This window comes from Periplaneta americana, chromosome 5, assembly GCF_040183065.1.
Source record: "Periplaneta americana isolate PAMFEO1 chromosome 5, P.americana_PAMFEO1_priV1, whole genome shotgun sequence".
NCBI classification, from domain to species: domain Eukaryota; kingdom Metazoa; phylum Arthropoda; class Insecta; order Blattodea; family Blattidae; genus Periplaneta; species Periplaneta americana.
The window spans coordinates 127,399,533-127,533,397 of record NC_091121.1 but is presented as its reverse complement, the minus strand read 5'-3'; the positions used below and the strand labels follow the sequence as shown (position 1 = coordinate 127,533,397).

Sequence of the window (133,865 nt, the reverse complement as noted above, 5' to 3'; positions counted from 1 at the left end):
GATCAACATCAATACCGGTAGTATAAAATCACATATAGGCCTAGGCTATATTATTTCATTACTTTATGGTATTAATTAGAAGGATTAATTTTGAAGAATTTACAAATATGCTAAAATAATTTATGACACCTCTTATAGAAATGTAAAAATATGTATGTACATTTTGAAACAATGGGTATAGCACCACTTGAAAATGTTGAGCATTTTAACAGTAACTTGTAAATTGTTCCATCACGTTGTCTATAGTGTTCATTTATTGTAGCACTTTTAGAACGAACGTGGTTCACATACATAAGAAGAAATGACGATGGAATGAGTCGAACACATACAGTTTTCTTTAATTTTTAGCAAATGATGAAGTTGAATATATACTGTTACTTCATATTCTAACATAAGTAGAGTTGCCACCATAGATGTAACACTTGAAATGAATATAAAATAAATTAAGGTATTAGTAATGATACAAGAATAAAAAGAAATTAGGCTAGACATAACCTCACAAAATTACAAACACATGCTAAAACAAAACAAAAAAAAAAAACTTTACGTATCCGTATATAATAAAACTAGATATTCCAGATATAATTTGTTTCACACGATAACCACCTCAGCCTATTTCGGTAGCAGCCATTATTAGTTACAGTTTGAGGTGCATTACCTAATCTCATACTAACCTTGTTAAGTTCTCTAACCTAATTCACTGATAACTACGTAACAATACACAGGTCTAAAATACAGACAAATACACATTAATTACCTAATAAGTACAGCATGAAGATAATTAATTACTTTTGTCGGTATTTTCTAAAAGAGAAAGGGAAAACAGTAACAACATTATCTTCAATGTTTACATCACGTCATTCACATTTTCATTAGGCCTATATCAGTAATGCTTGGTAAGTGAAACAATGCATGAAATTATTTTACATTTCGGGTCACATCATTCGAGAGTCGGAAAATGCAATTCGCCACTTTTAACATAGCATTGCTTGTTATATGAGAGAACTTTGACATTTACCTTAACCTATAAAGATACGACCTGTTGATACCGAGTTCTTCACATAGCAAAACACAGACAGTTTTCGAATATAACTTAGCTGAATAAACTTCAAATAACACTGTAATATGCTTGGCATATTTATAATATTCGTACTCAATCAGTAACGCACAATTAATCGAACTATTTTCACGACGCACAATGCTTTGTAATGGTACTATTCATCATTTCATAGGGCAGAGACGCGAACCTAGCGGCAGAAATTGTCATGACTCACAGAGACCTACTCTCGATCGTGCTATGCGCCAGCTTGTGTAATCCCGTAAGCAACGGTGTAGATGCAGCTTTAGTTCCGTTACTACAGCGAGAATGCGTTTGTCGAGCTATAAAAAATGCTTTCGTGTAGTACTCATTGTAACGGTCGAAACAAGGCACAGCTGACATTGGTCCTGCTTCCGCAGGTAGGCCTAACGTAACCTATGAAATTGTAGCCTATAACATTTGTATTGAAATTAAACAATTAATAGACGTTCAAATTTATGTAACATCATCGCATATCAATCTCAAAGACCTTGCATAGTAATAATGTCTTTGATCAAACTGACTTTCGTATTGCGTAATAGAATTCGTGTTTTAATTAGGCCTATCTATACAGAGATGGCTTCACTGTGTAGCAACATGTCTCGCTGTGAATACATAAGCATTGGTATATAGCTGTCCCCACTGTTACTGTTAAATTTAATTATGATTTCAGCAGATAATGAAAATGTATTTGTTATAATAAGAAGAGAAAAGTGCAGTACATGTAATTAACAATGTTAAACCTGTATTTCGATTTTCGCAATTGGCATTACTGAAAAATAACATCGAATTTCTTTATTGCAATAATCGATATTCATCTACGAGTATTTCAACTTCACAATAACTGAATACACTGCCATCGTAATCTAAACCAGGCCGTAATGCAGGATGTGTGACGTCACTCGATGGGTCGGGCTTTTCTATTTGAGTATACGGAGCTGAGTGAAATATATTACTTTAATGCTTGTCGGTGCTCAATTTTATTTAGTGTAATGTGTGTATAAGATACGTTCACTTCTTACTGTATAATATGTTGCAGAAATAATTACAAAACTGTGTTATTTTAATGTGAACGGAGTTTTACATGTTAACATAACCTGTTTGCATCAACATTTTAAGTTTGGAATGGAAGCTATTTTGAGATTTAATAAAGAAGAATTATTTATATTGTGATTTTAATTTAGCACATCTATCTTCCTTACTTGTAGGTAGAAAATTTACCACAGTCCCTCCTATGAAATAAGTGTAGGTATGTACGGTTGTGCGTTACTTCATCTGGTAGGTTAGATAAATATAATTAAATATGACCCAGTATAGTAGGGAACAAATAAATAATACAATTAAATTGTTATTCAATGCAATGTGCGCATAAGTTCCGGCTAGTTCTATTTATTTGTTGCATAATGTGGCAGAAATAATTATAAAACTGTGTTATTTTTATGTGAAGAGAATTCACCATGTTAACATAACCTATTTGCGCCAACATTTTAAGTTGAGAACGAAAGCTATTTTGAGATTTAATAAAGAAGAATATATTTAGGATAAACTTCAGAACACGGTTATCTTCCTTACTTATAGGTAGAAAATTCACCACAGTCCCTCCTATGAAATGTACATACGGTTATATTACTTAACTAGGGTTAAACGAGCTCTGAGGTATAATTCCGGTAACTTCTGAACTGAAAACAGTTTAATTTATTCTTTGTGGAGATGCATTTCATCCTCTAAGCAAGGCATAATAAAAGCCTGTACTAACCGAACTAATTAGTATATGCAAGGTGTATGAATACGAAGGGAACTACCTCAGCGCTAGTTTAGTCCTGGTAACATATTAAACTATTCAGACTGGAGTACCGTATGAAACGAATAAATACAATTGAAGTGTAAACAAATTGCATTTACAAGCTATACGTAGCGTTATACTTAATTATTGTGCATAATTGCGAATATAGAAATAAGGACAGTAATGATAGAGTAAACATAACCTATAATGTCAACACATCAAAATATGCGTGCGATGCAACTGAAAATTGTTGAAACGTGCTTAAATGAATGTGCAAGAATTTCGTAATGAAGCGAGCCTTCTTTATTTCAATTAATTACAATACTAGATACTGTAAAAGTAATGAAAACTATAAGGTATAATTTTTCATAATATACTATATGTATCTCGCTTTTAGTTCAAATTGTGTATATTATCAAACGTATTATTTATAATGTAGATTATTCACACATAAGAAGGACGCAATAATTTAAATTTAATAAGACAAATACGGTAAACTAACAAAAATGGATTAGACAAGAGTAACATCAGTAACGCTGCACTTAGGCCTAATCATAATTTAGTTTACATCCCAGTCAATGTTTCACTTTCACGTGTATATTATTACAAATATTTACTGTTTATAACACCAAAAATTCACCTAACCACATAAGGGCGCAATATTTAATCGAAATAAAGGCAGGTATTACACATAGGAACTTTGCCTGCAACAAAGTAATTTTCACACCAAAAATAATATTATACATTACGTTGCAAGTGAATTGTGTCTCAAGTGTCTCACAGTCACTGTTTAAAATTTTACTGACGCCATTACACTGCATTTCAGAGAGATATATGTTGTTTTTCATGTACTGCAACTAATTGATATGGTTGAAAGACCGCCCTTCGCGATCAGCTGTTAAGCGAGTCACGTGGTCTGCCTTACGGCCTGTATTAGATCACGACGGCAGTGTCTGAATAGGTTAAGTATTCGTTAATATACAATTATTAACATTTTGTGATCGAATTTTAGGGATATATTATTTAAATTTTTATTTTATTCACGAAATAGTCCTCATAAATGTCACTCGAGGTCTGAGATTTCCCAGATAAATCCACTCGCCTCGCTCGTGGATTTATCGGCAGATCTCAGACCTCTCGTGACATTACTACAGATAGTACAAAGGTAAATAAATGAATAAGATATTCCTTGCACCGAAAATAATAAAATCAACAATGCAATAAAGACGTATGCAGTATTCATAAGTTCCATTCAATTAACAAATTTGTGGCTAGCAAATTGACAATGTTTTGTGACTTTATTGTGTTTCACCTGTAACGTGGAAGATCTAGGATACATTTTAATATTATCTTATGCAATTATCTATCGTGCTTTTCTGTAAATACCGTATTTCAGATGCCCAGGAAACCAGTTTTAGTTTGAATCTGGCCAGTCACGATAACTGTTATCCTAAATTATTAGTTATAAACTTTTTAAGATATAATTTTACATAAATATAACTACAGGAAACAAGCTAGGAATGTAAATTATGCAAATAAAATAAAAATGTAAATAGAGGAAACTATTGACATTTTATAATAAAATATGAGGATGTAAATACAGTTAGGTCAAATATAAAGAGATATGAAAAAAGAAGAAACATACCTTCAACAATACGTAACCAAACACATATTAAGTATGTGCCAATTAGCGTAAACTCAGTGACCTTTAAATCCTCTAAATACGAAGTGAAAAGAAACATGTTTATAACTAATTTGTTCCAATAATCGCTATACTGGAGAATTACCATGGTCGCTTTGAACCGTGCCGTTACGTTTACCACCAAATTGAACTAAATACACAATGTCACCAACATAAGAACATGACGTTGGTATGTGGCGTAGTTGGTGGGAGAATTTTCTCTCTCTCTCTCTCTCTCTCTCTCTCTCTCTCTGCTTCCTTCGTTCTGAACCTTTCTGAGAGATAGCACCAGTGTTAGCTACAATGTGTATTTGCGTAAATATTGCGAGTAAATTATGACGAGTGCCTTAGATGAGAGGCTCGGGACAGAAACAGTTTTGCTGTAGCGCATGCGCGGACCTCTCGTGCAGTGGGAGCGTGATCCTTGCTTGAATTTATTTTCGCGTTTACATTGCAGATTAAATTATTGAGATCCCTTCTTGCTCCGGTTACAGACCTTGCATTTATAAAGGTTAGGTTAGGTTACGTTACGTTAGGTTAGCTTTGGTTAGCTTAGGTTAGCTTTGGTTAGGTTAGCTTAGCTTTGGTTAGGTTAGGTTAGCTTTGGTTAGGTTAGGTTAGGTTAGCTTTGGTTAGGTTATTTTAGCTTAGGTTAGCTTTGGTTAGGTAGGTTAGCTTTGGTTAGGTTAGGTTAGCTTAGCTTAGCTTTGGTGAGGTTAGCTTAGGTTACCTTTGGTTAGCTTAGGTTAGCTTTGGTTAGGTTAGGTTAGCTTAGCTTAGCTTAGCTTTGGTTAGGTTAGCTTAGGGATAGGAAAGTGACAGGAGATTTTAACATGAAGTTGATTTATATATTATGTAATATAAATGTTATTATTTTCATGTATTTGACGAAACTTTTTAATTGTAACATAAAATTTGATTTCATTCGTCCATGTAGTAGTTAAAATTATATAATATGAAAGTTCTTGATTCGTAATATTGATAAAAGAATAATAGGCCTATAATGAAAGCGGTGAATAATATCATGGTCCCTAAAATTTTTTTTCGTAAAAGGCTAGGCGTTTTTCTCTAAGCCAGAAATAAAACAGCAACGCCATCATAATTACGTACTTTACGCTTTGGCGAAGAACTTGAAAATCAACGGCGTAACTTTATTGATACAGCAGGTGAGACCCAACAATTTGGCTAGAATTCTGATACACCACAAATAAGACTATAAAAATGTAGTTTATACAATATTTAATATTTAGAAGAATTGTCAATCGTTTTGTCATTATTAATAACCGTAAAAATTACCGAAGACTGCAGCCATATTTTCATTTGTTGTCTTGTTTTATCGCCAACACGCACTTAGTTTATAATACATCAACAATTAACGTTTGGTACGACCGCGAACATAATTCCATCGATACACACTTATATTGTAACATCAATTTGCATTGAAAATCGACATTAGCACAAACACGTGTTCTGGATAGTAGGCCTTTATTAATGTGGTGACAGTCTAAGACATACAGTCACGCAACTCATACGTATAAAATATGCCAACATTTGACAGCTGGCGCGACAGTAGCCCTCTAGCGGCAGGCAAGTTAAAAGTGTGCACACGACATATAATAACATATCAGAAAATGGGTTTTGCGTAATTTGTTTTATATTTTTATGCTATACAGTAAGTGTATATGATTCTTATTAATTTTAATTTAGAATCCTAGAAGAATTTCACACGCAGTTAATCTACAAGTTTCAGAAGCTGAGAATAAACGTAATTCTTTCTGCTCCTTACAACTGAATCATGGAACTGTTCACGTATCATGGTTTGAAATAATATAATTGTTCGTACGTGGATGGATAATTAAATTCATTCCTGAATATATTTATGAATCATTAGAACTCTATATTTCCTGTGAGAAGAGTCAAAATTAGTAGCTTCAAAATTGTAGGTTACATTGCGTGGTGAACTCCTCTCCCTATTTCTGAGAAATTAACTATTTTCCATACCGCAAATGGGGGTAAACTCGGCCGCTGAGGTAAACTTGAAAATAAAAAAAAGGGGAAGATTTAAACCTTAATATGACAGATATTGATTTATGAAGTTCATTATTTTTCATTTCTTAAGAATCTTTATTTCCTTTATTATTTTGAGTGACAAATAGTGCTGATATTATGGTTTAAATGTTTATGGCAAGTTTACCGCATTTTACATTACATTTCCAGTTTTCACACATAATGCCTAATTTTAACTTATCCTACCTATATAATAAGTAATTTACATGCCCTTACTGTTAATATGACGTAGGTGAAAACAAATAAATGAACACACAATTTTGTTGAAAAAATTGTGACTTCAATTAACTCAGAAAATGTAGGCCTAATTTTATTTTCAGAGCAGAAGTGGTCTAAGTCAAAATGGGTAATGAGGGTTAAAGTAAACATTCTTTAAAATACAGCGCAAAGTAGCAGTTAATATTGAATTTATTTAAACTATTAGTAGTCAGTGAATAGCACGAAGGATATATTAATTGCTACTTTGCGCTGTATTTTACAGAATATTTGCTTTAAATCTCATTACCTAATTTTGACTTACACCACTTCTGCTCTGAACAGCTCAAATAATCACTGGGAATGTAAAATCAACACCAATAGCAGTCATACAAATTATTACAGAAAAGATTGCTTTTTATATTAAATTTAAAAAGGCTCTTGAGAACTTAATACGTCTGCCACATGAATCTACACCAACACATCAGAAATCTATCGACACAGTCTGGATTTATTCAAGAAGTGAATATTTTGCAAAAGGATTACAATACTCCATGAATTCTTGAAAAATTAACATCATGATCCCTACTTGAATGCAATATAACGTTCAACTTTTGAAAAATATATAGAAAAAAAAACACGAATACAAAAAGTATGGAATTACTTGCATTAAAAACTGTAGATACATTATCCAAAATCGGAATGGTTACACATTTACACATATGATTTCTACAAAAAAATAATATATTGTAACAGGTATTTACTTTGTTTTTATTTAAACTCTCCTTCCTGACATACAAATAGGTAACTGATAAGTAATAATAATGTTTTATAGAACACAATACGTAGGCTACCTACAACGTGGATTATTGGTTATTCCTGAGTTATGATTTTCTCATGGTCTTTAGGGAATCTGAAGAACGACAAATTCGGAGATTTAAACTTGTTGTTACTGCAATTTTCGTCATTGCACACATTGCCTTTATTCCGATGCATGATTAAAACGTTATTATAACATCTCGCATCCCTTTAAAGCACGTGCTGGCTGAACGAGACTATGGCCAGTGCCTTGCCTGCCTCTTGGGCGCTAGTGTCGCGAATGTTGGCAGAAAAAGTGTTGAAGTTTCGTGACTGTATGTCTTAGACTGTGGTGGTGATATAGTGCTTTGCTCCTATAGTATCGGCTAGCTTTTGTATCATTTTTCCACGGTCCAGTAGGTCGAAGGCTTTAGTGAAATCCACGAAGCTCTATACGAAGTAAATATGCATCCATAGATAGTTGCTAACCACTAGGATCGCTAATATCGTCTCATTACAGACAATGCGAAATAGTACCGGCACAGACAAAGACGTTTTATAGTAGACTCACTACGAGCGCTGTTCCTCGACCAAAAATTGAACACTTTCGCGCATATCAGTCTTGAGGGTGAGTGCCATGTGACTACAATATGTTTACATCACGATTCCGCCTAATTTGAAATAATATAGATGGTTATTCAGTATTATTGAATGTGTTATGAGTAAGTGCGTATTAATTTAATCAATAGTGTGTGTATATAGTATTTATATAGTTTAAATGAATCGTTCTCCTGTGATATACGTGAAATCACAGTGTAGGCCTACTACTGTGCTACATATGAGGCCTATACAAATAGGGCACATTCTATTGTTTCTAGCACCCTCACAACTCAAGCTTCGTGACTGTATATACTAGACTGTGTTAATACTAACTCTATGGATGGGACATGCATTTTTAAAGCGCTTCAGTAAAGAGCTTCATGCCTTTGTTACAGCAAAATGAGGGCCGAAAAAAAACGCAATTATACTTGTTTTTTTGAAAGATGGGACATGACAGTTAAGCGGCCGAGCTTGGAACTACAGTGCATTGTTGCCAATATGGACTACCACGCTGCCAGATGATGGAAGCTAGCAATTATCGTTAAGATGGCTGACGTTAAAAGATTCATTGACAATTGACACGAAGGTAAGAAAACAATACAAAAATCGACAGAAAATCAAAGACGAATCATCCTACATCATATATATATATATATATATATATATATATATATATATATATAACAGATAACTCATCGCTATGTTAAAATCGGCAGCACTTTGCAGGGAACAACGGCCAGGATCACCACCCGTACGCCGTAAACAAACACGAGATGGCAGTACAGTCGCTAATGCAATTCAAATGGGAATTATGACGTGACTCCTTATGTAATAACTAGATGGCAGCGTAGTAAACATGACAAAAGTTGTTAACGTCAAAGGCTATAAGTCCGGCCTATCTGATCTTACATATTTATGATCTAGGGCAGACGTCTCACCTTCTCGGAGCACTTCCTCCTCTCTCTCTTTTTTAATGTAAGAGTGGAACAAGATGTGGGACCAGTTCGTCAATCTCCGGATGACGTCATTGACCGCGACGTTTGAATAGACATCTGCAACCGCTACGATTTTGTGTTCATCTCCGAGGAAAGTATGTCGTTATTACCCCAAATGTAAGAAGAAATAAAAGCTTTCATTGGGAAAGCGAAATTGTGGGAGTTGCAAGTTTCAGTGGGTAGATGTTACCACTTTATTAATCTAAAATAGTTACCTAATTTGAATCAAGACCAGTGTAACAAATATAATGAAATACTGAAGGACTTGGGGAAAGAATTTGAGACCAGATTTAAGATTTGAATAGTTCTGATTTAAAATAATTATTGTTTGTGAATTTCCAAGATGTTTTGGTTATTTTTAATTATTGAAAACACCAGGAAACATATTATTTAACTGTTATTGTTAATATTGAAGTATCATAAGAATACGTACCTTAACAACCAACAAGTTTAATTGTAATTTTATTATTATTATTTAATTGAACTTTACTTTATTAAATATAGCATAAACTTAAAGAAATAGGGATACCAAAAACCATTTACTAGAAATGAAGTATTGTTGTCGTTTAGTTAACTGTCCGAAGACAGGTCTGAACCTCACAAATGATACCAAAAGGGCACCACTTATGCGGCAACTAGGCCAGGAGATAATGGGTAGGGTGGCCAGTTCCTTGTGCTTAAATAATTACGTAACATGTATGGTTCTTCATGCTTCAAATATCTTCTTTTATCTCATTGATATATCATTACAAAATAAATGTATAATATTATTATTATTATTATTATTATTATTATTATTATTATTATTATTATTATTATTATTATTACTGCAAACTACTTAAGAAATTCCTTCCGAAAACAACCGTCTATTGTGACAGTACAGCTCAAAAGTGAGCTTTGTGGCATTTCTCCCGCGACAGTTACAATTTAGCTTGCTCATGCTTGTAACATGAATCAACGATCGGCTATCTTTGGGTATTGCACTTATCCTTCAGCTGACTACATGCTATCTACACTTGCTCTCTGTAACAATTTTTATGCGTTGGCCTTGAGACGCCTCATCTAGGATGACATTCAATTGTTTTTCCGACCACAACGCTCCTGTCATGTCCCATCTTGAAAACAAGTATAGGTCAGCTGACTGCAAAATGGTGGACAATTAATATTGGCTTCTATTACTGCAGTAATAAATTTAACCTTAAAAGAACCGAACATGTTAAATAGTTTCGATTTCCATGATGATGACATTAAATTATTAATACTAGACAATTTTAACAATAATAAACGTTGCAAACGACCAAAACACGCATTCCGCCATGATGGATCGTGCAGCAAATCGTAAAGCGGTGTTTTGATTTGCTGCACGGTTGCTGCAGCGACGGCGAAGCAAATGCAACGAGTTAGAAAGAGAAAGATATAGAGTGGCCATTCCGCCGCCATGTTTGAAGAATATTGAACGACCGTCCGCCACAAGTCCCCACAGTGCCAGCTGCGCAGAATATGTGACTGGACTCAAATAGAAGCGAACGCTCGCCGCTTTCTTGAGGTCTTCTGGAAGCTATTAATAAAAAATTACAAGTAGGAGGGATATTCTGTGATCTCTCCAAAGCTTTTGATTGTATTAACAATAAAATTCTACTACAAAAATTAGAATGCTATGGTATTAAAGGCAGAGCATATCAGTGGTTTGAGTCATATCTCTTAAACAAAAAACAAAAAGTTGAAATCAACGCATTTAATAACTCCTTTAAATCTACTTCAACATGGGGAAATGTTCATACAGGGGTCCCACAAGGATCTATATTAGGGCCTCTTCTTTTTATAATTTTTATAAATGACCTTGGCCCTATAATAAAAGGAATAGGTTATCCTATACTATTTGCAGATGACACAAGTAACATAATTACAGGCAAGAACTTTGCCACATTCAAATATAAAACAGAAATAATTCTCGTTAAAATTTATGACTGGTTTACAACCAATAAACTAGCATTAAACATTAATAAAACTAACATAATTCAATTTAAAGCCACTTCAAATTTAATCTCTGAAACACTGGACACAATTATCAACAATATACCTCCATTAGAAACATCAACAACCAAATTTCTTGATTTGCATATTAATAATACAATAAATTGGAAAAAATCATATCAAAGAAATAACCCCCAAACTTAGCTCAGCATGCTTCGCAATTAGGTCGTTACAGCAGTATCTTAAAGACAATATATTTTGCCTATTTTCATTCCATTATGCCCTACGGAATAATATTTTGGGGAAATTCTGCAGATAGTAAAAATATATTCTTATTACAAAAAAAAAAAGAGCCATTAGACTAATAGTTGGAACAAAGGCTAGAGAATCATGTAGATTATTTTTTTAAAAATTAGAGGTTCTAACCTTAATAAATCAATACATATACTCTACAATAAATTTCCTCTTATGTAATAAAGAAAATTTTCCAACTAGCTCAGCCATACATAGTATAAATACCCGTACAAGGAATGATTTTCATACGCCATCATCAAATTTATCGTGCTTTCAAAGGGGAGTACGTAACATCGCGATAAAAATGTTCAATAGTCTTTCTGAAGACACGAATCCTAGCCAAAACCCTGCATTATTTAAGGTAAAACTAAAAAATTACTTAATATCTCACACTTTCTATTCTGTAGATGAATTCTTGACATTTCACAGTACTGTGTAAATATTATAATACTATTAAATAGTAAACATATTGCATTGTATAAAATATTGTTATTATGGTATTAATTCTGTACATATTTTATATTTGCATTTTATATGTATTGCATTTTATTGTTAAACGTAAGAATTGGAGATGTTCTTTATTCTATGCTATAAAGCAAATGTAACAATATTATGGAACGAATCTATCTATCTATCTATCTATCTATCTATCTATCTATCTATCTATCTATCTATCTATCTATCTATCTATCTATCTATCTATCTATCTATCTATCTATCTATCTATCTATCTATCTATCTATCTATCTATCTATCTATCTATCTATCTATCTATCTATCAATCTATCAATCTATCTATCTATCAATCTATCAATCTATCTATCTATCAATCTATCAATCTATCTATCAATCTATCTATCAATCTATCTATCAATCTATCAATCTATCTATCAATCTATCTATCTATCTATCTATCAATCTATCTATCTATCTATCTATCTATCTATCTATCTATCTATCTATCTATCTATCTATCTATCTATCTATCTATCTATCTATCTATCTATCTATCTATCTATCTATCTATCTATCTATCTATCTATCTATCTATCTATCTATCTATCTATCTATCTATCTATCTATCTATCTATCTATCTATCTATCTATCTATCTATCTATCTATCTATCTATCTATCTATCTATCTATCTATCTATCTATCTATCTATCTATCTATCTATCTATCTATCTATCTATCTATCTATCTATCTATCTATCTATCTATCTATCTATCTATCTATCTATCTATCTATCAATCTATCTATCTATCTATCTATCTATCTATCTATCTATCTATCTATCTATCTATCTATCTATCTATCTATCTATCTATCTATCTATCTATCTATCTATCTATCTATCTATCTATCTATCTATCTATCTATCTATCTATCTATCTATCTATCTATCTATCTATCTATCTATCTATCTATCTATCTATCTATCTATCTATCTATCTATCTATCTATCTATCTATCTATCTATCTATCTATCTATCTATCTATCTATCTATCTATCTATCTATCTATCTATCTATCTATCTATCTATCTATCTATCTATCTATCTATCTATCTATCTATCTATCTATCTATCTATCTATCTATCTATCTATCTATCTATCTATCTATCTATCTATCTATCTATCTATCTATCTATCTATCTATCTATCTATCTATCTATCTATCTATCTATCTATCTATCTATCTATCTATCTATCTATCTATCTATCTATCTATCTATCTATCTATCTATCTATCTATCTATCTATCTATCTATCTATCTATCTATCTATCTATCTATCTATCTATCTATCTATCTATCTATCTATCTATCTATCTATCTATCTATCTATCTATCTATCTATCTATCTATCTATCTATCTATCTATCTATCTATCTATCTATCTATCTATCTATCTATCTATCTATCTATCTATCTATCTACCTACCTACCTACCTACCTACCTACCTACCTACCTACCTACCTACCTACCTACCTACCTACCTATCTACCTATCTATCTACCTATCTACCTATCTACCTATCTACCTACCTACCCACCTACCCACCTACCCACTCACCCACCCACCCACCCACCCACCCACCCACCTATCTATCTATCTATCTATCTATCTATCTATCTATCTATCTATCTATCTATCTATCTATCTATCTATCTATCTATCTATCTATCTATCTATCTATCTATCTATCTACCTACCTACCTACCTACCTACCTACCTACCTACCTACCTACCTACCTACCTACCTACCTACCTACCTACCTACCTACCTACCTACCTACCTACCTACCTACCTACCTACCTACCTACCTACCTACCTACCTATCTATCTATCTATCTATCTATCTATCTATCTATCTATCTATCTATCTATCTATCTATCTATCTATCTATCTATCTATCTATCTATCTATCTATCCATCCATCCATCATCCATCCATCCATCCATCTATCTAAACGATAGCGGACGAAAAACAGTGCTTATGGAACGCAATCGTAAAACACACCAGGATTTATTACTGTGTATCATAGCATAAACTAAAGAATGATGAGAAAAACAAATAGACCTATAAATATACTTGTTTTTTTTTTAAGATGGGACATGACGGGAGCGTTGCGATCGGAAAAACAACTGAATGTCACATAGCGTAGTAGGCCTGTTGCTATGGTAACAACGGTTGAGTTGCCAAACATACAGTTACCACGTGGCGAGTGCTTAATAGCTCTCTTGGCGACATTTATTGTGCATACAATGTTAGCATTGGTAGTCCATATTGGCAACATGGCACTGTAGTGTTTTAAGCCCGGTTCAGACGGTGCGTGTTTCTGTCATGGATTCCAAAGTGACTGCGCGGATGGGTAGCCTGCGTGGTCACTTGCCGGAAGTAATGCGCACTGGTGGCTCCGTGGATGGTTTTATTTAATGTTTCTACTTTTGCTCTCCTAAAAATGGATTTTGGACCACTGTGCGCCGCATTGATTGATACTGAAGCCCGGTGTTTCTGTGATGGGTTCCAAGGTGGCTGCGCGGATGGGTCGCCTGCGTGGTCACTCACCGGAAGCAATGCGCTGTGGTGGCTCCGTGGATGGCTAGCTTGCTGGATTTCGAGGGTAGGTTCCTTGCTATTTTTCGTGATGGTTTGCAGGCTGGAAACCAAAGACGATCATATGATATCACCACTGAAACCATGTCGCCATGTTCGTTGTTTTCCAACTAAACCTGTTTTTTCTATATTCTCCAGTTTCTAAGAAACAACAATTTAATATCGGATTTTAGCTGTTTTGCACTTATGGCTTAATTACTTTATTACGACATTTACTACTGTTAATGTAGGACTTTAGTTTCCACTCACGGTTTAGTTTCTTTCTGACCATGAGTAACAAATGTAGCAGCAGATGATTTTGCAATTTGAACTGTGAAAAGAGCCAGCTCCGTGTGAACAACTATCATCACCGTAGGCAACACGGGAGCCAGCCAGTCAGCACGCAGGCTACCCATCCGCGTAGCCACCTTGGAATCCAACACAGAAACACGCACCGTCTGAACCAGGCTTTATATATATTAGCCTCAAAGAGAGTTCGCATCGAGTGCTGATCAGAGAAGCATCGTATCGAACAGTGCTCCGACTTGTCTTGTGTTTACGAAATTGCGTAGTGTTTTCAAGTTTATATTTAGTGGAATTATATTATAATTTAACAGTTTAACGACATTGTGTGGTGTTTGTTTAAGATATATCTTTATTTCTTCATTATTTTTGTGTTACGTGCGCGATCATAATCGAGTGATTGTGTAGTAATTACCTTAGCTTGGCTCTCGGAGCCAAGCGTAGTGACTGTTAAAATGACTCAAAATACTGAAGACTGGTGTCTAATCGAAAACCAACCTGGCATTTACAACATAGTGACTTCACATACGACCTCAACCACAACATCTGTAACAACTAGTAGTACCCCTACATCTACAATGACTATATGTGATCCTACTCGCGTACCCAATTCAACTAGCAAACAAATTAATCCCGCGGAAAACGCAACTTCAAGTAAAAGTAAGTAAGAGATCATGTCATTAAGAAACAGAAACTAAATACGGACAAAGCCAAACCAAATTCAACAGTTTCCGATACACAAGCAACTTTATCTCATTAAACATTAATTCATCCGGATATCAAACTACAAAATGTTTTTGATCCTCTTGTCCACGAAATGGATACAGACATATCACCACCAAACCAAAAAAATCCTCAAGTACGGAACCAAGAAGATAACACCAACACAGATTTTTCTGGACCCAAATCAGCTCGAATGCCGCCAATAATTGTGAAGAATATCCCAGCCGGAAATTTCTTTGCAAACAATAAAAAATTGCAGTCACTACTCAGCCAGCCACTGAAAATTACATACTCTACTGAAGGAATTAAATATTTAACTAGTTGTCGTGCTGATTATGACAAGTTATATAATATCTTGCAAACTGAAAACCTTCAGTTTTATTCTCACGAACCTCGGGAAACTAAATTACTACAAGCAGTACTGAAAGGACTTCCAGCGTTTGTAGAATCTGCTACACTCAAAACAGAACTTGAACTCTTAGATTTTCAAATAGAACACATTCGTCAATTTACTCTTCCTTGCTACGACACTGATGGCATACCGACACGACGTCCCATCCCCATATGGATACTTACACTTCCAAATAATGAACACTCCCGAATCATATACCAATTGCAAGATATTAACAATCATATCATAAAAATTGAGTCATATAGACCTCGTCCACATATTACACAATGTCATAAGTGTCAGGGTTTTGGACACACTTCACGTCGATGTAATTTGCCTACTCGATGTGTTAAATGTGGAAATAATCACTTATTCGCCGAATGTCCTCTGAAAGGTCCTGTCCATATCCCAAAATGTGCAAATTGTGATGGCTCACATACTGCCAGCTACAGTCAGTGTCCCATTCAACTAAAGAAGAAAGCGGAACTTCAAGAGAAGATGAGGAACAGGAGAATTCTTTCCGAAGAACGTTCTACTCCACCAACATGGAAACAGAGCGACTTTCCTTTACCTGCTAATCCTGGCAACACCAAAGCTTTCCAGTCAACATTCAATACTCCAAGTGCAACATCAACATCATCAGAATCAATATCAGACTCCTTCAAAGATATTGTTAACATCTTACGCTCACTGAACATTCAACATACAATTCAGCTTATCCGCACAACTTTTCATAAAATCCAAAATGCAAATCACTCAATATCCAAGGTAATAATATTCATTGAAGGTTTCATTAATCTTTTTAATTACAACAATCCATAAAAGACCTCTAAATGATTTCCAAACACAGAGGTTTAAACATCTTAAATTTCAATGCAAACGGAATAATTCACCAGACTTACGAACTACAAGCATTGCTCCTTAATTATGATATTGACCTCGCATGTATCAGTGAAACTCATCTAAAACCCACCATGAAATTTCGTATACGCAACTATACTGTTATCCGTACAGACAGAATCAACCGACCTGGTGGAGGAACTGCTATACTCATTAAAAACTCCATGCCATATCGAACAGCCATATTTCCAAATTTTCAGACTCTCGAAGCCACTGGTATATTCATCCAGCTTGAAGGAACAGAAATACTAATAGCATCTGTTTATTATCCGCCATATGCTCAACTCAATAAAAATGACCTGACCCTGCTTATCACACATCACAAACATTTCATTTTCTGTGGTGACCTCAATGCTAAACACAGATCATGGAATTCCAGACTAAATACTTCGAAAGGTGAAACCTTACTATTACATTCAAATCAATATCATTATTCAATTACAGGACCTAAAGAACCAACAAGAATTCCCTGGATAACCACTCATCATCCAGATGTACTTGATATTTGTTTATATAACACAAAATACTCTTCAATACAACAAATCTGCTTAAACGCTCTCGACTCTGACCATATTCCAGTTCTTCTGACTTTCAAGGCCCCCTTTCATATGATCTCAAGTCAACCTTCTACAGAGAAAGTTACAGATGGGAATTTCTTCACGAAACGCTTGCACCAAATCATCCCGGGTAATCTACCGACTTTGAAATCTTCTGAAATAGACACCGCTATACAAATATTTTCTGACACTATCATAGAAACATTCGATGAATCGTCCTCTACACTGACTATTGAGACATCAGATAACATCTACGGTAGTACTGAACTAAAACATCTTCTTAAAGCCAAAAATCAAGCTCGAAAACGGTGGCAGCTTTATGCGGATCCTCAAGCAAAAAGAGCTTTTTATCGGTATCAACGTGCTATCCGAAGAAAATATGAGACTTACAAAATCAATAAGTTTGCCGACACAGTGGAAAACATTAAGCCTACAGGAAAAACCTTCTGGACTTTTACAAAACGAATGCTAGGAAAAACTACCACAAAAAAATCGACACCTATTAAAGACTCAAGTGGTACATTTAATTATGATCCTATTGATAGGCTTGAAGCTCTTGCAAACTCCTTCCAAAATCGATTCTCCTCCCATCATCATTCCTCACTACAAGACTTTTCAACAACAATATCACAACATGTACAGTTCATATTTCATCGCCCTGAACCTGGAAATACACCTCACGTACGACCACAAGAAATAAAGACCATAATTCGAAACTTAGCACCGAAGAAGACACCTGGCCCGGATAAAATCATACCAGCCATATTGAAGAAATTACCAAAAAGAGCCATAACACATTTAACAAAGATATTCAACTCATGTCTACAACATAATTATTTTCCAACAGTATGGAAAACAGCACATATTATACCAATAGTTAAGCCGGGAAAAGATCCAACATTACCCCAAAGTTATAGACCAATCAGCCTAACCAACGTCCTTGGAAAAATTTTTGAACGTATCATTCTGGCACGACTAAAGCCATATTTAACTGCACCAAATGCCATCCACCATGAACAGTTTGGATTTAAACCTCAACATAGTCCCAGAGAAGCACTTCACAGAATAACAAGATGCATCCAAACAGGATTTCAACTTGGACAGCATACAGTAGCTACATTTATTGACATCCAGCAAGCTTTTGATACTGTCTGGCACACTGGTTTGTTATATAAACTTCACAATCTTAACATTCCTGTAAATTATATTCAACTTATCGCCAGTTATCTTACAGATAGAACCTTTCGTGTTCAAGACGGACGCTATCTCTCTAACGCTCACACAATAACTGCAGGAGTTCCTCAAGGATCGGTTTTAAGTCCAACACTGTACTGTGCATATGTCTGTGATATACCAATTCAATCCAAATGTAAACTTATGCTATACGCTGATGATACTGTTATTTATACTAAGCACATAAACATTCAGTTTGCTTGTCTACAAATGCAGGAAGCCTTAAATATCATAACCCAATGGTCCACAAAATGGCGTCTCAAGATAAATGGCTCCAAGTCGCAAGCAGTTGTTTTTACACGAAGATTTCCGAGGCACTTTCAGCCCTTCACCATCCAAAATGAAAATATACCTTTCAAAACTACCGTCAAGTATTTTGGAGTTCTTCTTGATAAGAGACTTACTTTTAAACATCACGTCACACATTTTCGTGAGAAGGCCTTCCAAAGATATATGCTTCTCTACTCATTTTTCAAGAGTTATACGTCTTTAAATATCAAAACAATGCTTTACAAAGTATTAATTCGATCCTACATGACATACTGCTGTGAAATATGGGCTCAAGTACATACACGACATCTTAAACGACTAGACGGACTTCAACGAGCCATCTGTAGAACCATCACTGGAGCGGACTATCTCATCCGAAATAGCCAATTGTATGATGATCTTGGGATACTATACTTTTCAGATTATATCAAAACTCTTCGTACAAAATTTCTAGCATCCCTCCACAACCATCCAAATCCACTAATAAGTAAAAATTCCCTCCACAACCATCCAAATCCACTAATAAGTAAAAATATACCGGTTTCTCATACATGACCGTATCAATTTGCTCACTCTACCATTGGTAGATAACGTTGCCTTGAAATATTTTAGGTTATAACTTATCATATGATCTCCTACAATTCTTTCAAAAGGAAAGGGTCAAATTCGACCTGGTACTTATGAAAAAAGAGTCATTGGAAAAAAAAAAAAAAGAAAAAAAAAAGCCTCAAGGAGTTTGTAATATATAACTAGAGACACCAACGGCGCTAGTTTCGCGTACAAAATTGAACCGCTGTGTGGCCGCCATTAAAGGGAGTTGATGCGTCGCCAGGAGTGCAAGCAGTTCATGGTTATTGAGGAGTACGAATAAATATAAGTACACTTGAAGGGAAATAATAAGAAAATGGTGAAATACTGCGCCGCAAATAATTGTTCGAACATAGCTACTATTGTAGGATCCCCAGGAAAGCATGCATATCTTTATATTTGGAAGAATGTTCCAAATGCAGTTCCTCCTTTGAATGTGTTTACAGAATGTCGGAATATTTCTTGGATAAAGTTTTCCAGAAACACATTAATCAGGTTTATAAGGTTGATTTCAACAATGCATGTAAGGTTTAGGTGCCATCACATTACATTACATTAGAGTGCATAAGAAAATCCTCAGAATATTATCTGTCTAAAACTATTTTGTTTCACAATAAATGAATTAATCATGTAATTTTCGTTTTGTACAGTATGTACTCCCAGTTTTTGGTTGTATTAAATACAAAGAAATTAGTGAAAATATAGCTGATGGCCTAGCTAGGCCTATTGTTACCACTACTACTAGGTCTACTATGACCACTACTACTAGGCCTACTATTGCCACTACTGCTAGGTCTATTATTACCACTACTACTAACTAGGTCTCACTACTACTAGCCTTACTAATACCACCAAAACTAGGTCTACTATTACCACTACTATTAGGCCTATTATTACCACTACTACTAGGCCTACCACAAAAACTAGTACTATGCTTCTACCACTAATACTAGGCCTATTATTACCACTACTATTAGACCTATTATTACCACTACTACTATTAGGCCTATTATTAACACTACTACTAGTAGGTCTATTACTACTACTACTAGGCCTACTATTACCACTACTACTAGATCTATTATTATTACTACTATTACTAGGCCTACTATTACCACTACTACTAGGCCTACTATTACCGCTACTACTAGGCCTACTATTACCATGACTACTAGGCCTACTATTACCATGACTACTAGGCCTATTATTACCACTATTACTAGGCCTACTATTACCACTACTACTAGGCCTACCAATACTACCAAAACTAGGCCTCCTATTACCATTACTATTAGGCCTATTACCACTACTAATAGACCTATCATTACCACTACTACTAGGCCTATTATTACCACTGCTACTAGGCCTACTATTACCACTACTACTAGGCCTACTATTACCACTACTTCTAGGCCTACTATTACCGCTACTAATTGTATTAAAAAGTCTGTACTGACCTCTAACTTATTGGTCATCAACTACACAATGAATAGATTGTTCTGTGATAAAATTTATTCTCATTATATTTTAAATCAGTTTCCAGAATTTTTATGATCTCATATTTCACCAGTAAATATTTTCTAAGCCCCATATACCTTCCTCTTCCTTTGCATGAAAGGACTGAAATATAGATCATTTTAAATATTACAGTAAATATCCATTATTATGTCCTTAAAACAATACTAGTAATACTGAAAATTAATGTTGACATTGCCATTATTCAATATTTCACATACTTATGCCGAGTGTATATGGGTGATTTAATTTATTTTTTATAATATTGCCAAAGATGAATCATTATAATACTTTAATAAATATAGCGCTCCTCTGCCTTTCATGTTTATTTCATCACGACTCATCCTTTGTAAAAAGGTGTTTAAAACAGTGTCTATCACCAGACTACATCAATGTATTGTGGTACTGTTTTCGAATTTTGCGCCGCAAACACTCTCTTTAAAGGCGGATGCTAGCCGATTCAATTTGTGACATTTTTCATCTTGCCACTCACGGGTAATGTGTCTCTAGTAAGTATTATTGTTAGGTAAATTTCATTATGTTAAGTAAAGTTCATTTTTATTATTGTTAGTATTAACTTTTCATTATGTATTTTATATTGGCAACGTTGAATTTATGTAATTCTATATTGGCAACATTTGTTAATAAACACGAGAAGAAGATGGCAGACAACCTACCGACTCCTTCTTCATGGTCCTCGTAGCCCGGATGGATTTGCTACATCAAACTCCAAGAAACTGGCTTCCTAATTACAAGGTAATCTACATACAGTTTGCATTACAGTCATCTATATAAAATCTACAAATTAATTAATTACATTAATAATTAGACTAATATCAAATGATTCAACAATGGCAGCAAGCCAAACGCACGCCATCTCTATTTCGACTTCTCAACAGACGCCATTTTAAGTCTAAGGATTGTTTCAACCTTCGCAACACAAACTCATCAATTTCTCAACGCCATTTGTTAATGAAATACTACTAATTTACGAGGTCTCGAAGCCAACCCCATCTACCACGGAAGTTCTAAACTGAATGAAGAATAATAATTTCAATTAACATCACAGAAGGTACTTAATTAAATAACTACATAACATTCTCTCATTGTTGCCACGACAATAGAACAGACATGGATAACGCCGAAAAACGATTGTTGACAAAAAAAGCGAGGCATCTTAAAAACTCCTGTAAATCGCATTCAGCAATTTGTAAATTATAAAATAAATACTGAAGATGTCAACCTCATTCAAGTTAAACTAAATAGACTAATTTCCATTAACGAAGAATTCAAGCAAATCCAAGGCGAACTAGAATTACACTATGATGAAAACGGAGAAGTTCATGCTACCTATAGAATAGAATTCGAAGACATTATCGATCTGCTCGAGGCTAAACTGAGAAAGGCTCACAATAGTCAAAACACACAGGTGGAAGATGAGGTACCAACTGAGTTATCGCATGACATGTCTAGAAACATAAAGCTTCCTAAAATCAATCTTCCTATCTTTAGCGGAATTTTAACTACCTGGTTACATTTTAAGAATACCTTCGAAAGTGGTAAACAACAATGATTTATCCAACATAGAGAAATTTCACTATCTGCCTTCTTCATTGAAAGGCGAAGCTAAGGACAGTATCAGATATATCAGCATCTCTGACGCCAACTTTCCAGTAGCATACAACATTGTAGTGACACGTTATCATTCACCGAAGTTAATCGCAGCTGAATATATTAGGCAATTTATGGAATCTTCGAGTAAACTCAGCTAAACCGAGAGTGAAATACGTCAGCTAATCAACACGTTCCAAGGCAGCATAGACGCTCTGAACGCCCTAAACGCCCAACCAAGTATATTAGACCTACTTCTTAATGAACTCATGCTCTCTCGCTTAGACAAAAAATTAAGATTAGAGTTTGAAACAGAACACGCTCACCTCGAAGCTGTAGGATTCAAGAAGCTCATTAGTTTCCTAGAAAGACGCTGTCAGACATTACTACTTTGTCCCGCTACACAACCTCTTACCACAAGTGTGAACCGTCACCCCAAGCCTAGACCAAGGATTGCATCACAACAACAATCATACATTTCAACTGCAGAGAGATGTTACATTTGCTCAAAACAGCACAGACTGTACAAATGCCCAGACTTTCTCAAATTGATACATAATGAAAAACTCAATTTAGTCAAGAACAGTAAACTCTGCACCAACTGTCTAAGTCCATTACATATGTGGAAGTCGTGCAATTCCAAAAATGCATGTAAAATATGCAAGAAGTATCACACGTTACTTCACCGAGAAGAAGAGAAACGGGTAACTACCAACCCAAGACAAACAAACGACACCATGACACAAAACCTACACACTGACAATTCTCAACAATTATCGTATCACTCGCTTAGACGTGCTCCAAGAACTCGGGTACTTTTGAGTACGGTCTCAGTTATAATCAAAGACTCTAATGGAGGATTTCATCACTTACGCGCTGTATTAGATAGTGGCTATCAAACAAACTTCATTTCCGAGCAAGCGGTTCAACAGCTAAAGCTCAAGAAGAAAAGAACGACTGCTGTATCACTACAAGCATTTGGTGACCTGACTTCTGAAGCTGACTCATCGGTAAATGTACAAGTGCACTCGACAGTCAGTGACTTCAACTTCAATATGAATTGTATAGTACTACCCAGGATAACTGGCAAAATTCCTGCATCATACATTGACTACAAGGAGTGGAATATCCCGAACGATATCATCCTTGCTGATTCAGACTTCCACCTGCCATAGAGTACTCACTTGCTCATCGGAGCTCAGTTTTTCTTGTATCTACTGAAGGAGGAAATGAAAACGCGACCAGGATATCCAACTCTACAGAACACTAACCTAGGATGGATTTTATCTGGAGAATATCCACAATTGAATGAAGACAGAGACAAGAGACAAGAACCTAAATCATTATTCGTTACATCTGACCACAGCCTAGGACATCAGATGCAGAGATTTTGGACCCTAGAGGAAATAAATCACATAACGTATTCGCCGGAACACAGGAAATGTGAAAAACACTTCAAGGATACTACTGTACGAGATGATGACGGAAGATATATTGTAGAACTACCCTTGAAGAACGAAATTAATCTTGGAAATTCAAAGGAGATTGCTCTTCAACGCTTTCATTTCCTAGAGAAGAAACTGCAAGCGTGCCCACGCCTTTGTACAGAATATGTTGGGTTCATGAGAGAATGTGAGAAACTAGGACATATGTTCGAAGTTCATTCAAATTCTACACTACGAGAGCCGGAGTACTACATACCTCATCATGCTGTTCACAAACATTCAAGCAGCACAACCAAGACAAGAGTGGTTTTTTATGCATCTGCAAAAACAGACAACGGCGTTTCACTAAACAACATCGGACCAACTGTACAAGACGACTTATGCTCATTAATCATGCGATTCCGCACACATAAAATAGCCTTCACAGCCTACGTAGAGAAAATGTATCGACAAATAAAAATACACTCAAAACATCAAAAACCCTCAGGATGAACTGAAGACTTACGCTCTTACAACAGTCACCTATGGAATATCATCAGCAGCCTATTTGGCCACGCGATGTCTCCAACAGCTGGCAATAGATGAAGCAACGAGATTCCCTCGAGCCGCTTCAGTCCTACAACATGACTTTTATGTGGATGACTGCATTTCAGGAGCTGATACTCTAGAAGAAGCTCTAAAATTACGAATCGAACTCCAAAATCTTCTTCAGCTTGGAGGATTCCCGCTAAGAAAGTGGTGCACGAATAGCCTAGAATTACTTGAGTCCATCCCGAAGAACTTAAGAGAGTACAAACACGCACTAACTGGTAGTGACAGTAATATAGTCAAGACATTGAGTTCGAATTGGCTTCCTTCAACTGATCAATTCAGAATCAACTGTGATTTAAATTCAAATGCAAGAGAATCAACTACACAAAACGTATGATTTTGTCCATTATATCATCGATATTTGACCCACTAGGACTGATAATTCCCGTTATTGTTCTCCTGAAGATATTCACGCAGCGCTTATGGCAAGAAGGTTCTGGATGGGATGATCAACTATCGGGGAACTTACTCGATACCTGGAATGAGCTTTATCAGCAAATACCAGCTCTTAATCATCTGCAAATTCCACGATTGGTCCTCAGTGAAGGAACAGTGAAGAATATTGAGAGACATGGCTTCAGCGACGCATCACAGACTGCTTACGGGGCTTCTGTGTACGTAAGATCCGTGAACCGAGAAGGCAAGACCCTCACGAGGCTCCTTTGCGCAAAATCAAGAGTTGCGCCTTTAAAGCAATTCTCGATTCAGCGTCTCGAACTGTGCGGTGCCCTAACATTGGCTAGTCTAATCAAGAAGATACTTAGCGCAATACGCATAACACCTGACTGTATAAGACTTTGGACTGACTCAGAGATAGTACTGCCATGGCTACACGCATGTCGCAAACAGGGTAGCAGAGTTTCAAGACATTGTACCAGCTTCACATTGGTACCATGTAAAGTCACAGGACAATCCCGCTGATACAACCAAAGCTTCTACAAGACTGCGAACTATGGTAGGAAGGTCCCAACTTTTTTTTTCAAAGTGTCTCATTTTTTAATGACCCCCAACCCCGCCCATTTCAGTCTCAGACAGACCACAATATTACCGAGTTCTTATTTTATTTAGCGTTGTAAAGCTGTCTGTTTTTTATTATCGATATTTTATTTGTTGACTTATTGTTTATTAGTCTGCAACTTTCTATGATTATTAATTCATTTAATTTATTTATGTATCTATTTATGAATTTGTTTATTTAATTATTTATTTCCTTATTTTTAATTAATTAATTAATTTATCTGTTTACTTATCTATTTATACGTGGTACAGTCATTAAGTTCTAAGACTTGACGCCTGGAGGGTAGGCTCCCACAAGAATCTGGATGTATCACAAGATGCCGCATAACACGGCGTACATTCAAACAGAGCCACATCCTCCCTCAAAATTCACTCCGTTGGCCGTTATGCACGTTTGCCAACGTTGGTATAGCTGCTGGAAGCACCGTTGAAAGATGTTGGCAGGAAGGTCCCGTATGGCTTCTCTTGTGGCAGTCATGACCTCTTTGGAAGAATGAAATGAAATCTATGCCCACGTAGGGTTGCTTTCATGCGAGGAAAGAGGAAAGAGGAAAAAATCGCATGGTGCGAGATCAGGTGAGTACGTAGGGTGTGGAAGAACTGTCACCTGTTGTCTTGCAAGTTCCTCTTGGACAAGGACAGAGCGATGTGCAGGGGCTTGTCATGTAGCAACAGCCAATTCTTTGTACGCCATAGCTCAGGTCGCTTACTGCGAATTGAATCTCGTAAACAGCCAAGGATCTCTTTGTAGCGGGTTTTGATCACAGTTGAACCTTCTGGGATGAATTCCATGTGAACAATTCCATTTGAATAAAAAAACAGTTCAAGCATCACCTTGCCTTTTGACCTTTCTTGTCGCGGTTTTTTCTGTCCTGGTCATAACGGCGTTTTCCAGGTGGCGGATTGTCGTTTCAGTTGCGGATCATAAAGGAAACACCAAGTTTCGTCTCCACTTCGGTTGAGAAACGTCGGATCATCGTCAGCACAACTGATGAGGTCACCACAAATCGTCATGCGATCATCACGTTGGTCTTGCGACAGGATTCGTGGTACACTGTGCTGAGTAACACGAGACATGTTCAGGTCATCAGACACAATTTTGCAGCAAGTACCATGGCTGACCCCTACTGTTGCTGCGATATCGTCTACCGATTGGGAGCGGTTAGCACGCACCAACGTTGCAACTTCTTGGATCTTGCGTTCAGTTCGAATTGTTTGTGGCCGACCAGTACGCACATCATCTTCCAAACTGTCTCTTCCTTGCAAAAAACGTCGGTGCCACCTAAACACAACACTGCGACTCACTGCGTCCTCACCGTAAACTTGCAGCATCATTTGAAACGTTTCGGCAGCAGTTTTGCCTAATTTCTGGCAGAACTTGATGTTTGCCTGTTGCTCAAACTGTGACATCTCAGGTTCCGACGTGCGCATTCAAATCACCGTCACAACAAAGACCGTAGTTCTGCTTACAGTGCATGCACTCAACTGTATCTTGTTGGGTCGAGAGACTAACTGACAAGGTATCATACCATGGTGCCACCTATGCGCTATAGTGCACCACAACGCCACTATGCGCTCAGTATTATAACTTAATGACTGTACCACGTACATTATGCGCTACATTATGCCACCTATGCGCTATAGTGCACCACAACGCCACTATGCGCTCAGTATTAGAACTTAATGACTGTACCACGTACATTATTTATTTAATCATTTACTTATTTATTTATTAATATAGTTATCAATTTATTTATTTATCATGTGGCACTGAACCACAATAATGATCGTAGCCTTGATGCAACATTTTTTTTAAATAACCCCCTCACTAATGATTAGGCTTTTAAACAGCATTTTCAACCATGAAATCAGAAAATTCTTAATGTAACCCTTACAACAAACTAAAAGGGTTTTCTGACAGGCTTTAACGTATAACTATATCTTATCTCAGGCATCATGATGCCTGCATGCCATCTATAAGACACGTGATTTCTAAACTTCACAGGTGCACTGAGAATTAACACGTGACAAAGAACACACTCACATAATGAAAGGAGTAACTATTCTTCCGTAAGAAAGTCTAACGTTTGAAGTTTTTCCTAACATGTACATCAGTTTGTAGATATATCCTTCTGAGTTCTGTAATGAAGTTGGGTAAAGTTTTTGTTTTGTTTTGCAACATATAATAAATAAAACCCATGGCAAGCCACACTATACTAAAGTAATGAGGAGTTTGTGGTACGTCCAGGTCGAAAACGATCCGCAGATTCGTGTTCGGGTTCTTTGCCTTATGCACATTATTTAGCTGTTGCTGAACCCATAGACAAATACACCTTGAAAGATTTGAACATCTTGTTAGTCTGTGGTTAATTGTATCAATAGTCCCACATGTATTGCACTGTGGAGTTGGGACAATATGGTACATGTATTTTCTCTCTTCCGTCATAATTATCCCATTAATTAGCGCATATGTCTCCCATTTCCAACTTGATGGTATGTGTGGTATTTTAAAATATGACCAAATCTTCCAGTTTTTATTAGGAAATTTACATTGTACAATCGGTAAACACCTCACTTGGTCTTGTAAGTAGCTGTAGATCAGTTTAGTTGTTAATTGTTCTGCTGTAATATTAGTGTCTTCCAAAAATTTGTTGGCGTCAGTGGTGAGTTTTTTCAAAGACCTAGTTATACTGGATGCATGTACTGAAGCAACATAGTTCGATATGCCCACTAGAGTATCTAAATTGTGATCAGCGCGTAATATTTCTTTTATGAATGAAGCATCACATTTAGTTTTTACATTAATTAACTGTAAACCACCTTCCTTGGTCGACAATCTGCATTGAGGTCGTGCGATACGAAATACGAAACCTTTCCACAAATAGAATCCTACAACCTTTTCAATTTGTTGAGCTGTATGAATGGGTATCGGAAGAACTTGGGCAAGGTACCATATTTTGGATAAAATAAACGTATTTATATGCCACACTTTTTGAATAACATTCAAATTTCGACTGAGGTGTCTTTGGATTCCATATCTGATTTTGTTAACAATATATTTCCAATTTATTTCAATCACATCCATGATATTGGGCGTAAATATGATCCCTAAAATTTTCATTTTATTAACATTAGTAAATCGAGTTGATATCGTTTGTCCTCTTGGAGTTAGGGTCATGAACGTACTTTTCGTAAAATTAATGACAGAGTTTGACGCATTCCCGAATACTTGTAGAACTTCTTGAATACGAGGCGTATCGGTTGTTTCTTTGCATAAAATAATCACATCGTCGGCATAGGAATAAACCGGGGGTATGGTCACCATCTGTCTGTTATTGCACAAGGAAAAGGTCAGCATCCTCAGCAGTGGTTCTAATGCACATGTAAATAATACCATTGACATTGGACAGCCCTGACGAACGGATCTTTGTATAGCGATTGGTTTAGTAAAATTCCCGTTTATTTGTACACGTGAATGTGCATTCTGATATAATTGTTTGAAGATATTGATAAGTTTTATAGGGATATTCAATTTATGTAACACTGCAAACAAATAGGAATGATTGATATTATCAAAGGCTTGCTCAAGATCTATGCTAAGTAATCCATCTGGACCTGGAGCTGATTTGGAACTTGCAGAAAATATCGCTCTTCTAATTTCCTCTTCAGTAATGGGTTGTTCTAATAGTAGTTGATCATCAAGTGATATGGCTCGTTGCAAATATTGAAGTACGTTATGTTGATTTTGCTCAGAGTGTCCTCTATGACGATTTTTTTTATTTTATTAGGTTATTTTACGACGCTTTATCAACATCTTTGGTTATTTAGCGTCTGAATGAGATATTAAGGGGGTACCTGTGATATTTTGGTTATCTGATGTTTTTTTGAAATGATGAATAAACTTTGTTTGACCTTTATTTTTTCTGCAGCAATATGAAAAAGCGCGGCTTTTTCTTCAGCAATGATAGAGCTATTTGTGCTTCGTGTTAAGGAACCTTGCAATACACGCTCTTGAAGTAAGTTGAGTCTCCTCTTAGCAGCTTGCATGTGTTTGAAAACATCTTTACCGTCACATTGTTGTTGATAGATGTTCTGCAAGAGTAGGTAATGATAGCGCAACTTGTTACGTGCAGTACGCGCGCTTTGTATGCCTTGGGATTTAAAAAACTGCTGAATAGCTGGTTTGACAATGTAGATCCATTTATTAAGAATGTTAGATGAAGACCGTCTCACTCTATCAGTCACTGCCTCCCAAAAACATTTAAAATCTTCGGTAATTTTGTCATCACGTAATAACTGAGAGTTCAATTTCCAATAACTTTTCCCGATCTGTGGTACATGATGTAGTTTTTCCACTTTCAACATTACGCAATCATGGTTAGTAAAGGCAACTGGAATCGTACTGACCGTTTTAAGTTTATCTGTTGAAGCTGCGTTCACGTAAATTCTGTCGATACGAGAAGCTGCATTCAGGTGATGATACGTGAACCGAATGTTGTTGCGATGCAGTTTTTCCCACACATCATATAAACCGAGTTGAAGGGTCATGCGGTCTAAGGCTATCGATGGGTTATATTCTCCAGTTTGGTCCTTTGCATGGAGCACAAATTAAAATCTCCACCAAAAATTAGATGATCAAAATTATGTCTTACATAATAAGGTAATTCATGTGTAATAAAGTGTTCTCTTTCTGCTCTTTTATTCGAACCAGACGGGAGGTAAACATTTACGTATAGCGTATTATCATTTGTTAGCAGCGTTGTTATTCTGCCGCTTGGATGGATTTCGAATTGCTGAATTTCAATACTGGAACGATACACAATGGCAGTACCTCTTTGATTTTCTCCAGGGTTGCATATCGCATGAAACCGTGGACCCAGAAAATGCATATTATCTACATTTATTTCTTGTAACAAAAAAATATCGTTATCATTGTCATTAATAAATCTTGTTAATTGCTGTTGTTTAGATCTACTGCGAAGAAGATTAACATTGAGAGTTGCCACTACATTTAAAGGGAGTAACATCAAAAATAAAATGCACAGGCAAAAATGCATTTTATAATAATACAACTAATTATGATATTATTACCCTTCGACTTTGGCAGGTACGGTTTGTTTCTTTTTAGCAAGACGAGGATCTCTTGAATTAACCTGCCTCTTTAAATACGGTCGAATTATTAAATCAGTCGTTTCACTCTCCATCAGTGTATCCGGAAACATTGCATCATAAGATTCATCTGTTCCGTGTTCTTGATTCACCGTAGAAATAGGGAGGTCATTCACACGATCGCCAGGCATACTTTCTTTCTTGTCTTGTTGTGAGGCAGTTTGTGTACTGACCTTGGCTTTGACATCGTGCGTAGAAGGATTATTCTGCGCTGAAGCGGTGTTTAGATGTGGGGGAGTGCCATCCTCGAGTATCTTGTCTGGCGTTGTCTCTGTTATTATGGTTGAACTGTTAACTGATAAATTCATAACTTCAGATACGTCTTCTTTGTTTACTGATGACGTCGAAGCGGTAGCTTTATTTTCCGTCGTATTGCTGGATATATTATTTTTGCTAACATCCACTTCCAGTTGTTGAGAAATATTATGCTCTCTTTCTGCAGGGTCGTGGTTATTTACATCCATCTGAATCACAGATCGTCTCGCCGGCAGCGTCCCAGCTACCAACTTAGACCAAGCAGGTTGATCACTTTTATTACGAGAAACCGTATTCGCAAGATCTTTTTTGTTAGGACAATTGTTTCGCAAATGGCCAGTTTGATGACAGTATGAACAAGTAGTAGGTTGATTTTCATAACTTACTAAGGCTTTAAATCCACAAACATCAATATATGAAGGGATATGCGTTTTCAGACCCATTTTAACTGTGCGCACTCCATTCTTGATCTTATATCTAAAAGCCTGTCCCCATGAATCATCAGTAACTGAATAAACCGTGCCGTACTTTTCTAGAACAGTCCTTATATTAGTATTAGAAAGTTCTGGAGGAAGGTTATAAATTTTGACAGATTTAATGCCGGGTCCTGCTTTCTCTATTTTCACTTTGGTTCTCTGTCCATTAGAAATTGTGAACGACAACTCACCTTTGGTTCTTTCTAATATTTCTTCTACAATGTTAGTGGAAGTACATTTAATGAAGAGTTGCCGTGTCACTCCATTCAGTTGAATCATCTCTAGTTGCTCTTCCATTAGTCGGTGATCTTCATAAATCCATTCGTGAAGTAAATATGGTTCTGGTCAAGGAATATCTTGCTCGGTGAAGGATATCACAAGCGTTTGTTTCCTTTCTATCATCATAATTCTTATCAAATAAATATCAGAAGACTTAGTCAAAAGGATATGCACGCAAACTTGTGCAGGAACGCTTAACAAAATTAATCACAGCTTATAACTCTAACAAAAGTCACTGTAATATAATATGTCACTTATGAAACTGAAACACACACTACTCAGACAGTACAATCGCGTGCGTACGCTACCAAAGCTTGCTCGCATCTGACAACTGGCTACATCTAGATCTTACAAAATGGCCCTCACAAACAAGGTGTGATCTCTCTAAGATTCCCGACGAGAGAACCATAACAACACTTATTGCTATGCAACATGATGATTCATTCTTGAGTCACTTCTCAACCTCAAACCGACTTTTTAAAACTGTTGGTTATTGTCTAAGATTCATTTCTAACTGCAGGAACACCCGCGATGAGAGAAATACATCTCCATTGAAACCACAAGAGATAAGTAATGTCTTCAATGCTTGTCTTAAAATTGTGCAATCGATTTCTTATCAACAAGAAATACAACGCCTCCCACAAAGCAAATCAATCGATACGACCAGCAAACTGAAGATTTTGAGCCCTATTTTGGACCAAAATGGCTACCTTCGAATTGGAGGAAGACTATAGAACTCATCAATTCCCTATGAAACCAAGCATCAACTTATGCTTCCACCTCAACACCACCTCACGAAACTTTTATTTCTGAGTGAACATTTACGCTTGCTACACGCAGGACTTCAACTACTCATCTCATCATTACGACAGAAATACTGGATACCCAGGATTCGTCAAGTTGTGAAGAAATGCATTCATTCTTGCATCACATGCTTCAAACTGAGATCAACAGCTCAACAGAAAATGGCAAATCTCCCCAAACCTAGAGTCACGCCCTCTAGACCTTTCTTGAACGTGGGAATAGATTATACCGGTCCATTCGTAATACGAATAGGCAATCATCGAAGCAAGAAGACAGGAAAAGCATATGTTGGAGTCTTCACATGTCTTGCAATCAGAGCTGTACACCTGGAAGTCATATCTCACCTTTCTACAAATGCATTCATGGCGGAACTTCGGCGATTCACATCACGTCGACGTTGTCCTTCTGACATCTATAGCGACAACGGTACCAATTTCATCGGTGCGTCCAGGGAACTGAAAGAACTTCAGGAGTTCCTAAAGGACAAGGAGCAGGAAGGAGAGATTGAAGAAGGCGCAAGAAGTTTAGGTATTACCCGGCACTTTATCCCTCCATCTGCACCTCATTTTGGAGGTGCCTGGGAATCCATGGTGAAAGCATTCAAATATCATCTTCATAGAACTATGGGAATAACAGTACTCAGCTTTGAGGAATTAACAACACTCTCCTCACAAATCGAGGCATCTATGAACAGTCGTCCGTTATCGAAACTTAGCGACGATCCTAACGATACATTCTATCTCACTCCAGCCCATTTTTTAATTGGTGAACCTCTCACAGCTCTTCCCGACTATAACCTTGAACATTGTTCCATCAATAGTTTTCCAGATGGAAAATATCCAAAAGATGATCTAAGACTTCTGGCGGATATGGCACAAGGACTACCTACACACACTACAACAGCGTCACAAGTGGACACAAGAACATCCCAACCTACGTCCTGGCGATCTTGTGCTCATAAAGGATGACAACCTGCCCCAGCTTCGATGGAGAAGAGGCTTGGTAGAAACGTCCATCTTGGCGATGACGGTCTTGCCAGGGTGGCTATTGTCAAAACCGGTTCCAGTGTCATCACACGTCCTATCAAGAAATTGTGTTTGTTACCGAAACCTGCTAGTAGTGATTGTGAAAACATAGTCAGAACATTATATCAGACTTTCAATTTCATTTAACTTCTACATTCATTCCTGTAATTAATCCTTTGCAAAAGGACACTGCCTTTTGGTGTGGCGGTATGTTAGGTAAATTTCATTATGTTAGGTAAAGTTCATTTTTATTATTGTTAGTATTAACTTTTCATTATGTTAGTCACAGAATATCATCCACTAACAGCAACAGATATTGACAATGATGTTCACCACTTTACGGACACAATATGCTCATGTGTAAATTATTCTACAATGTGCTCCAAGCGGCCATTAACGCGCTACTACTTACCATCTTCCATACTCCAATTAATTAAGGAAAAACATCGTATTCGTAGACAATGGCAACGAGAGAGGCAACCATGGTAGCGGAAGAAGCTGAATTATCTCATACGATTAGTCAAGACAAATCTTGAACAACATCGCCTGCAGTCGTATCAGTCTTATCATCTCTATCTGCAGCTGATAATACTCTTTGGTACGCTACAAAGCGTATTCTACGCGAGCCAACAGTCATCCTGACACTACGTCTAGACTCCCAAATAGCCGCTGACACAGAGTCGAAATGTAATTTGCTTGCATCTCATTATCAACATGTATTCGCCCCAAACGAGAATAAAAATTAACAGACTACCTCTGAATTTGAAGAAGAACTTATAGAAAATATTAATAAACCGACTCTCCCAGAGAAAATTTCCACAAGAATTGTCTCACTTCATTCAAAGGCTTCCAAATAAAAAATCTCCAGGCAATGATCTTATACCCAACATTGTACTAAAGAAGCTCACCAAAAAAGCTCTTACTTACTTGACGATAATTTTCAATACTGCCCTTTTAATTGGGTACTTTCCTAGAGCCTGGAAGCTTGCTGAAATAATTGTTTTTCATAAGCCTAACAAACCTAAGCACTTGCCATCAAGTTATCGATCTATTAGCTTACTGCCCACGCTATCGAAATTGTTTGAGAAGGTCATTTATCATCGCATTTGTAAATTTACGTTCCAAAACAAGATAATTCCAGAATTACAGTTTGGCTTTCGTCCAAAACATTCTACAACACACCAATTGCAAAGAGTCACTGAATCCATTATAAAAGGCTTTGAAGAAAAACAGTATACTGCCACTGTGTTTCTGGATATTGCCCAAGCATTTGATACTGTTTGGCATGATGGTTTAATGCTAAAATTATATAGAATTGGTTTTCCTGACTATCTCGCACGCATCGTGAAAAGTTTTTTATCTGAGCGTCAGTTCTCAGTATGTATAGATGGCATTAAATCAACGCTTCGTCCAGTTTTAGCCGGAGTACCACAAGGATCTATACTGTCACCACTTCTCTTCAACATCTTCACATATGACATTCCATGTTTACAACCGTCACGCATAGCTATGTATGCTGATGATACAGTTCTCTTTTATTCTCATAGTAACCTAAATACTGCAATCAGCACTCTTCAGACATCCTTACAGGAGCTGTCTAAATGGTTCTCTGACTGGAGATTACTACTCAGCATTACCAAGACAGAAGCTAAAATCTTCTCTTTAAGGGCTATTCATAATCCACCACCTTTCGTTCTTCTAAATGAACAAGTTACATGGCTCTCTAGTCAAGAAGCTGTCAAATATTTGGGAATACTATTAGACACGAAACTTACATGGAATGCCCATATAACTCGCATTGTTACACTAACCTCTTCTAGAATTCGAAAATTATACCCTTTTGTTAATAGACGTTCACAAATTGGATTGGACTGTTTTTTTAAATAAATAAATTTTATTTGACAGGTGAATTTTACATTACATTGTATAAAACCAGGATATATATGGTGATTACCTTACCAAATATAATTATGTATAATAACTTATTTAGATATTTCCTTATTTAAGCACATTAACCACACAAGTTGACATATTACAATGTGTACATTACAGTAATGCAACATATTTATATAATTCAAATTACTTACAGTGAAATTAAAAGTTGGAAACATAATGTTCTTTGTTGCATTTCTACAATTATTCCAATTAACAAATTGACACTTCTATCTTTTACTACATGAAACTAATAATTGAAATTGTATTGTTTAGAAACACACGGAGCTACGATATGATGTAAAAAAAATGAGGAAGTATTACCACTGTACTGTTCTGCATATAAATTAGAGCATATTGTCTTTTTATCATCTCATGTAAATTTTCCTCATATTTCAGAAATTGAAGTGTTGTAAGATTAGCTATACAAGATTTGAAATTGCATGTTGTTTTTCATGTTACATTCTACCGTACGGATTATGATTATTATTATTATTATTATTATTATTATTATTATTATTATTATTATTATTAGGCCTATATTTATTTTTAATTCATTCTCAAATTTATTGCACATACAATGTATATAACAGGATTTTTTATGCATATACGATGTGAAGTATTTTGACACTATATATAATAGATGTATCCTTATAAATATAAGTAAGCACACGCACACGCCCACACGCACACATTCAAGCTTCAGTGTTCCCCGACATGACAGCTCAGTTTCAGCAGCCGTAACAATGAAAGAGGAATATAACGTGAAAGAAAGAGATCTCCATACATTAATCCATACTCCACAATTAACCATTAAAGAGAATCCACCAGTTCAAGTAGCTGAACTTAGTAACCTACATTTCATGGAAGAGATTACGGCACTTTCCAATTGAATTGCGGAGGGGGGAGGAAGTATGCAATAAACACTATATATATATATATATATATATATATATACACACACACACAAACACATACACATACACACATACATACATACATACATACATACATACATACATACATATATACATACATACATACATACATACATACATACATACATACATACATACATACATACGTACATACATACATACACACATGCATACATATATATATAGATTGGGTTATAAAGATGAGCCACAACAAATTATGTAGACCAAACGTTCGTAACATACAATTTCTCGTGTATTCTTTACACTTAATACCAAGAGGTACAATGCTAATTTCAGACATACATAAGCACTAAATTTCCCACTCCATTTACCTTTCCCATTCGCATTGGTACAATATTATTAGACAAAAAATCTTTATACAAGATAAAAAAATCTTCACCAATGGGGATAAATCAACTGACATTTCTCCACGAACAGTAAAACAAAAGCCACTGTTTCAGCAATTGTTTGAATATTTTCGTCGTTGTATTACTCATATGTGGGGCGATGATATTGTAATGATGTTGCAGTTTTTGTCTAAGTTGGTTTATTCCATTTTGTTGCTAGTCTATTGCCGTATGTATATACGCACTTGCAAAAATCACTTGAATTGTCGTGTTGGTTGTCCTATCCACTTCCATGTGTAGTAGCAGTTTACGTACAGTATTTAAGTTTGCCCAAGGGTTTAGTTGTGTCATGCGTTCATTCATCCATAACCAAATGTTGTTTACTTTCGGGCATGATATTAAACGGTGCTGTATAGTATCTAACTAGCCACAGTCTTTGCAGATTGGTGATGATGTTATGCTGTGTTGGAATTTTTTGAATTCAGTCGCCAGGGTTTCGTTTACCACCGCTTAAACAATTGCCTTCCAATCTGTGGGAATGTGGGGGATTTTAAAAGTTTTCCAGATTTGTTCCCATTTCAGATTAGGATATTTCTCCATGATACGGATATTCTTTTCAGTTGATTCCAGCAGTTTTTGGTATATTAATTTTGAATTAAGGATTTCCTGTGTTGGTAGGATAGTATTAGGAGAGAAAATGGTGTTGAACATTTTTTTGAAGGGACACAGTTGGATAGGTAAGGGGTGAATATGTTGAACGTAAGTTTTCCAAAACTGTATCTCTGATTGACTACCGATGTCGCAAAGTGCTAGAAGGATGCGTCGTATTAGTAATGCAGTACATTTCAATTGGACGTTGATCAGGTTAAATCTTCCTTTGTCTTTTGCTTGGCGTAGTTGATTTCTGTGTACCCTGAACATGTATCCTCTCCAAATATAGTATCCAATTGTTAGCTCTATCTGCTGGGAAAATCTTTCCGGGATCGGAAGATCCTGGGCGATGTACCACATTTTAGAAAGGGCGAAGGTATTCACGTGCCATATCTTCTGGATAATGTTCAGGTTACGACTCAACTGTCTCATTATGACACCTCGTACATTGTTTACTATTTCGGTCCAGTTGGAATTGATCATATCTTTAAATTTCGGTCGCACATTTAATCCCAACAATGTAATCCTTTGTGTGGGTTTAATGTTGAGAATTTTGACATTATTAGGCCATGTACCTAGCGGCAGTAAGGATGATTTATTATAGTTAACTTTTGCATTGGAAGAACGTTCAAATAATTCAATAAGTTTAGGAAGATGATTGCTGCATTCTACATTTCTGAATATTACTGTGACATCATCTGCATATGCTGTGATGGCGTCTATTTGCATGGGGTTAGGGAGAACAGTAAGGTTTGTATGCACCAATCACATGAAGGGATCCAGACATAAAACAAACAGGATCATTGAGAGAGGACAACCTTGACGGACAGATTGATCTATTTTGATAGGTTGGGATAAGAAACCATTAATTTGTATTGTGGATTGTGCACTGTGGTATAATGATTGGATTACTTTAACCAAACAGGGATGGAAGCCATAAGAGTGTAACACTGCCCATAGATATCGGTGGCTTATATTGTCGAATGCTCTCTGAAAATCTAATGACAATATAGCAGCTGTCTCCTCCGAATGAATATCATAATGCAGTATGATATTCCTGATGAGCTGAATATTCTGAATGATGGATCTGCCAGGTACCGCGCATGTTTGCCCTTCCTGTATTAAGTGGTTCATGCTCCTTTTTATGCGATTACCTAGTATTTTCATCAGGATCTTATAATCTGTGTTTAACAGTGTTATAGGTCGGTAATCTGACATTCTTTTCGCCGGCGTTGTTTTAGGAATTAAAATTATTATGCCTTCGTTAAAGGAATGACATAGCGCATTTTCTCGAAGGATCATATTAAACATTAACAGGAGAGGTTGTTTCAGAAGTTTCCAAAATACTTTATAAAAGTTGTAGTCCAATCCATCCGGCCCTGGTGCTGAATGTCCGCTAGATTCGTTGATGGCAGCTTCCAGTTCAAGTTCAGAGATTTCCCTCGTCATTGCTTTGTCTTCATTCGCATCTAGTTTGGGTGTGATTTGCGATAGAAGTTCGTGCTGTGCCTGTAAATCATTGTCCTTGTGTTTGTAGAGATCGCCAAAATAGCGCATCGCTTCTGTAAGACATTGGAGTGTTGTATGGGCGACCTGGTTGTTGGGCAATCGAATATTTGAAATGAAACGAGATTGTCCGTTTTGTTTCTCTTTGGCAACATGAAAAAGTGCAGTTTTTTCCTCCACAATGATTGTTTTGTTTCGAGAACGAACTCGTACTCCTTCCATAATGCGTTTTTGTAATTCACAGATAACCTGTTTAACGGCGTTAAGTTCCACCGAAACGTTTTGCCCCTCCATTTGCTTCTTATGCAGCTCATGCATTACAGAATAATAAAAATGCAATGTTGATCGCCGTGCGCGTGCTTGCTCGATGCCCTTCCATTTGAAGAAGGATTGGATAGCGGGTTTATATATAGAAGTCAATGCCTGAAACGCATCTTTGTTGAATTTTTGTGTTAGGGTGTGTAATGAGTTACACAGCTCTTTGAATTCTGTAGCTGCTTGTTCATCATGTAGTAATCGGGAATTCAATTTCCAGTAGCTGCGGCCATATGGTGGAATTGTATAGTCAGCTCTGCAGGATACAATTACACAATGATGGTCGGAAAAGGGCACTGAAGTGTTAGTTATATTTTGTACGTCTACTTGGGAACCTTTATTGGTATACCATCTATCTAGTCTCGAAGCTGAGTTGTTGCGAAAGTAAGTAAATCCATCGGCATTCCCATGAACTACTTCCCATAAGTCGATAAGGTTTAAATCTTGACACATGCGTTGCAATGCAGGGGAAGGATGATATTCTGGCTTTTGGTCTTTTGCTGTCAGGACACAATTGAAGTCGCCTGCCAGCATGATTTTGTGGAATCTGTGTCGCAAGTAAAAGGGCATTTGGTTGGTGAAAAAATATTCACGTTCGCGTTTACGATTTGTGCCTGAATGCAAATAGACATTTACGTACAGAGTGTGCATGTCGGTAAGTAGCGAGGTTAGTCGTCCGCTTGGGTGCATTTCACTGGACACTACATTTATGCCATGTCTATACACTATTGCAGTACCTCGTTGCTCGTCGTAACCTGTAATTATAACGGGGACCAAGAAAATCGAGATTCTGTAAATTTACTTCCTGCAAGAATAGTACATCGATCTCGTTACTATACACAAAATCTCTCAATAAAAGTTGTTTGTGATGGCTTCTGATGCAGTTTATATTTATCGTGGCATATGTGCGACTAATATTCATTAAATGACAGCTTAGAGTCAATAATAACCAAAGCCAAGGGAGATTAATTGTGGAAAACATGATGTGAGCTGGAATGGGGGGGGGGTGAGGCTTTGATACTGACGATCAATCCCTTTCGTTATTATTGTTATTATTGCTTTTGGTTATCTCTTTTGTTCGCCCGTAAATGGCATATGGGTGGGGTCTGGGTGGTTTTGATTTGTCTTTTGCGGTCATATGTTCAGGGGAAGTCTTGGCCGATTCGGTGCTCTTCAAGCGGGGGTCCCGCGATGATATGTGGTGTTCTGTAGCTTGCGTATATTGTTGTTTGTCTTCCTCACTTTCGCCTTGATCTGGCCGATATGTGCTTGATGTTCCTTGTTCCGATTCGACTCGACACACATCATCCGGAGCGGACTGATTGGTCGATACTAAATCTGCCTTGAAATGCTTTGTTGCATAAGTGTCGTCGGTGTTGGTACTTTCTGTCTTCTTCTTACGTCTCTGCATACTTTCATCAGTTTCCATTTCTGTGTCGCTCACTGCATCTTCGGTAGTCTCTCCGAGGTCCTCCTCTGCTGCGGAAGTATCTTCTAGCTGTTTTTCGTCATTCTGATTGTTGTTTTCTGTAACTAAATATTTTGAGTGTTTGTCATCTCTACTAGTTGGAAGTGCAGGTGTGGTGGGGACGGTTGGATTACGAGAGGTAGAAGCCCCTAATTCAGGCCAATTTGATTCTGAGAGTTTGGTGTGTGCTTGCAGAATGCCAGAAGAGGCTGTGTTCGGTGATGCGTGAACAATATTGGCTTGTTTATGTTTAGGTAATAGCGATAGAATTGAGGATTGCAAAGGGCAATTGTCTTTTTAATGTGTGGTTGCTTTACATCTAAAACAGGTCTGCACCTGTCCTGGATGTGAAAAATTAACATCGTAGTTTGCGATTTTCAGAGACGTCGGAATGCTTTGTTTAAGTTCCATCCGAATAGCTTTAACGCCATTATTCACTGGTAGTAAATATTGCGTACTCCACCGTTCGTCCCTAATGCCGAGAACCGAACCATAATTACTAAGGACATTTCGAAGGACATGATGCGGCACTTCTTGTGGCAGATTGAAACAGCGAACTGTTGTTGTTTGCGTATCTGCTGCACTAACCGTGACTTTTGTTGTTTCACCGGATTCATACCGAAAGTGTGATGGGGTATCATACGTCTGTAACAGTTTATCATATAACCCTGGAGATATTACCTTCAAATATATGCAGCGTTCTCTGGAGTTGGGTTGGATCGTGTCGACTTGGTCGGGTTTCAGTTGCGTCTTGTCCGACAACCAATGGTGTATTTCCATAGCAGATGGTCTGGTAGCAGAAGTTTCGAATCTTATCCTGATAGTGTTTACACGTTTATAATTGGACATCGTTGTTTACTGATTCACTTTCCACTCAAAAAAAAAAAAAATAAAAAAAAATAAAAATATTAATAGTAATTGTAAGGAAGAAAGTGTCGAAGAGAAAAAAAAACTATTAATCCACTTCAAAACAGTAGAGCACTAAACTGAATTAAAGAAAATATTATACTAAATAAACTCTATCTGTTCACCACACTGTAACAGGCACTGAGCGGACACAACCTTACGGTTCGGAGCCTAGACCTTAACTGACTGTTCAATGCTACTCTACATATCGCTTGTACGACCTCTTTTAACTTATGCAGCGCCAGTGTGGGGGACTGCAAATAAGACTCACATGCATCGCCTACAAGTTCTCCAGAACAAGTTCCTGCGTACTGCAACAAATGCCCCCTGGTTTGTAAGAAATCAGCAACTGCATCAAGAATTGGGAATTCTTCCACTAGAACAGTACATCCACTCAATGTCAAAATCTTTTTTCAACAAACTTCCTGCTGTGACATATAACATTGGAGCAAGATCTTGTCAGCCATCTAGACTTAAAAGGAAACTCCCTCAAGACATCCTTCTTAGTGATACTGACGACTCTTCATAAATTTAACACAGAAAATCATCATATTTTTATTCACATAATTCACAAAAATGTATAATTAATCAACTTAAATTAATTAGAGGAACCTTTAGAGCCAACCTCAATATGATATTCTGCATGTGATATTCCATAATTTAACAGTGGTCAGTATAGCAAGTTTGCTGGTCGACCAATATTATATAATTATAAAAAAAACTTTTCATTATGTATTTTATATTGGCAACGTTGAATTTATGTATTTCTATATTGGCAAAATTTGTTAATAAACATGAGAAGATGGCAGACAACCTACCGACTCCTTCTTCAATTACAAACTCTTTGATTAGCCTAGATCATATATATGATCTAGGATATTAGGCCCGTAACCAATGAGTTAGAAAGAGAAAGATAGAGTGGTCATTGCGCCGCCATGTTTGAAGAAAATTGAACGACCGTCGGTAATGAACTTATGCGCCCAAAACAAAGTGGGCGTGGTGATAACTGACAATAGAATCGTCAGCTGTCTTAATTTCGTTTGCATAAATAAGTTAAACTGAAGTGGAAAAACCTAGTATTTCGTCAAATACGTGCTAGGAACTTAATCTAAACTTATGTTCGCTAAATTTAAAACACTTGATCTATTCCTAGAAGGAATGCTTAAAAGAATAACCTAAGCAAAATTGTCATGTAGTATGACAAGAAGTCCTAGCAAATATACTGAAGAATATGTTAATATTCCTAGGTTCTTTTAAATGCTACCTGCAAGATTTCCTATAAAATGAACGAGTATGATTCGGATGATTTTATTAAATTGTTTTCCCAGTCTCTACACGTTGCAAAACTATTTATTATACCATAAGATATAGAATGAACGTAGGCCCTTCTGTAGTAAACAACCTTTACCTCCAAGCTTGTAACGTGGGTGAAACATGACAAAACACGCTTTCAGTTTTTTGTTACAGTAAAGTATAATTATTATCGAAATGTGAACGTGAGGCCAACAGCCGGCTGGTCTGTCTGAGCCTTTCAAGGGCTGTGGCACCACAGATAATTATTAGTGTATAATTGAGCACCCACGTACAATAATGGGGTAAGTAGTTACGAAATATATTCATACTTACCCCATTATTGCACGTGGGTGCTCAATTATGTTCTTCCATGTCCTTCCAGTCAAAATACTAACAACAATACGACCTACCCCAGAGTTTTGCGTTATTTTGGATGCGAGTGTCGAAATACAATTTTAATATTTAATTGCTATTACTAGGTTTGGAACGGAATAGTAGCAGTTTTATCCGTATTTAGTTTAACTTTATTACTAGTGAACCATTTATTTGATTAATCGTTTGTCTTCGAAATAGGCCTACTTCTTATAAGCTACAGCTCATCGTCTTCTTGTATAAACAGTAAGGACAGGAGCAGAAATAAAGGATGCCGGTGTCGAAATACAGTTTTAATATTGTATTGCTATTTGTTTTTCACTGGGTCTGAAACGGAATTGTATTGGTTTTATCCGTATTTAGTTTAAGTACATTACCAGTGAACCATTTATTTTGTTTATGCCGGGCGTTGTTACACATTTATGCATGAAAAAAATGCTGCTAATTAACAAAACTATAGACTTAACTTCATAAAATTTACATGAAATATGATATATCAGTTGTCTGTTTCCTTTTGACATTGCAGTTATATGGAGCACACACAACAGGCATGTTTTTTTTTTTTTCGTTTATTTGTAGTTCTTACCTCCGTTATACAACATTGTAAGCAGACGAATTTTTACGAAGGTGGGCGCTTAGCTCAGATCTGCCGTGTTTCGCGGTGGCACCGCAAAGAGCGCTGTACAGGACAACATGGCCACTCTATAGTCTTCTCTAACTCGTTGCCCGTAACACACTTGCAGAGTTTTCGTCAGCGAGAAATGTGTTGCGAGAAAGAGGCGAAGAGCCTCCTCCACACACTTGGCGAGTTCTCGCTATCACAGATCACATCTCGCTATGTTCATCTATGCCCTGCCTTCATGCAGAAAGAAGTTTTCTGATCATAGTAATGACACAGTCTACTATATACAGTCGCGAAGCTTGAGGTGATTTTTTTGCAAATCTCGTGATAAAGCGCTCCAAGCGGTTAGCAACTAGAAACAATAGACTGTCCACCAGGACCTCCTGTGGTAATGACTCGTTGGGGGAGATATTATAGGTTATGTATTTACGTATATTGTCGTACTTAAATATATAACCTGTAAGTATATTGTCGTACTTTACAAATTACGTACGAACGCTATGTTGAATCTGAGTATTCAGGTAATGAGGAAATGGAGTTACATTAACATATTTTGTTAATGAAAAGAAAAAATAGGCCTAAAATTAAAGCCAGAAATATCTGAAAATCACATTGTATCTTACGAAAATAAGGGCGAGTTTTGGACACTGGTTTCGATTTGAATGATGATACCACAGTCTACTATATATATAGTCGCGAAGCTCAATATGTACTAAAAATGCAAACATGGGTAGTTGCCCACCACTAGGATCGCTACTATCGCCTCATCATCGCAGATCTCTCTCCTAGCAGACGACAAAATATGTTACACTTTCGTTGTCGTGTTCTTTTGGAAAAATTAACATTTTCCTTCCATTATTGAAATATTAAATGCATAAAGTTAATTTATTATTTTAATGAAGTATATTAAATTCCACCATAAACTCGAAGATACCTGCAAGAGATAGGTTAATATTATTTTTGTTTGTGCAAAACGAACTGAAATTTACTATAATCGCGTCACTCATTCAAGATATAGCGATAATTAACTATGAAACCAATAAATATTAATTTGCATTTCCCTTTACAACAATAATAATGGAAATATGAATTAATGGATTAACTTATGTACGTGTACCGGTACTTGTAGTGTAGGCTCACGTAGTTGAGGTTAAGCAATAATAATCACATCAGAATTGGAAATAAAACGTGATTAATAAATTTTATTGTAACAGACTTTTTCTACGTCTCTAATAAAGTAACAAATAAAAATAACAACAAAATTAACAGCTGTAATTAAAAACATATCCTTTGAAAAAAAAGTAGGCCTAAGCAATAACAATCCCACCAGAATTGAAAATAAAACGTGATCAATAAATTTCGTTAAAACAAACTTAATTTTTCTACGTCTCTAGTAAAATATTATTATTCCAATTATTGTATTTTAGCCATTAACATTTTCATTACAACCAATAACGAACATTTCACAAGCATCAATGTGAAATACGCAACATGGATAAATTATATATTTATCCATGTACGCAACGAGCTAGCACTCGATGGAAATACGACACAGTCCAAAGTCGACCGTGGACAGTCTATTGTTTCTAGTTGCTAACCGCTTGGAGCGCTTTATCACGAGATTTGCAAAAAATCACCTCAAGCTTCGCGACTGTATATAGTAGACTGTGATGATACGTTTAGGCGTTATTTCAGGTTCAATGGACCACAGTTTTTTTGCCATTCATGATATGATGAAGGATTCTTTGCTATGTTGTGATTAAAATTATGTAAACTGTTACTACATATAGATACATTATTTCAAATGTTTAATTAATACTATTAAATCTCATCAAAATAAAATATAGCCCTATTTATTTTGAGATAATATCCAGATTTCTTCTTTAAGTTTCGTGTTTTTATAGTTTTCATCCCTTGTATCATATAAATAGGCCTACGGGTGACATCGTACAAGTTCGACAAGTTTTTGACTACAATTATCAGCCATCTTTCCTCATTTTCAAATAAGAACAATGCAATTCATCGCCACCTGTAATATCGTTTTCTACATTCAATCGTCATAAAGAGTATAAATGTCAAACATCTTTGATAAATGTGTCAAGAAAATTCGCTCAGCTACCGATTCCAGCGAGAATCTCTTCCAGTGTGTGGACGTCCATTTGAATCCATGTTATCAATTTTTTAATTTTCTCGCAACACATTTCTCGCTGACGAAAACTCTGCAAGTGTGTTACGGGCCTTAAGAAGGTGAGAAATGTCACTGCCATCGTGATCTAATACAGGCCGTAAGGCAGACCACGTGACTCGCTTAACAGCTTATCGCGAAAGGCGGTCTTTCAACCATATGAATTAGTTGCAGTGCATGAAGAATAACATATATTTCTCTGAAATGCAGTGTAATTGCGTCAGTAAAATTTTAAACAGTGATTGTGAGACACAATTTACTTGCAATTTAAGGTATAATATTATTTTTGGTGTGAAAATTACGTTGTTGCAGGCAAAGTTCATATGTGTAATACCTGCCTTTATTTCGATTAAATATTGCGCCCTTATGTGGTTAAGTGAAATTTTGGTCTTATAAACAGTAGGCTAAATATGTGTAATAATATATACGTGAAAGTGAAACATTGACTGGCATGTAAAGTAAGTTGTGATTAGGCCTAAGTGCAGCGTTACCGATGTTACTCTTGTCTAATCCATTATTGTTAGTTTACCGTATTTGTCTTATTAAATTTAAATTATTGCGCCCTTTTTATTTTGTGAATAACCTACATTATACGAGTAAATAATACGACGTTTGATAATATACACAATTTGAACTAAAAACGACATACATATAGTATATTACGAAAAATTATACCCTATAGTTTTCATTACTGTTACAGTATCTAGAATTGTAATTGGTTGAAATAAAGCATTCATGCTTCATTACGAAATTCTTGCACATTCATTTATGCACGTTTCAACAATTTTCAGTTGCATCGCACGCATATTTTAATGTGTTGAAGTTATAGGTTATGTTTATTCTATCAGTACTTGCCTTATTTCCATATTCGCAATTATGCATTATAATTAAGCATAACGCTACGTATAACTTATAAATGCAATTTGTCTACACTTCAATTGTATTTATTCGTTTCAGACGGTACTCCAGTCTGAAGTCTGATTAGTTTAATATGTTACTAGGGCTAAACTAGCGCTGAGGTAGTTCCCTTCGTATTCATACATCTTGCATATACAAATTAGTTCGGTTCGTTCAGGATTTTAATATGCCTTGCTTATAGGATCAAATGCATCTCCACAAAAAATAAATTCAACTGTTTTCATTTCAGAAATTACCGGAACTATACCTCAGGTCTACTAAGTAATATAACGTATGTACATTTCATAGGGGGGACTGGTGAATTTTCTACCTATAAGTAAGGACGGTAACCGTGTTCTGAAGTTTATCCTAAAACTATATTCTTCTTTAGTAAATCTCAAAACAGTTTTCGTTCTCAACTTAAGCCTAAAATGTTGACGCAGATAGGTTATGTTAACATGGTAAATTCTCTTCACATAAAAATAACACAGTTTTATTTATTATTCCTGCCACATTATGCAACACATAACTGGAACTTATGCACATATTACATGGAATAAAAATTTAATTGTATTATTTATTTGTTACCTGCTATACTGGGTTGTAATGAATTGTATTTATCTAACCTACCAGATTAACACACAACTGTACATACACTAATTTCATAGGAGGGACTGTGGTAAACTTTGTACCTACAAGTAAGGCAGGTAGATGTGCTAAATTAAAATCAGAATATAAATATTTTTTCTTTATTAAATCTAAAAATAGCTTCAATTCCAAACTTAAAATGTTGATGCAACCAGGTTATGTTAACATGTAAAACTCCGTTCACATTAAAATAACACAGTTTTGTAATTATTTCAGCAACATATTATGCAATAAGAAGTGTGAAGGGGTCTTATACACACATTACACTAAATAAAATTGAGCGCCGACACGCTATAAAGTAATATATTTCACTCAGCTCCGTATAGGCAAATAGAAAAGCCCGACTCATCGAGTGACGTCACACAACCTGCATAACGGCCTAGTCTAGATCACGATGGCAGTGGAAATGTACGACAATTTTCATATGTTGGTACGACGGCTCCAATTCCTCTATCTGGCAACCCGGTGTTTGAGGCTAATATCCGGCAAAATACCGGATGGAGTGTCCAAATTGAGGAGGATTGGAGTGAAGTATTTTGTGATTTAAAGAAAGAAGATGTGTAGTATATATACAAGTTGAGGGTTAAAGTTAGATTGTACGAGAAAAGGAAATTTCAAGAAGATTTAGTGTGCAATACTTCTGATTCTTGGCCTAATTTATTTCGTAACTGGAAGTGCATTTCTTCAGACGTTGACAGTTCATAATGGTTATGAGAAACTGAATTAGTTAATTATTCACTTCTACTTGTGACTGAATTATGTAGAACTATAACAACAAAGATAAGCAACGCAGAACTTTACTTTCTGGAGAAATGGCGGACGAAGTACTTTTCGAGTTTTTGCATTCAGAATTGATTGATTATGTCCTAGTGAACAGTGAAAAAGATAAGAAGGTAATCGATACATAGAGTTAAATAACATAGCAACTGTTTCTGTAACATGTAGACTAGTTGCTCGGATATAATGCAGACTAGGTATGTAGGCCTACAGTTCCAGATAATTACAGCTCAGATTTTTATGTAATCTGCTTAGTGTATACATAAATATGTAACAAAATAGAGTAACTTACATACCAGTACATTTCTGCACAAGAGTGTTAGAAAAGATAGGTATGATTATTTAGCTAAATTTGCTTCTATTGATATTACACATACGGACAAGAAAAGAAAAATTGAGGGCGACGCCAATTTGAAACCGAAAATTCACTACTGGTACTTCCTCTTTAATCTTATTCCACACCCACATAACCTCGTGCGTCATCCTGAGCATGCCATGTTTGCAACTGAATAGTTCGTGAAATGCATTCCCTCCAATTTGTACTAGGCCTACGTACATTCCAGCATTGTCAACATATGAATTTATCCCACAGTTCTTCGACGAATTGCCCCTGGATCTTAACTACGTTTATAGAAATAGCCACAAATCCAATTGAAACAATTTCCACTGAAAATTTGCCCTAGACCATAAAGACTTTCATATTAATTATGTAGCCTATCACTCCCTTCAACGTTTTCTTATCTCAACCTCCCCATTTTACGGTGGAATGGCCGAAGGTTTGCACGTCAATCTGAGGCTTATTGTGCTTACCACTCCTGTACTGTGAATAATATTTGTCGCCGAACGGCCGTGTTCTTGTCAGATCAATTTTCCCAACCAGGATTTGAACCCAGGAAAGATATTGTCGCTGTGCCTCCAAAATCGGCTATGTGTTTTTAAAAAGATTTTGCAAGAGAAGGAATAAAGCATTGTCACTTTTAATTCTCTTGATTTTCAAAGCAACTTTCAGTATAGTTTCATAATTTTTCTTGTAATGGTTGAAATTAAACAATTACTTCTCCACAGAGTCCCCCTGGTGATAACGCATCTCTCCCAATGGGAGACCAGTTTTCTTGATACTGTCACTAGAATATTTCACTTTGACGGCAGAATCACAGCCTCATTCTTTCTGTATTGCATCGTCAGAATCAAGGGACGGTTCTCTCAGGTGTTCTTTAAGTTTTGGGAACAGATGAAAATCTGATGGCGCGAGATTGGGACTATATAGAGTAGGGCTGGGCACATTACGTGATTCTGAGAAATGAACACTGTGTGCTTTAAAGAGCGCGTCTTGCGAACACTGTGACGTAAGCATACTGTACGTCATTCAGTGTCAGTGCAGTGATGACTCTGCAGTATGATGGCGAACTTTGAAGACGGAGCTTCCGCTCATACACTAAACCGTCCCGCTACTCCCAATGCTTTTAATGTATCATGGGAGGAGGAGTTCTTTTTGGTAGAGAGCAGTGGATTAGCAAAGTGTTTAATTTGGCATAAAACACTCCAACTGATTAAGAAGTTCAATATCCAACGACATTATTCTTTACAACATGCTACTGAATATGACAAATATGTTGGTAATGAATGCCATAAATTAATACAACTTAAAGAAAATGTTTCTCAGGTACATTTTATTAGAGTAGGCCTATCTATTTGATATTTACATTGCATTATAAGTTATTATACACTTAGTAATATATAATTTTAAATTATACAAGTATTGTGATATATCATTGTATAGTATATTACAGTTCATGATATATCATATATCATATTATATATCATGAACTGTAATATACTATACTATCATATAGCCTATCATATTATATATCATGAACTGTAATATACTATACTATGATATATCACAATACTTGTATAAGTTAAAATTATATATTACTAAATGTACTATAATAACTTATAATGCAATATAAATATCGAATAGGTACTCTAATATAATGTACCTGAGAAACATGTTTTTTAAGTTGTATTAATTTATGATCATATATCATATCATATCATATCATATCATATCATATATCATATATCATATCATATATCATACCACATATCATATCACATCATATCATACCATATATATTATATTATATTATATATTATGTATTAACAGGATGACAATAATGCACTTAGTGAATTGCCTATGAGAATTAGCTACAAAATTTGCCACGAAATTGCAAAGGAATTGAAAACATTCAACAAAGGTGAATTCATCGAGCAATGTTTAATTATATTGGCAGATGAACTCTGTCCACAGCAAGTAGGGGAAGTGGAAGCCATACGCCTGTCTCGTAGAACCGTGGTGAGGAGATTGCAGTATGTGCATATAGGTTATGTAAATAAGCCTAATGAATTGTGTTTGTGCATAGAGCGAAGTTTATTTCGTTAAATTAATAAGAGTGTTATAAATTCTGTAATGTACAATGGATTGATGTAATATTCTTATAAACTATTATGTACTGACAGACTGAATGAATAGAACAACCGTGGCTCTTGTTATATTAATGCAGGGAAGGTAGCTGTAATGCGAGTCCACCACTGCGTGAGCGTTCTGCTCTGGCTTGGAATTGAAGTGCCTTTTGGAGCGAGAGCAGCTCTGGCCGGCTAGACTGAGCCGCTCTCATGCCCGGCCCTGATATAGAGGATGATCAAAGACAGTGAAACCAAGTCCTTTTGTGCACAAAGTTTTTGGAATCCGAGTTCTGTGATTATCCCTGCACACACTCGTCCTTTTTGCACAAAAGTTGAGAGTTGCACCAGCTTAATTATAAGCATGAATAGACCCATGTTGCACAGTACCAATGTCGACACATTCATCTCATAAACAGCCTTCTTTCTTCCAGTGTATGTCAATTGGGGCCACATTTTTTGCCATCAGAAACTTTATCACAGCACACTGCTTCAGATGCATCGACATAGTGCTGTTACATGCTGCCATGTCCAGACTATAATTCAGACCTCTCTAGCGGCAGAGGTACGAAATTTGCGTCAGTGAAGCAGGAAAGTTAACTGAGTAGAATGTAAGATAGCTTGTACACCGGAATTTGTTAACAATAACACAAAAAATTAGGAGACATTACTTTTCAAAACACCCTCATACTAGGTATGTTTTCATCATTACTCTTGACTTCTTTGCATTTCTCGAAATGATTCATTCTGTGTTCTTTGTCTTCTAAATCATACATTCCTTGCACTTGCGTATCATGTTTTCAAGGCTAAGATAATATAATTTGAAGAAAATTTCTTCACGTGTTCTTTTAAAAGGTGTCCACTTAAATCAAATTTTAAAATTTCCTGACATTTAACCAAAGTCTAGTATATACATTCATGAAGCTTGAGTTGTGAGGGTGCTAGAAACAATAGACTGTGCCGGTACTATTTTGCATTGTCTGTAATGAGGCGATAGTAGCGATCCTAGTGGTTAGCATCTATTTATGTATGCATATTTACTACGTATTGAACTTTGTGACTGTATATACTAGACTGTGATTTAAATGTTTTCCAGACACAAAAACTATTTCTTCCCCGACACACAATGACTGGAACACTGGATAATATGTATGGCAGACAAATGCCAATTATGCTGGCCACTAGTCACCGGGCCATACCGATCCATGTGAAACAAAAGACAGTTAAAATGGTGGTAGTAAAATTCGCGTCTATATTCTTAAATAATTGACTCCACTAGTCAAGTTCGAGGTTTACAGTGTATAACGGCACTCTGACATAAAGGAAAAAAAAGTGTGGTTCACAGAGTGTCATTGAAATGAAAGTAAATTTGTGGTTCATGTTCGCCAGTGCGTTAACTATGTAATTATGACCACATTGCCGTTTTATTTTTGGTCTAGAGAAAATATCTCGTTATATAACATTTTTCTATTACATATCAGTAATATTTAAATGAAACAATTTAAGTTTGAAGTTACAAATTATTTGTTAAGTACAATAAATTAGTACGTGGAGAATGAAATAAAATCTTATGTTTAAATTAATCAGTTTTGTCATGTGCAGCTCGTGCCAGGAACAGTTTGGCTGTGAGGTGATAATTGTGCACCCAACCTTCGTGTAGTATGCAAGATGTGTAACTGGAGGAAGAAGAAAATAAGAAAAATAATAATATCTAATGCTAACATCAATATATTTGAAAATATTGATAAAGGAACAACATATTTCTAATGAGAATATATTTAAAAATACTTTTAAAAAACAACATAAGCGAGACGAGAGTTTATTTCAGAATATTAAAAAGCCTTATCACTGTTCGTGTGTCTAATTTAGAGTAAGATAAGTATCTACTCATCAAGCTCTACTTAACCTTATTGCTAACAGTCAAAGACATAGTTATGCTAACAGTGGTGCTATCTGTCAGTAATGTTCAGAACGAAGGAGGTAGAGAGAGAGAAAAAAAACAAATTTCTCCTCCTAACCACGTCACAGGCGAACATCATGCTCTTGTGTTGGCGACATTGTATATTTAGTTCTATTTGGTCGTAACTGTAATGGCATAGTTAAAAGCTACTGTAGTTAATTCTCCAGTTTAGCACAATGACTAAATATGAAATTGGAAATGAAGTTTCTAGCTGTGACAGTAATTCTGAAATACATTTTAAAAACTTAATATCAAAAAAATAAATGCACAATGTAATGCTTATTAAATTTCAAAACATAAGTTTAAGCCAATTAAATTAATTTTAAGGTAAGAATTGGAGTATGCTACTCTAATTCTCAAAACTCCAACCCAACAAAGTACTTCCTTGTTACAATGTAACGACGCTTTATTTAAATTCTGGGGCCTGTTTCATAAAAGTAGCAGTCATATTAAAGAGTACTAATTAGCAGTGTAGCACCATTCTGTTTCATAAAATATTAATTCTGCTAATTTACACTCATAATATTATTAATTCATTTTATCAGTTTAATCAAGACTGATGAAAATAAGGAGGCCTAGGAGAATATATTTATGGGTAATACGGTATATTTAGTTTGAAAACAATTTTGTAGGGATGCATTCCTTATCCAGTAATGAAGAAAATATTTTTGTAAGATGTCCAAGAATGTTCAAACCTAGAATAGATTATGGTTTCATGGCAGAAATATATGAACATATGAAATGTTCCTCCTAACCTCTAATAAATTCAAACAGCTGTGGATTGCCATTGAGCAATTTTTAAAACATAATACTTCAAGGAGTACTGTAGAGCTCTAACGTCAAAACAGCAGTTGACATTAAAACATGGCCAGTTTGTTAATATTTAAATCTTAAGTTGTTTCTCTATTCTCAAATCGCCTTTTTTGCTCATATTTTCTTTTTAGCTTGCATTTAATTTATTATATTCTAAATCTATATTTTATTCATTTTTTTGTCTTTACATAACAGTTTGAATGGAGTACCTACAAAGTCAAAAACATAATAATATTACAGTTTTTGGGAACACAAACTCTATTCATGCAAGAATGGTAATAATTGAATCACTTGGGCCTGTACAAAAAAGGGAATAAATTCTGTATTTGCTAAAATGATTTTTTAAAGTAGGCCTAGGTTATTTTACGATGCTGTATCAACTTCTTAGGTTATTTAGCTTCTGAATGAGATGAAGGTCATAATGCTGGTGAAATGAGTCCGAGGTCCAGCACCGAAAGTTATCTAGCATTTGTTCAAATTGGGTTGAAGGAAAATCCCGGAAAAATCTCTACCAGATAACTTGCCCTGACCAGGATTCGAACCCAGGCCACCTGGTTTCGCAGTCAGATGTGCTGTTACTCCACAGGTGTGAACTTTAATTTTGTATATCGAGGTAATTATATTCTCTTGGTGGCCTTGTAGTGACAAGTTTAGATTATTCAATTTTTTTAATATGTCTGCAAAATAAGCCAGTGTTTCATTATTTTTTTACAAGACAAAATTTCGTGGCACGTTTCCACAATTTTGCAGCACACTAAATCCCTGATTTAAGGAACTTGCTCAGTGGCCAGAAGGTGTAGATGAAGTTGTTAGTAAGTTTAGTGAATTTGGTGGATTGCCATTAATTAATACTTTATTCTCAAAAACTGTCCTTAAAAAATTTTGTTGATTCAGGCCTTTCTGTTATTTAATTAGTGATTTTTATAGTGCAACTGAGGTACTATCACAGTCTAGTATATACACTCACGAAGCTCAATACGTAGGGAATATGCATCCATAGATAGTTGCTAACCACTAGGATCGCTACTATCGCCTCATCACAGACAATGCGAAATACTACTGGCACAGTCTGTTGTTCCTAGTACTCTCAACAACTCAAGCTTCGTGACTGTATATATTAGACTGTGGTACTATATTATGATAATAATTATAAGTTCAGTGCATAGAGAAGGCCATGAAATACAACAAAGAGAATAGTACTCTTTGAATGAAGCCACAGTAATAACTGCTGAAAGGAGTGTAGAGTATTGAGGAGAACAAAGTTTTGTTCATGAAACAGAATTCTCCACACTGCTAACTACTCATTTTTACACTCCTAATAAGTAACTGCTAAATGTAGTACTTTTATGAAACAGGCCCTAGTTCTCTATTCACAAAATTGCGCATGCTTGTTATCATAGCCTTCTATCATCTCATCTCTCCAGTATAAAAAAACTGAATGTCCTTTGCATGAATCAAGAATAATTAGGAAAACTGTGAACGCAATATGACTGATTAAGTTTGCCAACAGGACAATATTTATAGTCAACCTAAGGTCTAAACATTAAAAATTTGGTAAAATTACTTTTGTTTCAGGCAAATATGTCCATTTTATTTGGCAGAAGAATAAATTTCCAGATTTTTTCCTCATTTCCCTAATACTTTCTGGTTTCCCCATCATTTAATAAATCCCTTGACATTTCCTGGTTTTCCATATGGGTTAACACCTTGTTTTATCTATTACAAGTTACTTCCTCCCACCCCTCCCCGAAATTTACTTTCATAACATAATCAATAAATATTTTTCTCTATTACAGCATGGTGATTTGTCAACACTGGAATATATTGGATTTTCAACCGGCTACAGAATAATTGAAAGGTGAATAATTCGTACTTTCAATTTGTTGTAAAAAAATTATATCTCATAAGTACATTCATAAACATATGTCGACATACCTTCATTCTTGTGTGAATGTGTAAGTACACAAACCCATGGTGAACATTTATCATTGGTAGGCAAACGAATATACATTAAGGAATGGTTTTGCAGTACAAAATAGAAAAGTTAGCACTTCTTTCTCATATTCCAGTACTGGTATATTTTTTTATTAACACTGTTAAAGTCGGAATGCATTATTTAACAAAAACATGTAGACAAATATAATTGTAATAGTATACAAATTGTTATTTTGATGAAAGTGCATTCAAATTGCAATGACATACAAATAAATCTTTCAATCATTGTTTTCTCGAAACATGATTTTTGCTTATGGGCCCTTTTTCCGGCTACTGCCTCAGTTGTAACTTTCAGTTTTTTTGAAAACAAACTGAATGACAAAAGCTTCTCAACCGAATAATAGCAGGCATCTCCCATATTTATTGCGCATTTAATTTCCTCGCTAGTGTCATTTATATTGTTACTGTTGCTCCAAGATATTTGAATTTTTCCATCTCTTCAAACCATTTCGTACTATGTTCTGGTCACGAGATAGAATCATATACTTAGTCTTTTCGGGATTTACTTCCAGACCTATCTTATTACTTCAAGTAAAATTCTCGTGTTTTCCCTAATAGTGGATTTTCTTCTAATATATTCACATCATCTGTATAAACAAGCAGCTGATGTAATTCACTCATTCCAAACCCTCTCTGTTATCCTTGGACTTTCCTAATGGCATATTATAGAGTGAAGTTAAAAAGTAAAGGTGATAGTGCATCTCCTTGCTTTAGCCCGCAGTGAATTGGAAAAGCATCAGACAGAAACTGGCCCATACCGCCTCTACTATATGTTTCACTGAGACACATTTTAATTAATGGAACTAGCTTCTTGATAATACCAAATTCAATAAGAATATTATATAAAACTTCTCTCTTAACTTAGTCATATGCCTTCTTGAAATCTATGAATAACTGATGTACTGCATTCTTATACTTTCATTTTTTCTCCAATATCTGTCGAATACAAAAAATCTGATCAATAGTTGATCTATTATGCCTAAAACCACATCGATGATTCCAAATAACTTCATTTACATATGGAGTTAATCTCCTCAAAAGAATATTGGACAAAATTTTGTACGATAGGTATCAATAAAATTGATTTTCCTCGAAAGTTAGTACAGTTAGTCTTTTCCTCCTTTTTAATGATAGTACTATTATGGACTTCTTCCATTGTTCTGGTACAATTTCCTTTTCCCAAATATCAAGTACAAGCTTATAAATTTCCACTGTCTTGTATTAATTCTGCTGGAATTTGATTGATACTTGGAGACTTGTACTTTTTCAGCTTTTCTATCGCAGTTTCGACTTCACAAAGTGTGGGTTTGGGTATAAATGGCCCAGCAGTTTGGCTTATGTACATTTAGTAGTTGCCCAAAATAATTTTTCCATCTGTTCAGGATGGAATGAGAGTTTGCAAGCAAGTCACCATTCTCATCCTTGATCACTTTTACCCTTGCCTGATATCCTTACTTAAATTCCTTTATGCGCTTATATAAAAATCTAATGTTTTTATTCTTACTGTTTGATTCTACCTCATTCAGTTTTTCCTTCAAATAGTCTCTCTTTTTGTTCCTAAGTATATGACTTCCCATATTTCATTGAAATAATTATCACTATTCCTGAACTGGAGATACAAAATTTAATTAGTTCCTGAGACTTCTTATAAAAGGCATGTTTTCAAACTTCTCCAAAACATTTTCTGATACAGTGTTATTGGCGTGGTTGTAATTGTATCCTGTCTTCTCTTCCAAGGAAATTTTTTTTTTTTTTTTTTTTTTTTTGCAGTCAGTCTCATATAGCATGTGTATTTCTATACAGATAAGAAACTAGGCTTCAAATTTAAATTTTCTTTGCTGTCAGTCTCATATACAAGTACCATATCTTGGAATGTAGGCTTTCATGGCCGGCGTTATATGGATCGATGTTATCCGGGCTAAAGGGCCGTGGTCTGTTGGTGCTGTTGCTATTATATGTTTTGTCTGCTGCTGCGGCAAACATCGTCAGTGGTGTGGCACATGGCAGTGCAAAGATCTCCTTAGCATGCCGGTAACGACTGGGACTGTGGCTGGTTGCCTTGCGGTATTTAAGGTCGGGATGGATCGTGGCTTGCAGTTGTCGCCACAGTCCACACCGTTGGCTGACGTGTTGTAATGAGCTACTGTCGTGTTCGGCTGTTGTATGAATGGTTTAGTGCATGTGTTTCTCAGGGCTGGGTACCATGCTTGACTGACTTTAAGGCCTTTGACTTTATGGTAGCAACAGCGCCAACAGACCACAGCCCTTTAGCCCAGAAAACATCGATCCATATAAGTACCATATGTATTTCTATACGAGAATACTTCAGAAATATGAAGGCATGTAAAACAGAACTTGTTCAAGCCAGTCTATGGCGTCTTTGACAAAGAACTTTTATAAAATATGACGGTGTATTGGGTTTTCTTTTATAAAATTTAAGTGCATCTTGTTATCTTTTATAAAAGATATGCCACCTTGAAATGAATATGGCAGAACGTAAATAATATTATCGGACTGTTACTACGACCAAAATTCTGATAATGAGAATATGAAGCTAATGAAATGTTATAAACACAAAACATGGACTACAAAAATACAAAAACAGAAATAAAAGATGAGACGTGTACATAAAAATCGTAGGCTATAACTGCTGTGCAGGAGTGATCCACAAAGTTTATACAAACTGAAAATTATCTTCATCCATTCTCAAAGAATTTTTCGAGTTCTCATCGCATTGTACCTCTTTTTATTTATTTTTTTTAGCGAATTTTTATGGAAACTTTTCTTGCTATGTCTTGCAATCCATGATTTAACCTATAGATGTTTTCTTTTCTCTTTATTTGTCTATAATATGCATATTGTAATATTTTGAACTAAATGTAGCTAAACATACATAGTACTATTCATCATTCTTGTTTCTTAGTTTTAGGTTATCTTTGATAAAATGTTTTATATAATGTAATATACTCCAAACCCTACCTTTTATCACAGAGTTTTAATAAAATATTTTATCATATTCTTTGTCAAAAAACTTTGATAGTGTTATACCAGCCTATATCGATTAGCCAATGATAGTGAAGTAGTGTTGCCTAGTTAAATCATCATAAAGTCTCTCTGATGTTTGGCTTATTACTTGATTCATGACTGGTATCTAAACTGGTCTTTCTTTCACCGTCCTTAGCAACCTAAACAATGGCTTCATTCACAGCAGTGAACAATTACAGTTTTAAAATCACTCTCGCCATGACAACCAACATTAGCAACAATAAAATCCATACATTCACTTATTTATAACTTCTTTTTAAATCACTCTCTCCATGACACCAACACATTAGCAACAATAAAATCCATACATTCATTTATTTATAACTTCTTCACAAACAACACATTGTTAAGAGAAGGCATTCAATTTAAAATTAAATTGAGATACCAGTAATGGATAAAATAATGTATAGCACACCCGAGAATAAACAGATTTTATGTACTCGTGGAAATTATCTCCCTCAGCTTCGCCTCGGGTTCTAAACTTTCCACTCGCACTTAAAATCTAATTTTACTCTCTTATACTATAAATTACTATTCTTTCATGTGTGCAATAGCCAGGAATGAAGTTTAAGCTTTGTTATTTGATAGAGCTAAAAAAATCTAAAGCTGATTCTATAAAAACGGAATTCCTATGTCAACTGGCTCACATATTATCACTTTAAGACTAAATAGAGATATTATTCAGCCTTCAACACAACATAGTATATTTTGCTCTGAAGTCCGTCTCTGTAAATGGAGATAGATTTAGTTTCTTTTCAAGTTCAGTCGTGGACTGTTTTCTGTTCTGTGCTGTGTATTGAAAATCATACTTCCTGTAACAATGTCTCTTCAAGAAATACAAGTAATTCTGATGTTTTATTTATTATTAGCAAAAAAGAAGTTCTACATTTCATAGACGAGATGGTACGATTTTCACTTTTCATTGTAATATTATACAAAATGTAACTACAAGAAATATGGTAAAATGTATTACATGTTTGGTTGATATTGTAAACATTAATAATCTCGCCCATTTTTCAATGAATTATAACTAAGAGCTTTAACAATATGCTCCTTAAAAACATTACAGGTAAAAAAAAAATTGCATTTCACTTTTGAAATAAATATTGTCATGCTAGAAACGAGATGATTTTATAATTCCAAAATCTAATTTGTATTTTTAAAAAGTTGATTTATATCTCTTACACCAGTAGTGTCAGAGTTGTAAGCTGCAATACCAGTTGTGGAGCTAGATCGGAGCTTGAACTTGCTTATGTCTGTGGAAATACCAGAGCACGCAACCAGTCTAGTGGAGCGCTCCGCTCCATTTAGTCCCTGTCTGACATCGCTGTCTTACACTCAGTACACTTTTTTTTTAATATACAATTTTTTTACCTTCAATATTTTATTACGATATTATCAGGTTGTTGTTTTCATATTCACTTCTGTACAACTACCTTCACTGATAGGCTTATATTGGCGCAGATAATAATAATGAAAAGTCGTAATTGTAATAGAAGATAAGAAAATAATCACAGTCTGCCCCTGCAAAAGTACTGCAGCTTCTCTTTCCTCTGTGGAGAAATAAACAGTAATAAATTCATGATTGCTGTACAAGGAAGTCTGAGTGAATTTTCTCGCTTACAGTTTTTCAGGCGAGAATTTCCACATGCCAGATAGTGTAATACAATATTCAATATCTTTTTTAAATTAAGGCATTGTTTCTCTCTTATTAAGGAAGTAAATTTCTACAAATGTTGTCACTTTATTTCCCATGTTATGACTCCAAGCTCTGCTCAATTTTTTAAGCGAAAAAAATAATGAAAGTTACGATAAAAATGACTTCAGTAAGAATATTAAGCATAATAAACTATGAGGAATCAGATCTCTCACATGCATTGTAGTGATGACTACATTTTCTGTCTTTGTCCCACATGATATATCTGCACTCTGTTGGCTAGGGCCATATGCCTGAAAGGGCTGTAATTGTGTGGAGACTGTGAGAAATTAGGCTTGAAATTGGCATATGCTACTTGTACATATATAAATTATCTTAAGAAATATGAATATATTAAAGAAAATGTATATTTGACGTATTTTTAATAATTACTGGAACAGATTTTTGACAGTGCACTATTTTGCAAGTTGCACACTATGAAGAATGAATTAATATAAATTGTTGGTATTTATAAATTAACTGTTTCAGAAGGAGTGAAAAAATTTATTCAGGACTGTTTATAAATAAGTGATTTAATTCATAAACTATTTTGGTTTAGATGATACCATCTCACATACCTAGTGAGGCAACTATACCATTTTTCGTGACATTTGTCAATATAACTCAAAGGTTATTAAAAAAAAATAAAATCCTGTTATGAGAATATGTATATACGAGGTTCATCCAGGAAGTAAGTTCCAATGACCGATAAAGAGAACAAAAACATCAATAAGTAAGAAATATTTATTGCACTATTTATAGAGATTCACTGGCTACTTTTCAACATAGTCACCACCATTATTGAGGCAGTTATTGTACCAATGCACCATCATTTGTATGCCCGTGTCTTAGGAGTCTGCCGCCAATGTCTGGAGCCATGAAGTCACTGCTGTCTGTATCTCAGCATCGTTGTGGAAACGTTTTTCTGCCAGAAAGCGCTTCATGAGATGGAAGAGATGAAAGTCACTTGGTGCAAGTCGGGGCTGTAGATCTCCCATTCAAAGTGAAGCAACAGATTCCATGTGGCATTGGCTGTATGGGGTCGTGCATTGTCGTGCAAAAGCATAATGCCTCTTGTCAGCATTCCACGTCTCTTGTTCTGGATCGCTCTCCTCAGATTTCTCAATATCTGACAATACCCTCAGCATTAACGGTCTCCCCTTGTGGTAAAAACTCACACATGAGGACACCACGTCGATCCCAGAAGACAGTGCACATGATTTTTTTTGACAGAGATTGTCTGCTTGAATTTGGTCCTCACAGGTGAACCACTATGCTGCCAATGCATGGATTGTTGTTTTGTTTCTGGTGTGGCATGTGACACCCATGTTTCATCCCCAGTGACAATATTGTCGAGAAACTCGTCACCTTTCTCTTCATAGTGCTGGAGGAATGTCAATGCTGCGGCCAGAGGTTTCGTTATGTGTTCATCTGTCAGTTGCTTGGCACCCATCTTGCACACACTCCAAAAACCAAGCCACTGGGAGACGATTTCGTACAGCAGTGAGCAAGACATCTGGGGAAGTTGACAAGAGAGTTACGAAATTGTGAAGTGCCGGTTCTGCAAAACTGCTTGCCACACACTTTCCATCAGTTCTGGCGTCACTAGGGACGGTCGGCCACTGTGGTCTTTGTTGTGCACATTGGTTCGGTCTTCAGTGAATTACCTGTACCATCGTCTGACCATACTGTCGCTCATAATGTCGGGTTCATACACATTGCACAATTGACGGTGGATCTCTGCTGGAGATTGCTTCTGATCGTGCAGAAATCAAATAACTGCACGAATCTCGTAGTTAGTGGGAGACAATATGAGTGCAGCCATTTTCTTCTACTAGACTAGATGGCATTTCGGAAGGCGGTCAGCTGTTGTATGCGCCGTAGCATTTCTGGTCTGTGACGTCACAAGCTTGTACAGTAGAACCAATCAGAATCAGTCTATAATAAGTACTTTCCTAGTTCGTTTGTTCACGTGTGAGTGTTTCAATACATTGAATAAGTAAAACTAACATTTACTGTGTGTGTGTGTAAGCTAAATAAATGGAAGCGGAGACTTTAAAAAGACAAGTATTATACAGGCAGGCGCGGAAAATAATGTTTAAGGCATATAATTATTTTTAAAATGTTGACGAGCAGAATGCTGCCGGCAATCTTGATGCTGGCTGAAACATTGCCAACGCGTAAGAAATGACTGCAGAATCATGTGTTGTGGGATTGAGAACCGTACAAAGAATATTGTTAGTGAAGAAAAGAGGGTTTGTTTGGTGTCATGTTTACACTAATCAACGGCTAAGGTCATTATTGTCTCCTTATAATTTAAATTATCTCCTGCACTATTTGCATTGTACGTGCGCGTGAGGTACAATGAGACAATATTGTACGCTGCCTTGCTCTATCAGTCACTCTCGACGCAAACACTAGCAGACTACCCCCTTCCGAATTGCCGTCGACTCTAGCACTGTGCAATAACTACTGCCATCACAAGACTGAAACTGCACTGCATTATTCCCACATACTACTACGCATGTGCATTCCCATCCAACTAGTCATGCCATCTCTGGACGCGATTGGAACTTACTTCTTGGATGAACCTCATATGTTTAGTCAGCAGTCCGAAGACTACTTGGAACCTCATAAGTGACATCAGTAAGACATCACTCATGACGTGCCTATAAAATACCTTGTGAGTATGGGAAATGCTACATCGGGCAGATGGGATGCACCATTATGGAACGCTGCAAGCAACATCAAAGCAGCGTAAGACTATATTACCCCGATAAGTCTGCAGTAGCGCAACATAGCCTAGAAATGGGCCACAAGAAGATTTTGGTGCCATCACCATCTTGGACAAGACATTAGGTTATTGGGAACTGGTCATCAAGGAAGCCATCGAAATCCAGCTAGGTGACAATAATTTCAACAGAGACAGGGGCCTACAGCTGAGTACAGCATGGAAACCTGCCATCAACATGCTTCGACCATCAGCACACGGCAGGCAGTTGGGACCAGGAACTAGCTCCTGATTGGCCACCGCTTTGACCAACCAGAATCCAGCAGGCGGTCAGGACTAGGAACTAGCTCCTGATTGGCCCACAGCGGGAAACCCTACTGACGTATATATACCGGCTAGACATGGTCCCACAACACTTCATTCCCTGAACAAGATGGCAGAGCTAGCCATTGAAAGCTTGGAAGAAAATATCCAACTCGCCTGGCTGAGAACACGAGAAGAGTTGTTCTACATCAAATGCCGGGAAAGCCTCAAGTCATACACAATAGAAATATACGTTACAAGAGCGGTATGTTGAATTTTCATGTTCGAGGAAAAGTTTGAAGAAGCGAAACGTAGTTGAGCTTTTTTAATTTCCGAGAATTGAAAGAAAACATACCGCTCGTGTATCGTACATTATTTTGTGCGAAGATCGTTTATTACATACTTGAAAGAGGAATTTCTAATTAGTTGCAATGAAATCTCCATCTTGGTTTCTGTTCAATGACGGAAAATTTGCAAAACAAAAATATCTATCTTCAACATTGTTGCTTTAAAATGTTTTCTGTGTTTACTATACTCCGTGATATACGTCTGTCTTTTTTTCCCCCCAGTCTATAAATGCGAACTTAAAACAAACGGTAAGGTTATGTAATGATTTATTTTTCATTTTAATATTTTAACAATATTATTTATATAACATATTGCAGTAATAACATCAGCAAGTTTGTTGATTTTTTCACGGCTTCCTTAATGTTACTTGCATCACGAATGCAGTACCTTTAGTGGAGTTATAGAGTTTACTTAATTTTTGCAAATATTTAAAAACAATAATTAACAGTGCAATTTAGGTGAAATTGCAGTGCTAAGTTTCCAATTTATAATTATTACTATATTGAACGTCTCTAAAAATAATATGTTAAAAGCCTAAAGCAGTAAAATCAATATGTCACTTAAGTGGTAAGAAGAGGGAAATTGTTATGTGTGTTAGGTTGGGAAACTGAATGTGGAATTTTAGACTTTCCGCAGATTGGTTTTGTGCGGAAACCAAGCAAATACGCACAATCTCGCACAAATTATAATGTTTGACACATATCTGCAATTAAATTTAAATGAATTTATTAGAGCTATTTTTTATTTAATTGATACGAATTATAATGTTTGACACATCTGCAATTAAATATAAATTAATTTATTAAAGCAATTTTTCATTTTATTGATACAAATTATAATGTTGATACATCTGCAATTACATTTAAATTAATTTATTAAAGCTATTTTTCATTTTATTGATACAAATTATAAAGTTTAACATATCTGCAATTAAATTTAAATTAATTTATTAAAGTAATTTTTCATTTTATTGATACAAATTATGTTTGACACATATCTGCAATTAGATTTAAATTAATTTATTAAAGCAATTTTTCATTTTATTGATACAAATTATAATGTTTGACACGTATCTGCAATTAAATTTAAATTAATTCATAAAAGTGATTTTTCGCATCTCATTGATAGACTGCCAAACTGATAAACCATGCCTGTTACAGTTACAAAATGTTTAATATCATACTTGTAATGCAGAAATATATAATACTAACCTAGTAATCGTTATTTTATATGGTGGGAAGAATGGTGAAGCAGTTCAGAAAAATATCGGACACAGTAAATCATAATATTATAAGAGGATATATGAGATCTCGGAAAATATGGGAGAGGTGGCAATTCTAGAGTGAAATCTTTTTGTGCACATGTATAGACTGATAGGCAACACATTGATGTAAAGTTGTAGTACAGTTTTAATGTTTGTTTTCTGCTTACAGGTTGACCAAAGAATGGCCAAGATTCAAAGATGAATTAGACACTATGAAATTTATATGTACAGACTTTTGGTCATCCATTAACAAGAAACAAATAGATAATTTGAGAACAAATCATCAAGGAGTTTACGTCCTTCAAGATAATGCCTTTCGTTTCCTTACAAGACTTTCATCAGGAAGGCAATACCTTGAGATGGCGCCAAAGGTAGTGGTTTAGTCAGATTCGTGCATACTATGAATGTACAGGACCAGTTACAGTTTCTTGATGTAGACTATTTTCGATTATATACTGCAAAAATATTTCCGTTCTTTTCTCTAGAAATAATTTAATTGGTACTTTAATACAGTGATGATTTTAGAATATTTTGCTTGGGAGGGGTTGGGAGATATAACAGTGGATGTAATTTGATGGAATAAGTCATGGGATGTGTTTTATGCAGGTAAAGCTTTGAATTTCGAGTTGGAAATTTGTTGTTGTTATTATTATTATTATTATTATTATTATTATTATTATTATTATTATTATTATTATTATAATGCACTTCATGAATGAGCAGTGCTCTTAATGCACAGTTTATAAAGTATAGAGACTTTCTATAATCATATACACAGGGCTTTCATTTCAAAATTTCTCACTCTATAATCTTTTCACTGTAAGAATAATCCTACAGTAAATGATGGTACGTGACTGAAGTGAGACTTCATTGGCTGCAGTTTGATGCCACCGTTTCTCAGTAAGTGATCCTGCACACTGTTGTACATTCTGTTTCATGTTAAACATTTCTCCTTACTCGTCAAAATAGGCCTAATCTCACTACTACGCATTTGTTTGCTTAGGAAACTGTTACTTTATAATTAATTAATTGGATTTAACTCACTTAACTTATTATACATTCAACACTATTTGTTTCTCTTCGCTTTTGAGAGGGTTTCTACTCTTATGTTTAGTAACCACTCACACTAAGGATGCAGAAGCCATACTGTCAACAAGCTCAAGTGATGCCAGTTTATTACAAGAACAGACTACCATTATATTACTTTTGGTATTCATCCGCTTTCAAAATAAATCAAATATAAAAGTAGCTTTTCTGTTACATAGTGTTTCACAAATGGGTGAAGTTTTATGTTTCATCGTATTTAACAACTAGAATTCAATTTTTATTTTCAAATAATACAAGGTTACGGTTTCCAAATACAGAACTATATTTTCCTGCATCGTGCAAGTGTTTCCAATGGGAACCAATCATGGGTATGACAGGCACGTGCTTGTGTTTACATTAGGATATTTCTCACAGTGAAAATATTATAAATAACTTTATAATTTAAATTGAATTTAATTAAACAAAAAAACACTTCAATTTAGATACTGAAGGGGAAGTTTAAAGCCAGTCTTAATTGCATATTAGGTTTCATCCCCAGCTACCCCACTTTGAAATTTCAAATGGCATCCCTATCTTATGTTATTTAAATTTGAAAAAGTATTCAATTGTTTATACATCTCACTCACTTCTTTTCACATCTTTTGTTTTCTATCATTGCCTGGCAACCTGAAACTATTAAAATTTTTGTCAGTTTACAAGCAAAATACATTAATTTGATGAACATGATGAACATTAAGTCATTGTTACTTCTGAGATAATGGTATTTTTCTTCTAACAAAACTGAATCCTCAAAATATTATTATTTTTAATAAGTTGTGTCTGTTTAAGTGTATTTTATTTTCCAATTCTACGCATTTTTCTCAGAAGTATTGTGCTTTACTTAATGTGTTTTGCTTGTAAACTGACGTTTTAACAATTATAGAATGTCAGTTGGTTATAGCATGACAACACAGTTTATTTTGGGTAATTTGTCAAATTTAATGTTAAAAATGTGCTCTATTCTTGGCTAGACAGTAATACAACCTGTTTTGGATCTCCTATATTTCCTGACTAATCTGATTACATTCGTCGGTTATTTTATTTTTCAGTTCTTGAATATTCTCAGGTGGCAGAGTATAAACAACTGATTTCGAATGGCCCCAGAGGAATAAATCAAGTGGCATCAGGTCTGGAGGTCTCCATGGCCATTCTACAGCATCTCTCCTACCAATTCATTTTCTAGAAAATTTCCATTGTCACACAGATACTGCATAGTGTGGGGAGCTCCATCCTGTTGAAAATGCAAATTTTCTTCGTCCAACACCATGTTTTCTTCATTGACTTGGTTTCCTAATGATAGTGTGATAAGCGGATCAATTACATTTTTTAATAAGTTCAGATACAATTCTCCGGTCAGATTTTCTTCAATAAAAATTGGTCCAGCATTGTCATTCCCAAAAATTCCTACCCATACTTTGATCTTCTGAGGAAATTGAGTATGATCATCATGAAACAGATAGAGATTTTCATTGTTCCAGTACCTACAATTGTGTTTGTTGACAAACCCATTCAAGAAAATAGTCGCTTCATTACTGAAGCAAATATTTTGTGTCAGATTTGGTTATCTTCAATTATCTGAGGCATCTGCTCACAAAATTCTACTCTTCTATCAAAATCATCTTTGCTGAGCTGTTGCTGAGTTTGTATTTTGTAAGGGAAAAATTTGTTTCCTTTTTAGCACTCCATGTATGGAACCAACTGAAATGTTTGTTACAGCAGCTACTTATGTGATGGAAGTGGTGGGTTCATTAATGAAATGGCCTAGTATTTCAGTCTGTGAAGTTTCATCGAGTTTTCTAGGTTGGTTATTTGTTTTGTTGCACACAGAACCGATTTCTTCAAATTTCTGTACTAGATCTATCACATATCGGTGACTTACGTTTTTCTCAGGTTACCTCTCGTTAAAAGCTCTAGCAATTCTGTGGCCACAATGATATTCAGCTGCATAAATATCATTTCTGTTCCCTCTTGAAGGGTATACACCATTATAAAATAATTTAATACATACACACAACTATTACATGAAATGCTCAGTAGTCTTTGTAGCTTTATTCTCTTCAGCTCTAATCAACAATAACAACAATCCAGATTGCCAGGGCGACAATATCAAAAGATGCGAAAACAAATGAATGAGATATATAAACAATTGAATACTCTCTCAAATTTAAGTGGTAGTGACTGGGGGTGATACCTAATATGCAATTAGGACTGGTTTTAAACTTCCCCCTCAATATCTAAATTGACTTTTTTTTTTTTTCCTGGGAAGTTTTGAAATAAAATCCCTGTGTGTGTATACTACTATTCTTCAGACCAGTTGTTTTCAATCATCTTGAATCCATGGTTCCCATGACCTCTACATGAATTCCTGTGGATTTTACATATTAAAGGATGTTTTGCAATGATACTTAACTTTTCACATTTGCTTTTGTGCAGTCTTAATGGGCTCTGATAATTTTGAACTTTGGTAGGAATTCCCTGTGGACTTTTTTTTTTTTTTTTTTTGTTATCGTTTAGAAATATCTAGTACTGAAATCGCTTCTAGACAGGTAATAGTAAATTAATAAAACTTTAATTGACTCGGTTTATCATGCAATTTTATCTGTTGATCTTCAAAATTAAATGCCAGATATGTGCTTTCTTATTTTGTTTCAGTATGTTGCATTTACATGTGGTTTAATTCGTGGTGCATTATCTAATCTGGGGATAAACAGTATGGTCACAGCAGAAGTCCAATCAATGCCAGCATGTAAATTTCATATTCAAGTCCAAAGAGTATGAGAAAGTAAGTACATAAGAAGGGAATTGTTAATGAATTCATGTTGAAATCTCTTGTCAAAAGTTTGCACATAGATAACAACAGCAGATAGACAAATACAATAAAGTAGCTGCCCATACAAGTGCTATGAAGTCTGAGTAGTGTAATATGTTAACTAGTCAGCGATGTATGCAATGGAGGGAGAAAGGAACTGGCCACCCTACCACATTATCTCCTGGCTTAGTAGCCTCTTGAGTGCCTCTAATTGCCTATTGGTGTTACTTATGAGGTTCAAATTCAAACCTGTCTTCGGACAGTTGACTGAACAACTTGTGCTGTCAGATTACGAAATTAAAGCTTGAATGAAATTTTATCGAACAATTGAATAACTCCTGACCTTGAGTAGATAGTAGTCACTTGGTTGGTAAAGCACATTGCATGAACGAGCTTATCACACATCATGTGACATGATAGGTATTCACAGAGGATAGCATCTCAACTATTCTCCAAGCACACATAATATTGTTTCTTACTGCAAAATTCAAAGTAAGTTTACTCGCCCATTTTGTATAGACATATACTAAAGGGCCTCAGCCAATCAGACCCAGTTAAAAAAAACTGTCCTACACTTGAACCATAAATCCAATTAATTTAAAAATATATATTATTTTTATCAAATCAATACAAATGCCTGTATTTGCATGAAAATATATAGAAATTAATTTTTTTTTCTAGGAAAAACATTTCAAAATCACTGGACTGAAGCCCTTCTAGCACGTTTCAGAGATTTTTTCTAGTCACTTTTCCACATAGTATTGATATTTATTAATTGCAGATAGTTACAAAATACTGCATTATTCATGCATATTTATTAATTGCAGATAGTTACAAAATACTGCATTATTCATGGGCTAAGGTAAATGCATAGTTCGAGATCACTAGCAGTCATTTCTTTCGGTAGACTACTGTAATATTTCTTCATAAAAATACCGAAAGTTATGAGGTATGGAACTAGTGTCTGAATATCATGTAATTTTTCTAATTTCAATGTCAATTTTCCTGCAGAATAGGGTTTTTTTTTTGTGTGCAGAAAAAGTCGCATAAGTTCTTACAGGAAGACCAAGGCGAAATGTATGGGTGACAATGGAATCAATTCCTTCTCATGCTAAGATGTATTCTAGATAATCTAGATCATTGTAGGTAAAATGCACGAAATTGCTTATTACAAACTGAACTTCTTTGTATCTTGGGACATTTCTGTTGGAAGTTTCTTCTGAAATAGAGTTCTTCTTGTAAAGTTGTTGCCATCACATTTTGAAGTCCAATATATCTGCATTGCGTATTTCTTTCTTAGTGAACTTTCGAATTGTACTAGACTCTATGATTAGCTGTTTGAGTTCATGTACACTGCTCCGTCGATATAGGAAAAAGTTAGTGTTTGCCTACATAGATACCGTGTGACACAGAAGTCAGTTGACAAATGGAAAAACATTACTCTAATTGGAAATAAAATTGTATTCAGTATATTCATTACCGCAAATGTTCAAAATGTGCTCCATTTACTTGAAGACAGTGCCTCACTTGATCCTGACATTCTTTTGTCACGCTTAAAAGTGTTGCACGTAGGATGTGCTGGATAACATGGGTGATCCTTTGTTTCAAGTCATCTGTAGATGTAGGCTTTGTCTGCAAAACGTGTTGTTTCACAAATCTCGATAGAAAGAAATCAAAGAGGTGTGATGTCTGGTGACTATGGAGGCCATGACTGAGGTCCACCTAGTCCAACCCAGTGCACACTGAACATCTCATTTAGTTTTTGGCAAACTGTTAAAGCATAATGTGCCGTGGTCCCATCTTGTTGAAACCACATTCCTATCCATTTGTTCAGTGAGAAATCATAGAGTAACTCCACTACAGTGCTGTCCAGCAATTCCCCATATTTGTGTTAGTTTACATTTCCATCAAAGAAATATGGTTCCACAACCATATCACCTAGTATTGCACACCATACCCTAACTTTTGGAGCAACAAGCTTCACACATCCATCTTGGGTTTTCTTTGGACCAGTATTGTGCATTTTGTGTATGAGCGTGCCCATCCAGAAAGAATAAGCATTCATCACTGAACACAACATGTTAAAGAAAGGATCGATGAGTACGCAAACGCTGTGTGATCCAGTAGCAATATGTTCAGTGTTGAGTGGATTCTCTTCTTGCATTGTGTGTAAATGCTGTAATTTTTAGGGGTGAAAATGTGCAGATTTCAATATTCTAGGAACAGATACTCTACTGATACCACTTTCTCGAGGCACATAATGCACTGACCTTTTAGGTTGTCATCTTCGCAATCACGTCTATTGAATGCTGTCTGTCAGTTGCAGATTTGGGACAATCAATTTGTTTCTTGTCAAGTACACTGAAAATTGTTTTAAATTTATGCAATAATTCGGCTACATTTTGATATGATGGTTTTGAAATGTTAGGATGACGACTATGAAACTCATCTGCAGCTTCTCTTGTTGTCCAGTGATTGTCCTCACAGAGCAGTACTAGCTCTACTTGCTGTTCAGGTGTCAACATGACCTCTTCAACTTTCAGTGAATATCAATATCACAACTAAAAACAATAAACAATATTGTTATCTTTTTCAACTCTTACTCAACTCAAAATAATACCATACCATGACCATCTTCAATTTATGTACTGTAGCCATTTTACTTATTCAACAGAAACTAATTCAGGAAAACTGATGAGACAGAAGGTGGAGAATTCTAGCGGTACAAAAAGGAAATATATACTGCCAACCCAACAGTATAAATGAAAAAGGTCATTCAGATTATGGACATCTTGGAGGAAATACATCATTATGTTACTTTGTAGAATAATTATTTCAGTTTTATAATCTATAAAATACAATATTCATTCATTCATATTATTCTGTCCAAGGGCAGGTCTTTCACTACAAACCCAGCATTCTATAAATAAATAAACAAACAAGTACAATAGGTAAATAAATACATAAATAAGTTAGTAAGTAAATAAGTGAATGAATGAATGAATGAATAAATAGATAAATACTTAAATAAATAGATAGATATATGGATATTACCTTAAATTCTCCAGCATTATCTTTAATATTTGCGCTGTTTTCTAGCTGTAGAATAATGTTTACGTTGTTAAAAATAAATAATTAGACGTGAATGTTTTGTGACATGATGCCTTACCAGTATGCAGGAACTTGGATTCTCGTCACAATAACAGACCCTGTTATACTGTTTTCTGCTTTCTTTATACTCATACAAGCTTTACCTGAAAGATTAGATTTGCATAATATATACGTCACTGTGTACGTTAACAGAAAACCACAATTTCAAGTCACACAGAGTTTGTGTGCACTCGATGTGGATCTCGGGCATTTCGTCAGCCCACACGAGTTGTGTGGATATAAAGGGAAAAGTTGAGACAGTGTCGGGTAGAGTTCCCGGGTAGCTCAGTTGGCAGAGCGCTGGTACGTTCAACCAGAGGTCCCGGGATCGATACCCAGCCCGGGAACAATTTTTCCCTTGAAATTATTCAAATCTGCTTTACAGGAAGCTTTACCTGAAAGATTAAATTTGCGTAATATATACGTCACTGTGTACAGTTGGGACGGTTGTTCTGTGCCGGTGTGCTTGGTTACTTGAGCAACAGAGTGAGTTTATAGAAACATGTGACTTACCGCCTCGGCTGGGATCTGCAGCGTGTAGTGACATCATCATGCGCAGTTGGTTCCAGGATGTGCGATGAACGGCGCATTCCACTCACAGTTGTCCATGTCACTTATCACATCACACGTGTTATAATAAATACAAACTGATTATAAACATAAAATGATATTCATTGTTCAATTATATAGCAATGAAGAGAAACAGACGCAATCAATATATCTATTCATCAGACAAACTTTCGATACCAGATATATCACCACCATTGTCGTCGTGATTTTCGTTATGATCATCATCTTCATCGTCGTCGCTTTCACTATTACTGTCTCCGCCCGTAATTATGAAGCTTTCAATTACATTTTCCATAATTCCTTCCTGTTCAATATATTCATCTTCGATTTTTTCAACATGTTCACATACTTTTTCCCATTTTTCTACACTGATGTCATCAACCCGTTGTTGGCACAATTTCATCACTTCCTCTAATTTAAAAGTTGTGTTTTGACCGGCTACCCACTGCTTGATATCTGCCCAAATCAATTCCAATGGATTTAGCTCGGGTGAATACAGCGGCAATCTGAGTACACAGTGTCCATTCATAGCTAAGAGATTGTCAATCACGTAAGTTTTATGAAGTGGCTTATGTGCTTTAATGAGCCCGTAAAGCTCCACTTTCAGCATATTTTCCTGAAACTGCACATTGTTTCTTCTAAGCCAGTCCTGCATATCACTTTTCTTTGAATTACTTGAGGGAGCTTTATGCAACTGCACGTTATGGTAAGGTGCGTTATCTATTATAAAAACAGATCTAGGGGGCAAATTCGGAATCAACTTTTCCGTTATCCACTTCTGGTAATTGTTGGCATTCATTTCATGATGGTAGTCTCCAGTTTTCCTGTTCGATTTAAATATCAGAAATGCGCCAGGTACAAAACCTGCTCGACCCCCTGCATGAACAATAATAAGCCTAGGTCCTTTCGAAATAGGCACCAGTAAACCTGAGGTTTTGTCATCACTCCAATTTTTTGGTCTTGAATGGGTGCTATGAATATACGTTTCATCCTCGTATATTAGAGGCCTACCTTCTTCTCTGTATTTCTTTATTGCGCGTAAATATGTTACGCGCTGTTCTCGAATATCATGCCTTTCGTGTAATACCGCTTTATTATTTCTTGTCTTCTTCCATTTAAACCCCATATCACGTAAAATGATCTTTAAATTTGTACTACCCCCGTTAAAGTTTATGGCATCTTTTAGTTTAGGTAGCAGTTTACTGACAGTGGGCACTGTTTTGTCATTTATATAAAAATTATAAATTGTCTGTCGTATAACTCTTTTATCAAAATCATCAACATCTGTGATGTGTTTCGGTACACGATGAACTTTACCGGGCGTTCCAAAAGAGGTCCCTTCTTCCTCACACTGTTTCCCTTCTTTAATTATCTTTCTTATTGTTCTTTCGGGCACTTTAGTTGCTGCACTCACTCGTTCTTGCACCTTTTTCAGCAGTATTAAAAAGTCTCCAGAAGCTGCTTCACTCTTCATGAAAGAATGTATATTGTTCACAACTTCCCGAGTTTGGCTATGCAGTGTTTTTGCGCCAAGTTTAGACTGAATAGGAGGCATTTTAGTCTACACAAACACACACAACTGCAATTTGCCACGATAATAAATAAACAATATGAATATGAACTAACTAAACTAACAAACTGCAATTATCACGCATGTGGCAGGACGATGTTACACAGCCAAGGCTTTCTGCGAGACTGGCCACTTGCCATATTCTGCGCATGCGTGAGAGTGTAGGCTCACTGGCGGCTAGCTTCCACATGATTCTCACCGGCACAGAACGAACGTCCCAACTGTACGTTAACAGAAAACCACAATTTCAAGTCACACAGAGTTTGTGTGCACTCGATGTGGGTCTCTGGCGTTTCGTCAGCCCACACGAGTTGTGTGGATATAAAGGGAAAAGTTGAGACGGTGTCGGGTAGAGTTCCCGGGTAGCTCAGTTGGCAGAGCGCTGATACGTTCAACCAGAGCCCCGGAACAATTTTTCCCTTGAAATTATTCAAATCTGCTTTACAGGAAGCTTTACCTGAAAGATTAGATTTGCATAATATATACGTCACTGTGTACGTTAACAGAAAACCACAATTTCAAGTCACACAGAGTTTGTGTGCACTCGATGTGGGTCTCTGGTGTTTCGTCAGCCCACGCAAGTTGTGTGGATATAAAGGGAAAAGTTGAGATGGTGTCGGGTAGAATTCCCTGGTAGCTCAGTTGGCAGAGCGCTGGTACGTTCAACCAGAGGTCCCGGGATCGATACCTGGCCCCGGAACAATTTTTCCCTTGAAATTATTCAAGTTTTACTCTATTATCTTTAGCTTTTTCCCGCTACAATGAATAAAGTTGTTTGCTATCAGGTATACCAACGTGACATGCTATAAGGTACTCAGTCACTGACATATTCTTATAGCATGTAACATGCTCTGTCTCCACTACAGTGATGCTTCTGACGGAGGTCTTTACAGATTATCCAAATAAACAACGAAAATATGTTTAACTCGATTTTCCATTTTCCTTAACTGAGAAGGCTCTTTTAGCAAATGCCTATTCATTTAATATAGGTTCCAGTAGCTAATTCTTTATATTTTACTATCTGCTGTAGAGATCTGTTTCCACAGTTCGACGAGATGTTTCATCATGAGCTCATTAACAGTTCCCTTGTAAGAATTTACAATTTTTAAATATCAACGCATAGACTGTGCATTAATGTACTAGGACTAAGCTAGGCTTTCTTTCAACCTGAGGAAGAACTTAGCTCAGGGATAACCATTTCAAACAAATGCATGCACAAAAACACTTTGCCTTAGGTTACCTTGATAATATCCTCATATCTATTAGGTAATCATTGTGTATATGAAGTATTTTCTTTTGTCTTAACTCCTACAACATGAAATTAAGATTAGCTGTTATCAAGAATTTTTTTCCTTCCAGTGACAGGACCATTAAAGGTGTACTGAACTAAAAGCACATTCTGAGATGATATATTCTAAATAACATGCATTTAATTATACACACAGTAGCATGAACTAGACCTCTCTACGACTAATGGTTTCTGAGTAATATACCTCTAAATGTGGATACTGATGATGTATGTGACGTCACACTGTTGCGGTTCTTCTTGCTTTAGTTAATCACGTTATATTCACTATAATTCATGTCCAGATCGCGAAAAATACCGTTTTTCTTTTCATAACAAAGCATTAAGCAGTGAGCTTACACAACACAAGCCACAGATGCAGTAGTGTGATGTCATTACTAGTGGTGGACAAAAATTCATTCGCTCATATACTGAGAACCATTTGATATTTGAGTTGCAGTTTTCAATGCTGTCATCAGCTCCCTGTTGCCTACAATATATGAAAAAAAAAAAAAAAATTTTGTTCAATGCTCCTTTAACTTGTCATTATTCACCTCAACTTCACAAGCAGGCTCATAGATGTTGCGAATTCCGAGAAGTGTAGATCACATAGTTTGTCAGAGACTATCCAGAGTACACTACGGGCAGTAGATCTACATTACACTCGTAATGAATGAATGATGGTGATGAATAGTTGGGATGTTACAAGGGAACTGGAGTACCTGTAGAAACTTCTGTATTGCCTGGACCATGGACTTGCAGAACACAAATTAAAAATTCAGTGTAGATCGACTGGAATTTGAACCTAGGCCTCCTGGCCTATATGCCAAGTGCTCTAGCATTGAGCCATCATTGTGATTTATCAACAAATATAAAATTCACAATTCTGATTCTGTAGCCAAATTAGAATTGTCTCAAATGAAATACTTAACCAGAAACAGTCCTTTTATCATTAACTTCCGCAAAATTTGTTTTCTTTTTTTTTTCATGTATAGGTTGCATTATCATTTGAATTTTGTATTTATTTTGTATGACATTAATTCATATACTAATGGCTAAAATGAATATAATTTTCTAAATGCTATCTTTACATTTCTCTTTCAGATGGTTATACCTGTGATGTTGCACTTCTGCTGAGAAATGCATAGACAGAGAATTACATCATCAATCCATGTATTATTTTGTAAAAATAATAGCCTGTAGTGTTGTGCTGCAGAAATATTTCGTTAAACTAATGAAGGAGTCTGTACTAATAATTACTTTCAACTGTTCAATAAAAGAATTAAATATGCTGAACTTGTAAAGTCTGGTGTAAAAGGTAGTCTGCACCCATAGTATTATTTTTTACCTTCACATTATGCATATTACAAAGAGAAAGTATTTTGATGCTGCAAAAAAAATATACTTCGACATATTCATAAAAATAAGTATTCACCATTTCTGATACTGAAGAGGTGGTTTTGATTATGCTTTATATATGTCCATTTGTGTACCCAAATTCTTGTAATCTTTGGATGGATCCTGCTCGTATTTGGCATCCATGTGTCGAAAACACTCTCTATTTGAATCAGTAACATAAAATGGCAGTTTACTTCAAATCAGACCAGATGATTTTCTTTGTTTATATGATATATTTTCGTCTAGCACTTTTTTTTTTTTACATGTAATGGTGGACCTCACATTTAGTATATGGTGCCACCATTACCACTTACTACAATGTCTCCTACTTGCAGTAGGTGCTTTATAATTACTACATCATCACTACCTGTATACCCTCATATTACTTGATCTCTCCTATTATTCTATACTTACGCTACATTTTTTTAGCTCCTTCGCTATTTAAGAAGTAATCCTAATATTAGTCCTTTCTAAGTGCTATCTAAAATCCTGACTACATCTTCCTATCCTTCTGTAATTGAAAAGATTGGCGAAAGATAGTGCTAACCCACATCAACATAATTTTGAGAGGTAGTGTTTTTAAATTTTTTCCCAGTCTGCAAATATAATTTTAACATACTTATCTTGTTTAATGTTTTATGATTTTAGTAGCATATTTTCTTCATCAGAATAATCTATGACAATAATAAAATTTATTGTATAGGCAAAAATTATTTTTTATTTTGAACAAATATCTTTACTTTTGTTGGTTAGCACTATCTTCCATAAAATATATCAAGACTTTCATTGATTACAAGAATTAAACAACATTTATTTTTACATAAATAAACTTAGTTACATTATTTTACCTATATGAAATTGATTATTCATTTAACACTTTTATAATATTAAATAAAAACATATTTTCCAGTAGGACTAATCTAAGATTTCAGGCATGTTTTTTTCATTTTCTTCAGGCTTTTCTTGTAGATTGTTGTAATAGTCATAATGAACAGAGGGCACATAAGGTAGCAAACACTTTGTCATGTTCGAACATAACTTCTTTTCTGTCATCGCAGTTTCTTTTCTGAGAATTTATATTTCTTTTCAGATCTTGTTAAATCCTAAAGTTCTTCAGTGGTGAGCATTACAACTCAACAGTTTGTTATTATGTCTATCCATCAGTCTGAAGTGTAAACATTGCATTCGTGCCTTGTGTGATATTTTTCTATTTTTGTAAAATTCCTATCAGAAGGGAAAAGAGTATGGTCAGAAATCAAATAGTAATGTTCAATTTCTGTTACATGGCCGTGAGAAATGAGATAATTGTATAGTGCAACAATGTTGTAGTTCTTATTTTGTCCTCCACAATTATCTGAAAATACAACTAGCTTCCAACAGTGGATATTCCTAGGAGTGATGTACTTAAAACAGGAAATTATCAATTTCATCACCCCTCTAGCTCTAACTGTTTCGTCCCAGACAAACATGTATCCCACATCCTGACCACAGTCATGGATGCTGACATTGTAAGTCCATAACTTAAGTAGATAAAATGTTGGGCCACAAGAAAGTTTGGGTATGGATAGTGTCTGCTGCAAATTGATAGAAATAACGTGTACTTCCTTTGGATGTGCTTTCGCTAAAGTGCTCATTTCCAAGTTTTTTCTCTTATAGCATCAACTCTTTTTCTTTCAAAGCTTCACGTTTCTCTTTTTCTGTACTGCTCTCATTTTGTATAATTTCATGCAATTGGTCACATGTTTTCCTCGTGTCTGATTTCGGAAGTTTGAATCTGATATTGTAGTTCTTACAGAAGATTTTACGACATTTATCTTCACTTACAGATTCAATGCCATTTTCTTTACAAACTGTAGGAAAAAATCATGATACAGAGATGAGATCTTCAGATTGCAGTCAAAATATACACGTTTTGGGTTTTGTGTTGTGCTATAATGTGACTGATATGTAGGTATACTTTTAATGTGGTCATGCACTGCTTTAATTTTCTCATCAGGAATACAATTCAGTCGATTCCTCTTAGATCAGTTTTTGGTGTTGAACATGTTTTGATTTGCTTTAAAATGTTTTATTCACCCTCTGTTGTTTTGTAGATAATGAATTGCCATAAATGATTTTGTACATACTCTTACCAGTTCACTATCAATATTATATTTAAAATAATAGGACTTCTGGCAGCGTGATTCATTGAGATTCCATTGACGATACCTTTTATGACATTGTATGCTTCAGTTAATCCAAATACATAAGCATTCTGTTTATCAAAAGTGCTTAAATTTCAGAATCCATAAAAAATCTCATTCTTTATCTCTGAAAGCTTTTGTTGATATTTTAGTGGACAGTCACATAGGTTCCCCATGCAGAAATTGTTTGCTGCTTAACATTTTGATACTGTCTACCCGCATTTCTTCTTTCTTTTTTAGAACCACTTTTTCTTCTCTTCTGGTTAGGTGGAGGTTTTTCTGGGTTTTAATGTGGCAGTGGCCCAACAGATTACCCAAGCAGCCACGTAGTCAAGTTTTCTTTTCCTTCTTACTATTTATATTTGATTAAAATACTTATAATATTACTAATTATAAAAATACATTGGTATTTGGTACCAGTTATTTTGTTTACAAAATCTATAAGATTAGGCCTACTGCAACTACTGCCTAAAAAACAGTGTGCATAGCAGTGAACAAAGCTTGTGGAAAAGGTGCCTTAATATTAGCTTGACACCATGTAATGAAGAGGTCATCACTGCACTTCCATCGTAGCTCTGTGCGACAAGTTTCTTACTGCAGTTTGAAAAGTCTTGAATATGTCTTAAAAATAAGACCAGAATGTGCTGCTGCTGTTTTGTCCTCACATCACGGAGGCACACAAACCTCTCTATCACCCTTCCTTCAATTGTATATCGATAAATGAGAGAAAATTGTGATTTATTTGAGACGTCAGTTGTTGTTTCCCGATTTTGAAGGATCTAAGTAGTAATTTTAGTTATTGTTTTATGATTATTAATAATAATTATTTAGTAGTGATATGTTATTTGGCTTCATTGGTTTCTGGTTTTTCAGGAAATGAATAAATAATACAAAATAATATTCTCATAAACAAAATACTAGCATATTCAGCCAAAAAAAATTAATGCAAAACCACCATTTCTATATTCAACATTAAAACCTGAAACCAATTCAGACTCGCCCTCAGCAAAATCAAAAGGAGTACAATTGGTCTCAGCTAAACAGGAAGTAAATCAAATTATTGATAAAGGAAATGTAAAAAAAAATATTCATGTATAAACCTGAAAATTATCTCATCAGCTAATATGGCAAAAAAAATCAGATTTCTGTAATTGCTGTTTAATTTCCTTATTAAGTGCACTGGCAACAGATTCAATTAAATCTTTTTGAATGCGATTTGATACATTTTTGAATACTGTAGATGTCTCCAAATGATTTTTTAGAAGAGGGGTCGTACTGGGCGGTGTAGTCCAAAAGTTCTAAATAATTACCATGGTTGTTGGACATTTTTGATTTACTGTTTCCTCTAAATGAAAGTTCCAATTTTGCAAGTAAACAAATGGCGTTTATAAGCCTTTTCAGAATGTCTCTATTGCGTGTTACCTTTTCATTATGTAGAATAATACTTTGTTGTGTTTGGTCACTTAGCTCAGTTTCGATATGCACAGTTCCAAAAGTCTCGAGTGAATTAGAAGCATGAATATGTGCAATAGCAACATCATGATCCCGTATTGCTTTAGTTAAATTACTGTATTTCATTCATACAGTTCTCTATGTAGATTGAAAACTCAAAAAAGTTTCATATCCATTGTTCAAGAATTAAAACAGAAAATCAATATCCCGAATTTAAAAGAAAACTTACAAATTAAACCAAACCCTTTAACTCTATTAAATATAGAATATAATCTAAATTTAACAGAAGAAATACTGAAATCAGAAGTAAACACTGAAATACTGAAACAACTGTCTTTAGAGACAATTAATATTAGATACCCTTCACAAAACTGGCTTCATTTATACACTGACGGATCCTTGATCTCCAGAGAACAAGGTGCCGGTGCAGGTGTTACATGCTGTCTCTTCTCACTTTATAGATCTCTTGGATATGGAACAACAAGTTTTGATGGTGAAATCATTGCAATAAGTGAAAGTCTCAGGAATCTTCTATGCCACATCAATAAATTTAAGAATGCAGTTATATTGTCAGACTCCAAAGCAGCTATTCTATCAATAGTCTCTAAACACACACCTTCATCTCAAACAGCAGAAATAACTAAAATGCTCTCTCAATTAATATCACTCAATAAAAGAATTGTACTCCAATGGATACCATCCCATTGTGGAATCCTGGGAAACGAGAATGCGGATGCTTTAGCAAAGAAGGGCAGCACTGCTACTTACAGACCTGTTACTAAATCTACGTTTCACTCTGTGAAAAGATTTATTAAATCTACATACTTAAACTTTTACAAACAAAATTTGATAACACAATCTCCAGGGAAAAATGGAACTCTCTGCATCAAAATCCACAGTTAATTCCTGATTTACCACGAAACAGGCCATGATTGTTTGGCCAAACACCTGCATAGAATTGGAATATATCAGTCCCCTAACTGCCCATTGTGCAACTCAAACCAAGAAATGGATTCGGAACACCTCAAAATCTGTGCTTCAGTGGCTGGCCATGATAATATCTTTGAAAAATATTGGAGTGCAAGAGGTCAAATGACTTTATTGTCAAACGCCTGGCATTAGAAAACAACAACAAATTACTGTATTTAGCTTTTGTTGCTGAATTAAGTTATCACCAGACATAATCAAAACTTTTTATCGCTCTTATATATATATGTACACAATCATCATCATCATATCTGTCACGTATTAGACCCTACAGGATCTGTTACGGTCTCATGCCAGCGCTTTCGTGGTCTTCCCAATTTCCTCTTTCCTCTTGGTACATAAGTAAGAATCTGTTTAGGCCATCTAGTGCGATCCATCCTTTCGACATGTTTTTTCCACTGAAGTCGATATTGGTGAACAAAATTACAATTACGTACACAATGTAACTACATAGTACCGGTACAAACAAACACAAGAGAAACAGTACTTTTACACTCATTCGACTTCGCACACATAGCCAGCCCAGCAGGCTACCGGCTGCTTGGGGTATATGCATTTACTACAGTCTCGTGAGGTTCTTCATTGGTTAGAAGTTATAATGACGTGGGTTGTTGTGGCTACTTCCATGCTAACCTGCATTCAGCACTACTGGCGCTGGCACCCTGCTGCCAGCTCGGGACCACAGTATGTGCATTGTATATGCCCCATCACGTGACTTACAGTTAACAAAACGTATTTAGAAATGTATCAGGACTTTATGATTAAATAAACAGAAAGTTTAATTATGGATTTACATAGATATCATAATTCTTATAATCAATCAGTGCTGCCCAAGCCATGCTTGGGTGGACTGCACGTCACTGTGATGCAGTGATCTGCTTTTCACTTGAGGTTCTGGGGTTCTAGGGCATATCTTCTCCTGCAGAAATGTAGTTTGCAAAATAAAAATATTCATGTACAGTATATAAAAACATAAAACGTACGGTTTATTGGCCAACAATATTTTATACAAAATTATTATTGTTATTTTGTGACAATATAGTACTAAGCCACAACATTTACGAAAATAGAAATCTTTGGGGCAATATAATGCTAACCCACAAAATTATTTTTGCGAATATTTTATTTGTTGTTGGCAAAGATCTCATAGTAACTAAAGGACCATTATAAGCATTGCTGGTTTATATTACATGACAAAATGTATAATTAAAACAGATAGATGACTGAGAAATATTTTAAAATGCTAATCCAAACAATGTTGTGATTGTCTTAGAAGCAATATAGTGCTAAGCTACACTTTGAAAATGTTATCTTTATTGAATTTTAAGAGGCTGTGAAAGAAATTAAAGTTATGTGGGGAAGAAATATCATCACACCGGACCCTTGTTCACTAAAGCAATAAATTAATAAAATTAATTAATTATATTACCACTATTAGCTTTTCATTATTGTATCATTTAGTATCAAAGAAATATTAGCATTTATAACCTACCCAAAAAAAAAACAAAACAAAGCCAGACTTAAAAAAAAAAAAGTGAGGATGCCAGAGAAAAATGGATCGCACCATTAAATTCAGCGCTAAAATCTGAATTAGAAGGCTCTTATTTATTGATTAAAGTTCACGTTAACACTTTGTTTGTTAAAAACATAAAATTACTTAGTCACACGTTAAAAAGTGTTACAATTTTAAAAAAAGGTATATACATTCGATCTTATTTCATGCAAAAAATTTGTTTATTATTGTTCAGTGTAATTAATTAGTAATGCCAGTTTTAATATTAATATCAATACACCATTCAGTTCTGTTGCATTGTGATTCCAATTCCCTCTATATTTAGAGTTATTCAGGAAATTGTAATTGAATAAGATATAGCTTATAGACCTACTTGGTGTGAAATATGCACGGGGCTAATGAATAGAAATACATTTCACATTTTAATTTATATCTTTTTAGTTTTTTATTAAAATGTCCAATAGAGGAAATAGCATAGAATAGCTTTCTCCGAGAAAGAAATTACTTGCCATTCATTATTTTCATGCAAAGTCGGGCAACACCACATGTCGCTTGCCAGGTGAAAGATTTGCTGTGAGAAACTTTCAGTAACAACTGCATCATCTCTAGGCAGTTTCCAGATGTGTGGCCTTCAAGATCCCCCGACCTAAATCCATGTGACGTCTGGTTGTGGGGATATTTGAAAGATCGTGTCTATCAGGGACATATTCGGTCTCTGCCTGACCTAAAGGCAGCATACAACGACATGTCACTCTGTTTTCACCAGATATGCTGCAACTGTTGACCATGCCGTGTTACGGATGCAACATGTTGCTGAGGTGGGAGGCCATGTTGAACAGTGTTTGTAACTATAGTTCCTAATAAACCTGCCAGAGCCACCGTTATCATGTACGTGGAGTGTAACTTTAATAGTGGCAACACTGCTGTAAAAGTGAAACGAGACTGACTCACAGCGCATGCGCTGTGGAGAGTTGAAGTTAGTCTCCTGTTAGTTACAGCTCTAAGCAGTTGTGTTTCGCCATGTTTACAAAGCAGAAACAGCGATTTTGGCTGAAAATTCAATCTCCCCATGGTCGTACAGCACAATAATGTCATGATGGTCTTGTTGAGGCATGTGGAGAGATGGCGTTACCATACAGAACTGTGGTGAGGTGGGTTCGAGTCTTCAGTGTGGGGCGTGACCGCGTGGAAAACATGGCTCAGCCGGGTCGTCAGAGTGTTAGTGAAGATAGACAACGATCGACGACAGACGGTACGTGAGTTAGCCCACGAGATAGGAATATCGCATATGACTGTGTTTTGTATTCTAAAGAATCACCTAAAAATGAGAAAAATTGGATCTCCTTGTGTTCCCTGGGATTTGACGGAGGCACAGCGATGGATACGACATGACACCGCACATTTCACTTGGAGCATTATGATCGTGAAGGAGACGCCTTGTTATGCTGCGGCATATTGTTGCGCTTGATCAGACATGGGCCAAGTCATATGAACCTCTACTAAGCACCAATCAAATGAGTGGCGTCATTACAGATCACCATGCAAAACGTGTTACGTCCTACCCCTATGAATGTGAAAGTTTCGCTGATTGTTGTGTACGACTGTGATGGCGTCATCGTAACACATACTGTCCCGCAAAGCCAGGAAGTTAATGCACAGTATTTCCGTCATTTTTTGGAGGATAATCTGAGACCAGCGTTGCAAAGAAAGCACCCACACGTTTTGCAGAACCCTCCCATCATTTTGCAGGATAATGCAGGGGTGCACACGGCACACCCTGTAGCCGGGGGGGGGGGGGAAGTGCTTTACCATCCACCATATTCACCGGAATTAAGCCCCTGTGATTATGATTTAATCCCAAAGATGAAGGAACCACGATTAAATACTTAAAAGGTCAAAATACAACAGTGTTCATAAGTGAAGATTAAAAATAATGGAGATAATTATTACAGTTGTCTGAACACTATTTATTGATAAAATAAATAAAATAATAAAACTGGTTAGAAACCATACATGTTTCGGGGGCTATGCTCCCCCATCTTCAGTGGTTGTACCACGACTGCAACAAGAGAATGGAATGTATACAGATCTTGAATATGCTACAAAATTATAAAATTTATAAAATACTAAGTCTGAGACAATATCGTTAAAAAGTAAAATGATCTAATGTATTGAATTGAAATTTCATTATAAACTTAATAAAAAAATAAACTTGAGAATAGTTATTAAATATTGTTAAATGATATCTTATAGAAGAAATATATATAATACAATTCTGATGATACAATATATAAATCTTAAGTAATACTAATGGTGACCCAAGAATAATGTTAAAATGTCATATTATTATAGAATGTCAATGACAAGATGTGAATGTTATTCATTCCAAAATATTTGGAATTAAAGATTAACCATCAATGAAGTTAAAAACTGATGTTAAGAATTTAAAAAAAAGTTTCAAAAATAGAACTTATGTTCTTATACTATAAGTACAATCAGAAATACTTTAGAAGAATGGACACTACTACAATTTAGATGCTGAACTCACCTACGGTGTAGATGTTCTACCGCGTGTCGTACCTTAAAGAGGACTGACTATGCTAAAGAGCAAGACAAAGAATACGTAACCAATACTACGTTGATCTTTTTTTGTTCGAACCGGAAGTGATGTAGAGGTTATCAATTTTCGTACAGCTCCCACATATAATACCATCAAATTTCTGCAAATTTATTTGAAGAAAAACTACAAATTTCGTAATAATTACAGTATTAAGAACACAAAAGAGTTAATTGATACATTACAATGTTTACAAATTAATGAGAAATGTAAAATGGCTTCTTTCGATGTCATCAATATGTATACCAATATTCCTATTAGAAACACGATCCAGTTAATTGAACAGAATTTAAAAGAACAAAATATTAGTCAAATAGAGATTGATGAAATAATTACATTACTTCGAGTTTGCACAGATCAAAATTACTTCACCTTTAACAATAAATTTTACAAACAAACTGACTGTCTTCCCATGGGCTCTCCATTGTCAGGTATTTTAGCTGAAATTTTTCTTAACGACCTAGAAAATACATTCATTGATTCTAATACTCACAACATCATAAAATGGAGACGTTATGTTGATGACACTATTCTCATTTACCAAAATATTACTTCTCAAAATTTACTAGATAATATAAACTCTATACACCCTAGTATCCAATTCACTAAAGAAGATGAAATTAATAATTCTTTGCATTTCCTTGATTTGACTATAGAAAGGAAAGACAACGAGTTTTGTTATAAAGTATACAGGAAATCAACCCAAACCACACATTTAATCCCAAGTCATTCAAACCACCCAATTCAACATAAGAAAGCAGGGTTACATAGCTTAATCAATAGATTGCTGGACACTCCTATGTCCATATCAGACTATGACAAGGAACTAGATACAATTTATTCTATAGCTTCAGACAATGGCTACAATATGCAAATAGTTGATAGAATTATTTATCAAACCAATCGAAAAAGACAGTTAAAAAATTACACCCATTTGTCAAATAATAAAGAGAAGAAGGATTACGTAAGCTTTGTTTACACAAATCCATATGTTCATAACATTACCTCCATTTTTAAAAAACTTAACTTTGACATAGCGTACAAAACAAACAACTCCTTAGGCAAAATTTTGTTTAATAAATTTCCTATTACAAATTTTGACAAATTCAATAATTCAGGTGTATATAAACTGAAATGTCAATTTCCAGAATGCGAAGCAACATATATAGGTCAAACTGGCCGAAACTTTAACATAAGATATAAAGAATACAAAAATACATCTCATGAAGCTTCGCATTCAGCTTTTAGTGAACATATTTTTAACAGTCAACATTTTTTCACTAACATTAATTCCGATATGGAAATTCTACACACCAACAGAAAAGGCAAATTATTAAATATATTGGAATCAATAGAAATTTGTAAAGATAAGCTTATTAACCTTCATAATTTGAACGACAAAGCTATTTATGATAATAATATCCTATTTGACCTCTACATCACTTCCGGTTCGAACAAAAAAAGATCAACGTAGTATTGGTTACGTATTCTTTGTCTTGCTCTTTAGCATAGTCAGTCCTCTTTAAGGTATGACACGCGGTAGAACATCTACACCGTAGGTGAGTTCAGCATCTAAATTGTAGTAGTGTCCATTCTTCTAAAGTATTTCTGATTGTACTTATAGTATAAGAACATAAGTTCTATTTTTGAAACTTTTTTTTAAATTCTTAACATCAGTTTTTAACTTCATTGATGGTTAATATTTAATTCCAAATATTTTGGAATGAATAACATTCACATCTTGTCATTGACATTCTATAATAATATGACATTTTAACATTATTCTTGAGTCACCATTAGTATTACTTAAGATTTATATATTGTATCATCAGAATTGTATTATATATATTTCTTCTATAAGATATCATTTAACAATATTTAATAACTATTCTCAAGTTTATTTTTTTATTAAGTTTATAATGAAATTTCAATTCAATACATTAGATCATTTTACTTTTTAACGATATTGTCTCAGACTTAGTATTTTATAAATTTTATAATTTTGTAGCATATTCAAGATCTGTATACATTCCATTCTCTTGTTGCAGTCGTGGTACAACCACTGAAGATGGGGGAGCATAGCCCCCGAAACATGTATGGTTTCTAACCAGTTTTATTATTTTATTTATTTTATCAATAAATAGTGTTCAGACAACTGTAATAATTATCTCCATTATTTTTAATCTTTTAATTTTAATGAAGGAACCACTTCGTGACGTTCGATTCCGGACTGTTCCCGATATTCTGCAGGCAGTAGGGCGGTCCATCAGAAACATGAATAGAAGAGGAGCTGCTACAGGGATACTACGACTTCCACATTGCTGGCAACGAGTTGTAGACAATGCTGGTTACTACATTGAAGGACTGTAGAAGTTTCACAGATGTATAACTTTTATTTTCGTAATAAATAAATAGTTGCCATTATTAAAGTTACAACCCGTGTATTTGATCTTTCCTGCCTTTTTCCTGCTCCCATACCACGTTCTGACTGCTTACAACGCCATATTTTCACCTGGTGGCAAGGCTTGGAAATAATTTTTTTGCATAATTCGCGAGCGCATTGCTTAATTAGCATATCTACGAGGTTTCGCACTCCTACGATCATTATAGTCCATGCTGTGTCACGCTGAACATTGTCAGTTTAATTTTATTATAACCACCTGATACATGGGAGTTTGGGGCCAAGCCAGGGATTTTTAGGGGACAGAGCCCCCTAAAGCAAGAAAAAACACATTATAAAATACAACCTATACCTTCAAACCAAAGATGGCAGTCTGGTTAATTATTATAAAATAGATTGATGTAGAGATAAGTAACTATATAGAGGTTTGCGGGCCAAGCCCCCAACAGGGCCCCTGAAGCAAGAAGGAACATATTATAAAATACAACCCATACCTTCGAACCTAAGATGACAGACCGGTTAATTACTATAAATTAGATTAACATAGAGATAGGTAACTATATGGGAGTTTGGGAGCCAAACCCCCTACAGGGGTTTTTAGGAAGCTAAAGTACGAAAGACCACATTATAAAATACAACCAGTACCTTCAAACCAAAGATGGCAGACCGGTTAATTACTATAAGTTAGATTAACATAGAGATAGATAACTACATGAGGGTTTGAGGGTCAAGCCCCCAACAGGGCTTTTTAGGAGGCAGCTCCTAAAGCAAGATAGAACACATTATAAAATACAAGTCGTACCTTCAAACACAGTTCCACTAATTCTGTTTGAGTTATTACTGACATAATACATAACAAATTTTGCGGCCGAAGGTGTACCACTCTACAAAAGAGTTTTGTTTAACTTCTGCCTTCATAGCATGTTGTTCAATAATAGATTAGCTATAAAATTGTAGATGATACACAGACTTTGCCACAGCCATACTTGCTCTTGGAGAGGACTGTTTTGACATATGTGACACCTTAATATTGATGTGTGCAATATGTCTTGTTATGATCACATATTCACACAAGGCTTCATTTGCTGTTGCACCTCAACACTTCCTTGCATCCTTATTGGGAATTACATTGTGATCTATACAAAATAGCAGAGATTTATTTTCATCAGATGTTTCCAATAAGTTTTCTGTTATTAGAAATCACAAGTTCAGTTATTTTTACTTTTTGGAAATGATCATTTGTCGCATGTAACAATGACAGAGACGTCACGTTATGTTCCTTAAATTGGTTAACTTCTAATTATTCCTCACTTTGAACACTTTAATTTCATCATTTTTCGGTCCAAGGATTATTCTGGGAGTATTTTTTTTTTTTTTTTTTTTTTACATTTTTATTGCCAATGGAGTAACGAAATGTCTTCTTTAAACGTATGAAGAAGTTTCAAAATTGAATTTGGCAAGCTAGCTTCATGGGCAAGATCGTTAAGACTTGTGTATAATAAGCAGATGCTGAAGCTGGAGCTGGATCGAATCCCCCGGACTGCCAAACTTCCAAGATAAGAAAATTAATATAAAATAAAATTAGAGTACAAAATAGTTGAAAAGGTGAGAGATGGTAGTAGTAACTAAAAGTTATTTGTACACATTTTTAATTAAGATATGAACGTTTTCGACTTGACTTAGTCATCTTCAGATTAGACATGCCAAATGAATACATTAATAGTAGAGTGAAAGAGAAGGCCTGATGGCCTTATCTCTACCAGGTTAAATAAATAAATAAGTTAAATAATGAAACTATTGAAATAAAGATGTACATGTATAAAAGCAAGTGCAATGTGAACCATTATAAAACAAGCTGTATGCATGTGTCATAAGTAGACATCGGATTTTTAGGCACTAAAAATTGCAGTTTTAGGCGCCTAAAATAAGCTCAAAATTTGTCAAATTAGGCTCTATTTTAATGAAAATAGGCATTTTAGGCACATCAAGGTATCATACTTATTTCTTTCACTGAAATTTTTAGTTATACACTAAAATACGCACAAAAAAGTATGTTTAAACATTAAAAAAGAATACTATATTATATTTATAAACAGAGCTGCACAAATTTAATATATTGAAACTAATGAAATTATGATTATTGATATCAAGATGACTCATTTTAAGTTATTGAAATTCAGTTCCATGCTCAGACTTTATTATAATTATCTGCACAGTACACCACCAGAATTTTTTCTAAATTCTCCACAGTTAACCTTTGCCTTTTGTCATTGAGAATCATTTTGAAAGCAGAAAAACTTCTTTCAACCGAAACTGATGTGAGAGGCGCAAATTTTAAATTAGGTACAATAGAAACATCAATACTTACTGGAACATTTACACTTTCCCCCGATATCACTCTTGATACTTTTTCCAACAATGAAAATCCTACATTCTTATTTAATACGTTGTCCCACTTATTTTTAACTTTTTTCCCAGTTTCGCCCAAAGCAGAATGTATGTTCACTTGAGCTTCCTTTACTATTGCTATTTGGCTACAAAGAGATTGTTTTTCACGTTCTAATTGTTCAATGCTTGCAGGTATGAAAGAAAAGTTTGATGTTATGTAGGCAATATCGTTTTTCACTCGTGAGTCATTCAGACAATCTTTCACTGTTTTCACACACGCTGCACTATCAGTTTCAGGTAATTTATCAATAACTGTGACCACTTCTTTAAAATACTTAGAATAATACGCCACTGACTGAATCCAGGTTCCCCATCGTGTAACAACCGGCTGAGGTGGGAGTGGGATATCTGGAAAGTTCTCTCTGAATATTGAAATCCTGGATGGGGCTTTACAAAAACATTTTTTTGTGTTAGAAATAAACGAATTGACAAGAGAAAATTCATTCCGGATTGTTTCAGAAACCCTGTGAAGGCCATGTGTTAGACAGGTTACATGCGTGAGGTTAGGATAAAATGTTTTAAGAAGTGGAGCTGCAGAAACCATGTATGAGGCAGCATCAGTACAAAACAACAGAACTTTAGAATCGTCTATATTACCTGAGTATAAAGACTGTAGGCCTTTATTTACGAAATAAGCAATGGCTTGGCTATTTACTTTCGAAAGTTCCTTAACACATACGAGGTGTGGAATCGAAGGTCCATCAGGACTAAGTTTTCCTACTACCATATTTGCTATATACCTATTCATAGGATCTGAGGTTTCATCCACAGAGACCCATATTTAAGAATCACCTATATCCTCCCAAATGGAAGCTAAAGTTTCATTGTATATTCTGTCTAAGTAATTTTTTCTTAGGGTCGACTCAGATGGGATATTTTGTTTGCAGTATTTTTGTCAAAACTGTCTTAAAACCGGATTTTCAATTGCATTCCAGGGAATGTTAGCAGCAACAAACGCTCTGGTTAAATCAGCATAGAAATTGCTGCTGAGATTGGATGAAGTAGGCTGTGTTAGTAAAGTTTGTTGCAGTTGATTTTTCTGCTGAGCTTTAGCCTTATGAGCCCCTCCTTGCACATGCTGCTTTAGGTGGCACTTCTTTTCTTGCGAAATCTAAAAATGTAAAGTAAACTGAATTAAAATAAAATCCTAATTGTTGTATTGCCGTATTTCTATCACAAAGTTAGTGGGTTCGAACAATCAAAATTTTAATGACCTGCAAATACTTTAACTATCGGAATTTAAAAGGTTAAAGTGTAGTGGTCTTAAAAAGAATTATACCTCAGGATAGCTCAGTCAATGTATAAATATTATAGGCCTACTCATTAAAATTAATAGAATTTATATATTTCAACTATTGTTACATACCTGTTTGCTACAAATCTTGCAGAATGTTATTTTTCCATCATAAGTGAATTCTGAATATTCTGTTAGCCATTGCCGGATCAATGTAGATTTTGCACTTATATTTTTCGGCATTATCGCGTTAAACTTCACAGGAAAACGTCCTACCGCTCAAAACTTCTCAACACAAATAAGGTGAGGGAAAGAGCAACTGTTAACGAGCATTCAAATGAACCGTTGTTATTGAGATTCAATTGGACAAAAATACAAAGTTCCACTTATTGTTGCATTTCCTGGTAGTGTTAACACTAGGAGGGCCATTCTTTTAAATATTTTGTAACGGTTTACCCTACTAATTCGCAGTTTTACGACTTTTCATAAATATTTCAAAAACACTCTTTCTCCAAAAATTGTGATTTTATGACACTCTGAAGGGCAGTACAGCTAATCGGTTTCAGACCGAAAACAGTCATTTTTATAGTATAGTATATCTCTGAATCGGTAGCAGCACATGTTGTGATTGTTGCCTGCTTCAAAACTAAGGTTGGTTCTTTGTCGGCATTTATGCCTCCAAACATGTTAAATTCGGTGAAATCTATTGCGAGTGTCATGAGATTCAAAACATTTTGTTTCCTTTATCAATGGTTTCATGGCCGGTGTGAAGCAAACTTTCCACTTTTTAAATGCCTTAAATTTCGCAGTGAATGCATGTATAAATTATAAAAAGTAAGAGTAAAATGCGAAACTTTACAGTGAGTTAGGCATTTTTAGGCGAATATTAACAAATTAGGCTCTAATAACCGTTTTAGGGCATTTTAGGGCACTATAAAACTCTTTGAATACCTTTCAATTTCCATGAAACACAAATATTAATAATTATTTTTACTTTTCTCCTAAAGAAACAAAATAGGCATTTGCCCTAGAATCCGATGTCTGGTCATAAGTTATTACAAGTTTAAAACACATCGATAAAATAACAATTTACATGTGTAAACTATTATACAAGTTAAAATTATTAAAAATTAAAATATACAAATGAGACACTTGGTGCAATAACAGCTTAACTCTACTTAAGTCGTTATTCTGGCGGTGGCATTTTCATAATGTTCCATGTCTACTGTAGCGACTGTACAAGTTTTATTTCATTTCATTGACTCTAAATGACTGGAGAGTTTATTATGTGAAGTGCTGTGCTAATTCGAAAGCTTCAAAATTCGCAATACAAAAATATGTTACACTCATGTTTTATACATCATGCTTTTTGGCAGTATCATATAGGTACTTACAATACCGTTTTCCAGCCATTCAGTTTTTTAGTAGAACATAATATACAACCACAGTCTACAACTGTATATAGTAGACTGTGATACAACCAAAGGAAGAACTTAATCTAAAAAAACCCCCTTGTCCTGGCATAAAATTATCAAAGAAAAATGATATTATTTCATTATTGAAATTCTGAAAACCAGAAAATGCATGTTCTCTTCAAAATATTTTGGATTCTGAACCAGTGCTGAATTAAAATCATTCTGAAAGTGAAATCAGTGATCATGAGTAAGAATATTTGACACTATAGTGCAGGAATTTTCACCTATAGCATACTTTCAGAATTTATTTTCTTAATACATCTTCTGTTTTTCTTACTAGAAACTTAAAACACGTAATTTTGTTTGTACAGTAGGCTATATTTCCAAAAAAAATGTAAGGGTTATTGTAAGCCCAAGCACGCTGGGTAGCCTATGTACTGGTAATAGTTTGTTTACATTGAAGTTCATTTACTGCCTCGAGAGGTTACGCAATGTTGCCACTCTGCTGAACGTTTAAACTTAATTATCTAATTAATCGTGCACTTCACAACAGAATATACATACATACATAAGTGTTCTGCTCAAGGGCATGTCTTTCACTGCAAACCCAGCATTCTCCAATCTATCCTTTTTTTGCCTTTCTCTTAGTCTCTGCACTGCACGTCACTATGCTGATTTATGTAATTTTAATTCCTGGCATTTATTATAAGCAAGTTAACATACCGTACATTAATTTAATTTTTTATTAGCAACCTTTTTTTTTTGTCCTCTCATGTGGTCCTCTGTGGAGTAACAAATGAGTTATGGACTTGGTTTGTTATGGCAATGAATAAATCTATGTTTTCTTCATCCGAGGTTGTATTAATCCACAAACTGACCACTTGTGGACTTGGTCCACTCTGGTTGTGAGCCCCTCAAATATTTCTCTTGTTGTAAAACTCATTGTTTCGATATCACCTACTTCATGTTTTCAGGCTTATTACCTTGATGTATTTACATCTCAAATAATGCAATTTGGGTTATAATTTAGTTCCCATTTTGATTTACAACCTTTTGTATTAGTCTGTTTGAGGTTTGTGATAGTGGATTGTGTCGTGACTTTTCGTGTTCTTTAACAACATATAATTGTAGGAAATAAAATTAATTTATAATTTCCACTATACATATAAGTATGTTAACCTAGTTTTACTTGTAATTTTAGTGTAAATACTCAGTGCTTAGAATTATTATTTGTGGAGAAACATTGCTGTGAGAGTAAAATGTACCTTTTCGGGAGAATAACTCCTATAAACCTAAAGAACTTGGAGGTTCATTGCCACCCTCACATAAGCTCACCATTGCCCTATCCTGTGCAAGATTAATCCTGTCTTTATCATATCCATTTTAATATTATCCTCCCATCTACGTCTCGGCCTCCCCAAAGGTCTTTTTTCCTTCAGCCACCCAACTAACACTGTATATGCATTTCTGGATACGCCCATACGTGCTGTATACTCTGCCCATCTCAAATGTCTGGATTTAATGTTCCTAATTATGTCTGGTGAAGAATACAATGCGTGCAGTTCTACGTTGTGTAACTTTCACATTCTCCTGTAATTTCATCTCTCTTAGGGCCTGTACTACGACTCTCGGATAAAGTTCTAGTTTAAACTTATCCGGCAGATGGAATATTTATCCGGAAGTTGGGTTGTAATTGCGTACTACGACTTTTGGTTATGTGCAATCTGGAGGCTAAACTTCCAGATTAGCAATCCGGAAGGCAGAGTGGCAGATAGGCGTTATCCGGAGGTTGGAACTCGGTGTTGAAATCAAGATGGCTGCACGTCGTACAGCTGGTGATTTGAAGGATCAATTTAATTTTGATACTGATTCTGATGATAAGTTCTGGAGCAGATGCTTCGTTATATCAGAACAGCAAAACGAATTAGGCTGCGTCCAAATAATTTTGAAGAGTGGGATGACGAGAAATTTTTTAGACAGTTTCGAATAATGAAACCTACTACATGAAATCAATTATCAACTGAAACAAGACACAGATCGTAAGTACACAGTTAATAATAAGCTACACTATTTCTTTAGGTATTACATTAATATTGTGTATATAATAGCACTATAATAATTATTTTTAAGTACAGTAACCAGTAATAGGCGTACAGTAGAAGTGAGGTTAGAATGTTGCTTCATGCAGGTGTTCTGTTGTCCTTACAAGGTATTAAGGTGATTGATATAATAATATAGGGCAACCTACAATAAGTTTCAAAATACTTTTATATAAAAAAATAATAATAACCGTATATAATATATCAAAATCCTTTATATGGTAAACTATAATTTCTTCACAATTGCGTTACCACTTTAAGATACAAATGTATTCACATATTTGGCTTCTAGTCAAGTCATATGTACTGTAAACGAAAGAAAAATTGAGTGCCGACACCAATTTCCCAAATAAAGGTGGAAAGTTGCTGTGAAAGTGGAGTCTGGTGGAGAGGTACAGGTAGGCAGAATCGCTCTGTCGAGATAGAAGGGGTAGGCGGCAGGGAAGGGCAGCACATTCATTTCATTACTGTGTTTCCTTACTAATTAAAGGGAAAAGACAAGTATTCGTAAGATCGAGTTAGTGAGAGGTTAGGTTAGTATGATTTGCATATATTTACAATTGTCTAAAAAAAAAAAAAATGTCAAAACTACATCCAAACCTCTCTCTTCCAGGCTATCCTGTAGGGAGTCCTTGCCTTCTTTTGGTAACGCTATTGTAAAGATTTACCGGTAAAGGTGTAACCTAATCTAATTGTTTGTTCATTTTTCCAGAAATAATGCCTTATCTCCAATGGCCCAATTACTATTGGTATTGAGATTCTATGCCTCTGGGAGAACATTGACAACAGTAGGAGATTTTTGTGGGGTCCACGAAGTTACAGCAGGAACTGTTGTCAATCGAGCTAGTGCTGCACTTGCTGCTTGGTTTAATTGAAGTGATGACTTTTAATGCTTCATTGGGAGTAGTTTTATTTGCTCCAGTAATTAAGTGCAAGGCTTGTTTTTTTCTTCCGAGGGATTCTGTCTCTCTTTTTGATGCTGTTACGAATACTTCTGAATAGTATTTTAATACAGGTTTTATGTACATATTATAGGTCTTGATTAAAGTTTTCCTAGAACTGTCTGCTAGTTGTTTAGTCAACTCTCCGAAGATAGAGTGGAATATCAATAAGGCATCACTCATGAGACAACTGTCAGGAGATAATGTGGTAGGGTGGCAAGTTCCCTTCTCCTTCCTTGTATATATCGCTCGCCAGTAGGAGTAGGCCTAACATATTTCACTAATCAGACTTAAGATATGCTTGCTATATATTATTATTTAACAAACTGTAACAGTTTATTGAATTTTAGACGTGACAGTTTTTCTTCATTTCCTGAAAGTTTTGGAATTGGCATTTATGTTTTGCAAGGGAGCTGTTTCATTCACGCTAGGCCTAGTGATTCATGTATGCAAACATATTCATATCGTTACTTTTTAAATATATTTTATTGCTGGGATCCCTCACAGTGATCTCTTAACAGGCTAATGCACTGTATCTGCAATTCAAATTTATTTTACATAAGCAAAATATGGTAAAACAACATTTTTCAAGAGGCACATTAATTGAAGCGTCAGCTGGAACAACGGTATAAGTTACATTTGGTAAAATTTACAGGAGCTGCAAAAATGTGTATGCATACAACTTTGTTCTTATGAGGGTAGCAAACTTTTGAGTGGACAGTTGCAAGCCAAGGAGTATAGCAAGGTAACATGACATACAACATTATTACACGGAAACACACCGAATGAAAATTTTGTAACTTACAACGTTGTTCCAGCTGACGCTTCAATTGTAGTCAGGTACTCTGTGAATGTGTAATTAAAACAAGAGAGATGGACTATAGCTGCAATTAAATTTAAAATTTATTTATTTATTTTGTGTAAACAAAACACGACATTTTTCAGGAGACACAATAAGCATAATCATTTATTACATCCACTGTCTCATTATATATGCTATGGTACATGTCATATTTACAAATTAATAATATGCAGGCTAATACATAAGAGTACATAGTAACTGTAATTAAACACAACACAAATACATATGCAAATACACAAAACTTGGAAAACTGTGGCAGAGCCAACTTCAGCTATAAGCCCCATTTGTTGGAGATCTGCACGGGCCATAATTCTTAGGCCCGGCCCATCTCGGCCTGATCTGAACCAGACCCGAACCCAACCAGAAACCTTAGATTAGCTTATAATTATCACCTGACTCGAACCTAATCCTGAAGACTAGCAGATAAAGCAGAGACCATAGGGATCAAGAACAGCTGCAAGAGATTATCACTCCATTAGAAGGATGAGAAGAAGTAATCTCCCAGTCATCCAGGTCAAACAAATCTGGTCAACAAAATTAAACATATTTTTTGTTAAAACATAAAGAATGGGTGATTATTGTAGCATTTACTTTCTGCCACTAATTGAAGATGTCCTTGTAGATGGACCACCCATTAAAGAGGAGGAAAAAGTAATGTAAAAACTCCAAATGTTACTTTTGATATTCCAAACCCCATCTCTTTCCAAACATAAGGACATGACTTACTTTTATTTCAAATCATTCTTTGTTATAATGTTAGCATCCAACTTTCAACTAATGTATTTTTTAAAGAAATCACTGTAATAGTATTGAAGTTCATGCATTTCTAACATCTCAAGTATAATTAAGTCAACATTAGACTTACAGTTCACAGATGGAGAAAGATTTTTCAATGTGGCTAATGCATTCCTCAGAGGCTTGCTTTTTCTTTATTTTTTTTTTAAGCAGCCTTGGGGTGTAACTCGATCAGCTATTATCCCATTATCAGCTGAAATATTTAAGAGAGGGATATATGCTTATATTCAGACCTTTCTGGGTTTAGCCTATACTACTTACACTGAATAAACCAGTAATTTCACTTAAAACTTACTTTCATTACACTGTGTAGACACCCGTACAGTGGAAGACCTTCATCTGCTGCACCAGCTGACTCTGTAATATTTTAAGAGGAATTAATTCTTAAGATAATTAATTCTGGAGAAAGATGATGTTTTATCATAAATGTGTGGACACTTCAAAGTCAGCAGCTGTAACAGTATTGTATTTTCTAACGTGCTATTAATCCAAACTCATTTTTAACAATAAGAAAGTAAAGCTGCAATAAAAAAGAGAGAGAAAAAATCAAGCAAATAGTTCTATTGTAAATAGAGTGTAGTCAGTTTCTGTTTTATCTTATGAAAAGTTATTTTTCAGTTTTTCTGTACACAAGAAATCATTCACAAGTTTCCTTACAGTAAAATTGAAATACAACTTAACATAATGTGGCCTAATCTGATTACAAACCCATTGCAGAGAAATCTCAAAATAAATTCTTCAGTTCAGTGTATTTTCTATTTTTAGGCCTACATTTATAAATTTCAAATTCCCACTCAAATCCCACATAATATTATAATACAATGATGTTTACTTTTTATGACATCCATTTCTTGTGACCATTTCATCATTATGTACAATTTATATTTTAACATTTTTTTTTTGCATCTAATTTATCTACTGCTTGCTACAGATTTCATATAGTATGTGTGTTAGTTTTATTTTCAACATGTTGGCTGAAAATGTGTTTACATGTTACAGCTATTTCAGATTGGAAAAGTAAGCATCATATGTAGAATGTGAAAGAACGTTTTGTAGTATAAATCAAATTACCTGGAGATATTGTTGGGATGTCCAGTTTCACTTCAAAAACTAAAGAATTGCACTGTGAACCTGAATGGTACTGTAAATAAAAAAGAAATGATAGTATTATAATGTAATACCGACATTAAATTAAATTTGTATAACAATTTTCAAGAATCTAATATTTTTTTTTTATCTCTAAAGCTCATCATCTCCTTCTTCTGACTCTTAATTCCTTACACACTAACCTCATTCGTGTTATTAGCTGCACTGGTGTCAGTGGAACTTGGTTTAGTTACTACTTCGGCTGTAACAAAAGTAAGTAAATAAATAAATGAGTGAATGAATGAATGAATAAATAAATAAATTAATAAATAAAAAGAATTCAAACTTGTGTTATACAATTTCCTCTGCTTATTATTTAATAATTGTATAACTTAACATATAAATGAACTTATGCATTGAATATGAATCAAAATCACTGAGAAATCACTCAATTGATAGGAGAATTAAATCACTTACCTTGGATAAGTTTGGATTTGGTTTTGCTTCAGTTGGAGGGGCTCCAATTGTTTGTAGCCTGCATTGTTTCTCTGCAGCAGCAATTTTATTTGTGTTCTTTTCCAAGAATTCAAATTTGCTTCTCAGCTGTTTTCAGGTCCTTGTATTTGTGCTGATGTTACTATATTCTTTCAATGCTTCATTCTATAATACTAAAAAGGAGGTAAAACTAGGTTAATTCCATATGCAATCTACAACATCAGGAAATATACTGTATTTCTCTTTTTCCCTTATCTAAGTTTCTATACCATTAAGCAAAAGCTTTTAATGGATGATTGTCAGTACAATATCAAACATATGACTATACTGTACATAGAAACTTTGGAAAAAAAACTTAATATCTGCTGTTTCTGTGTTATTTTACGAGGTGTTGAATGTTCATTACAAACAGATAGGCCTATTGCATTTTAGTGGAAACGTCTCTCCACCTCATGCTGTTCTTTTAAAAAATAACGTTAGGCCCTATCTGTGATCGAATGGTATTATGGGCCTAATACAAAATATCCGCCCACTTATTAACAGTAAAATACGTAGGCCTAACATACTGAAATATTGATAATTTGCTAGGAACAATGTACCTTGCTGTACTAATGTTGGTTAGAAATCCCAGGCCAAAGACATCATTCATTATTATCAGTATCAGTGAACTTTTCTTTTTTAAACGAGTTATTGTGCCTTCGACCCATGATTTGCAGCCGTGAAGTACACTATTTCTAAAAAATTACCGAAATAGGCCCTATTCACTAATAATGTAGGCTATACAACAAACTGAAAGCACACTTAATATTAATTACAATACAAAAATAATTGCCACCTACACTTCTTGTGCAGTTACACGTGAATAAAACAATGATTATGGAGAAAAACGCACTTTTGCTGGAACCCGCACCCGTCCTGTTTAGGCCTATTAATTAAAACCAAAATACTATCATATGGTAGGAATCATTACTATTCGAAAAGAAACATAACCTTTAAAATCTTACCTTTTGCTTCCATTTAAAGTTTCTTCATACAGTATATGTAATTTTCTGTTCTTCACTCTGTTATTTTTTGGCTGGAGCTTCAGTATTATAATAAATAATAACAATAATGCTTACAATAAAACCTCAAAATAAATAGTACCATATAAACACGGAACATAAACATGAAATACGCGGGGAAAGGTATACCAACGCAATAAATTTCACTACATTTTCAGTAACTTCATTGCCAACGTAATAAAAATGTTACTATATCTTCCGGATAAGAATCCTGCAGTTAAAATCCGCTGGTAGTACAGAACAAAATATTTAACTTCCAGATTGCTAAACTGGAGTATACGAATCTGGAGCTTTAACAGGCGATCGTAGTACAGGCCCTTAGCCCCAAATATTTTCCTAAGAACCTTATTCTCAAACACCCTTAAGTCCATACCTGTGGAGTAACGGCTAGCTCATCTGGCCGCGAAACCAGGTGGCCCGGGTTCGATTCCCGGTTGAGGCAAGTTACCTGGTTGAGGTTTTTTCCGGGGTTTTCCCTCAACCCAATATGAGTAAATGCTGGGTAACTTTCGGTGTTGGACCCTGGACTCATTTCATCGGCATTATCACCTTCACCTCATTCAGACGCTAAATAACCTAGATGTTGATAAAGCGTCGTAAAATAACCTACTCTAACACCCTTAATCTCTGCTCCTCTCTCAAAGAGAATCTAAGTTTCAAAACCAAAGAGAACAACCGGTAATATAACTATTTTATAAATTCTTTCAGGTTTTTTGACAGCAGACTAAATGAGAAAAGCTTTTCAACCGAACAATAATAGGCATTTCCCATATTTATTCTGCATTTAATTTCTTCCCGACTGTCATTTATATTTTGTTGCTGTTGCTCCAAGATAGTTGAATTTTTCCACCTCTTCGAAGTATAAATTTCCAATTAGTATATTTTCATTTCGTACTACATTATTTTATGGCACAGAAAGTAACGCACAGAACACCAAATCCGCATTGAAATCAGCGCGCCAACATAAGCTGTTTCCGAGGGTGACCGAACAGAAACGAAATGGCCCGAAACTAGGGTAAAAAATAACACAAAAGTTATTTTGGAACTGTTGCAAAAATGAACAGTAGGTCGGAACCTCCTATTCCGAAATAACACTGTTCCGACTCCGAGCTGCTCACTTGTCCAGCTGTTGCGGGCCCGCAGTACTGCGTTGCTTAAGGCATGTTCCGACTCCGAGACAACAGAGAACAGTTGGAACCCATTCCGTTGAACCATGACAGCTTCGGCTACACGTTCTCGTCGTTCTTTATGTTGTACAGGGACATCATTTTATTTTTACTTCAATTTTTATTGTATCTGAGTTTTTGAATGTACTTCACTCCCACCCCTTCTACTAATGAAGTTCCAACTGTCCTCCACACAGATCCAAACCGCATATAGTAAACAGCACTGAGTTAGTGAGTATAGTGCGTTCCAGAAATATGTTCGCGTTTTCCAGTGACGAAAAAGCTTTCAATATTGAATCATATTTTCGCACAGGTACTGTCCGTTTGCCTACATCGCATCCCGATTTTCCCTACCTGCTTCTGCTCGCCCCTCTGTAAAAGCTGGGCTGTCTTAGCTATTTTCTGAAAAATTTAATTTCTGTTAAGAATTGGACATCTACGTAATAATATACAACTGTTTAAAATAACTTATATGAAAGGGCCTCGTTAAGTAATTAACTGTCACGTGATTTCCTCCCTTTCTACGATCCTGCGGCATGACCACTTGGATGGTCAGTAGATAGCATGTCTGAGTAATTTTATCTGTGCGGGTTGGGCAGAAGTGAAGATTGAATTTACAGTACGTAAGATACTCTTTTATAGAGTAGATACAGAATTATTTCAACATGAGTTACTAGTATGAAGGACGAAACTGGCAATTGGAATTAGATGAAATAGTCTATAGTGCGATAATATGCACAAAAGAACTGAAGCCTGTATCGAAATGAACGGCCACAATTTTCAAAAATGTGTTTAAATATTCTCATTATGATTATTTTTCAATTTAACTTCATTCTCTATATTGTACGCTAATGTGCTGTAGACAGTATAATATACACTGCATAATGAATACGTTCGCATGGATAACTCAGTTCGTGAGTAAAAACACTTTTTCTTAATACCGTACTGTATTTTGATTAAACAAAAACCTAATGAAAATTATCGAACTCAAAATCGCGATATTTCCTAATTTACGTAAATGGATAAACTACTTTTCTTCCCTCCTATACCTAGTAGAGTGATTTGTTTGTATTTTACGCCAGTATCATCGAACTCCAGTCGTAGAAGGGGGTAGCAAACGGTGTTTCCGGTTCTCTAAAGGTATAGCCAGGTTAATATTAAAAATGTTAGTAAATAGTAATATACGTTACAAGAGCGGTATGTTGACGTTTTCATGGTCGAGGAAAAGATTGAAAAAGCGAAACGTAGTTGAGCTTTTTTAATTTCCGAGAACATGAAAACAAACATACCGCTCGTGTATCGTACATTATTTTGTGCGAAGATCGTTTATTACATACCTGAAACACGAATTTCTAATTAGTTGCAATGAAATCTCCATGTTGGTTTCTGTTTAATGACGGCAACTTCGGAACACCAAAATATCTTTCTTCAACATTGTTGCTATAAAATGTTTTCTGTGTTTACTATACTCCAGCAGGCCGTGATATACGTCTGTCCCCCCCCCCCCCCAGTCTATAAATGCGAACTTAAAACAAACGGTAAGGTTATGTAATGATTTATTTTTCATTTTAATCTTTCAACAATATTATTTATATAACATATTGCAGTAATAACATCGGCATCTGGAATCTTGTTGATTTTTTCACGGCTTCCTTAATGTTACTCGTATCAGGAATGCAATAAGTTTCGTGGAGTAGTAGACTTTACTTAATTTTTGCAAATATTTAAAAACAATAATTAACAGTGCAATTTAGGTGAAATTGCAGTGGTAAGTTTCAAATTTATAATTATTACTATGTTAAATGTCTCTAAAAATAATATGTTAAAAGCCTAAAGCAGTAAAATGAATGTCGCGCTTAAGCGGTAAGAAGAGGGAAATTGTTATGTGTGTTACGTTGGGAATACTGAATGTGGTATTTGGAAAACAAGCAAATACGCACGATCTCGCACAAAATAAAATGATGTCCCTGTACTTGGAACTTAGTTGGAACTTGAAACTCTCACGTGGATGGATGGGGAAGCATGGGAATTGAAATCTTTGAAGTGTGGTCATGAGTAATGACACTAATTACACAGAGCGAGGTGCGATGCGAAGTTTAAATTCCTACATTGGTACAGATGCGTTTCTAACATTTTAATAAGCCAGTGGGGAGGTTTCAGGTTTCACTACTGCTAATATATAAATATATCTTTTTATTATTTATGAAATTATAATGTAATTATTATTATTATTATTATTATTATTATTATTATTATTATTATTATTATTATAACTAAGCATAAATATACCGTTTTATTATTTATGAAATTATAATGTAATTATTATTATAACTAAGCATTAAGAAAAGTAAAAATAAGTATTAATGCTTTTTTTTTACTTAACACGGAGAACAAAAATTACATCTACACGTTTTACATGTCATGTTAAATTTTTGAGTTGGCTACCGTGTCATTATGACTATGTACCAAAACTATAAGTGTTGCATTCTGACCTTGTATTCAACAGCTGTTTATTTATTAAACATGAGGGGTGCTATTCATAGACATTTCGCTAGCCCCGCTACGAGCGTGCTGAACTAGCCCCGACTTTGCCAGAGGAGGGACGAATTATTCATATCGCTAACATTGGTTTATGAATATAAAAAACGTTAGTTTCGCTGATCATCCACCGGAAGCCCGCGCCAAAAATGTCAATGAATACGGCCGGAAGAGTCTGCTCGCATACACAGCAAGTTTCCAAAACCGATTCGAATGTGCGTTGGGATGTCATCTCTTGTATTGTATTGTATTTATTAACATTCCATGGTATTCATACATGCTTACAGCTAGAATATGGAACAAGTTAAAAAACTTAATACTATTATAAAATCTTAATTTATAGTCACAGTCTAGATGAAATATATACAGACGAGATTTACAATATAGTCTACTAGTACAACACATAGTTTTAGTATCAATTTCATGAAGTGTTATTGAATGTCATGAATTCACCTACAGAACAGAAGGCGTGAGAAATTAGGTAGAAGCATGTGTGCTATGTCATGCCGATAACGTATTTCAAGAGGAGTCCGAGCGATGAATGCTCCAGCGCTATGTGGAAGTGCTTGGGGAAGAGGGATGGTACTCTTTTGAACTCCTCAAAAGGAGCAAGAGTCAATAAACGATTCCGACTCATCTCTAGACTACTTGTAAAGTTGTAACTGTTATTTCGGAACTGTTGTTTGGAACATAGTATTTTTCCGGAACTGGAACTGTTCCGAGAAAAGAACAACTTTGCCCATCACTACCCGAAACAGTCAGAAATTTCTTGCATGGTTGACAAGGAGAAAATGTTAGTTATTTGTTATTTCGTTCAGTGTTGCCAATGTAGTGATTTGTCGCTAAATCTGGCGATTTTTAACTTTTTCGGGGACAATTTCTTGTATCTTTTCTATTGCTTAAGTAGAGATTTAGTGACTGGTCAATACTCTCTAGCGACAAAGATAATTTATCTATTGATAATTAGAAATCTAGCGATTTTTTCACTACTGTCTGGCGATTTTCTGACCTTCAGATGGCAACACTTATTTCGTTTCTAATTTTGGCATCACTGAAAATGACATGTTCTGGATGATTTTTGCTGTGAATATTTGTGCTGTGAAATAATTTCAATTCTGAACCACTTGTTATATTTTTCTAGAAGAGCGCAGAATGTCATGTCATGGTTGTACTAGTAAATTTAGCTTGTTCAATAAAGAGGTAAGTGAAAAAATTAAATTCTATATTTAGAGTTACATCAACCAAAAAGGCATATTTCTAGTCTCAATAAGGACTAATATGTCATCAATGCAATTATTTGACAATTTAAATATTGCAATGTAATTAGTTATACTGTGGAAAAAAGCGTATTATTGAAGGTTAGGCTACTTATGCACTTTGCACTAGAGGAAATTGCTGAAATACCTTGAAACTGCATAGGATTTGTAGTATGAAGTAGGGCAGGGGTGTAATCGTAAATAAAATAAACCAGGGCGCTTCGCCACTGCCCCTGTATGGAAGCGCGCTCGTTCAAGGAACCGCTTGTAAACCGCGTATTTATAGAGACTGCCGCTTGTAAACTGCGTATTTAAGCAGGGACTGCATGTTAGGCGGGTATTCTAATTTTGATTTATATACAGCATTTGCTATAAATTTCTTATTTAATTACATTATTCATGCACAGTAGTACAGTATTACCCATTATGTAATATGTCAAAGACATTTTAGAGTACCAGTATGTACTTAATTTTTCGTGGAAAAAAGTCTTTTATAGTTGTTTCCATGGTACGTGAACCTTACAATGAATAATCACATTTTCAAGACGATTTAAATATCAGTTTACATTGAATGACATAATATCATCAGAATAAGAGCTTTCGGGAGCATTTATTGTAATCACAGTCACAGAGACTTCAATGCACCAAAGAAAAACTGACCAGCAAAAATTTCAAGAATTACGGACGACTGTGGGAAGTTAGGGTATTGTAAACTGTATGAAGGCTTAAGCATTGCAGGTAGGCCTAAATACTGAATTAATTCATTCATAGTGTTCTGCCCAAGGGCAGGTTTTTCACTGCAAACCCAGCTTTCTTCAGTCTTTTCTATTTGTCTCCTCATATGATCCATATATCTTAATGTCGTCTATCATCTGATATCTTCTTCTGCCCCGAAATCTTCTCCTGTTCACCATTCCTTCAAGTACACCCTTCAAAAGGCAGTTTCTTCTCGGCCAGTGACCGAGCCAATTCCTTTCCCTCTCTCTGATCAGTTTCAGCATCATTCTTCCTTCATCCACTCTGTTCAACACAACTACGTTTCTTATTCTGTCTGTCCACTTCACACACTCCATCCTTCTCCATATCCACATTTCAAATGCTTCTAGTCGCTTCTCTTCACTTCATCGTAATTTCCATGATTCTGCCCCATACAGTGCTACACTCCAGACAAAGCACTTCACTAGTCTCTTCCTTAGTTCTTTCTCCAGAGATCCGCAGAAGATGCTCCTTTTTCTAATGAAAGCTTCCTTTGCCATTGCTATCCTCCTTTTGACTTCTTGGTAGCAGCTCATGTTACTGCTTATAGTACACCCCAAGTGTTTGAAGCTTGCCTTACTGCCTCATTTAGAATTCACAATTTTAACTTATTTACTTTTCTTCCTATGACTATGGTCTTCGTCTTGTTGGCATTTATCTTCATTCCATACTGCTCACAGCTGTCATTTAGCTCCAGTAGCATATCCCTTAGTATCATCTCTTCTTCTGCTAACAATGACATATCATCAGCAAATCTTATACACTTTATTCTTCTTCCTCCTACTATCACTACTCCCATTTTCTGAAAACAGTTCTTCACTAAATCCGTCAAGTAGATGTTGAACAGGGTAAGTGATAAGGAGCATCCTTGTCGTACTCCTCTTCCTATTTCACTTCCTTCTGACATTTCTTCTCCTATCCTGACTTTGACTCGTTTCATATAAAGGTTACTGAACATCCTCCTCTCTTTCCAATCCACGCCAATTTTCTTCAGGATCTCCATCAGTTTATTCCAATCCACTTTGTCAAAAGCCTTTTCTAGGTCCACAAATACCACCTATATACACTTCTTTATTCTTCTTTAGGTATCTTTCACTGAATTGTTCATAGCAATCCAATTGCATCTCTCATACCTTCTCCCTTCCTGAAGTCAAACTGCTCTTCTTCCAACTGTTCTCCCATCTTAGAATATAAACGTCGATTCAGTATTCGCAGAAGAATCTTTACCGAGTGTGTTATCAGGCTAATAGTCTTGAATTCGTTACATTTCTTGGCATTATATTTCTTCGATATTGGAAGTAACACTGTCTCCGTGAAATCTTCTGTCCAGTCGCCTTGCTCATATATTTTGTTGCATAACGATAGAATTTTCTTTTTATCTTCACTCAGGCATTTCACTAATTCAATGGGGATTCCAACAACTCCTGTTGCTTTCCAATTCTTCATTTCCTTAAGCGCTAGTTCAACTTTTTTCCTTAAAATAGAAAATCCCATTTCATCTTCTGATATGGCTACTTCGTCTTCTATAGCCAATTCATTCGGACGATTCCGTGTCTCATAAATTTTCTGCATATTTCGTCCATCTGTATAGTATTCCTAGTCTGTCTGTTATTTCATTTCCGATTTTGTACTCCATCAACCACAGGGTTTTGCTTTTCGTATTTGTGAAGTCCAAACATTTTACTTTGTGGTACATTAAATCAATATTACCTACCGGTTGTTCTTTATGGTTGTGAAACTTGGACTCTCACTTTGAGGGAGGAACGTAGGTTAAGGGTGTTTGAGAATAAGGTGCTTAGGAAAATATTTGGGGCTAAGAGGGATGAAGTTACAGGAGAACGGAGAAAGTTACACAACACAGAACTGCACGCATTGTATTCTTCACCTGACATAATTAGGAACATTAAATCCAGACATTTGAGATGGGCAGGGCATGTAGCATGTATGGGCGAATCCAGAAATGCATATAGAGCTTTAGTTGGGAGGCCAGAGGAAAAAAGACCTTTGAGGAGGCCGAGACGTAGATGGGAAGATAATATTAAAATGGATTTGAGGGAGGTGGGATATGATGATAGAGACTGGATTAATCTTGCTCAGGATAGGGACCAATGGCGGGCTTATGTGAGGGCGGCAATGAACCTCTGGGTTCCTTAAAAGCCAGTAAGTAACTAAGTAAAGTACATTAAATCATATTTTCCTTTTCTCTCTAGATCCTCTATTTCTTTACATTTCTCTTTCATCCAGTCTTCCTTCGCCTTTTCAGTTCTCTTCTTAGTTTGTTGTTAAGCTTCCTGTAGTTAGCCAGTTTGTGTATAGGATAATTAAAAATTTACTTTTTCAACACTTGAATGGATATTTATCATTACATTTACATTTGTTATAATTTATAATACTGTGTCATCTAATGTGATAATTTATATAAAAATATATTTTTGTTTAAGTAACATTTAGATATAAAATATCAATATACAAACTTCAAGTGGTAGGAGAGTAGCTATTCTCTTAAATTTACATATCTCTGAAGTCTGAACATAGTGCATGGTATATTTGTTTCGGATTGTGCACGAATTTCAATTCTGCTTAGGAATGGGTAATAGGCCTATCTTAAAAAATGACATTCTGTGTCCTGTGGCGGGCATGTGTAGGGTACGGGAAAATTTCCTGAAAATCGAGAATGTCTGCCATATCAGGAGATCTGGCAACCCTAGGTATACTCCTGCTGGCAGTGATATGTAATATACAATAACATTACAATAATTACAGCATTAAAATAAACGTAAAATTAAGGTTAATTATAAATAAATGGAATAAAACTAGGAGTATAAATAAAGAACTATAAATAACATCTACTATAAGGTTAATTCCATGCCAAACCATCCAAAAAATTAAAAAATTGAACCTAGTCACCTTGGATTTTAATGTACCTTTAAGGAATTATTCTCCCCGAAGACCTAAATTAAAATATATTTCGGAAAACGTATTATGTGTCTTTCTCGTGTTGAAATGTAGCACGAGAAAGACACATAATACATTTTCCGAAGTGATATAATGTTAAAACTTGTGTAATCAAGATGTATAAAATATATTTTTTAGAAAAATTGTGTCTTGTTAGGTTTTGATGTTAATTCATTTTTAAAATCTGCAAGACATCATTTTTCATTTACATTAACGCTTTCAATCTTGAATATTTTTGGTTCTGTAAGTTCTCTAGTGTTGTTTTACACCTCATTTTAAAAGGAATATTACGAGCTTCAATTTGATATGCAGCTCTACTATCAAACCTCTCATTCCTTCTCTGTTGATTTTAAAAGAAACTCCTTGTTTCCTCTTTGAGTTTCAGATTCTGTTAGCCAATAAATTCTTCCTGTTACTGTTGTAGGATCCACTTTCGTCAATACCGCAATTTTGTGCACAACAAATAGGCCTATATCAGAAAATTGTGGATATTTGAAGGACGGAGAAGGTCTATGTGGTTCCAAATAACTTATTTTTACTTCTTTGCCTTCTACTCCTAATAAACAACCTGCTCATCATTAATTCCAGTATTGGCATGCAACAAACAGACAGTGTCGTTGATATCCACATCGTCAACTGTTACCATTATTTTATACCTTTGACTTCTCTGAAAATTGTAGCTTTTAACCAAAACTCTAGTCTCATTTACAGGACTGTAACTGTGGAATTGTGGAGTACCCACCCTTTATTGTATTTGCTGATTGAAACCTACTCTTCAGAATCTTTTCCTCTGTCTCGTGGTCCTTCTTAGTACAATAATAAAAAAAAATTATACATCTTGATTACACAACTTTTAACACTGTATCACTTCGGAATATGTATGGTAAGATTTTCCTGTGTTAAATTTCAACCTACCTCGTTTACATGTTTCAACCTATTTATGGGTCATCTTCAGAACTGGTCATTGTTGGTCTTGGCGCCACTTGTTCTGTTTCCTGTGAGGGTGTGTTCGTGTTGTGTAGTGTAGAGTCAAAGAGTGTGTGTGTTTTGAAGTTGAGTCGTGTGTTGAGAGTTTCGTTGGAATGTGTTTTTGTGTGTCTGTATAATTCATATTGTTCTAGTGTGTTTAGTTTCTGGCTTTTTGGTTGGATGTGTAGTATTTCCATGTCTGTGTTGATGTCTCTGTGGGTGTGGTTAGCATTTGTGATGTGTTCTGCATATGTGGAGGTGTTTTGTAATTTTGTTATGGCTGTGATGTGTTCTTTGTAACGTGTTTGAAACGATCTGCCTGTCTGTCCTATGTAGAAGTTGTTGCAGGTGTTACATTTGAGTTTGTATACGCCTGTGTGGTTGTATTTGTTTGTTTGTGTGTTGAGATGTTTTTGTAGAGTGTTATTTGTCCTGTATGCGATGTTGTAATTTAATTTCTTGAATGAGGTTGCAATTTTGTGTGTGTTTTTGTTTTCGTATGTTAGTGTAATGTATTTTTTATGTTCTTGTGTTTGTGTTGTATTCTTCCGTTTTTTGTGATTATGTTTTGTCTTACGTATTATGTTGTCTTTTATGTTAGGGTTGTATCCGTTTTCTTGTGCTATGTATTTGATTGTGTTTAGCTCTTCATTGTAATCTTGTTGGTTCATTGGTATGTTGAGTAGTTTGTGTACCATTGTTCGGAATGCAGCTTGTTTGTGTTGTGTGGTGTGGTTGTATGTGTTGTGTATGTGTGTTGTTGTTGTTGTGGGTTTTCTGTATACTATGAATGTGTGTTTGTTGTCTACTTTTGTTATTGTGATGTCTAGAAAATTTATGGATTTGTTGTTTTCAATTTCTAATGTGTAGTGTAGCTTTGGGTGTATATTGTTTATGTGTTGATGTAGGTTTTGGATCTGGCTTTTGTTTCCTTTGTATGTCATCTACGTATCTGTGCCAATATATGATGTTGTCTGCGTGTTTGTTGTTGTCTTTGTTTAGTATGTATGTCTGTTCTATGCGGTGTAAGAATATTTCTGCTAGTATGCTGGAAACGACCCCACCACTCAATACCACAATATAGTGGTACACAAGAATACAAAAAATACATCACACTAACATACGAAAACAAAAACACACACAAAATTGCAACCTCATTCAAGAAATTAAATTACAACATCGCATACAGGACAAATAACACTCTACAAAAACATCTCAATACACAAACAACACAAACAAATACAACCACACAGGTGTATACAAACTCAAATGTAACACCTGCAACAACTTCTACATAGGACAGACAGGCAGATCGTTTCAAACACGTTACAAAGAACACATCACAGCCATAACAAAATTACAAAACACCTCCACATATGCAGAACACATCACAAATGCTAACCACACCCACAGAGACATCAACACAGACATGGAAATACTACACATCCAACCAAAAAGCCAGAAACTAAACACACTAGAACAATATGAATTATACAGACACACAAAAACACACTCCAACGAAATTCTCAACACACAACTCAACTTCAAAACACACACATTCTTTGACTCTACACTATACCACACGAATACACCCTCACAGGAAACAGAACAAGTGGCGCCAAGACCAACAACGACCAGTTCTGAAGATGACCCATAAAATAGGTTGAAACATGTAAACGAGGTAGGCCTACGTTGAAATTTAACACAGGAAAGTCTTACCATACATATTCCGAAAAAAAATTAATTAACATTTGTGATACTGTCTTTAGCCCAATTATACAATTGACGAGAGGGTCATGATTTGATCATTATAGACCATAGGAAGACTTGACAGTGCTGCTAAACATTTTACCATCCCTTCCGCACCGTGACACACATTCTTCCCATGTGAGGAAGCGAAAAATAAATTCCACTCAGCCTTAATGTTAAATGATTTCTCATAATGACAAAGTTTAAGGAAGTTAGACTTACTTTTGTACTGTGATGGTGCTTCGTCTGAAAAGTAATGAAGCTTTTCAGTTTTACGAGGTGTTTGTTTTTAGAAGTCAGTCATGAGGCAGTGGAATAAATGAAGAGCAACAGTATAGTGAATCATGTAATCAAAGATAACAACCAAGCTAAAATGCACTAGCTTAAATAATACTGTTATTAATTGATTGAGGACATTATCCTTGTCAGAATTTCAATTAATTTAATCCTATTTATGGTATCAGAGGCTTTATGGAAGTCAACAAATGCTAGAGAGTTTCTATTTCTAATTCTCTATTCTTTTCAGTAAGTAATTTTAATGAGAAATAGCCATCAGCACAAGATCTACCCCGTCGAAATCCATTTTGTTCTTTAGTTATTGTATCACTATAGAAATTATACAAAATATGTTGTAAGTGTTTTGGATAGATTTTATAACCTGCATTTAAGAGACTAATACCTCTATAATTTTCATAATTCTTTCAATCTCCTTTTTTGTAAATTGAGATCACAATGCTCTATCCCAACTTACCAGTAGTTGTTTTCCAATTAAGAGACTATTATAAAATATCAGTAAACGTAATTAAAATCTTTTAGACGCATATTTGAATGGTTCTATATTTAACAAATCTCCTCCCGAAGCTTTATTGTTCTTGCTATTTGAAGACATGATTTAATTCTTCCAATGTAAAACATTCCGTGTAATCATTATTTGATATTGGACATGTTGTGAGTGTTTGTGTCCATAGGTTCATAAAATAATTTAGCGAAGCATTTTATCAATTAGGCCTATATCTATTGTCAGGAGTCCATTTTATTTATACTTGTTAAGACCTCATTCATAGATTAGTTAGCTCTTTCAATTTTGATACTACATTCATTGAAATTAGTTTATTAATATTCATTCTCTGTATACATTTATAACACATCTTATCAACAGTACTCGATAAAGAGTTAAATTAGATGACATGAGTACATTATGTTTGTGTGTTTTTAGTTCAGATTTAATAGAATAGAGCATTTTATCTTTGAAATGACAAAATATTTATTGTATGTAAAATTTTCTCAGCTTTTATTTGCGTTTATGTTTTGTTACAGAAAGGTTGTCCAAACTGTGGATTCTCATACTGCAGTAAATGCCTGAAATTCAAAGTGTCTGTTCCCAAGCTGGATGGTTCAGAACATAAAGTGTGCAGAATGTGTTTGAGTGCACTGAGTGAAAATAGTGAAAAAGCAAAATCAGCTGAAGAGGAATATTGTCCTCCTGAATCCTTTTTGACGTTAGTATAATGACTGTAGCAATAGTAATGTTGGCACTAATATAGATAAGATTATAATCCTTTTGTTTTTCCTTATAATTGGATTTCTGTGATCATTACCTTCTAGAATTTGCCATTATCATGTGAAATAAAACTGATTCTAGCATGAAAATAACAGTGATAATTGTCCATATCACAGGCATAACAAGTGCATATGAGATGCAGGAAGATAGAACCCTGTTCTTTGACTATATCAAGAACAGAAAATGTTCCTTCTCTGTGAACTACTTTTGTAAAAATAAAGGAGATATGTAATTGACAAAATTTTACTTAAACAGCTGGTACACTTTGACACAAAGTATTTACGTAATGTTACATTATAAACTGCCAGTATGATAATTTACAGTACCGGTATAATGAAGATATTTTATGATAAATTTTAATGTATAGTATTTCTGTGATTAAATACCGTGTATTTCCGCAGATAAGACTACTCTAAGATAACGGAGAGGTATAAATTTAGAGCACAGTATTATGGTTTTAACTTATATCTGTCCTTTAAGACGACCCCCCAAACTATCAACCAATAAGGGGGAAAAAGTGGAAGTGGAAACAGTGATAAAATCCTTCAAAATGTGTGGAATTTCTAATGTTGTGGATGGTACAGAGGACAATTTATTATGGAATACTGATGACGAATTAGAAGCCCAGTTGTCACATTCAGAATGGAACCCATATGACGAAGAGTGAAAGTCAGGACATACTCAACAAGCTTTTTGTTTCAGATGACGAATGTGATTTATCGTATTTTATGATGGTTTTAGTGTACAATTTTAAGGTCTCTTTTTTTGTGTCTGCCTTACCAATAAGACGACCCCAGTTTTGTTGGGATTGTTTTATGATTCAACTATTGTCTTATCTGCGGAAATATACAGTATGTAATCATGCTCATTATAGAGTGATTCCATGAATATGTCTACTTGAGTGGTAAAAATTGAAACTACAGTGGGTTTTTGTTATTTATTAAATATGTTCTTAAATGTCTCAAGTGTCTTATTCAATAAGAAAATTTGGAAAAGTATGTAATGATTACATATCATAAATAAAAAGTTGTGGAATTAAATATCGTATTGAAATCGTATTGCACGCGGCACTTTTCAAAGTGAGATTTCACTGGGTAAATATTAATTTTATACAACTAATTTTTTCCATGTCACACTTTGGTATTTCCTCAACATAAAGGATGATGCAGTGTAATTTTTATATATGAGTTAAGTCATCTATAATGACATGTAATATCGACACCTGTGTGTCGCCCTCGGTAGCGTAGTTGGTATAGCGCTGGCCTTCTATGCTCAAGATTGCGGGTTCGATCCTGACCAAGGTCGATGGCATTTAAGTGTGTTTAAATGCGACGGGCTTATATCAGTGGATTTACTGGCATGTAAAAGAACTCCTGCAGGACAAAATTTCGGCACACCGGTGATGCTGATATAACCTCTGCAGTTGCGAGCGTCGTTAAATAAACCATAATTTAAAAGAATTTTCCACACCTGTGGAATAAAGGTTAGCGCATCTGGCCACGAAACCACGTAACCTGGGTTCGAATACCGGTCGGGGCAAGTTACCTGATTGAGGTTTTTCTGGGGTTTTCTCTCAACCCAATATGAGCAAATGCTGGGTAACTATTGATGTGCTGGACCCTGGACTCATTTCACCGGCATTATCACCTTCATTCCATTCAGATGCTAAATAACCTGAGATGTTGATTCAGCGTCATAAAATAACCTACTTAAAAATTATATGTAATTATTCTCTGCAAGTCTGTTCAGTTCATAACGCTCAACATGTAAATACTTTCGTAAACATCATAATGAGCAATGGAATAAAAATTCCTTTCAGACTCAAAATATACATTATGGTACAAACAAAAAAATATTAACCATTTTTCTCTAAAATACGTTTTTCTGCATACAAATGCCATGACAAAAATGTTAGTACATAACGCATGTTTTTCTCTGACTCTACTGCTTGGTCAGTAATAAGCGAGACGTTGGTGAGTGTAGTTGCTGTTAAGACTAAGTCTATATCAGTCCCCTAACTGTCCATTGTGCAACTCAAACCAAGAAATGGATTCGGAACACCTCAAAATCTGTGCTTCAATGGCTGGTCATGATAATATCTTTGAAAAATATTGGAGTGCAAGAGGTCAAATGACTTTATTGTCAAGTGCCTGGCATTAGAAAACAACAACAACATATCAGTGTATTAAACAAAATTTATTTCTGTTATGGCAAAATCATCAGCATAAAGACAACGTGAATTTAGGCAATGTATAAAGGAGCAGGACCATATGAAGAAAGGAAAAGAGAAAGTCAGAATTAGGACGAAAAGAGCTGCACTCAGAAAAACTAAAAGTGGAAGAAAACAACTTCAAACAAAGAATAGAGAACATAAACAAGCTCAGAGATTGAGAGACAAATTTAGAAGAACTGAGGAAGGTGATGATCTTGCTGACATTGCGACGCCTAAAAAGAGATTTAAAAGCAGACAACATTATGGAAAATGCAGAAAACGAGTTGAAGAGGTACTGTCCAACTCTCCAACCAAACGAAAAGAACTCATTGTTAATTTAGCATGGAAGGAAGGCTTAATAATAAAGAAAACAGAGGAACATAAGTCGAAAATCGACTACCCGACAACATTCACACAGCAATTCTATGAGTATGATACGATATCATACCAAGCTTCTGGGAGAGAAGATTTTGAAAGGGTTCGTATTAATGGTGAAATCCCAGAAGTCCGCATTAGATATTTATTGGTGTAAGTGAAAGAAGCACATGCACTATTTCTAGAGAAAAGTGATAATCTGATAATATGCATGTGAGCTTTTCTAAATTTGCAGAACTACATCCTGCTTATGTGCATCTACAGAGTGACATTCGCCACAATGTATGTACCTGCATAATACAAGAAAACATTAAATTCCTTCTCAAAGCCTTGCATAAGAAGCATGTATCTATTGAGATTGAATTTCGCAAGTTTATAGCTCAAGTGGTGTATGATCAGGATAGAAGTGAATGTATGCAATTAGACTGTGAGGAGTGCCCACTGATAAGTGAAATAGACATAACAGACGAATAGGCTAATTCATGTGAGTGGAATCATTGGACAATAAGTGACAGAAGAGCCCAAATTGAGGTGAAAGAAGGCTCTGTTCTGTTATTGATTGCATAGAACACTTGCGTGATCATCTTCCCCATTTCCTAAACCATGTGATATGGGAAAAGACAGCAATCACAAACATTTAAATGTTCTCGAGAAAATTTTGATAATAATGAAGCCATTATGCAAATTGACTTTTCTGAAAATTATACCTGCAGGGAACAAGATGAATATATGTGTGTGTATCTATTGCTCTGGATTTAACAATGAAATCATCATCCTTCTTGCTTCCCAATATTTTGATGGAACATTCATTCCGAATTTTTGAAACATCTGGGAGAAAAAGCCAAGTCTGTACTTTTATCCATTTTCAATTTATCATGGAACACCTCAGTTCCTGCAGCTTGGAAAAAAGCAATCATTGTACCAATTCACAAAAAAGGGAAACCTGCTCATGATGTTAATAGTTATTGACCAATAGCACTATTAAGCATGATAGCAAAAACCATGGAGTCCATGATCTCCAACAGATTAACTTGGTATTTAGAATTCCAAAATCTTTTATCACCAAGACAAGCCGGCTTTCGACAACTACACTCTACCAATGAACAAGTCATACGTCTCGGCCAAGAAATAAAAGACAGTTTTAACAAGAAAGAAGATACCTTGGCAATATTTATTGACTTTCAGCTAGCATATGACTCTGTTTGGAGAAATAAATTATTACTAAAACTCCAGAAATTAGGTATCTCCAGCAATATGTTCAGATGGATATCAGAATTCCTTAGTCAACGATTCATTGCCACTAAATTCAATAACTCACTTTCTAGTTACAGACAAACATATTGAGGTCTACCTCAGGGCGCTGTCCTCAGCACAACTTTATTCAATATTTATATAAATGACTCACCCTCCCTATTAGAGGAATCAAACATGAAAACAGCACTATTTACAGATGATATAGTTCTGTGGACTTCCGGATCTTACAGACATAGAGACAAAATTCAAAATTCTGCTCTTAAAGCTCTAAATCAACTACATGAATGGAATACATCAAATTTGATGACACTCAATTTAAGCAAAAGTAACTACGAAATATTTTCACTCGGTAAAAAAGAAAGAGAATTCAATATCCAATACAATGGCCAACACCTTCCTAGGACTTATGAATCCAAATATCTTGGAGTTATTTTCGATAGTAAGTTAACATGGAGCAACCATTTGAAATACATTTCTGAAAAAGCTCGTAAAAGATTCTCCCTTCTAAAAAGACTAGCAGGAAAGAAATGGGGATGCTCTAGGAATACTTTGAACACTACATACAAAATGTTTATACAGCCAGTGCTGACATACTGCGGAGAAATTTTAATTACTTCACCTTTCATAAACGAAATAGAATATGTTCAAAACCAAGCTCTCAGACTCATTACTGGTGGAATCAAAACAACTCCAATAGATTCTATGTGATTCCTCACTAATATTAACAGCATCAAAATGACAATAGAAGAAAAAGCACTGATTCAATATGAAAAACTTATTAGATTACCAGGAAACAATTGGCATTCATACAGTCCTCTCTGTAGATTGAAAACTCAAAAAAGTTTCATATCCATTGTTCAAGAATTAAAACAGAAAATCAATATCCCGAATTTAAAAGAAAACCTACAAATTAAACCAACCCTTTAACTCTATTAAATATGGAATATAATCTAAATTTAACAGAAGAAATACTAAAATCAGAAGTAAACACTGAAATACTAAAACAATTGTCTTTAGAGACAATTAATATTAGATACCCTCCACAAAACTGGCTTCATTTATACACTGACTGATCCTTGATCTCCAGAGAACAAGGTGCCGGTGCAGGTGTTACGTGCTGTCTCTTCTCACTTAATAGATCTCTTGGGTATGGAACAACAAGTATTGATGGAGAAATCATTGCAATAAGTGAATGTCTCAGGAATCTTCTATACCACATCAGTAAATTTAAAAATGCAGTTATATTGTCAGACTCCAAAGCAGCTATTCTATCAATAGTCTCTAAACACACACCTTCATCTCAAACAGCAGAAATAACTAAAATGCTCTCTCAATTAATATCACTCAATAAAAGAATTGTACTCCAATGGATACCATCCCACTGTGGAATCCTGGGAAACGAGAATGCGGATGCTTTAGCAAAGAAGGGCAGCACTGCTACTTACAGACCTGTTACTAAATCTACATATTACTCTGTGAAAAGATTTATTAAATCTACATACTTAGACTTCAACAAACAAAATTTGATAACACAATCCCAAGGGAAAAAATGGAACTCTCTGCATCAAAATCCACAGTTAATTCCCGATTTACCACGAAAATAGCCTGTAGTTGCATTTAGATTGGCAACAGGCCATGATTGTTTGGCCAAACACCTGCATAGAATTGGAATATATCAGTCCCCAAACTGTCCATTGTGCAACTCAAACCAAGAAATGGATTCGGAACACCTCAAAATCTGTGCTTTAGTAGCTGGTCATGATAATATCTTTGAAAAATATTGGAGTGCAAGAGGTCAAATGACTTTATTGTCAAACGCCTGGCATTAGAAAACAACAACATATTTTGATGGAAGGTCCACAAATGTCCTAAGAGTTTCACAATTAGCCAGGTGCTCTATCTCCATGTCCTCTTCTCTGGTGCACAGTAAGCATTTAGGTGAATTCAGTACTCCAATATGATGGAGGTGTTTACCGAGGCAATCATGACCAGTAATCAATCTAAACATGGCCACGGCAGATTTTCGAGGTAGATCAGGAATTAGTTTTGGATCTTTGAATGATTCTTTCCATTTTTAATTTTGATGTTTTGCCTGTTCGCTGTAACTTATTCTTTTTATGACTCGCTTTATTGATTCATATGGGAACTTGAAATTTGTTTTTAAGTTGATATAAGTTCCTTTCTTTGCTAACATATCTGCTTTCTCGTTACTGTTCAGTCCGCAGTGGGCCGGGATCCATTGGAAGACCACTTTTTTATTTAGCATTTGAATTTGTTTTACCATGCAATGAATTTCTTTTACTTTTTCCATTTTAGGGGATGTAGTTGAGCTGATGGACTGGATTGCAGCTTTGGAGTCAGACAGGATGACTATGTTTTTGCACTGGTTTAGCCAAACAAATACATTTTGAAGTGATGTATAAATGGCTCAACTTCGCCATCAAAATTTGTTGTGTACTTGCCAACATTTTTATAAAGAGAAAAGTATTGGCAAGTAGCTCCTGCTCCAGCTCCTTCATTTTGATCCATGAGAGATCCATCAGTGTAAATGTACAACCAGTCCTTCTGGGGATATTTTCTATTAATTGTTTGTAGGGCAATGGCTTTTGCTATTTCTGGATTTATATCTTTTTTGTTGAAGACTTCATCAAGATAAAGGCAGCAATCTACTTTGAAGTTATTAAGTGGATTATATCGAGACAGCAAGTTTTCCTTTTCACTTGGTATTTCTAGATTTTGTTTAAGCTTTTCTACCTCTTGTATGTATCCGTTTTGGGTCCTCAATGTAAATTTAGAATTTTTGTATTTACTCCATTTATCCCAATTTGGAAGCCTTTTTAATTTTTCATAGGTTAAAAGGGCTTGTGTTTCAAGATCTGTGACAACTGGTTTATTAGATGTCATTATTTGCATGGCTTCAATTGGAGTAGTTTTGATTGCACCAGTGATGAGACGTAAAGCTTGGTTTTGAGTGCGTTCTAATATCTGTTTATTTGTGGTTGATGAGGTTATTAGTGCTTCACCACAGTACGTTAAGATAGGCTTTATGTATGTGTTGTAGGTTGTGTTGAGTGTACTCCTTGAGCTACCCCATTTCGTTCCTGCCAGTCTTTTTAGTAATTTAAAACGATTTGTTGCCTTTGTGCTGATCTGTTCAATGTGATTTCTCCATGTGAGCTTATTGTCGAAATGTATACCCAGGTATTTTGCATTTTCAGTTCTTTGTAACTTATCATCTCTATAGTTTAGATTTATTTTCACTGGTTTCTTTCTTAATGAGAAGAGTTGAAAGTTTGTTTTTTCTGTGTTCACTGACATCATATTATTTGAACACCAAATTTCAAGTGCCACTAACGATGACTGGATGGAATTTTGAAGTTTCTCTACTGCGTTGGTTTTATGTGACGTCCAAATAACCAAATCATCAGCAAAGAGTGCTGTTTTAGTGTCATGTTTTTCCAGCTCTTGTGGTAGGTCGTTAATATATATGTTGAATAGTGTTGTGCTTAATACTGCACCTTGAGGTAAGCCCAAGTGAGTTTGTTTATATTTAGAACTTGCTGATCCATAAGTTGTAGAACAAAATCTTTGGGTGATGAACTCAGATATCCATCTTAACATATTGGATTTTATGCCTAATTTCTGGAGCTTTGTAATCAGATTGTATCTCCACACATCATATGCTGATTTCAAATCGACGAATACAGCTAATGTATCTTTCTTTTTATTAAATCCATCCTTAATAGCTTGACTTAGTAAGATTATTTGTTCTCTTGTTGAGTGGTCTCTCCTAAATCCGGCTTGCTGTGTTGATAGAAGATTGTTTGTTTCTAAAAACCAGTTTAATCGCTCTGATATCATCCTTTCCTTGATTTTCGCTAAGTGGCTTGTTAGTGATATAGGTCTTATAGCTTTCAATTTTGTCTGCTGTCTTTCCTGGTTTCAATATTGGAATAATATTGCTTTTTTTCCAATTTGCAGGTACGGAGGTGTTCCAAACATAGTTATAGAAGTCAAGTAATGCATTTCTTGCTTTAGTGCCTAAGTGTTTGATGAATTCTGGGTGGATATTGTCTGGGCCTGGGGCTTTTTTGTTACTAAGTTTGTTAATGGCAGTTTCTAGCTCTAATAGGTTAAAGTTGTGGTGGAAAATTTCATCAGTAGTGGTAACATTTTGATTCTGAACCTGCATTTTCTTCTTAATTTCTAATTTCATCGACTTCTGTAGCTTTCTATGTTGTCTTGAGAGTTTAGGAGCAGAATAATATGTATTAAAAGCTGATGCAATTTTATAATCATCTGTTATATTTTTGTGTCCATATCTTATTGGTTGTTTATGTGTAGATTCTTTCCGTACAGTAGATATATATTTATAAACTTTGTTACTATCTTGTTTATAATCTAAGTTTTCTACAAACTTATCAAATGCAGATGAATATATAACATAAGAAGAAATACAAAATAAAAGGAAACAAAAATGCCGCATCCTCAATATCCACTCCAATAGCCTTCTTCAGTCTGTTTCCCATAGAATTCCCATTTCGTGGAAAATAGCTTCTTTTTCTGGCTACTGCCTCCCACGAAGTCTGGACAAGGTCCCACAAATCATCTTCATTCCTCGGAGGTGGGTTGGGAAAACTCTTTCGTAAATACGTTTTTACTCTAGACAAGACGTTTTCTATGGGATTCAAGTCTGGCGATTTCGGAGGCCAACATATTGCATTGATATCTTGTCTCTTCGAAAACCACTCCTGAATCACCTTAGACGTATGGGCTGGGTGGTTGTCCTGTTGGAATTCAAGAATTATATCAGGTAAACGTTCTCTGGTGTGAAAAAGCATTTCACATTCTAATAATCGTTTGTATTTAGGGCTGTTTAATTTTTCTTCTATATGGTGAATCATTTTAGCTCCCTCTTGAGAAATTCATCCCCAACACGAGACACCTACCCTGCCATTTCTGGCATTGGGAGCAGTGTATTTTTCCTTGTGTTGGGTACCAGATGGACGATAAAAATAACAGGGCCATCATTAGCAGTGGAAAATCGAACCTCATCTGAAAAGATAACTCTACTCCAGTCACGGTCAAGATTTTCCTCTGCAAATGTCAGTCGATTTATCTTATGTCCATCTTTAAGGATATCTTTATGAGCTGCCCTTTGCGATTTTATTCCAGCACTTTCTAAACGGTTTCTGACATTCTGGATCTGGCCAGGAAAATTAATAGCAGCTCTCAAGGTTGTGGCAGTATGAAAGGGGTTCCTTTCAACCTCAACCTAGCATCTTGCTGTGGCATTGAAATACGCCTTTTATCACTACCAACCAGGTTTGCACTGGAAAGTACCAGATGCCAAATAATTTGTAACCCACTTCCAAGCAGTCCGATCTGGGACATTAAGCTGTCATCCAGCTTGAGCAGCTGAAAATCCACACTCAGTAACTAAGTGGACTAATGCTTCCCTCACTCCTTTGTGTCATGGTGGTTACTAGTCAAATGAACTGACCGATCAAAGGCTTTCACTTGAGTAAGTAGTGAGAATTTCACTTGCCAGGTGGCAGTGGTTTTACAGTTTTTCATGTTAATAGAAACTTTTGACGCAAGATGCAAGTAACATTAGAGACGACAATTAGGGGCTTTCATATTAAAATGCTGTGTTAATTATTTTATTAATCTCTGCTGCTTTACATTCTATTGCCTAAGGAACATTCAGTAAATATGTTGACAGGTTAAATAATTGGCAATAATTAATTTGCAAGTTGTGCTACAGGAGATATGATTATTGTAACCTAAATCCGTGATCATCAGGGCCTAAACATAGTAATTGTAAACAAGACGAAAAACCATAATTCTGATGAAAAAATATATCCTGATTTCTTGGAATTATTTTCACCAATTTTGTAATTATCTGTAAGTAACATGAAGTAACATAAGAAAAATTATTTGACTATATTACACTGAAACTTCCATACTGTGGAGTAACGGTTAGAGCATCTGGCCCCGAAACCAGGTGGCCCAGGTTCGATTTCCAGTCAGGGCAAGTTACCTGGTTGAAATTTTTTCCGGGATTTTCCCTCAACCCAATATGAGCATATGCTGTGTAACTTTCAGTGTTGGATCCCGGACTCATTTCACTGGCATTATCGGCTTCATCTCATTCAGATGCTAAATAACCTAAGATTGATAAAGCGTCGTAAAATAACCTACTAAAATAAATAAATTACACTAAAACGAGTTGTAACAAATAAAAGAAAGGACAAAACAAAAACTTCACTACGGAGATTGGAACTCGAGCTGCCTGCATAGAAGTTAAGTAGCTTAACCACTGCTCCACACCAAGCATGCTGTGGAGGTAGCCCAAATCAGCGCCTTGTATTATGGAGTTAACAAAAGCAGCACACAGAGGTTTACGATTGTGAATTGCACGCTCACCTGAAGGGACTTAGAAAATTTTAACTGCTCAAGAGGCCGGCCAGTTTCATTTTGACCAAGTGTACATCAGTATCTAGGTCTGTCACCTACTTACTTAATATGGACAAGCTTGGACACGTCAATAATATACAGTACCTTATCTTAACTATCACCTTCTTATTTCGCATATACATTATTTTAGCTAGAGACCATTCATGTTTGTGTATCACCAACACAATACTACTCATGCTTCTCAGAACTGTGAACAGAAGGAAGGAACTTTGTTTTAGAATGACCTTGTAAAATTCACTGCAGTTTACATTTTTCATGTAATGTATCTAGAGAATTTAAAATGGATTTGAGGGAGGTAGGATATGATGGTAGAGACTGGATTAATCTTGCTCAGGATAGGGACCAATGGCGGGCTTATGTGAGGGCGGCAATGAACCTACGGGTTCCTTAAAGCCAGTAAGTAAGTAAGTATCTAGAGAATTGCATTTACAGACTTAATGTGTTCCTTCCTTTTATCCACTGACCATTCATCAAAGAAAATAGGTGCTCTTTCAATATTGACATTAAGCCCAGGTACAAAGAAATGAAATTTTACAATTTTTCGAAATTCTGAGTACCACTCCACAGAAACACAGCTGTAATAAAAGTGTGTCTAGATGTTGTGTGAAAGCCTATCTTTATAACTTTCCTCTTTGTTGTCTGATAGGAAAGATTTCAGTTTCATCACTTGGTCACGCCCTTTTCTTTGTTTTCCTTCTTTAAAATTTAATATCTATATTTACATATGTATAATAATTTTTTGAGGATATACTGAGTCCATAAGGGCTACCCTCAATGGGGGGCAGTTTACTATTATTATTATTTTACACATTCAGTCCGCAAGATGTGTTAGCTTAAATCCATTTGAGTGTCATTTCGACACTATCCCACAAATTATTGCAATTTTCCAGATTTCTGTCAGTCTCCATTAAAATCACGGACATCCGTCCTTTTGGCCAGGACTTTTTTCTTACACTATAAAATCGCGGAATGTCCGTATAATCTGTGGCATATGGCAATTCTAGTTAGACATAAAAATTTGTATTAATATATTAATTTATACTGTAACTCAGCCATTTTGAACTGGTGTGCCACAAGGAAATGAAAATAGTAAAGGTTGTCATTGCAAAAATTGGAAAAATGTAAATGAAAAGAGTAGTAAAGAAAGTGAGTCCACAAGAGTCAACTATCAGCAAATGCAGCACAAATCAACATTCAATAAACATAGTGTAGGTGTGCGGCACAGAAGAGAATGACTGATGCGCAGCTATGGTTGTCAGATCAGTAAAGTTAGAATGTCGTAACAACTTTTAAAAATATCGTATTTTACTTGTCTTTATGGAAGAAAATATTGTACATTAAATACCTCAGCAAAACATGTAATAATATTATATTTTTCCATATTTCCTAAATAAAAAATTAATAAAACATGCATAATACCATACTTTTCTCTGATTGAGGTTCTGACTGATATGTAATGTACATCTATTATCAGGCAGTACATCTCTCTTGACGATACGTGTCAGAAGAAAAACAATTATTTGTATGCATCTGAAGTCTGATTAGTGTAATATGTAGCTAGTTGGCGATATATGCAATGGAAAAGAACTGGGCACCCTACCCCATTATCTCCTGACCTACTTGCCTCATAAGAGGTGCCTTCTTGGTATCACTTGTGAGGTTCAGACCTGTCTTTGGATAGTTGACTAAACAATAACAATACCATACTTATCACTCTAATATTGCACTGTAATAATTTTCTGTCATGAAATTTTACATTTCTATCATAAACTTCAAATAAAAGTATAAAAAACATGTCAGTCCTATTTGTGAATAATGTATATATATTTTGTTTCGGTCCTTCTGAATCTTTTCTGCTCCATGCACCCTTTCACCATTCATCACACTTATCATTACCATAATTATGTTGACTTAAAAAAGAATGCATATAAAATTGGAAATAGTTTATATATTAATGTATATATATTTATCTCACTTGTTTGTATTTTATAGTCCTCCTTTCCTTCTAAGACTCCCAAAATTCCTCCCTGGTTGGGAATCACTGATTTAGATTACATGAGTGTGCTGCAGGATTTTAAATTACACCTTTAATGTGCCACATGTAGAAAAAGGTTGACAAATGCTACTGTAAATTGTCATACTGCAATGTTATTTCTTATAGTGTGAAGTGATGTCAGTTCTTTGTGTGATAGTGTAGGCTACCAGTTACTGTCCCAGTGTAATTTTGTCAATTCATATTTCTCCCTTATATTTTATAAAAACAGTTGGCTGACTCAACAAAATTCTAGCACAAAATATTATGATATTGATATCTAGCAATTATTTTACATGGTACAAAGAATGTGGAAGAAACTGAGAAAAATACGAAATTGTAGGTAACAGTAATATAAGGCGAAATATATCGAGAGTTGGCAGTCCTAATCGTCAGTCCTTACAGCTTTCGTGTCTGCTCTAACAACAAGGAAAGTGGATCTTTCACCGGGACTAGACAGTGAATTTATATTGTAACTGTGGTCCAGTCCTTGCTAATGGAGGTAGTTAATAGATGTACTATCCTTTCATTGCTTTCCCCATTGTGGAGGCAACATGTAGCTACGAAACAATGCAAGTTTTTGCATCCTATGTATGACATGGTGTAAACTGACTTCACTTTCCACACCTCTTTTCAAATCTTTAGTTAGTCTATACTTACTGTATGTGATGTCTTTTGCAAATTTTTAAGTGAACGTGATTAATATGTCTTATAAAAATATTCTGTATTTCAAAGTAAATGCATAATTGAAAATCTATTCATTCTTTGATACTGGAATAGGTACAGCCTATGCCAGATAGAACTTGGATAAACTAATAGATTGTTTGATGCATTCCATAAAACTATTTCATATTCATATAGAAGGAAGAAAGGATGGAGAAGAATTTATTATATATACTTCAGTATCAAAATTTCTTTGAAAATTCTCAATTGATACAGTTTTGTAGATAAATACTAACATGTTAATTTCTTTGATATATTTTTATAACTATCATTAAATATTAAATATTCCAATGGACGTTTCTGTTATATATCATTGTAATTAAAAGTATGCTGATTTCTCTCTGCAAATTATCCATGCATAGCCTTAAGGGCTCTCTCCAATTAAAAATCACAATTTTGTTTTTATGTTTATTCTCAGAGAGCAAGAGGTCAAATGACTTTATTGTCAAATGCCTGGCATTAGAAAACAACATTACAGAAAACCGTATTGTCATACGACTTTTAGATCGTGAGTAATTCAATAATGGAAATATTGCCACTTGATTCCATGATGTCATCTAGTCCCAGCTGTGGCTAACGAGAAAGACAGGCTTCAGCATGAATCGGAATTACGTGATTATCATGGTCTAGTCATGGCCATCTTGACAGACGCCTAATATAAATACATGTTCAAAGTTCTAAAAAACAAAGGAATTATTATATTAAACTCATGTTAAACGTGCATTTATATATAAACTTGTTCAGTGTTGGTTATGTTATGACTAAGAATGTGATGTCACGCCATAAGCCACGGTCCCAGCTCGACCCAGCTTACACAGCAAATACATGCTCTCACTGTTTCGATCTCTCAATGTGTCTGGAATAAAACCTTATCAATTCGAACCCCGGAAAATAAACACAGACAAAAGTCTTAACTGATGCTTTCATGGAAGATAGAATTTAAAATTTAGATTGGTGTAATTGTGGGTAATGCCAGTGTATGCCTACAAACAAAGAGAGTTATTGTTGCTGAGAAAGTGTCATTATAAACAATCTTAGAGGAAGTGCAGAGTGCATAACATTTCATGATTCGTTTGAAAGTGTAGTTTTAAACATATATACTCTTAATATACACCCAGACATTTAATGATAGTGGTACTGAGGGTTGGACTTTAGTATTGTTCGCGCAACTTATCTGGGCAGCTAAAAGAGCGGGGAAGCGGGGTGTAGCGAGGTTGCTTGTAGCGGTAGCGTGGCAGGAGAGGGAAGGAGAGGGGCAGCGAGAGAGCACTAGGGAACCCAAGTGCCTAGATAAGTTGCGCAGACAATAGAGAGGCAGAAAAGTAGAATATTGGCAGTAGAGATGGATGGGATCCGGAGAGGGGCCAGGATATCTAGGTTTGAAATAAGGAGAAATGAAGATGTAAGACAGCTGATGGAAATGGAGGAAACTTTTATCGAGAGAATTGAAAGACGAACTCTACAATGGTATGGGCACGTCAATAGAATGGATTGTGAAAGACTTCCTAAGACTTTCCTCCATTGGTCACCTTTTGGAAGAAGAAAGCGTGGACGGCCAAGAGCATCATGGAAGTCTGGTATAGTCCAAATGATGAAACAACATAATCTGAAGGAAGGGGACTGACAAGACCGTAAAGTATGGAAGATGGGAATACAGGGTAACTGCTGACAAGTGGAAATACCCTCAAAAGTAAAAAAAAAGTAAGAGATCAGAATCTGTCTTCGAGAAAACAGATCTAAAAATAAGGAAATAAAAACTTTCGGTATGTTGTATATAGACAGTAATTATATTGTGAGTCAATTCATGAGAAGCTCTAAAAAGACGTGTAATGCCATTCTGTCTTTTGAATAAGAAAAGAAACTGATTTCCATAACTTTTGAGTGTGTACCGGTATATAAATTTTCGAGCAGCTGAAAACCCAATGATCGAATACTTTCACTGAAAAATAAAAGTGTTTTACACCAAATATTTTGTTAATATAATCTAGTAATTAAAAAGAACTTAAACCTAGTTTAAACTCCTGAAATCTCGTAAATAGTGACAATGTACTTCTAGTGATTCTGGCTGAGAGATTGGAGCAATACAACTGGGGACATCACAACTGTAGATGTCCAATTCAGGTGAAATATTCTCTCCTACAATTTTCATTACTTCTTCGAAAATCTGTTCACGCCATTCATATACTCTGTAGCAGCGACCCACTTTTTAATGGCTTTGAGTACCTGAGATTTGTTTGATGACACTTCTGACTGTAGAAATCTGTGGTCATGTGAATTAGATCTTGTCCAGGTGGTCTCATTTAGTTCCCGATTAGTGAGTTCGTTGTGTTCACATTTATTTATTATTATTGTGTATCCAGTCTATGAATATTTATTACAAATGTGGTATTAAATAGATATGGAATTTTTTAGTCAAAGCAATTTCATCTCCTTCACACAATTGACTCGACAAATGATTATTTATACGTGATTTCCTCTCATATTTAAGTAGCAACTTATGTTTAACAGTCTTCAGTTTTTTCTGTACTTAAAAGATTTTGGCATATGCCAGGTATCAAATTCATGTGCTGTATTAGGAAACATGGTACATGACATTTTTCTGATTCCTTGGTGGTGTCTGAGAGGAATAGATCAATTTTAGGCCTTTTGAAATCAGCTGAGTAAGCAAACACTAACATACTGGTTTTTCTAACTCTCCAGAAACTACATCTTTTTCAAGCAAGATAAAGTTGAGAACTTTATCTGTCATAATGTCCATTCACTATGTATGTAACTTACTTGATGCCAAACCCCGGATTATCATATTGTCCATCATCTGCTATCCAAACTTTTATCATTAATTCATTGGAACTGCTCATCTTGCTTTTGTTCCCAAACTGATCTGATTGTGGAACCAATGTTGGTTTAACAAGTCTATAAAAAGTATAAGAGTTAGTCTATTAAAATTTTCCAGTCATTTTGAAAGCAGCTGTACCATGTTGCAGGCAACAATTACACTGAGGTCACTCTTGTGGCTAGTCTATGCAGCTGGAAAGCAATGCAGTGGCGGCTCCTGCATATTTCTTAAGAGGAGGAAAGAAGTTAACAGCACGAAATGACACCTTCTTGAATGAAACATGCTACAAATTAGCCTACATGCATACATGTAAGACCAGGTAGTGTTGGTGTTGGCCTTTCCTTCTGTATAGCAATAATCTGTTCTTGTAAACTGAGTTTCCTAAATTGTCCAAAATATATTATGTTTTCACTTCCATTCTTTGTTGAATAATTGCGCAAATTAACAATTACAAGGAAATTCGCAACCTCGTAGCATTTTTCGAGCACACTATAGCATCACACGTGTTGGAAGAGACTAGCTACTAACTCATAACCGGAACCTTTTTATGGAAATGGGAATGGGAAATAATCTGAGGAAAGCGAGAACACTGCACCCACCCACGTGGTCTGTGTTGCCACATGTACATTTTACAAGTTCAGTATCACATGCTTTTGAAGAATGTCAGTTCTTGTAAAGTCATACTATCATTATTGTTCAAAGCTGCTGGTGGCCGATTAATTTTTTATGTTAAAAATGATGTAGTTTGGAGTATCTACTTTCACTTTCAAATATATTTGTACAAAACTGACAACTTGGCTGTTGCCCTGTCTAGTAAACAATGAATAGAAGTGAATTTCAGGGGCCAACTACGTAGAACTACTTCCTCTTTGTTTTACATAAACCCGACTTTAACTTTCAAATATCCACGAAAGTTTCAAACCATGAATAGTAGCCTATATAAATTGCAATGAATAATATTTTTGATTTATAATACAAAAAAGTTTACATGATGTCTTTCATAGCGTTGCGTTAAAACTGTTTTTGTTGTGTCTCCTCCTAGATGTGTTATAGTCCGGTTGAATGCAACATCGTTAGGTGGCAGCGGTAGCGAGCTTGCTGCACGACCAGTCAGTTTCTATTTCCCGCCCATGCGCTGATTCAGAGGAGGATCTCCTCCCTCTCTGTTCATTTACTTGCTTTAAAACTCTGCTTCTTTCTCTGGCCGCTAGTGCGCTGTTGTCTATGTGTGTTAACTGCAGTAGAGGAGGAATGGAGTGCCTTTCCTCAACACAGACAATCTCGCATCTTTCTCACAGTTTTCTACAGCACATGAGCGCATGTCATTTAAAACTCGATCAACCGAGTTTTTCTTATAGCTGTGAACTTAAAAATTATCGAATCTTCCTCGAATTTCAAGGCACATATTTTATTTAGTATTTACTTTCAAAAGAAGAAAATGTGAGGAGGACGTTCCTCCCTCCCCTCCCCCGACGAACCGCCACTGAAGCGATGACATTACGACCATGGCAGAGAAAATATTCAGAGAAGGATTTCTCGTGAACGGGTAAAGTTAGAGGTGTCAGATTTGTTTTGCAGTTATTTGGAAGATAAGAATTTTTTAACTAAATGTGCGTGATTTTTAATCGGAAAGGGCCTTTAATAAATAATTGAAATTCTACACTGATACTTACCTGCTATTCCCGAATTCTGTTTCAGCATGAGCCATTAACTATTTATACATTCTGCTCTGGCACTTAATTTTTCACTCCAGAATTCTACTTTGATATAAGCATTTGTTTATGTATTCTATTAATGTGATGTGCGTAATACTTTTAGTGTTGCATATTCAAATTCTCCTGGAATTCTTCAATTTCCTAATGTGCCATCAACAACTGATAATTCAAGTTTCATTGTGGGTGCTATTGGAAATGATGCTTTATCTCTGGGTATAGACCTATTTGAAGAAACAGTGGTAAGGTGAAATTATGATACTTCATTTTGTGAAAGTAGTGACACTTGCATAAAACTTACGATATTTTCCAAATCCCATAATTGAGATGTACAGTTTGCAATAATGCTGTTAAATGTAACTATAGGCCTATTAGTGCATACCACAGCTGCCAGACATGCTGGATTTCCCAGGATTGTTCTGGATTTTAATGGTGTGTCCTTTGTCCAGGATTGAGTTATATTTGTCCGAGAATGTCAAAAAAAATTGGAAAAATACGATTTTCTGCCCATTTTATAAAATCACTTTTAAACTTCCTTATTCATTTTTCAAGACTCTGTCCAGCCTTTGTTCAACGTCATTGTCATTGCTGCCTGGCACCTCCATCGGGTTGTATTGAAATAAAAATATTTATTTGGTATTATAATTATAATATTTTCATTCTTTACTCTCTGTATCATGTATTTTTTCTGTATACATCAGGCTGTAATCTATTATTTTTCCAGACTTTACAATAATTCAAAGGAAATTTCATAATCTAGCAAAAATGTAACAAGAATAAAAGTTTAAACTCTATATAATTAGTTGAAATACATAAAACGAATAAAATCAATTGTATTGCGAAGTGAATTAATTCAAATGTGTCGTCACAATAAGGCCTGTGCTGTATCATCACCTGTTATGGATTCCTGATGAGAGAATCTGGCAACCCTGGTGTAAACACACACCAACACAAGCACACATGCACAATTGCGCGCGCACACACACACACACACACACACACACACACACACACACACACACACACACACACACACACACACACACACACACACACACACACACACACACACACACACACACACACACACACACACACACACACACACACACACACACACACACACACACACACACACACACACACACACACACACACACACACACACACACACACACACACACACACACACACACACACACACACACACACACACACACACACACACACACACACACACACACACACACACACACACACACACACACACACACACACACACACACACACACACACACACACACACACACACACACACACACACACACACACACACACACACACACACACACACACACACACACACACACACACACACACACACACACACACACACACACACACACACACACACACACACACACACACACACACACACACACACACACACACACACACACACACACACACACACACACACACACACACACACACACACACACACACACACACACACACACACACACACACACACACACACACACACACACACACACACACACACACACACACACACACACACACACACACACACACACACACACACACACACACACACACACACACACACACACACACACACACACACACACACACACACACACACACACACACACACACACACACACACACACACACACACACACACACACACACACACACACACACACACACACACACACACACACACACACACACACACACACACACACACACACACACACACACACACACACACACACACACACACACACACACACACACACACACACACACACACACACACACACACACACACACACACACACACACACACACACACACACACACACACACACACACACACACACACACACACACACACACACACACACACACACACACACACACACACACACACACACACACACACACACACACACACACACACACACACACACACACACACACACACACACACACACACACACACACACACACACACACACACACACACACACACACACACACACACACACACACACACACACACACACACACACACACACACACACACACACACACACACACACACACACACACACACACACACACACACACACACACACACACACACACACACACACACACACACACACACACACACACACACACACACACACACACACACACACACACACACACACACACACACACACACACACACACACACACACACACACACACACACACACACACACACACACACACACACACACACACACACACACACACACACACACACACACACACACACACACACACACACACACACACACACACACACACACACACACACACACACACACACACACACACACACACACACACACACACACACACACACACACACACACACACACACACACACACACACACACACACACACACACACACACACACACACACACACACACACACACACACACACACACACACACACACACACACACACACACACACACACACACACACACACACACAGGGAGGGGGGGAGGGGGGGAGGGGGGGAGGGGGGGAGAGGGGGGGGAGAGGGAGG

General features: G+C 35.5%; 2 protein-coding genes and 2 long non-coding RNA genes across 12 annotated transcripts in view; 3 read left to right on the top strand and 1 right to left on the bottom strand.

Moving 5' to 3' along the window:
* Positions 1-21,723: 21,723 nt before the first annotated feature.
* Trs33 (trafficking protein particle complex subunit Trs33) lies at positions 21,724-76,962 on the top strand. Of its 2 annotated transcripts, none has more exons than XM_069826606.1 (5): positions 21,724-21,805; positions 55,611-55,672; positions 65,366-65,567; positions 68,935-69,064; positions 76,771-76,962. In XM_069826606.1, the coding sequence occupies exons 1-4, from the start codon at positions 21,740-21,742 to the stop codon at positions 69,058-69,060; spliced, it is 456 nt and encodes a 151-aa protein (XP_069682707.1). In that variant the 5' UTR covers positions 21,724-21,739; the 3' UTR covers positions 69,061-69,064; positions 76,771-76,962. The 2 variants fall into 2 exon arrangements, with proteins under 2 accessions (XP_069682707.1, XP_069682706.1); XM_069826605.1 differs by lacking the exon at positions 21,724-21,805 and adding an exon at positions 48,221-48,694.
* Positions 76,963-94,989: 18,027 nt separating this feature from the next.
* Positions 94,990-96,475, top strand: LOC138700181 (uncharacterized). Its single transcript, XR_011332291.1, has 2 exons — positions 94,990-95,353; positions 96,126-96,475. It is a non-coding gene; the product is annotated as an uncharacterized lncRNA (long non-coding RNA).
* Positions 96,476-97,239: 764 nt separating this feature from the next.
* Positions 97,240-100,969, bottom strand: LOC138700180 (uncharacterized). Of its 3 annotated transcripts, XR_011332290.1 has the most exons (7): positions 100,597-100,969; positions 99,575-99,765; positions 99,301-99,359; positions 99,083-99,152; positions 98,307-98,368; positions 98,082-98,204; positions 97,240-97,740 (listed from the first exon to the last, which is right to left on the bottom strand). It is a non-coding gene; the product is annotated as an uncharacterized lncRNA (long non-coding RNA). The 3 variants fall into 3 exon arrangements; XR_011332288.1 differs by having other exon boundaries at positions 97,240-98,204; XR_011332289.1 differs by lacking the exon at positions 100,597-100,969 and adding an exon at positions 100,432-100,573 and having other exon boundaries at positions 97,240-98,204.
* A 4,421-nt stretch (positions 100,970-105,390) lies between these two features.
* Positions 105,391-133,865, top strand: part of LOC138700178 (abscission/NoCut checkpoint regulator) — a 115,548-nt gene continuing 87,073 nt past the window's right edge. For 2 of the 6 annotated variants that reach the window (XM_069826598.1, XM_069826601.1), the window contains exons 1-2: positions 105,393-105,557; positions 113,360-113,541. In XM_069826598.1, coding sequence (XP_069682699.1) covers positions 105,510-105,557; positions 113,360-113,541 — 230 coding nt within the window. In that variant the 5' untranslated portion in view covers positions 105,393-105,509. Of the gene's footprint in view, positions 105,558-113,359; positions 113,542-129,663; positions 129,835-133,865 lie in introns of those variants that run through there. The other 4 variants (XM_069826603.1, XM_069826599.1, XM_069826600.1 and 1 more) reach the window with 4 other exon arrangements.

Excerpts from the sequence above, each read along its gene's own strand:
- Trs33 (XM_069826605.1), top strand. The coding sequence starts at position 48,614 with ATGGCGGACGAAGTACTTTTCGAGTTTTTGCATTCAGAATTGATTGAT. Across the intron at positions 55,673-65,365 it reads GGCTACAGAATAATTGAAAG|GTTGACCAAAGAATGGCCAA; the intron begins GTGAATAATTCG and ends TTCTGCTTACAG. Across the intron at positions 65,568-68,934 it reads ACCTTGAGATGGCGCCAAAG|TATGTTGCATTTACATGTGG; the intron begins GTAGTGGTTTAG and ends ATTTTGTTTCAG.